Consider the following 128,253-nt stretch of genomic DNA (forward strand, 5'->3'; position numbering starts at 1 on the left):
TCGGCCGCTTAACCAACTGAGCCATCCAGGCGCCCTGCATTACAAGACTTCAGGAGTAAATGGAAGATGAAATACAGACAGCACATTTAGACAATTCTTTTAGGTTTTACAGTGAAAGAAAACAGAGAAATGGACCAGTAGCTGAAAGGAGATGTGAAACCGGAGAAGTTGCTTGTTTCTTTAAATAATACTGGATATGCACCATTTATTGAGGACTTGCAATATTCTAGTCACTGTCCTGAATACTGTATGTGCATTAATTCATTTAAGCTTTACAACGACCTTTTCAGGTAAGCACAATGTTCCCTGTCTTACAGATGAGTCTAAGTACAGAGTTGTTAAGTAACTTGCCCAAGACCACACAGCGAAGGAGCATGGAGCTCCCGCGCAGCCTGAACCATCACACCTTACTGCATCTGGGAGAAACTGGTGACAGAGAGGGTGGTGGGGTAAGATGTCCTCAGCAGAGGTGAAGGGATTTTTCTCTAATGGAACAAAAAGAAAGTCCATTCTCACAGACAGGAAGGAGTGAAGCATGGTAGGTTTGTAGATTTGGTCAAAGCTCTGAGAGTTTTCCAGCTGATGGTTTTTATTTCCTCAAGTGAATTTAAGGGGCCAGGTGTGATCCTGGGCAAGCACATGGCACCCATGCTTCATTTTCTTCATCTACAAAATGGAGATAAGAGCATCTATATCATATGATTCCTGGGGAAATTAAAAATGAAGAGTAACTCAGCCGTTCCACTTCCAAGAATTAAGCAAAAGAAGGAGAAGGAGAAGAATTTACCCTAAAGGAAATAACCAGAGATGTACCACACTCGGTTTCAATCCATTTTTCCGACTTAACAAGCTTGTCTCCAAACCATTAGGATGGACTAAATTTTGCTGCTGTAACAAACTTCAAAATATCAGACTTTAACAAGGTCCATTTCTCGCTCACACAAAGACAGCCAGGGGTACAGGCAAACTTCCAGTGCAACTGCCCCCAGGCTGGCTCAGCACACGTCTCCAGATCAACATGGGCTTCTGCTTCCTGCGGCAGGCGGAGAAGCTCTGCAGAGTCCCATGCTGTCTGGCAAATAATTCTGCACACGTTACTTCTGCTCACATGTCACTGGCCAAAGAAGTCAAATAGCCTCATTGAATTTCAAAAGGCAGCTTAGTGCAATGCCCAAGGGGAGAGGAAGGGCAGAAACATCGAGAGCATCACTCAGTGACCACAGTCCCACTGTGAACAAGCTGGTGACTCTTGTGGCAGACAGACCCTCAGGTGGCCCAGGGTCCCCACTTCCTGGTATTCACACCTTTCTATAATTCCTTCTCCTTGAGTGTAGGTGGGACCTATGACTTGCTTCTAACCAACAGAATATGACAAAGGTGACCTGATGTTGTACCTGATGATGTGGCCATGACTATGTTACATAAGACTAATGCTTCTCTTGGGAGGAGACACTTTCTCTCCTTGGCTTTTAGGAAGCAAGTGGCCATGGTGGGAAAGCCCACATGCAAGGAACTGAGAGTGCCCTCTGGCTGACAACTCAGGCCCTCAGTCCTCCTGCCCAGAAAAAATTAAAAGCTGCCAACAGCCACATGAGTTTGGAGGTGGCTCCTTCTCCAGTTGAGCCTCAGATGAGACCACAGCCCCAGGCAGCACTTCAAACGCAGCTTTGTGAGACTGTGACCAGAGAACCCAGCTAAGCTATGCCCAGGCTCCTGACCTACAGAGATTGAGATAAAACAAGATTTTAAGCCACTACATGTGTGTTAAAATTGTTCTGTGGGGATCAATAACTAACACAACTCTGCCTGAGATCCCATGCTACCCTCACTCCCAGTTGTCCTGGTTATCCTTCAGGTCTTGCTTTCTACTCCCTCAGTTTCAAATCACTTCCCCTGGGAACTCCTCACTGAAACCCCAGGCTTGGTTATTCCCCTTGGACACTCTCCCAGCCTGTCATACTTCTCTTTTGTCACAGTGGTAATTGTTAACTAATTTTTTGAGTGTAATTATTATTAAGTGGCCATCTCTGAAGGAACTGTCTGTCACATTTATTCTTGTGTCCTCATTCCTAAGAGCACCAAAAACCAGTGCCTGATCCATAAGCCACTCAAACGATAAAATACCCAACAGTTAAGGAGTTGGTTAAATAAATTTCAGTCCACTCCTAAGACAGAATACTAGGAAGTCATTAAAAATCATTTGAGGGACGCCTGGGTGGCTCAGTCAGTTAAGCCTCTGCCTTAGGCTCAGATCATGATCCCAGCATCCTGGGATTGAGTCCCTCATCAGGCTCCTTGCTCAGTGGGTAGCCTGCTTCTCCCTCTGCTTGTGCTCTTGTGCTCTCACTGAAATAAATAAATAAAATCTTAAAAAAAATCATTTGAGGAAAATAATAACAGAAAATGTTCTAAATAGTTGCCAAGTTGAAAGTAAAAATAGAATAGGGGGACCTGGCTGGCTTAGCCGGTAGAGCAACTGTTGATCTTAGGGTTCTGAGTTTGAGCCTCATGTTGGGTGTAGAGTTTACTTAATAAATAAATAAATAAATAAGTAAATAAATAAATAAATAAAAATAAATAAATATTTAAAAAAAGTAAAAGTAGAACAAAACAGCATCCAGAGTATGACCCCAGTTTGTTTTCTTAAGAAGTCTTATATATAGGGGTGTCTGGGTGGCTCAGTTGGCTAAGCATCCAACCTGTTTTCGGCTCAGATCATGATCTCAGGGTTGTGAGAGTGAGTCCTGTGACAGGCTCTGCATTGGACATGGAGCCTGCTTAAGATTCTTTCACTCTTGGGGCACCTGGGTGGCTGAGTCGGTTAAGCATCTGCCTTCGGCTCAGATCATGATCCCAGGGTCCTGGGATTGAGCCCCGCATCAGGCTCTCTGCTCAGTAGGGAGCCTGCTTCTCCCTCTCCCCCTGCTTGTGCTCGCTGTCAAATAAATAAAATCTTAAAAAAAAAAGATTCTCTCTCTCTCTCCCTCTGCCCCTCCCCCACCCCTGCTCATGCACACTCTCTAAAAAAGTCTTACATATTTATATATAAACTTATAAGTCTTACATATTTATATACACACACAAAGCAACACTGTAGAAAAGATATACACCAAAATACTGTCAGGAGTCTCATCTGGGTGGTGGAATTACCTGAGGTTTTTAGTTTATTGTTTTTTTTTTTAAGATTTTATTTTTATTTATTTGGCGGAGAGAGAGCGACCACAAGTAGGGGGAGCAGCAGGTAGAGGGAGAGGGAGAATCAGGCCCCCTGCAGGGAGCCCGATGTGGAGCTCAATCCCAGGACCCCGGGATCATGACCTGAGCCAAAGGCAGATGCCTAATGACTGAGCCACCCGGGTGCCCCGAGGTTTTTAGTTCTTGTAGGTGTTTTTCTATACTTTCCAAATCTCAGTGTAAAACAAAGTGCCTAACACTGAACAGACGCTCAGTAAATGTGAATTTTATTTCTACCCCATCTCCTCCTTTCTTTTGGAAGACAGGAATCCTTGATGTTCTGGGTAATGAGGAAAACAAAAGGCCAGGGGCTTCCCAAAGACCGGCCCCAATTTGGGCAGATACCTACTGAAGCTTTGCTTCTTCTGTGGGTCCGCAGCCATGAACTCTGCAATAGTTCACATTCAGCTAACACCTGCTCCGGACAAGGGTCAGCTTAGTAGAGGAGGCAGAAGTAGCCCCTGGGATCTGAGGGGCTCTGTGCGGGAACTCTGCTTGGGGCTGTGACTTAGTCCCACGGCAGTCTGTTTCTGTGGAGGTGATAAGTCCCAGAGAGCTAAGGGAGATTTCTGATGGAGGCACAAACAAGCTCTGCTGCTTCCACACATCTAAGCCGGTGCATCCACGGCCCCCACCTGTCCTCTCACCCCTGGGGAGGAGGACCATACAGGATTCTGAATAAAAACTGGGCAAGACGCTCTGCTTGGCTGAGCAACAGATTACACAGTATGAGAAGCAGAATGAAGACCCCACTTCCTTAGGGCAGCTGCTGTCTGTCCATGTTGGCTACCACTGGCATCGGTCCTTTTCCCCTCGGGTCCAAAGACAGAAGTCAAGGGTGGGTGACAAAAGGATGTTTATTTAAGCTTGATCTCCTGATATGGTCATTAATGTAAAAATATATAATTTAAAGTCAGGGAAATAATAATCAGCTTGGTGTCACCTCCCTTCCACCCTTCTGGTACAGCTTTTCCAACTGGCCTCCATTCCAGCTGCTCCCTTCAAAATCTTGGAGTGTGGGGGACAGGGGTCACTTCTTGGCAGCTTCTGCTTGTGCTTCCAAATCTGCCTCTTTCTGGGCAGCCAGGAATGCGGCTCGCTCCTTCTGGAAAGCTGCCAGCTCTTCTGAGCTGAGGCTGCAGGTGCAGAAGAACAGAGTGAGTGAGTGGCCGGTCACTGCTGGGGAGCTCACAAGGGCCTGCACCACTGTGTCTCAGAGCCCCTCTCTCCCTCCCTGGACTCTGCAGCGTCCATACCTTTGGCACCCCCACCCCCACCTTATATCCCCTTCTTAAAGCCCCACCGGTCCTTTGAGATCTCAGCCATACCCCAGTCCAGATTAATTGCCCCTTTGCCCCTTCCTCTGGCCCCCAAATACTTGGTACAAAGAAGTCATCGGGCTGCGCACCTGTGCCTCCCCCCAAGCAGGGGGTCAGACTGACTCACCTCTGCACTCCTAGTAAAAGTAAAGATTTGCAAAAAGTCAAGTCTATCCCTGTACCGTGCTTAACCCCACTGCTCTTGGGAAGCAACCCCGTTGGCCTCAGCATGGGGTATGACATCAGTAGCAAAAGGCCCATAAAGGGCCAAGTGCTGCCCCTGCTGTTGTCTGAACCAGATGCCCTCCCATCCAACATCGCACTTCAAAGAAATAATTCTTGAGGTCATCTCAAGCTCTAGGAGGGGGTCCCCTGTTGGCCTCGGGATCAGTTCTGAACTTGAGACAGCTGGAAATGGCCTTCGGCCTTCCCAACTGGTCCTTCTGTCTCACCTCTCTTCCTAGTCCCCACTCTGCTTCTAGCACCGTATGCCAGAGCACACTGCACTTCTTTGCTTTACTTTGTCACTTTTTGTCCTTCACAGGGATCCTTCCACTTCTTGGAATGCTTGTCCCAGTCCTTGACCTCCTTTTCCAAGTCTCTGCTTAGATGTCACCTCCTCTATGAAGTCCTCATTGACACACCAGGCCAAATCAGGAGCTCTACTCTCTCTTCTCAAGACACCTTTTGTCAGCAATGACCACCCAGCAGCCTAATGCTCCACTTACACATCTGCCTCCAGCTCTGAACTGTGAGCTCCTCAGGAGTGCGGCCAAGCATGGCTAGCTTGTTCCTAGCTGTCTCCAATGTCCACAATAATGTCTAACACATAACGAGTACTTAATACTCATATTCCAAATGAATGAATGAATAAGGCTCCCCACTCCCAAGAATCTAAGGTCCTTGACTCAGAAGCTGACCCTCCCACTGTAATGGGCCCTCTCAGCTTTGCCCCAGAGTTAAGAACTTTCCAAGCCCTCCCTTCACATTGTACCTTCCCAAGACACTCACTCCTTCACCACACGAATGCCCAGAGAACGGGCAGAGCCAATGATGGAGCGAACCACAGAGGACAGGGGCACATCCTGCAGGGCGAAGGCCTCATCCTGAGCTTTGACTCGGGCGATCTCATACACATGCTTCAAGGTCACCAGGCCTGCCACTTCCTTCCCTGGGAGGAAGAAACAAGTAGACCTTCAGGTGTCCCTGCTTCCTTCCAGAGCCCCCAGATTCCTGGGTGCCCACCCTGACACTTACCTGTCTGCCGGGCCCCCTTCTCAATCCCAGCAGCTGCTTTCAGGAAGTAGGAAACAGTGGGTTGTCCAATTTTGATTTCAAATGTCCTGTCAGGCTTAATAGGAAAGAAAATATATGAGAATATCTCTTGTCTCCCCTAAGCCCTGCTGCCTCAGCCCAGAGAACCTCTAACTTCTGTTCCCCCTTCCCCTGACTCATCTTCCAATGGTGTCCCTCTAACAGACCATGAAACCACAGGGAAAATAAATCTGTAGCTAACAGCTTTGCCACCTCTGTCCAGGCCCAACCCTGCTCTAGAAGCCCCAGCGAAATGGAGAGGCAAAGGGAGGAACTGCAATATGGCAGGTTGAGCTCAGAAAAAGTATGGCCTAGTCTCCACTGTGTAAATGGGGAAAGGGACTCAGTAATAGGAAGATTCTCGCCCAAAGTTTGAAGCAGAGTAGCAACCCCACGTGACCAGTCCCTCAGGAACTAAGAAGAATAAGGGGGAAGAAAAATAAACAGGATCACAAGGTGATGGGGATTAAGGAGTGCATTTGTTGCAATGAGCACTGGGTGACGTATGGAATTACTGAATCACTATATTGTACATCCAAAACTAATATAACGCTGTATACTGACTAACTGGAATTAAAATAAAAACTTAAAACCAAACAGGATCAGAGTCCCGACTGTGCACCTTCACAAAAATCTTGGTGGGCAAAGGAATGCCTTCTTTGATGTCCTTTGTCTTCTCGTTGAACTCCTTGCAGAACTGGTTGATGGAAACACCTCTCTGGATGGGAAGCGCAGGCGTTAGTGTGGGGAGGACGTCCAGGAGATTCTTCTCTCCGTTTCCTCCTTCGTCTTCACTTCCTTACGTTCCCGTCCTCCCCAGATTGCTACCCAGATTCAAGTAACACTTCACGCGCCAGATGATTTGTAAGTATCATCCCTCTATCCTCCCAACAGCCCGTTGAGGAAGGAGCGAGGAAGCCGAGCCTCGAAGAGGCCATGGTACGAAGGCAAAAACAAAAAGCGTGTGGGTAGCAGAGCCGCGCTTTGAACCGAGGCCTCCCTGGCTCCGGAGCCCGCACCCTCCACTCTCGTACTAGCTCCCACCCCACCGCGCCTCCCGCTCCGAGTTTCAGCCACGAGTGCACCTGACCCAGGATGGGACCTAGTGGGGGCCCGGACATGGCCTGGCCTGCCCGCACGATGGTCCGGATTACGCCGCCGGCCTCGGGCTTCCTGAGGGCCCGAGTGGCCCGGTTCAGCTTCGACATGACCGGGGTTCCTGGCCTTTGTTCACCTCAGGGCGACAGCAAAAGCGCCGGCTTCGGGCGCCGCCATCCTGGGTCAGAGGTCAAGGGTCCTCACATTAGGTTTGGGCAGGTGAAGCCAATAAAAAGAAGCGTTGTTTCGGCCCTTCTATCCTCCAACTAGTGAGATAAAGAGAGTAATATGAAGGGAAAAAATCTTTTAACTCGCGATCTGAAGATAGGGGAAGCCTCAATGGTTCAGATACTCACATTCCTCCTGCAAGGCACATAGGCAGTACCTCGGACAGCTAAACTGGTAGGAGGAGGAGGAGGAGGAGAAGGAGGAGGAGGAGGAAGAGGACCTTAATGTTTGCACAGCATTGTGGGCATGGTAGTTTTGACCACTTATACGATTCTGGCACGTTGCTATGCTCTGGGGCGCCATCTGCTGGATATGATTATAATCCTTGGATTTGAAAGGAACATAGAGCTCCTCACACCTGACAATCTCTCTCTCTCTCCTCTCTCTCTCTCTCTCTCTCTCTCTCTCTCTCTCTCTCTCTCTCTCTCTCTCTCTCTCTCTCTCTAATTAACATATAATGTATTATTTGTTTCAGGGGTACAGGTCTGTGATTCATCAGTCTTACACAATTCACAGCGCTCACCGTAGCACATGCTCTCCCCAATGTCCATCACCGAGCCACTCCATCCCTCCCACCCCCCTCCACTCCAGCAACCCTCAGTTTACTGAGATGGAGAATCTCTTATGGTTCGTCTCCCTCTCTGGTTTCGTCTTGTTTCATTTTTTCCCTCTCTTCCCCTAAGATCCAAGCATGAGAATCTTTTTTACTTTCTGAGTCTGTTTCCTCACCTGTTGTTGAAAGGCACTATGGTTAAGAGTACAGACCCGGGAAGCAACTACCCGGTTGCTCCTCTTGCTGGCTGCGAACTTGTTCACGTTACTTATGTTCAGTTTCCTCCCCTTGTACCGTGGGGATTATAATATGCAGACATAGCTCTAGAGATCGTCGTGAGGACTGAGTTAGCAAAGTGTGTTAGAACAATGCCTCTACTTAGTAAGCATGTGCTATTAACTGTACAGTGAGGACAAAACCTTCACAGGGCTGTTACAAGGCTTAACAGGCCCAGAACACGTTTGATACATCATGCCTGATAAAATAAAATAATAAAATAAAAATAAGCCAGCATCTCATTATGTCATTTAATTTTTTTTTTTTTTTTTTGGCACTTGCTACGTTCCAGGCAAGGTGCTGAGCACTTTAAGGGCATCATTATCTCATTTAATCCTCACAATGGCGTGAGGTAAATTCTTTTATTATACCGCTTTTCAAACGAGAATGTTGAGGCACAAAAAGGAGGTCAAAAATACCTACCCTGTGTGTGACAAGGCTGGGAAATAAATATTGGTATTATCCGATTCTAGACCTTGTGCCATATACCATGACTCAATATTGCCTCATCTAGTAAAAGGAGATAATCTGTGTTAACCGTACTGTAAACTGTGAGATTTTTTATTATGAATTTTTTCGACTCCCACTAATTAAATGTGATTTTTCCTGCCTCTGAAGTTTATCAAGTTCTTTATAATGCTCTACCTCATTAGCCTTAGCAAGAGTCTGCAATCAAGCTGGCTCTTTGATTTACTAGTCGTAAAACCTTGGGCAGAATAATTAACTTCCCTGTGCTTTGGTTTACTCACTAGTAACATGAGGCTAATAATAGTAACAACCTCCCAGGAAATTAGTTAATTCAGGTAAAGCACTTAGAAGAGAGCCTGGCCCAGAACAAGCCCCGCTAGGTATAATTTATCTCTGGGTGCCCTACACTGCCCAGCCTTTATTTACAAATTTATTTACAAATAAGACATAAATCCTTCCTAAATGAAGGAATCAGCAAACAGATGCGCATGGCAGGTGCTCAGGGAGCTAAGAATGCTGCCTGGGACAAACTGGGCTCTGTTGCCAATTTCCACTTTCTGTCAATGAAAGAGTAGTTTTGATTATTCCAGCTCTTACAGATTATAAGGAAGCAACTCCCTGGTCTAGCTTTGGAAATGTGTGAGGTCAGACTGTTCAGTGGTGAAAATGCAGTATGACAGGTGAGTGAGGGTCGGATCATGCAAGTCTTGTCAGCCCTGTTAAAGCTATGGCTTGCAGTAGAAGCCATTAAAGAGTGTTAAGTAGTTGCATTTTTTAAAAAAGATTTTATTTATTTATTTATGTAACACAGAGAGAGAGACAGCCAGCGAGAGAGGGAACACAAGCAGGAGGAGTGGGAGAGGAAGAAGCAGGCTCCCAGTGGAGGAGCCCGATGTGGGACTCGATCCCAGAACTCTGGGATCACACCCTGAGCCGAAGGCAGATGCTTAACGACTGAGCCACCCAGGGGCCCCTAGTAGTTGCATTTTGAAAGGTGACCTTGGCTTGGATATGTGGAAGGATTGGGGGAGGGCAAGGATAGTTGCAGGAAGACCCATCAGGACAGGGCAGGAAGACAGTGGAGAGATGTTGGTGGCTTGGGAATCAATTCAGGAGATACTTAGAAGATAGAAATATATTTTAGTCAAGAAATGCTTGTGCAGGGGCGCCTGGGTGGCACAGCGGTTAAGCGTCTGCCTTCAACTCAGGGCGTGATCCCGGCGTTGTGGGATCGAGCCCCACATCAGGCTCCTCCGCTATGAGCCTGCTTCTTCCTCTCCCACTCGCCCTGCGTGTGTTCCCTCTCTCGCTGGCTGTCTCTATCTCTGTCAAATAAATAAATAAAATCTTTAAAAAAAAAGAAATGCTTGTGCAATATGTACTGTGTCCATCTTTATGAATAATATCTCATGGAAACTTCACTATAATCCTATGAAGTATAGGTGCTATTATTATTCCCCACTTTACAGACTAGAAAACTGAAGCCCAGAGAGGTCAAATCACTCGTCCAAACTTATGCTACTAGAAAGTGGCAGAGTCAGAATTTGAACCCAGACCTTTGGCTCTGGTCCACCTACCCACTCCCTAGGCTGCCTTGCCAATCAACAGAACTTAGTGTTTGGTGGGTTAATTTGTCGGACGAGAGGGAGGGGCAACCAGGGTGATGCTCTGGATTCCAGCATGGAGAGTTTCGGCAAATGAATGATAAGGTCTTTCATGTTCAGCGTTGGAACACAGGAGCTGTAGGTGTGGGTGGAAGATTGTGAGCTGTGTTAGGAAGTACAGTGTAAGCCTTGAGAGTTGGTTTCTCTTTTTTTGTAATGTCAGTGCCTGGTTTAAGCTTTTACTGCAGAGGCATCCCCCACTTCAAGGAGGCTATCTGTGCTTCAGAGATGGCTATCTAAACACATTGCCAGCCACAAGTCTAGATATAAAGACTCAGGTCAAGTCCCCCTCTCCCCCTGAGGCTCCTTTGTTTTAGAGGTCTTGGTAATGGAACACTCAAACTGCTTGATTTCACTCTTCATGTGCTTTAAATTGCAGCTCTTCTGTTTTAAATTCACCAACAAATAATGTGCCTGTGAAATTTTAGGCCCCCACGCTGGACCCCAATAAAAGCAGAACCCAAGGCACTGCCCCTTCTGTCTCTCCCTCTGTGAACTGGCCATGTGGCCCAGGTGTGCCATGCAATTTCCAGGACCTGTGAGTAATCTTTTTTCCCCCAATGTTTTTTCCCTGCTGGTTATTGCTGAGGGCATCTTGCATTCATAAATACAAACCACAACGTGAAGGGCACCTGGGTGGCTCAGTCGGTTAAGTGTCCAACTCTTGATTTCAGTTCAGGTCATGATTTCAGCATCTGGAGATCAAGCCCCGATTTGGACTCCACACTGGACGTGGAGCCAGCTTAGGATTCTCTCTCTCTCTCTCTCTCTCTCTCTCTCTCCCTCTGCCTCTCCCCCCCACAAACAACAACAACAAGAAACAAACAAACAAACAAAACCCCACAAGGCCAGTCCAGCCACAACATTGGTTGTCAGCAGCTGAGACCACTACACAACAGAGGTGCCTACAGGATCCAGCCACAGGGCCTGGTCTGGGAGAGAAGCCTGAGCTGCACACAGAAATGCTGGCATCTGTAGCATAGAGACCAAGAGTCCTTGGGGCCAGGGCCAGGAGTGAGATCACCCAAGGAGGAAAGAAGAGAAGTTAGCATTTAAAGAGGGGAAAGAGAAGAGAGAGTGAGCAAAGGACACCAAGAAGGAGCAGCCACAGGGTTAGAAGGCCAGGAGATGAGACATCTGAAGCTGCAAGAGAACAGTTTGAGAAAAAGAAGTGAAGAAGTGGAAGTCAAGATAAAATTGAACAGAAGATGAAGAAGCCTGGACAATACATTATAAGTAGGGGGTTTTATACTGTGATCTCCAATGTACACAGCATAGAAAGATTCACTGGGCTGCAAGGAGGAGGAGCAAAGAGGGATGTGGAGTGACAGGGAGTGAGACTTAGGAGGTCCTAGCTGCAAAGCCTGCAGCCAGCTCTCCAGGTGGGTAGTGGACCCCAGAAAAGCAGTTAAGGCCAGGGGTCAGTGGGTGGCTAATCCCCTTCCCCAAGGAGGCAGCAAGACCTTAGAGAGGGAACAGCTGTGTAGTGACCAAAGCATGCTTGGCAGAAATGCCTATGCCCTTGTGCAGCAGAAAGTCTCCTATGCTTTAAGGTGTAATGGGGAGAGAGCAGAGAAGCCACCAGCTCTGGAGGGAAGGGCTGCCCAGGCAGAGGTCTTCTTAGGGTGGAGGTCCAGTCGGGCCAACTCATCAGGGACCCGTTTGAACAGACAGCATTGGGTGCCAGTTGTGTCCTCTTGGGGTAAGGGGAAGGAACCCCAAATTTCCACCAATGGAAACAGAGATGAAGTTGAGTCAGAGAAAAGTAAAGTTCTATATCTTACATGCAGGAAGTATGAACTATAATATCTGTACCTGTCACAAAAACAATGCTCAGTCCTGTTCCTGGTACCTCAGGAACTCCCCTGGAGCAGCATATTAGGGCAGGCAGAGAAGGGGGAGGCAGATATAGGGGGTTTTGATTGCAGATATAGGGGGTTAGGGACCTAGAACTGCCCACATACAGTTCACCCCTCTCCCTTAGCCCCCATGTTCAATCTGTCTTGAATCCCACCCACTTATGTCGCCACGGCTCCCACCAATTCTGCGATCTCCTCTGTGACTGCCAGAGAGCAGGGCTGACATCCCAAACACACACTTCTTCCTAGCTGTGTGACTTGAGGCAAGTCCCTACAGCTGTCTGGGCCTCAGTTTTCTTTTCTTTTTTTTTTTAAGATTTTATTTATTTATTTGACAGAGACAGCCAGCGAGAGAGGGAACACAAGCAGGAGGAGTGGGAGAGGAAGAAGCAGGCTCCCAGCGGAGGAGCCCGATGTGGGGCTCGATCCCAGATCGCCGGGATCACGCCCTGAGCCGAAGGCAGACGCCCAACGACTGTGCCACCCAGGCGCCCCTGGGCCTCAGTTTTCTTAACTGTGAAATAAGACTTGAAAAGTAGGGGCGCCTGGGTGGCACAGCGGTTAAGCGTCTGCCTTCGGCTCAGGGCGTGGTCCCGGCGTTCTGGGATTGAGCCCCACATCAGGCTCCCCCACTATGAGCCTGCTTCTTCCTCTCCCATTCCCCCTGCTTGTGTTCCCTCTCTCGCTGGCTGTCTCTATCTCTGTCGAATAAATAAATAAAATCTTAAAAAAAAAAAGAATTGAAAAGTACCTACCATACAAGACTGTTGAGATAATTTAACATGATTACATAGGCAGGGTACCTAGCTCAGGCCTGGTTCAAGGCATATAGTAAGCACTCTATGAAAGCTAACGACTAATATTGTCAGTTGGACACTCAGAGCAGCTCCCACTGTGGCCTCTCCGCCTCCATTCTTGCCCCTGCAGTCTATCCTCTCCAACTCAGCCAGTGTCAGGCCCTGTCTAAAGCTTGTCAGTAACACCTCCAGCTTCTTTTCCCAGAGTGTGGGTCTTGGTCCATCTGAAACACTTGTTAAGTTTAGCTTTCTGGGATCTCCCTCCAGTGTCCCAGGGGATCCTGATGGGACTCATCACTCTACAAACTAAAGTCTACACTTCATATGGGATTCAAGGCCATTCAAGCAGCTAGCCCCTGCCACCTTCTCCAACCTCATACTCCCTACCTCACCCTCTGACCAACCAGAGTGTACATTTCCCTGTTGCCCTGAACTCTCCTACACCTCCCCATTTGTACATGTACAGACCCAGACACTTCCTCCCTTTTCCTCCTGGCTCCTTCTGCCGCCCTATCCCTCAGGAGGGTGCTTCTTGTGGGCTAAATTCTCTCCTTTCCAAAGTAAAATCTTGAAGCTCTAACCCCCAGTACTTCAGTATGTGACTGTGTTTGGAGATGGGGTCTTTAAAGAGGTAGGTGAGGGGCACCTGGGTGGCTCAGTCTGTAAGTGTCTGCCTTTGGTTCAGGTCCTGATCCTGGTGTCCTGGAATGGAGCCCCCCCCAAATTGGGCTCCCTGCTCATCAGGGAGTCTGCTTCTCCCACTTCCTCTGCCCTTCCCCAGAGGCTCTCTCTTTTGTGCACTTTCTCTCTCAGATAAATAAATAAAATCTTTAAAATAAAATAAAATAAAACAAAGACGTATGTGCATTAAAATGAGGCGATTAGGTTGGGTCCTAACAATCTGACTGATGTCCTTATAAGAGACGATCAGGACACAGACATGCACAGAGGAAAGACCACGCGAGGACACAGTAAGAAGGTAGCCATCTGTAAGTCAGTAAGAGAAGCCTCAAAAGAAACCAGACCTGCCGACACCTTGATCTCAGATCAGATTTTTTTAAAAACTAGCATTGTGGCCTATCAGTGGGTTATTAAATTGATTTCGTGAGTTCAACTAACATTTTTTAAAAAGATTTTATTTATTTATTTGACAGAGATAGAGACAGCCAGCGAGAGAGGGAACACAAGCAGGGGGAGTGGGAGAGGAAGAAGCAAGCTCCCAGCGGAGGAGCCAGATGTGGGGCTCGATCCCAGAATGCTGGGATCACGCCCTGAGCCGAAGGCAGACGCTTAACGACTGTGCCACCCAGGCGCCCCTCAACTAACATTTTTAACAACATAGAATGGAACAGAAAATAGCCAAGTCCATCCCATAGAGTAAAGGTATGTATTGTCTCATCACACTGGTGTTTCCCTTGAGTGCCTATGTGTGTATTGGACCATAATAAAAATGCCTTTCCTACTAATGCTCATGGGCAAAAAAAAAAAAAAAAAAAAAGAAAGAAAGAAAAGAAAGAAAGAAAGAAAGAAAAAGAAAGCCCCTGTAGTTTCAGCTGCAACAAGTCCCTGCTTGTTCAAATTGCAGAGTGTGAGGGTTTGGTTGAATCAGCTAAACTTATCTTAGACACTTTTATTATAAAATATCATAAACAAACAAATAGCGTATACAACATAAAGGTATAGCTCAACTATTATAAAACAAGTACCCAGGTGAGTACCACTCAGTCAAGAAACTGAACAGCACCATGGACAGCGCCCTGGTGCCGCCCCTCCCTCCCCTTTTTCCCCCCTACATGCTCCTTCCCAATTATGACCACCATCCTGATTTTTTTGCTATTGACTTCCTTGACTTTCTTTATTTCTAACATTGCATTTATCTTGCTATACACCTAGGAGTGGAATTGCTGTCTCATGTGGTAACTCTGTGTTTAACTGCTTGAGGCACTGCTGGACTGTTTTCCTAAGCTGCTGCACCATTTTACATTCCCCTGAGCAGTGTGTGAGGATGCCAAATTCCCAACATCCGGACAATGCCTGTCTGCTTTTGTCCCAGTCTATGGGTCATCCTTTCCTGTTTCTTTGCATGAATTATATTTTTTTTGTTGGAAACTGAAGATTTTAATTAATATATTGTAGCAACTCAGTACTAATCTACCCCCTCTGAGACTTGTTTTTTGTTGTTTGTTTAGTGACTGGCTGGGTTATTTTAGTGAAGTCTATCTCCCCCTCCTCCCCACACTTTCCAGTCTAAATATAAAGCCTCTGTCTTGATCCTCAGGAAGTGCAGCCTTGGGTACGCCCACAGTCACCCTGGGATGACACTGGTCTGGGCAGGGCTCTTCTTGATGGACTCTTTCCCTGGCCACACCCAGCTGTTAAGCTCCATTCAATGCTAGCCAAGTCCTCTATTGTTTTCAACAATGTCCTGGGACATAAATTGCTCCATAAACTGATCCAATAAAATTTGGTCTCTTTAAAGGAATAGGGTTTGGATCCCCGAATCTACCTGAGTGTTCAATCTTTTCCCAGCCCCCATTCCTACTTACAAGGGCCTCAAAGGCAGAGCCCAGCATCTTAGCCCTTCCTTCTTTCCAAATCTCTTAGCCCAGAGAGTTTCTTGTTTTGTTTTTTCTTCAACATCTTTTCTGAAATAGATACACAAATCTTCTTCCAAACTGTTTATGCCAGCCACTTGTCTTCAGACCCTTGAAACCAAGAATTGAAGAAATAGAGGTTGTATCTTGTTCCTTTCTTTGTTGCCTTTTTTTTTTTTCCAAGATCTAGATTGAAGAGAGAGAAGACAGGGGTTGAACAAAGGGATTTCAGAACCATACTGAAAATTTTCATCCCACTATAGGTAGGTACTATTATTATTCCCATTTTATAAGTAAGGAACATGAGGTCCAAAGAGATTGAGAAGCTGGAGTTCCTGAGACAGAGCTGGAAGTCAAGGCTGGAACTTGGGCACTTGTGTCTGTTGGTGGTGTCCCAACTCTCCCTTCCTCTCCCTCACCTGAACAATGCTGGGACCAGGTTCACCCCAGGCTTTGGGGGGCCCCTTGTGGTCTGGCTGTGCTCATCATGCAGCTCTGATCCCAGTGCACTAGACCACAGGAGAAATCTCTGCCTCCTGCAGTACCCTGGAATCTCTCTCAGTCCTTCCTCCCTGCAGTCTGGTGTCAGATGATAGCACTGGGGCTTTGATCAATCCTCAGCTATGTGCTTGCATGGCTGTGTGACCTGGGGCAAGTATCTCTTCCCCCATCCTCCGAGCCTCAGTTTCCTCATCTGTAAACTGGAAATTCTAATAGTTATTGAGCATGTGTTCATTGAGGGCCTGCTCTGGTAGGCAATGTGCTGGAAGCTGGGAATGCAAAGGGGAGGGAGACTGTCCCACTGTCCTCGTGTCCCATGGCTGTGTGTACCTGGCATGGAGGTGGGGAGCAGCAGGCATTCAAGGATGGGAGCTCTCCTGTGGTGCAGGATTTGTATGATCTGCTGCTGACAGCCCAGCAGTCCAGCTCCCTCAGTGGTGGCCTCTCAGGGAGCCTCTCTTTGATTAATGAGTGCTTTTGTCCCTAAAGGATGTGCTGCTAGCTGCCTTCTTGTTTCATCTGGCTGCTGGGGCCCTCAAACAGTTGGCAAAGCAGTTGGTATCATTTACTATTTTTAGGTGGGGGAGTTAGTGGGGTGTGTGGATGTGGTGGGGCCCAGGGGGGGTCCAGGAGACAGGGAGCATCACAAGCAACAAGATGGGGGGGGGAGTGGAGGAAGGATGCTCTCTCTCAGGAATGCATGGACAAACTTTTGCTTCTCCTTCATGACTGTGGCCAAAGGACACCTCTGGACAGCCTTCCTTGATTTCCTCAATAAATACTCCAAAGACTCAGTTTAAGGATCTACCCTCTGGGTTTCCCCCGGTCCTTGGTTATGGTTCCAAATATACTAAGAAATAATGTGCTGTAGGGATCTTATCTGATGCATTTCTGGGTCTCTCCTGCTCTGCATCTCTGAGCCCCATCCTGCCATTCCTCATCGTAACAACAAGGTATAGAAGTTAGGAGTCCAGATTTTGGAGTCACACAGCTGAGATCTACTCTTGGTCCCTTTCTAGCAAGAAAGCCGTGTCCAAGTTAGGTTTGTACAACTCTGTTTTCTCATCTGTAAAATGGGGGATTATCGTGCCTGCCTCCTAGAAATCAAAGGCCTTATTTTGCCCAAACCACAGAGCATGGCACCTGGCATAGACTGATAGATCTCTTGCAAGCCCAGGCCCGGAAGGAGCTGCGGAGCTGCGGGCTCCCAAAGGTCTCCATCTCCCGTTTGTGCTTCTCGGGTAGTGAGTGGGTGCTAGAGGGAATGTGGGAGGTGTTCCCTGACACCCCGGGGCACAGAGCCGGCCAGAGATCACCCAGCGAGAAAGTGGCCGAGCTAGACTGAAGACAGGTCTGCGAGTCCAGTCAATCGCAGCATTTTTCCTCGGCCTCCCTGCTAACGGACACCCCCGTCCTCCGATTCCTCCAGTATTTTCCTTCTGTCCTTCCAGCCCCAGCTTCTCTCCTCTAATTCCGCGGGTTCCCATTTGGGAGGTGGGGTCTCAGACAGGAGGTGAAGAGTCCCCCGGCCAAAGGTGGGGAAAGGGGCCTCCCGCCCAATGCGAAGTCTCCGGCTTGTGGTGGGGGAGGGGGCGCCCGTGTCTCTGGGAGAACCCGGAAGTCCCCAGTAATGAGGGCGGGGTCTGGGGAGCCCGAACCGGTGGATGGGTCTCAAGGATACGGGGGAGTCCCCGAACCAGTGAAGACTGGCTAGGGAGTCCCTGAGACAGTGGTGGGCGGGGCTTCCCAGAGTCTGGGGCGGGGTGAGGGAGGGGCGTGGTTTCCCAAGAGGGCGGAGCTCTCCCGACTAGAGCTAAGCTTCGCCGCAAGGGGCGGAGTCTCGGGTGGGGCGGGGCTCCGGGGGGCGGGCCCCAACGGGGCGGGGCATCGGGACAGGGGGCGGAGTGTGGCTGTTCGCGTTGGCCCCCTCCCCCGGCCCCGGGTGTCCCCGTGACAAGGCAGCGCGGAGCCGCCGCGGGCCGGGCGCATCCCGCCGCAGCGGCCCCGGGGCCGAGCAGGGGCGAGGCGCGAAGGGAGCGGCGCCGAGCGGGGCCGGGAGCGCGGCCAGGTGAGACCGCCGGGGCGGAGGGGGCGGGGGCTGCGCCGGGCGGGCCCCGGCGGGCGCGGGGGGCGTGTTTGCGTGTCTGGGGGTGGCAGGAGGAGTGGGTCCGAGGGCGGGTGCGGGGGGCTGTTTGCGCGCTCTCGGGTCCCGGGTGGGCTTGGCGCCAGTCCGGGCACTGCCCGCGGGGCTCGGGGTGTGCGGGACTGTGTGCGTGCGCGCGCGTGTTTGTGGCGAGGGGCCGCCGGGTGTGTATCTGCGTATGCGCTGGGCCGTCATTGTGCCTGCCCCGGGCGCGGGGCGCGGGCCTGCCCCGGCGCAGTCCCTCCCGCGTGGGGATGTTTTCCAAACAGGCTTCCTGCGGAGACGGGCTCTGCTGCAGCCCCAGCCGGAGTGGGGAGCGCCGCCCCCACAGGCCTCCAGAGACCTGGGCGGCCCTGGGACTGCAGACAGACACCTGAGGGAGGGAGGGGGCGCGCACCCGGGAGGGGTCCAGAGGCCTGTCCGCTGGGTGAGGCCAAGGTGGGGAGACTGAGGCAGATGCATGGGGAGAGGAAAGTGGCCAGACAGACGGAGATGGGGAGGAGGGTGGGAAGAGAGACGGCGAAAAGGACAGCCCAGGAGGACAGAGAGTCATTGAGAAAAAAGACAGACAGACAGAGGCCTAGACCTGCAGAGGGGCTGAATGATTAAGACGGATAGATTCCAAAAACCCGACAGAAGGGTTACTCACAGGCGCCGGGGCCAAGAGCCAAATCCAGAACCTGAGTCTAAGATGAGGAATAAGGGTCCTCTAACTCCTGAGGTGTCCGTCTTCCAAGCAGATCCCAGACTGGTGTCCTGGCCAAAAAGAAGTCTCTGGCCACCCCATGTCGGTCCACCCCACTGGCCCCACCAAGCATCCTGACCCTCTGAACGTGGGGCCCTCTCCTCTTGGTTCCATCCCACCCATTTCCCTTCCCTGGTATCCCAGCAACCCCGGGATAGTTTAAAGGAGGCAGAGGTGGAGCAGTTGCCATAGCAACAGAGGTGGTGAAAGGTCATTCTGGCCTTAGCCTAGGTGGCCCTACAGCAGGCCTGAGCTGGCATTGAGGGGGGTTGGGATGGGAGGTTGCAAAATTCTTTTTCTGCTTCCCCACTCTGCCCAGAATGGTGCTAGAAGGAAACCCTGAAGTGGGGTCTCCCCGAACCTCAGACCTCCGGCATCCAGGGAGCCAGGGCTCTTGTGTCCTCTCTTCTCCTGGTGAAGATGCACAGCCAGGCGAGGAGCCCATCAAGTATGGGGAACTCATCGTCCTGGGGTGAGCGACCCTGGTCCAGGTGGGGCAGGGCACCAGGCACCCCCAGGGCAACCAGACCAAGGGCCCCAGCTCTCCCCATGTATGACCTTATGCTGTTTGTCCCTCCTCACCTTCCCAACTGAGAGACAGAGTTGACCAAATCCACCTCAATTCCTGTTATTTTAGCTTCCCATTTTTTGTAAATTTCCGAGAAAACTAACTGCCCACCTAAGTTACTTTTCAGAAAAAAAGTAGCACCATCCGCCTTTCATAAAGCACCTAGCGTATGTAGTCTGGGGTGAAGAACTCTGGTTCTCCAGCAGAAATGCTTGGTTCAAATCCTGCCTCTCCAAGTTGCTTAACTTCCCTGTGCCTCCATTTTCCCATCTTACAAATAGGAATGATAATAATACCTCAGAGGGTTGTCAGAGGAATGAATGAGGTGATTTCTGTAAAGCACATAGAACAGTGCCTGGCACGTATCAAGTGTTCTGGGAGGCAGGCTTGTGCCAAGCCCTTTCATGGACATTATTTCATTTCAATCTTCACAAAGATGCTGTGAGGAAGGAGGTGAGGAAACCGAGGCTCAGAGAGGGGAAGTGACTGGTCCAAGGGCACACAGCTGGTAAGTGGCAGGGCTGGGATTTGGACCCAGATCTTTCTTACTCTAGGTCTAGTGCACTTTGACTAAGCCACAGCTGACCCTCACGCTACAGATGATAAAACCGAGGCCAGGAGAGGTGAAGGGATGTGAGTTGGCGGCTGGGTAGACCTCATCCCTTCCTGGTCTCCGCCTGATCAGGATTCTTGCACCACCCACTTAGCGCTGCCCCCAGGCGCAGATCCTTCTTCTTCCTCCCCCATCCACACCTCCTTTTGGCCTCTCTCTCTGCCATCTGCCCAGAAGAAGATATTTGATAAGCTATGCTATCATCATGATTATTTAGAAATAATAATGGCTACTGTTTGCTGACATGTACACACCATGTGCTTTTTCCTAATAAGTTAACATTTATCAAGAGCTTGCTATATATATGTTGAACTCTGTGCCAAGCATTTTTAAATGCTTTATCTCATTTAGTTCTCACAACGAACCTGCGAGGTAGGTCCTGATTAATTAGCACCATTTTACAGAGGTCATGTGATAAGTGGAAGAGCCAGGATTTAAGCCAGGCCCATCTGAGCCCCGAGCCTGTGACCGGAACTGCCCCACACCCCAGAAGTGGGAAGAACTTACAAGGGCAAAAGTGATTTTTGCCCCCCTCAGGGCTGCTTGCATGAGAAAAACAGCTGCTTGGTGTCCCAAAGAAAGGGCTGACTTACCAGCTGAGGGCAAGGCCACTGATGGGGGAGAGTGTAGACCTAAGGGTAGAGGCCCTCTTGGCAGCTGTTTATTCCCAGTAGAGCAGTGACACCCCACGCTGGCTACAGAGCCACGTGAAGAGCACATTGAAAAGATGCACTGACAGTCCCGTTCCAAACCTACAGAATCAGAATCTCCATGGGCGGAGCCAGGGAATCTATATTTTAACAAGCTCATGAGAAGACTCTAAGTCAAGTGGTCTTTGTCTGTCTTTGGCAGCTCTTCATCCTGGTACTCCCTGCTCCAAAACCTTCCATGGCTCCCTAGTCTTGCAGAATAAAGTCCAGACTCCTAAGCTTGGTGTTCAGGGCCCTTCCACCAGCTTCATCTGCCTCTACTTCAGCTCACCACCCAAGTCACCAATCCCTGATCTCACCAAACCCTGCCAGCCTCAGGCCCTTCGCTTGGGGCGAGCCTTTCCTCTGGAAGGGCTTCTGCAAGAGAGGCTGGAGTCAGACAGACCCGAGTTCAAATCTCTGACTTTTTCACTTACTAGCCTGGGACCTCAGGCAGGTCATTTTACCTCCCTGAGCCTCAATTTTCCTCATCTGTAAAATGGGAAGGAAGATGCTTGCCTGGCAGGACATTGCACAGATTCCATTAGGTAATTAATAACGTGAAGCACCAGGAACATGGGAGACTCCAGTACATGGCAGTGATCAAGGCTGTGACTCACCCCATCTTTGCCTTCCACAGTCACTCCCTCCGGATAAGAGCTGGAAGGTAGAAATTTGACATGTATGGATATATGGAGGTGGTGGCATTGTGGGTCTGTTTTTTTTCTTCTTTCTGGTTTCTAGTCATTCTTGTGGTGTCGTAAATGACAGTTTGCTGTAAAGGTGAATCCTTTCCAATTCTTCAAGGCCTAGCGAAGGTGTTCCCCCTCTCAGAAACCTGCTCTGAGAATTCCCTTCTCCTGTCTCTGGGCCTGTGGTGCAGCTGGTGCCCAGCTTCCTTGAAAAGCTCAGGACGCCCTTCCCTGCCACTGAGGGGACAGAACTGAGCTGCGGTGTGCCCCCTGTGGCACCGCAGCGCCCAGCAGCTGACCAGTCAGGTGTCCAGGAAACAAAGGATAATTGAATGAAAGGCCTTTTGAAGATATTCTGCCCTCACTCTGCTCCCCCAACACACTGATTTGATAGCGTAGGGTCTCCGAGTTTCAGGCGGTTGCAGGGCTGGCTTATGAAGGTAGCCTCTGCCCAGAAGTCAGCAGTTCCTCCAAATCTCTCAGAGGCTGACTTTCTCTCTCTCTCTCTGTCCCTGCAACCCCTTCTTTTTAACCCACTACATCCACAGCTACAATGGGTGTCTGGCAAGTGGGGACAAGGGCCGCCGGAGAAGCCGCCTGGCGCTGAGCCGCCGGCCCCATGCCAACGGCGTGAAGCCTGACGTCATGCACCACATCTCCACACCGCTCGTATCCAAGGCAAGCAGCTTGTCCCAGCGGACCTGGACAGAGGTCCTGCGCTCCCTGCCCAAGTCCCAGGTCTTCAGCCTTCCGGGTCCTACCCACCCACAATCCCGCCAGAGCAGGGGAGCCCACTGTGTCTTCACTCGCTACCTTGGGCTGCCAGAGAAATGTGCCGAGGGGAGATCCCCCATAGTGAACTATGTGTTACAGTTTGCATAATCTTTCTCTGATGACCAGACCCCAGCCAGTGAGTGGAAATGATCAGCATCATTTCAAGGCAGCCACGGCTCAGAGAAGGAACGTGGTGGTCACACAGCAATGGCAAAGGAAAAGCCTTTGGCTTCAGAGGACTTGGGTTAAGATACAGGCTTTCCTGTCTCCAGCTATGTGACTTTAGGCCCGTTTCTTCTCCTCTCTGAGCTGCGGTTCCCTCCACTGTGAAATGGGAAGGGTAACGATGCCTCCTCCTTGGGGTTGCTGCACAGGTCAAATAAGGTAATCTGCGTATAGTATCAGCCACACAGTGCCTTCTTGGCAAGGGTAGACCTGCCCCTTTGCTGGGATTGGCCAGTGGGCCTTGGGTTCCAGCTTCTGGCTCCGAGGCTCACACTTGTCTTGGCCACATGCCGCGGGAAGTGACTTCTCTTTTCTCCCCCCCTCAGGCACTGAGTAACCGTGGCCAGCACAGCATCTCGTACACGCTGTCCCGGAGCCACTCGGTCATCGTCGAGTACACACATGACAGCGACACTGACATGTTCCAGGTATGCTCAGACCCCTCTGCACGCTTCTTGGCCACTGGGCCACCAAGGCCTCAATGTGCAGCCCTGCAGGCGTTCCAGGGTGAACCTGGAAGGCCATGGTGAAGTTGCTCTGGGGGCACTCAGTGCAATTGACTACACTCCGATTGAAGTGCAGGATGAAGAAGCAGGATGTCCAAGGAGGGCTATTGACTTTCTGGAGTCACACAGCAAATCAGTGGCTACATCAAAATGTAAAACCCAAGACCAGACACCCAGGCCATGGGGCCGTGCAGCTTAGGGGTTTAGAGTGTGGCGTGAGAGTCATACTGCCTGGGACAGATCCCAGCTCTATCACCTACCAGCTGGGTGATTTTGGGCAAGAGTCACTTAACATACTCACTCTGGGCCTCAGTTTCCTCATCTGTACAGTGGGGCCCATAACGTACCCAATCCATGGAATTACCAGGCAGATTAGCTGAGATATTTCACATGAAGCGCTTGGCATGGCATCTAGTACATACAAAAAATTCGCTATTTGCTGCTAACGTTTGGGCACTCCCAGACTGGGTGTCACCTTTTCACTGGTCTATCAAAAAAACCAACTCATTTTTATTGAGTGGGGGAGACAGAGAAGCCCCAGACCCCGGTGCTTGGATTTGGAGAGGCCAGCTGAGAACCCAGAGGGCCTGGGGAGTTGAGATGGTACTGCCCCCTCCTCATTGTTGGGTGACCCTGCATGCAGAGCAGCTGCTGGGAACCCTGGGGAGGGGGGACGCCTGTGGGGTTCACTCGCACACATAGCATCCCTGTGCTTGCCCTTCCCTTCCTCACAGATCGGCCGCTCCACGGAGAACATGATCGACTTTGTGGTAACAGACACATCCCCCGGAGGAGGGGCTGCCGAGGGCCCCTCAGCACAGAGCACCATCTCCCGCTATGCTTGCCGCATCCTCTGTGACCGCCGGCCACCCTATACGGCCCGCATCTATGCCGCGGGCTTCGATGCCTCCAGCAACATCTTCCTTGGAGTGAGTGAGCGCCCCCCCGCCCCAGGCTGGGACTGGCACTTCATCTGAGAGTGAGCAGAGGGGTAGGGTAGGGATGGGCAGCGCCCTGGGGTGATAGACCAGCTGGCAGTCATCCTAACCATGACCTACGCTGGCATTAGTGATGCCACTTAAAAGATGAGCACGGTGAGGCTCCGAGAGTTCAGATGATGCCCACGGCCATGCAGCGTCCATTCCAGTCCTTTCTGAGCCACCTCTGACCGTGAGGGTAGAGGGGCAGCATCCCTGGCTCACAGCCTGCCGGGGGCCACTCAGGGATATGATCTGATCCCACATGTGGTCCCAGGAGCGGGCGGCCAAGTGGAGGACCCCCGACGGCCTGATGGACGGCTTAACCACCAATGGGGTCCTGGTGATGCACCCAGCAGGCGGCTTCTCTGAGGACTCGGCCCCTGGTGTCTGGAGGGAGATATCGGTCTGTGGGAACGTGTACACTTTGAGGGACAGCCGCTCTGCACAGCAGCGAGGGAAGCTGGTAGGTGGCCTGCTCCATGCCCACCCGCACCCCTCATCCTTCCCGGGCCCTTCCCCCTGATCTCCGGCCCTTCCTACACAAGGGAGCCCCAAAAGGCTCCATCTAGGGGCCATGCACCACTTGCCCCACAGAGAGGGCCAGACCATAGCCCCCAAAACGTCGCCCACATACTGCCGGAGGTCCGTGGGGTGGCGTGTGGTAGAGCAGACATAAACACTACAGTACCAAGTGGCTTTAGGGATGCCGGCAGCTGAAAAAAATCACAGCCTCTTACGAGGATGACACTTGGCCCATGTGTGAGCAGTTTATAGCCTAAAGTGTTGGCAGTCTGTAACGTGTCTCTCACGTTCAGACGGATTTAGCTTTATTATCCTCGCCTAGCGGGAAAGGGCCTTTGGAGGAGTTCTGACAGAGGTGACAGTGAAGGCTCCACGTGGCACAGATCGGAGAACCAAGGTTTGGAGCTGGGAGAGAGTCCTACAGAGAGGTGGGGGCCCGCCCAAGCTCATGTGGCCAGGCTCCTCAAATGGGCCACGCAGAGCTCTTCCCGCGTATGAGCACATCGTGCCAGCGGAGGCGAAAGCTCAGGGAAGAGCACAGCTTCTCTTTCCAGGGCATCAGTTCTACCGGGAGATTTGGGGAAACGTTATTTTTAAAAACTATGCGTGTGAATTTCACTGGCATTGTGGAGTACCTACTGTGTTCCGGTTCTGTTCCAAGCGTTTACAATGATTGATTCATGAGAACCGCTGAGATAACGGGGAGTATGGGAAGTAGCACCCATCCTGAGGATAAGGAAATTAAGACACGGAGAGGTTGAGTTACTCGACCAGGGATACAGAGTTAGTAAAGAGTGAAGCCAGAATTCACACCCAGGCAGGCTAGCTCTAGAGTCCTTGCTTTTAACCACAGCCATTAGGACAGCTGCCTTGGGCTGAGTCCCTGTGTTTCAGATAGAAGAGTTTCCCACTGTGCTCTTAAGGGAGAGCCTGGGGAAAACCTCATTTTGGTCCAGATCTCCTGATCTGACAGATGAAGTGACCAAGGCCAACGTCCCACTGTGAGGGACAGTGCATGCCTGGGAGCACTGACTTGCCCTCCCACGTGACTTGTCAGCCCTCCCGGCTCCTCTGCCTCCATCCTCGCCCCTCCTCTGCCCCAGCCCTCCCCCTCTTCTCTGCCCTAGCTGGCCCCACTGGTCCAGGATGTTTTCTCCAGGGAGGTTTGGTGGGATGGACCGGTGTCTTGGCTGGGGTGATGGCTGCTGAGCGGTCAGGGGTTTGGTGCCCTCTTGAGCAGTAAGGCCCTTCTGCTGTCTCTGGCAGGTGGAAAATGAGTCCAATGTGCTGCAGGACGGCTCCCTCATTGACCTGTGTGGGGCCACACTGCTGTGGCGCACGCCGGCGGGGCTGCTGAGGGCACCCACGCTGAAGCAGCTGGAGGCCCAGCGGCAGGAGGCGAACGCGGCACGGCCCCAGTGCCCTGTGGGGCTCAGCACCCTGGCCTTCCCCAGTCCGGCCCGTGGCCGCACAGCACCCGACAAGCAGCAGCCCTGGGTCTACGTCCGGTGTGGCCACGTCCACGGCTACCACGGCTGGGGCTGCAGGAGAGAGCGGGGCCCCCAGGAGCGCGAGTGTCCTCTCTGTCGCCTCGTGGGGCCCTATGTCCCCCTGTGGCTTGGCCAGGAGGCCGGCCTCTGTCTGGACCCTGGGCCACCCAGCCATGCCTTTGCACCCTGTGGCCACGTCTGTTCTGAGAAGACTGCCCGCTACTGGGCCCAGACACCACTGCCCCATGGCACCCACGCTTTCCACGCTGCCTGCCCCTTTTGTGGGGCCTGGCTCACTGGTGAGCATGGCTGTGTCCGCCTCATTTTCCAGGGGCCACTGGACTAGGCTCTCCCAGGCCCCAGCTGCCACGCCCACCTGCCCACCTAGGTCCCCCACCTCCTGCAGCCCAGAGGGAGCTCTGCATGTGGGACTCCACCCGCTGGCACATAGCCACACCAGATGGACGTGTTGGATGGGCTGTGCTCCTCCCCTCTTAACTCTGGTCCCTGAAACCCCTACCCCAGTCAGAATGACGGGGCCCTCAGCACCAGCTCTGTCCTGGGCTGATGGAGGGAAGCCCACCCCTATGCCCTGGCCCTTCCCGGGGTGTCCCACATCATGCCGCCTACACTGTGTCCCTGGGGGAGTGAAGGGGCCGTGGGTCCCTGACCCCCAGCTTAGGCTGGCTGTGCCCTGAGCCTGCCAACCCAGCTCCAGATATCCACCCTGCTGCTGCCCTGGGTTCCTCTATAAACCTTGCTGCTCAGCTGCCCTCACAAATCCCACGTGTCCAGCATGCGTGCAGTGCGGCCAGCCCCTGCATGAGTGACGGGTGGGCAGCAGGCTGGGGCCAGCATCTGCTGATACCCACTATGGGCTGGACTCCTTGCCAAGTGGGCTCTGGGGACACAGAGACGATCAGACTTGGTTCCCTGCCTGGTGGAGTTCACAGTCTAGTGGATGACAGACCAAATTACCGAATGCCAACACAGTTTCCTGCATACAGGATCAGAGACTCGTCAAGGGCTGTGGAGCAGGTCTCCCAAGCAGGCGGGAGAGTGAGAGAGGCTTGAGTGGGACCTCCCCACGGGAAAGGGAGGGCACTCTGGGCAGGGGGGAGGCCGAGCACAGGCTCAGGTATAAGGAAGCAGGGACCTGAATGAGGGATTGAGCGACTGGAGCAGAGGCCGCAGGGGGGCAGAAAGAGGGCTGGAGCAAGGGGTTGGGGCTGCCCTGATGGGGAAGATGCTGGATGGAGGCTTTGGAACCTCATTTATGGACAGTCAGGAGCAGAGGGAGGAGAGGGGACTCGCGGTCCCAGAGTACTGGCTGTGACAGAAGGGCTACTATTACCAAGTGCCCACCATGCCCTGTGCTGTGCTGCTGTTGCTAATAACTATGTTAATGGAGCACTAACCAGGAGGTTTTGCTATTTAATCCTCACAGTAACCGGCAAGGGGGGGGGATTACCATTTCTGTTTACAGGGAGATTAAGGCACATGCGCCAAGTCACACAGCTAGAAAGTGGCCAAGACAGGATTCAAATCCAGAACTGCCTGCCTGGCCTCCTCCATCACACTGTGCTGCTTTCCTTGGTTGGGGGGTCGATGGAGTGGGGAGGGCAGCTCAGGTCACGGGAACAGCATGTGCAAACGTATGGCAGGGAAAATGCTTGACGACCAAGGAGCCAGGTCTGGAGAGGCAGAAAAGAGAAATGAGGGGGGAGGGCATTGGGCTGGGGCCTGGTGGCCCTCAGTTGCCATGGAGACCAAGTCTGAACTGGACACTTACTCATCTTGACTAAGTGGCACCTCTCCCTGACAGCCAAGGCAGGCTCAGTGTGCTGCTGGGGTTGCTTTCAGACCATTCCGGGGGGGAGCAAGCTAGGGAGACCGGTAGATGGAGGTTCTGGAGAGAGAAAAATCTGAAAAAGAGGCTTTAAGCATAGGCCTGACCTGGGCATCAGCCCCAGTTAAAGACAGCCCTCAGAGTCTTAGGGAGTATAGATTCCAAGGGGAGTGCTGCTGCAGGTCACACAGCTGGTGGGGACCACAGAGACTAGACCCAAGTCTCTCAAGAGGACAGAGGGTTCCTGCAGGTGGTGAAAAGGGGATGTGATGAGATTCTTCCTCCCAGAGCATCACATGGCACAGTGGGGGAGCCCAGATGGGGATGCTCGGGCAGATGTGGGAATACTGCAACCCCTACGCACATACACACATACCACTGGGAATCCAGTTCTCTCTTCTGACCCTGTTGGGAACCAGGCAGGGGATGTTCCGATCCTGTTTCCAGCAAGGAAAGGAGGGAGGAGAGACAAGCTAAGAGCATGGTCCCAACCCAGTGAGAACTTGGAAGTAGTGGTGGAGGATAAGACAGCCCTGGTCTTGGCCCACTCTGCCCCTTTCCAGCTCTTGGAGCCTCAGTCTCCTCACCTGTTTAATGGAATAGCAATTCCTATATCACCAGATGGCTGTGAATGTATGGACAGCACCTATAATACAGGAGGTATTTAATGTTACTTCCTCACCTACCCTTCCTGCATTTCCATGGTGAAGAACCAAGGCTAGGGATGGTCATGACCCCAGTGAGTGGACTTCTCCATATGATCATGTGCGTGTGTACGCTGGGGCAAGTGGAGGGGACAGTGTGGTGGAAGGTCTCAGGAAGGCTAGACCTCAGTTCAGGGACACTTGCGGATAGCCTGGGTGGCCTTAGGGAAGTCAATGCACCTATTAGCCTCAGTTTCCCCATTTCCTACAATGGGTAAAATGATGATATCCTGTCAGGGTTTTTGCGAGATGAAATATCCTCCATGTCAAGCTGCTAGCACAAGACCTCATGTATTAACAACGTAAAACTGCAGCTTGGTTGAGGGTCCCAGGAGTACTGGGATCTTTTGCTAGCCTGCGCTGCCCACTGATGGCTAGAGAGTGCTACCTCCTTTACTGGTGCCCATCTCAAATTCACCCAAGTCAGCAGAGTATACCCACTTTAAAGACAATAAACACTGAGGCACGGGGAAGAAGAGGGGTGAATTTCCTAGGGCCATAGACAATTAATTGAGCTCGCTGTGATGATAATCATCATTGGAGCCAAGAGTAGCCCTGTTGCGTCAGGCAGGGCTGTGGGCACTTTCACAAATGAGAAACTGGCACCAATGGTGGGCAGATGCTGCTGTGAGCCCAGACACAGGTGTGGCAAAAGTAGGGCAAAGACAGTGTGTGGATTTCAGGTATTCCCTTTCTCCAGCCCCTCTGGGCACAACGCTAGGGAACAGACTGCCCAGTCATCACTTCACTCAGGACTACAGCGTCCTTCGGAGTGGAGATGATTGTTAGCCCCGGTTTTCTGGCTGAGGAGGCCAAGACAGAGAGGTAAAGTGTCCCACCCAAGGCCAAACAGCCGGTAGACAGGGGGGCCTGATTCAACCTTAGATGTCTGGCTCCTCCCCTCACAATGCTCCCCACTGAGCCCACATCCAGCGCCAGCACTTGGACATGCCATGCCCGACCCAGGTCGTCCTCTTGTGAGTCCAACCAGATGTGCAAAGGTGGACCTCAGGCCCAGCTCTGTCCTGGGCAGCCTTTTGGGGTCACAAGCAGCTCTCCTTTTTATCAGGCATCGGGCAAGCACCAACAAACTGCCAGGCCCCTCATCCCTTTGTGCTGAGGAAACTGAGGCTCAGATGTTTAGCGGCTGCCTTGCAGGCCCTGGCGAATCGGTGGCGGTGCAGTGCAGTACTTGTCCCCACACGGGTGTGATCGCCCCAGCTCAGGCCGGGCAGCTGACCTTGTAGGCTGGCAGTCTCCTAAGAGTCTCCACCCCCTGACCCTGGAATCCAGTGAGGGAGAGGGAGTCACATTACTTCCAAAAGGCAGGTTCCCACCTGCAAAACTGAAGTCCGGGGACCCAAAGGAGAGCAGCGTTGGGGCTCTGTGGGAAGTCCCTGCTGCTCCGTACATGACACCCATGCCGCCCCGCCCGGACTCGCAGGGACCTTGTCAGCCCGGTCTGCCGGGACTAGGCCGCGGCCAGGCCTGCCACTCAGGTTCCCGGCCGCCGCGCCAGCACCCTCGCGGACAAAGGCCAAGGCCGCAGGACCATCCCGCGCGCGACCCAGTAGGGCCCAGCAGCCGGGAGCGGAGGGCCGGTGGAGCGCGCCGGCGTGCGCCTATTGGCTGGAGCCGACGCCCATCCGGGCCCCGAAGCCCGACAATTGGCGGCGGGGGGCGGAGTTCGCGGAGCCCCAATGAATGGGGGAGCCGGAAGCAGGAAGTGAGTTTGCGATGAGAGCGGCTGCAGCAGGTGAGGACCGGCGCCCGGGTTTCGGGGTCACAATGCGTCATCCTCGGGGGACAGGGCGAGTCTGGACCGAACGCAAGATTATTCTCTTTCTGTCTTCCATCCAGTACCCCTTCCACATTCATCGCGACCCCGAGGCCAAGGAACCCTCCGGGCAGCAAAGAGTTAACCCCGAGGGTTGTGGTGTTGGGGCGGAGCATCCGGAGTGGTGGGGGAGGCTGGACACTCATTCCCTTTTAGGGAGGGCGGTGTGGAGAATGCCCTGGGTTGGGAGATCCCGGGTCCCAGCGGGACTGTGAGACTTCGGTAGGTTGCGTGGCCTCTTTAAGCCTCAGTCTCTGTCTGGAAAATGAGTTTTCTTCCAGCTCCGAACTAATGTGGCTCTGTGGCTCCCCTGGCCAAGCACAGGGAGAGGGTAGGAGGATGGAGGGCCAAAGAAAAGGCATTTAGCAGGATGAGAGCGAGACAGATTGCACACCCTCCTGATGAGGTTTTCCTTATTCTCACCCCCATTAAACAGAGGTGGAAACTGAGGCACAGAAAAGTGAAGCAACTGACTTGGTTTTAGGAGCCTAGGGCTGAACCAGGTTTGGAACCTGGGTCTTCCAGCTGGTAGCCCGGAACTCTGTCCTTGTGAACACAGTAGTGGGTGGAATTGAAAAATTTACAGGAGAATTCTGAAGAGGAGGCTAGGAAGTCAGAGAAGGAGGAGGGGGGAGCCTGAGGGGCCTGGGCTGGGAGTCTAGAGATGCAGGTCTCTGCTTCTGACTTCTCCCTTGTGTTAGTAGGCAAATCTCCTAGCCTCTCTGGGCCTCAGTTTTCCCATCTGTAATACTAGGTGGTTGAATTCAGCCTTTGAGGTTGAGGGGCCCCAGGCCAAATATGACCCACCATATATTTTGTAATATCTTCGCATGAGTCACCTAACCCCTGAGCCTCAGTTAGCCTATCCGTGAATGGGTTTGGGGGAGGATTAAATGAGAGTGCTTAGCTAGGTGTGTAGTTGGTGTGTGGTAAATGATGGCTGTGATGATGGTGATGGTTCTCAGCAGGGCCCATGGCGGACGCCCAGTACATCCTGCCCAATGACATCGGTGTGTTTAGCCTGGACTGCCGCGAGGCCTTCCGCCTGCTGTCGCCCACAGAGCGTCTCTATGCCCACCATCTGTCACGAGCCGCCTGGTACGGAGGCCTGGCTGTGCTGTTGCAGACCTCCCCTGAGGCCCCCTACATCTATGCCCTGCTCAGCCGCCTCTTCCGTGCCCAGGACCCCGACGAGCTGCGCCAGCATGCCCTGGCTGAGGGCCTTACCGAGGAGGAGTATCAGGTCAGTTCTTTTAGGCCATCTGGCATTTCCTGAGTGGCTTCTGGGTATGAGGGACCACAAGCAGGGGTACAAAGGTCTTTCTCTGTGGATTAGACCATGGGCTACAAATACAGGAACCTCTCCTGGAGCCTCAGTCTTCTCATCTATAAAATGTGCATGAGGGTAGTCTGTACCTCCTAGGGTTGCAATGACCTGACTCTAAGATAAATAGGGGCCACTATTTATCAGAGTAAAGAAAACAGCTGTGGACACTCAGAGATGGTAGAGGAGTGAGTCCAGGGTAGGAATCAGGAGGTCTGAGTTCTGGACCAGATCTTCCTTTGCCATGTTTTTGTGTCCCTGCCTGTCTGTTTGTGGGTCTGTCGGCCAGGTAATACTTAAATGCATTCGTAATGCATTGTTGCAATGCAGAAAGACACAAAACAAAACACGGTGATCACCGATTGGATGATGGGGTGTACAGCCTTTTAATTCCTCTGTCTGTGTATTGCATTCCTACACGTGTACGTGGACACATGCACCAGTTCCTCATTTTGTCTTTTACATAAATGAGATCATGCTCTCCATGTTCTTAGGAGTCTGGGCTTTTTTTTTTTTTTTTTTTTTAGTTGAACGCTATGTCTTGGGGAACTTCCATGGGGTACATATAAATCCACCTCATCCTTTTTGTTGACTGTGAAGCACCCCACTGCAGTGTACAGCTTAATCAATTTAATCTTTTCCTTATTGTTGGACATTTGGATTATTCCTGATTCTTCTTAGAAATAGTGCCACAATGGGCATACTTGTACACCCGTGTGAGTAGGATCTATTTCTAGAAGTAGCATTGCTGGGTCAAAGGCTCTGTACGTTTACAAGTGATTGATGTTGTTAAATCATCTTTTGCAAAAGTTTCACCGAGACTGTATGAGAAAATGGCCTGTGTTTCTACATGTAAAATAAAAGGATTGGATTGCTTAATCTCTGAGCTGAGGCCCAGGCTGTTTCTTCTACCTTTCTTTAAATTTTAGTAATCATATCCCTCTCTAGACCTTGACTTACTCATTAAAAGAGTTAATGGCTGGGAAAGTGCAACCTAAGTGTTACTGTTCTCTGTGGGATACTTTTGCTTGCAAATAGCAGAAACCCACCTCAAACTGGCTTGAGTGAAAATGAAAGTCATGACTTCCAGTTTCTGGTCCAGGATGTCAGGAGCTTATAACTCACCAGTCTATCCTAGCAAGTAAAAGGGGGAACAGACTGGAAAAATCAATAACTTTTCTTATGTCCTTAAGAGAAGTGAGGGGACAGGGCTAACTGCTGCCCCAAATTGGAGAGACAGACAGGTGGGATCACAGAGGATCCAGCTCACCAGCGCGAGAATTCATGAGCAGAAGCCTTCGCCAAAACCAGTGCTGGATGGGAAAACCTGAACTGTGATAGACAAATCACTGGAGGTTCAGTGTGGACGGCCCCGAGAGTTAAAAACTCCGGGAGGACCCAGTCAGAGGAAGGGCCTCCACACTTTTGGAATTTGGGGAATTTTACCTCCAGGATCTTGGACCTCACAATGAATTTCAGAGAAAAAGCCCCTTGTGCTTCTGGCAGGGGTAGGGGAAAAGGAACCATTTTTCAAAAATGCCAGAACATTCTGTTCTTCACGGTTTGCTCTCAGGAGAAACTGTATCACCAGAACCTAGCCTGCCAGGGTTTGTAAGAGCCTAACTTACCTGCGTGGAGGAAAATATCCTATTCAAGACAGTTCTCGTCATCCTGTCCCACCTAAGGGGGGGTGGGCAGGGACATGGGACTGAGAAGCACATGTGAGGTTCACAGTCCAGAGGTAAAGGCTCACTGAAAGACTGCTGAGACCTAATCACAGGACTGGAGAATGCTTCTGCTCCTACAACTTACATCACATTACTAAAGGCCTATTTACAGCAGTTCCTTTTATCCTGTTCATCATGTCTGGCTATCAAGAAAGAATGACAAAACATACTAAATGCAAAACAAAACAAAACAAAACAACAACAACAAAACCCACAGTTTGAAGAGACAGACAAAGCATCAGAAGCAGATTCAGATATGGCGGGGATGTTGGACTTATCAGACCAGGAGTTAAAACAACTATGGCTAATATGCTAAGGGTTCTAATGGGTAAAGCAGACAACATGCAAGAAGAGATGGGCAGAGAGATGGAGATTCTAAGAAAGAACCAAAACTGCTAGAAGTCAAAAAACACAGAAATGAAGAATGCCTATGCTGGGCGTATGAGTAGAGTTGATGCAGCTGAGGAACGACTCACTGAGCTTGAGGATATCTCAATAGAAAGCTTCAAAACTGAGAAGCAAAGAGGGAAAAGACTGAACAGTACAGGACAGAGTATGTAAGAACTGTAGGGCAGCTACAGGAGGTATAAGGGGTATGTAATGGGAATACCAGAAGAGGAAGAAAGAGAAAACGAAGAAATATCCGAAATAATAATGACCGAGAATTTCCCCAAATTAATGTCAGATACTAAACCACAGATCCATGAAGCTTGGACAACACTACATGGAATATTAAATGCCAAGAAAACTACACTTCGGCATATTTCAAACTACAGAACATCAAAGAAAAAGTCCTAGAAGAAGCTGGAAGAAAAATGAATCTTACCTTTAGAGGAGCAAAGATTCGAATTGCGTCCAACTCCTGGAAACCACACGAGGAAGAAGAGAGTGGATTGAAGTATTCGAAGTGTTGATTGAAAAAGCCAGCAGCCTAGGGTTCTGTACCTTGTGAAATTATCCTACAAAAGTAAAGGAAAAACAGACTTTGTCAGACAAACGAAAATTGAGGTCATGTATTGCCAGTATTTCTTTGCAAGAAATGTTAGAAGTTTTTCAGGTGGAAGAAAAATGATATAGGTCTGAAACTCAAAAATCTACATAAGAAAGGGAGGGCATTGGAGAAGGAATGAGTGAAGGTAAAATAAAACTTTGCATTTAAAAAAATTTTTAATCCGAGAGATAGCCATTTGTTCAAAATAATAGCAACAATGTATTCGATTATACATGCTTACGTTTCCATTATATATAATTTACGTATATATATATATAAACCTTATGTGTGCTTATATACAGGTGAAATAAATGACAGCAATGATGCAAGGGAGAGGAGATAAGAATTAGAATTACTTTGTTATTATAAGGTACTTTGTTATTATAAGGTATCACTATCCATGAGGTGGTATAGTGTTATATGAAAGTGGCCTTGGGGGACGCCTGGGTGGCTCAGTTGGTTAAACGTGTGCCTTTGGCTCAGGTCATGATTCCAGGGTCCTGGTATCGAGCCCCACAAGCAGGGAGCTCGCTTCTCCCTCTCCCTCTCCCCCTGCTTGTGCTCTCTCTCTCTTTCTAAAGAAAGAAAGAAAGAAAGAAAGAAAGAAAGAAAGAAAGAGAAAAAGAACGAACGAATGAATTTGGATTAGTTATAAAGGAATATTGCAAAATCTAGAGCAACCACTAAAAAGTAAAAAATTATAACTGATAAAGTAAGAAAGGAGAGGAAATGGACTCATGTAAAAGGCTCAGTTAAAACTACAAAACACAGAAAAAGAATGGAAGACAAAAATAGGAACAAAGAACAAGGACAACAAATATGGTTGTCCATATCCAACCATCTAGTGTCCATATCCAACCATCTAGTGTCCATTACTAATCCAACCGTATCAGTAATTACTGTGACTGTCAGTGGTCTAAATGTACCAGTTAAAAGACAGAGGTTGTCAGAATGGATCAAAAAACAAGACTGAAATATATGTTGTCTACAAGAAGCCCCTTAAATATAAAGATACATATAAATTAAGCATAAATAGAGAAAGGTATACCATACCAACACTAATAAAAAAAAATGGGAGTAGCTATATTAATTTTGCAAACTTCAGAGCCTGAAGAGTTATCAGGGATAAAGAGAGCATTACATAGTAATAAAAGGGTCAGTTCTCCAAGAAGACACCAGTCTTTAATGTGTATGTGTCTAACAGAGAATCAAGGTATTCAGGACAAAAACTGGTAACAACCACAAGGAGAAACATGTGAATCCACTACTATAGTTGGAGACTTTAACATGCTTCTAGCAGACAGGTCTAGCAGATCTGGCGGAAAATCAGTAAGGACGTAGTTGAACTCAACAACACCATCAGTCAGCTGGATATCTAGACATCTGTAGTCTGCTTCATCCAACAACAGCAGAATATGTGTTCTCGAGTTGATGTGGCTGATCCCCTAAGACAGACCACATTCGGGTCTATGAAACACATTTTAACAAATTTAAAAGAATGGAAGTACTACAATGTTGCTCTCAGATAAAAATGAAATTAAATTAGATATCAACAACAGAAAGATAGCTGGAAAATCCCCAAATATTTGGAGATTAAACAACACATTTCTTTTCTTTCTTTTTTTTTTTTTTTTAAAGATTTTACTTATTTATTTGACAGAGATAGAGACAGCCAGTGAGAGAGGAAACACAGCAGGGGGAGTGGGAGAGGAAGAAGCAGGCTCATAGAGGAGGAGCCTGATGTGGGGCTTGATCCCATAACGCCGGGATCACGCCCTGAGCCGAAGGCAGACGCTTAACCGCTGTGCCACCCAGGCGCCCCTAAACAACACATTTCTAAATAACACACGGGTCAAAGAAGAAATCTCAAGAGAAATTTAAAAAATATTTTTAACTAAGGGGTGCCTGGGTGGCTCAATCAGTTAAGCAGCCAACTCTTTTGTTTTGTTTTGTTTTGTTTTGTTAAGATTTTATTTATTTATTTATTTATTTATTTATTTATTTATTTATTTATTTGACAGAGAGAGAGAGAGAGTGAGCACAAGCAGGGGGAGCGGCAGAGGGAGAGGGAGAAGGAGGCTCCCTGTTAAGCAGGGAGCCTGATGCAGGGCTTGATCCCAGGACCCTGGGATCATGACCCGAGCTGAAGGCAGACGCTTCACCAACTGAGCCACCCAGGCACCCCCAAGCAGCTGACTCTTGATCTCAACTCAGGTCTTGATTTTAGGGTTATGAGTTCAAGACCTGCCTTGGGCTCCACACTGGGCATGGAGCCTACTTAAAAAAATTTTGTTTCGGGGGGAGCACATGGGTGGCACAGTCAGTTAAGCATCCAACTCTTGGTTTTGGCTTACGTTGTGATCTCAGGGTTGTAAGATTGAGCCCCATGTCGGGCTCTGGGCTCAGCACAGAATCTACTTAAGACTCTCTTTCCCTCTCACTCTGCCTACCCCCCACCATGCACGCGCGATCTCTCTCAAATAAATCTTTAAGATATATATATATAGAGAGAGAGAGAGAACTAAAATGAAAACAACTTATCAAAATTTGGGGGATGTAGCAAAAGCAGTGCTTAGAAGAAAATTTATAGCATTGAAGCATATATTAGAAAGGAAGAAAGATCTATTTCCACCTTAGGAAAAAAAAAAGAGGAGCAAATTAAATCCAAAGTAAGCAGGAGAAAAGAAATAAAAAGAATTAGAGCAGAAATCAATAAAATTGAAAACAGGAAGTCAGTGGGGAAAATTAATGAAACCAAAAGCTGGTTCTTTGAAAAGATCAGCAAAACAGATATCTTAGTCTGTTTAGGCCGCCGTAACAAAATACCACTGAGTAGCTTATAAACAGAAGTTTATTTTTCATAGTCCAGAGGCTGAAAGTCCAAGTTCAGGATGCCAGCACGGTCAAGTTCTGGTGAAAGCCCTCTTTCAGTTTGCACACTGCTGACTTCTCACTGTGTCCTGTCATAGTGAAATGAATGAACTAGCTCTCTGGTGTCTCCTATAAGGCACTAATCCCAATGATGAGGGTTCTTGCCCTCCCGACCTAACCACCTCCCAAGGGCCCCACCTTCTAATACCATCACTTTGGGAGTTAGAGTTTAATGTATGAATTAGGATGGGGGACACAAACATTCAGACTACAATGATTAATATGCCTTTGACCAGTCTAAGGGAATAAGAGAGAAGTCATAAAATATTAATATCAGAAATGAAAGATGAGACATCACTATAAATCCCATGGGCATTAAAGAAATTGAAACAGTAATTAATAATCTTCCCAAAGAGAAAACACCAGGCTCACATGGGTTCACTGGTGAATTATACCAAACATTTAAGGACATTATACCAGTCCTCTATAATCTCTTTCAAAAGAGAGAAACAGAGGGCATCCTTCCTAATTAATTCTATGAGGCCAACATTATCCTAATACCAAAATCAGACAAAGGCATTACAAGAAAAGAAAACTACAGACCATTATCTCTCATTTACATAGATGCAAAAATCCTCAACAAAATATTAGCAAATCAAATCCAACAATGTGTAGAAAACTATACACCATGACCGAGTAGGATTTATCCTGGGTGTGCAAATCTGGTTCAACAGTTGAAAATAAATAATTCATCACTTCAACAAGCTAAAGAAGAAAACCACATGATCAAATCCATAGGTGCAGAAAAAGCATTTGACAAAATCCAGCACCCATTCATGATAAAACTAAGGAAATTAGGAATAGAGGGGAGTTTCCCCTCTACAACAGCCCTACAGCTAACATCATATTAATGGTGAAAAACTCAAATTTTCCCACTAAGTTCAGGAACAAGGCATGGAAGTCTCCTCACCGCTGTTTTCAGTGTTGTACCAGAAGTGTTAGCTAATGCAATAATGTAAGAACAGGAAATAAAACGAATGCAGATTAAGAAGGAAGACACAAAACCGTCTTGGTTCGCAGAAAACATGAGTGCCCATCTATGTGCAAAATCCAAAAGAATTGACCAAAAAACTCCTGGAACTCATAAGCGATTATAGCAAAGTTACAGGGTACAAAGTTAATACACAAAAGTCAGGGGATGCCTGGGTGGCTCATCCAGTTAAGTGTCTGCCTTCAGCTCAGGTCATGATCCCAGCGTCCAGGGATCGAGTCCTGCATCGGGCTCCTTGCTCAGTGGGGAGCCTGCTTCTCCCTCTGCCTGCCTCTTTCCCTGCTTCTGCTCTCCCCCCACTCTCTGACAAATAAATAAAGAAAATCTTAAAAAAAAAAAAAAAATATATATATATATATATATGTATGCTGAAGTCAGTTGCTTTTAATATACCAGAAAGGAACAATAAGAATTTGAAATTAAAACCATAATACCATTTCTAAATAGCACACAAGAAAGTGAAATATGTAGTTTAAAAATACAAGAAAACATGTACAAAACTTATATGAGGAAAACTGCAAACCTGATAAAAGACATCAAAGAACTAAATAAATGGGGAGATAGTCCATGTTCATGAATAGGAAGATTCAGTATTGTCAGGAGGTCAGGTCTTGGGGCGCCTGCGTGGCTCAGTCAGTGAAGCATCTGCCTTCGGCTCAGGTCATGATCCCGGGGTCCTGGGATTGAACCCCACTTGTGCTCTCACTCTCTCAAATAACTAACTAAATAAATAAATCTTTAAAAAAAAAAAGATGTCAGTTCTTCTCAACTTTATCTATAGAGTCAATGCAATGTGATTAAAAATCCCAGCAAATTATTTTTTTTTCAACACAATATTGGGGAAAGAGTGAAGAAGAAGAACAAAGTTGGAGGCTCAGCACCACTCAACTTCAAGACTTACTCTGAAGCTACAGTAATCAAGACTGGTGTTGGCAAAAGGGCAGACAAATAGATCAATGCAATAGAATAAAGAGCCCAGGAATGGACCCCCATTACTGTGGTCAACTGATCTTTGACAAAGCAGCAAAACAACACAATGGAGTAGAAACAGTCTTTTCGGCAAATGGTTCTGTTACAACCAGACATCCACAAGCAGAAAGAAAGAAAGGAAAGGAAAGGAAAGAAAAGAAGAAAGAAAATCTAGACCAGACGTGACGTGGACCTTACATCTTTCACAAAAGTTAATTCAAAATGGATCACAGATTTAAATGTTAAATACAAAACTGTAAAACTCCCAGAAGATAGCATAGAAAATCTACATGACCTTGGATATGGAGATGCCTTTTTCGGTACAACCCCAAGTATGATCTGTAAAGAAATAGTTGATAAGCGGGGCTTCAATATAATTAAAAAGTTCTGCTTTGTGAAAGACATTGTCAAGAGAATGAAAAATCAAGCCACAGACTGGGAAAAAATATTTGCAAAAGATAGTATTTGATAAAGGACTGTTAGCCAGAATATATAAAGAACTCTTAAAACTCAACAATAAGAAAACAAGCTATCCAATTAGATGGGCCAAAGACTGTAACAGATACTTTACCAAAGAAGATATGCAGATGGCAAGCAAGCATGTGAAGAGATGTTCCACATCCTATGTCATTAGGGAATTGCAAATAAGTAGGATAATGACAGCAGGTACACGGGAAATCTGTATGCTTTCTGCCCAGTTTTGCTGTGGATCTAAAATACTCTAAAAAATAAAGTCCATTTTGAAAAAGAGAGAGTTATTGGCTCACATAATTGCAAAGTCCAGGGCTAGGGCAGGCTTTGGTCATGGCTGGATTCAGGGGCTCAGTGATACCATTTTGACGCAGTCTTCATCTCTCTGCTTTGCTTTCTTCACTCCAACAGGGGAGCTCCAGGGGCTCCAGGCTCGGTGATCCCTAGTATAAAAACAGAGGTTCTTTGCCACTAGGAAATTGCCTAGGTAGGGCTCTTACTGTCTAGCTTGAGCCTGGGCCTTACCCCCGGAGTCAGGGAAGGGAGAGCCCCCCCTTCCCAAGAGGAAGATTGAGGTCTTGTTGCCAGAGGAAGGGAGACCAAGTTTTGGGCCTGGAAAGCTATAAAGCAGATGATCGAGGCCCCTCCAGCTCTAACATTTGATGCTTCCAGTGCCAGCTGCCTGGCTGGTTGGGGGCACGATAGGCTTTCTGTAGAAGGAGGCAGAGGTGGTGTTTCAGCTCGGCTTCAGAGGTCGTGTGGCATGGCCGCGGGTGGCTGAGAGGGTGCTGGGCGTAGTGGGAACCAAGGGGTGGGTGTGTTTGGGGGCTGCTGAGAAGATCAGTTTGGCTGGACAATGGGTGTGGGAAGATTGGTCTGTGAAAGTATGTTGGGGCCAGATGGGGGCCTCCCGGGATCTGGGTCCTGCCCCCAGATTTCCCAGCCTCGCCTATACTGGTTCCTCTGGGTGTTAACATCTCAGGAAGGAACCTCCCTGGGGTGGGGTTGGGGTGGGGGACTGGGCTGCCAGGTCTCTGATGCCCACCTCCCCCCCAGGCGTTCCTGGTCTATGCTGCGGGTGTCTACTCCAACATGGGCAACTACAAGTCCTTTGGTGACACCAAGTTTGTTCCCAACCTGCCCAAGGTGAGTTGAGGGAGGGCTGAGGAAGGTGAGGAATTTGGGGCTGGCGGGCAGGTAGTGGGGGCCTAAGCGGAGCCTTGACCCCGTCGCTGCCACGCTCCTCACATATAAAGGGAAAGCAATGTTTCTTCCTGATGGTGCTGACCTGAGGGCACACAAGAGAAGGTTGTGTGAACTTAAGTACTTGCAACAATGGAGCCTGGTCATGTCTTCACTGGGGATGGTAGAGCGGCCCGGGCACGGTGGGTCCCTCACTGGGACTGTGGAGGTCGGGCCCCTTGGGGGCAGAGGCAGTTCCTGCCCCCAGGCTCTCAGCACTCACCGTACACACGTTACCTGGACGTCTTGTTGAAATGCAGCTTCGGACTGAACGGGTCCACAGGGGGTCTGAGGTTCAGCATTTCTCAAGCAACAGCCGATGCTGCTTGTCCATCGGCCGCACTTTGAGCCAGGTCTTCGACTGCGGGAGAAGAGCTGGGGGGTGGGCGTGGAGGGTCCAGAAGACAGGCTTGCGCCGTGTGGCCGAGCCCATGGCCTCTTCCCCTGCAGGAGAAGCTGGAACGTGTGATCCTGGGGAGTAAGGCGGCTCAGCAGCACCCGGAAGAAGTCAGGAGCCTCTGGCAGACCTGCGGGGAGCTCATGTTCTCTCTGGAGCCGAGGCTTCGACACCTTGGGCTGGGGAAGGAGGTGAGGCCCCCCAACCATACAGGGGAGTAGAGGGCATCCTTCGGAGTCACCTGGCATGGAGGGAAGGGTACCGGATAAGGAGGCAGTGGGCTTCAGTGTCGTCATTTGTAAACTAGGAAGCAAGTTGGGTGGAATGCTTTCTGAATGCCCTTCTGATTCTGACATCCTGGGGTGGTGTGTGCGGGAGGGGAGAAGAGAAGAGCTGAGAGCTAGAGGGAGCTGAGGAGAGGAAGATGGGAAAGGAGGGAGCCCGGGCTTCCGGCCTCTGGAGGCCACTTGGCAGCCGCCCGGTGTGAGGGACATGGCAAGCCTCAGGGTCTGCCAGCCGCGAAAGGCTGGAGCAGAGCTGCGGGAAGGCTGGAGATGGGCCTCTGTGTGTGATTTGTGTTACTGTTTTCTCCCCTGGAAAGATATGGAGAGGGCAGGGTAGAGGCTGCTGGGAGGAGGTGCAGGAAGCCGGGGGCTGGGGGAATGTGTCCTGCCCTTGGCCGTTCCCCCTTCCCATCTGTCCCTTTCTCCTACAGGGAATCACCACCTACTTCTCTGGGGATTGTACCATGGAAGATGCCAAACTGGCCCAAGACTTTCTGGACTCACAGGTTTGAGGGTTGGGGGACTTGGGACAGTGGTTTGACGGGGCCTCCTCACCACTGGCGCCTGCTCCCGGGTCTCAGCTTGGGTCCAGAGGCACAGCATCTTGGGTGTTTGAAGTAGAAAAGACTTGGGAATCCTTGTCTAAGAGTTGGCCTGACTCCAGCGAGGAAGAGGGTCCCACATGTGCCAGTGATGAAGCCGCCCCTGCCCGCCCCAGGCTGAAGGCCTTCGTGACAGCCTCAGGGCAGGACAGTCCGGAACATCAGAGCCGCTTCTGATTGGGGCCTGGGGTCCACTTGTGGGGTGTACCTCCCAGCAGCTGTGTAAGCAGTTTCCACACTTGCTGCCTCCTGTGGCCCCGGGTCAGCTGGCACAGTGGAGTCGGTGCTTCGTAAACGTTAGTGCTCAGCGTATCAAGCAGAGCGGGAGAGCCTGGCCGTGGCCGGCCCACCTGCTCTCTCCCCATCGCAGCGGACTCAGGCAGGATCCCCTGGAGGACCCTGCCTGCTTCCCTCTGTACCTTGTCTCCCGAGTGTGAACCCCTTTCTCTCCTCCCACCTTGCAGCCCCCTCTGGCCTTACTCTTCTTCCCCAAACCCTGCCCTGGTCTTTTCCAGAACCTCAGTGCCTACAACACGCGACTCTTCAAGGGTGTCAGCCAGGATGGGAGGGCCTGCTACGAGGTGCGGCTGGCTTCTGTGCTCAGCACGGGTGAGCTGCTTCACACACCCCTTCTACTTCCTCCTCAGCACTCCCGGCTTGGGGGTGGGCTGGGAGGTGGCGGACTGGGGACAGGGTTAGTGGGTCCTGCAGGAAGTAACAGTCGTGATAGTTATGGCACATGTTGACTGCAGACCTGGGCGCCGTGCTCCCTGCTGTGCTCTGCGTCCGGTGGTACCTGTGAGGGGACCCTAGCCCCGGTGCTGGGTGCAACAGTAAAGATTTGGGGGGAAACATGAGGACAGGGAGAGGGGCTCCATGCCACTTGGTGGATGTTACTGCCGCAAGCCTCTGACAGTCCCCATCCTTCAGGCAGTGGCACAAAAGATAACAATCTGCGTGAACAATGGGAACAGAGGCTGGGCCACCTGCCCCATGACAGACTAGAAGAGAAATCCAAACCGCACATCAGCGAAGGCTTAGTGGAAGAGGTGGCCTTATGGGTCTTGGAGGTTCGGGAGAGCACAGAAAGGGGGAGATGGCGAACATACTAGAGTCGGCTTCCTCAGTATCTCTCAGGGTTCCCTCAGGCAAAGCCCAAATCCACCTCCGAGGGCTCTACCATTCTGAACTCTTGGCAAGTGAAGAATCTATGGCACGTTTGCCCAAACCAGAAGGGGACTTAGCAGGCTTGGGTAATTAAGAAGCCTGGAGAGGGATGGCTTCAAGCACAGCTGGACCCAGCTGCTTGGACCGTATTCCGAGAGATTTCTCTCTCTGTCTCGGGGCTCCACTCTCTCACTTCATCCATGGCGTGTTCCTCCCACACAGGGCCTGATAGTCACCAGCCTGGCCACTCCAGCAGAAAGAGGGCCCTTTGCTCCCAGAAGTTTCTTCAATAAGGTCTGGGAGTGGCTCTAGTTTCTCTGTTTTGGGTCCCGTATTTATCTGCGAACCGATGCCTGTGGTCAGGAGACAGATAGATCTCTGATTGTCTGAACCCTGATCCCAAATTTACCTTAGAGCCGGGTGATGAGGTCAGCCCCTCCCACGCACCTGAATTGGAGGTGGGGAGAGGGGGTTTCTCGGAGGAAAATTGGGGTCTGTTACCAGGTGAGAGGGAAATGCATGCAGTGTGGACTGAAATATCCAGGCCCCTATGAGGACCTTTGCAACCTGGCCCTCCCTTTTCCACTTCCCAGCCCCCAGCCTCATAACCCCCACTGGCCTCCCACTTAGACTCTGTGCCCCAGCCGTGCTCAGCAGTTTACAGTCCCCTGAAAGCCCCATGTTGTTACATACGCTGTCCAGAACTTTGCACGGTCTGTCCCCTTTCCCACCTCCACGTCCTCCCTCCCATTCACGTGATGAACACCTGCTCATCGTCTAGGCCGTGCCTGGACATCACCTTCTTCAGGACCCCTGCCCGTCTTTCCGTGACTGTCATTCTCTTTTCCCATCAGCACACCCTCTAATTTCCCAGGCTTTTTTGTTGTTATTGACTATGGGCTCCTCCGGAGGAGGAAGAATTGTGTGTTTCACTGACCGCTGTCTCCCCCATGGCTCGCACTTGGTAGACACTCAGATCTGTGGTGTGGGGCTAGATGAAGACGGCACTGGAACCCTGCTGGAGGGAACGGTGTGAGCCGCAGAGCGTGGTGGAGGGAAAGTGTAGTGACTGGCGTGTTGTTGGGTTTGACTAAGGAAAAGGATACTGGGCTCCTGGGAACAGGAGCAGATCACACTGGAATATAAGGCGAGCCCGTACTTCCGTATCGTCTACTGTGTATACGACGGTGCTTGACGGTGTGGCGGGAGCCAGGCTGCCTGAGTGCACCTGTTGTGTTATCTCTCGCTGTGCACAGATGCCCCCCAAATTCAGTGAAATACACCCACCTCTTCAGGCTCACAGACTCTGTGGGTCCGGAGTTGGGATGGGGCACGATAGGAACAGCTTTTGCTTGGTGACAACATCCGAGACCTCAGCCGGGGGGCCTCGGGGCCTGGGGTGCCATCAGCAGCCAGGGGCTCACTCACTCCCACGCCTGGGGGAAGATATTAGCTGTCAGCTAGCTGTCAGCTGTCAGCAGGGGCTCTGGGCCATAGCGCCCCACGTGGCTTCTTCACGTGGCTCATGTTGGCGGGCCTCCACGAGGGAGCGCTCCAAGAGAGCCAGGCAGAAGCTGTGGCACCTTGTGTGACCTGGCCTCGGCAGCCCCATGGCGTCACTTCTCCTGGAGTCACAAGCCTGCCCCGTGTCAGGAGGAGGGCAGAGAGGCCCCGCATCCTGACGCGGGATGTCACGTTGGGGGGTGGGAGATACCGTGGTTATCTTTTTTCTTTTACGACATAACCTAGAAGTCGATCCTACTGCTAAGCGACAACAAGCAAAACACGACAAATCACCGCAAATGTGCTGGCATAAAACAACACAAATGTATTGTTACTGTTCTGAGGGTCCGAAGTCTGAAACAAGACTCCAGTTCGTTCTGGAGCCTCCAGGGGGCAATCTGTGTCCTCGCCTCTCAGCTCAGCTTCTAGAGGTGGCTTGCTTTCCTTGGCTCACGTCCCCCTCCTCACCTCTCCAGCATCTTCTCTCATTGTGTCTCCTATTTCCTGTTCACCCTCTCGGCTCCTTATAAGGCTCCTTACATTTCAGGGATGACTGTCTTTCTAAATACAGTTTGCCACCCTAAGTTTGAATCCTGTTCTGCCCCTTGCTGCCCATGTGACCTTTGGAAACTTACTTTAACTCTCCGTGCCTTAGTTTCCCCATCTGTACAATGCAGATAACTCCCCCCCAGAGTTGATGTGAGGCTTAAATGAGTTAACATGTGTAAAGCACTTAGAACATTTCCTATTATGTAATCTATATATTTTTCGAAAGTGAAAGTTTATACTAATTTCTGTAGGCAGCGGGGAGTCATTGAAGATCTTAGAGTAAGGGTGTCACGGTGAGAAGCTTGCTGGGGTGTCTTACACTAGCCTTTTCCCTGAGCGATCCTTCTCCCCTCAGAGCCTGCTCTGCATTCTGAAATGACTTCCAAGTTGAAGAGCTACGAATTCCGGGGGAGCCATTTCCAGGTGACTCGGGGAGACTATGCACCTATCCTCCAAAAAGTGGTGGAGCATCTGGAGAAGTCCAAGGTAAGGCTGGCTGGGGGCTGAGCTGTGCAAGCTCCCTCTGGGCAGCAAAGACAGGCGTCGGGGTGGGTAGGTGGCCAGAGGCTGACCGACCCCTGCTCACCCCCAGGCGTATGCAGCCAACAGTCGGCAGGAACAGATGCTGGCTCATTACATAGAAAGTTTCACCCAGGGCTCCATCGAGGCCCACAAGAGGGGCTCCCGCTTCTGGATACAGGACAAAGGCCCCATCGTGGAGAGGTGAGGCACCAGCCTTCACCCCGGCTGCCCCCCCCTGCCTGCCCCTCTTCCATCTCTGCCCTTTACTCCCCCAGTTACATCGGGTTCATCGAGAGCTACCGAGACCCTTTTGGTTCCCGTGGAGAGTTTGAAGGTAACTTCTGGGAGGAGGGGGGGTCAGCTTGCAAATGCTTATCCCCACGTTCCCTGAGGGTTTTCCCCTCCCCACTTGGCAATAATAATACAAATAACCAGAACCAGTGTTGATGACTTACCAGGCACTGGGCACTTAGGTATAGGAGCTCGTTTGGACACTGTCCTCCCATGACAATTGGTATCCTCACTTTACAGAAGTGGTTACCGAGGCATAGTTGTTGAGTGGCCCAGACCGGCACCTTGGCTCTGAGCCACTTCGCTGTGCTCCCTCTGCTGTCTGATCCGGGCACAGGCCTCAGCCATTCCAAGCCCAGCTTTGCCACTCACCGGCTGTGTGACTGCCCAGCTGGGTAAACCCCATATCTGAGCATCGGTCACTCCCTCTGGGTGTGATGGGAAGTGAGGTATCATATGCAGGCTGCTCAGCACAATGCCAGGCACATAAAAGGTCCTGGGTGTATGGAAGCGTAATCGACATCGTGATTGTGAACTTGGCTGGGCTGCTGTCATCCCAGGGCAGGTGGGAGGCCGCCTTGGCCCCCCATGCCTATATCCATACCCCCGCCGGACCCCCCTGTGCGAGGCAGGGCATCCACGTGAGGATTTAGACTTCTGTGCCCAGCCTTACCCTCCCCAGCCCTGGGGACAGAATCTGGAGCATCCAACTGCTGGAAGCCAGAGAGATTAGCCTGGGAGGAGAGAGGACCGCCCCAGCAGCCCAGATCTGAGCCCAAAGATCAGCTTAGATCTGAGCCCAAAGATGCAGGCCCAGGGCACAGGTGGTGCAGGGGCCAGAGGGGAGGACGGTGTGCACACCTGCAGCTTCCCTGCCTGGGTCCTGATTCTCCAGGCCTCTCTGAAGGCCAAGACCCCAGAACCTCCTAAGCAGCCTTGATCTCAGAGCCTCTTTACCTAAATCATTGTAGTTATTAGAAAAGTAGTCCAGGGGCGCCTGGCTGGCTCAGTAGAGTGTGCGACTCTTGATCTCGGGGTTGTGAGTTTGAGCCCCACACTGGGTGTAGAGATTACTTAAAAATAAAATCTTAAAAAAAAAAAAAAAGGAAAAGTAGTCCCTGTTCACGGTCACAAATTTTGAAAATACATTAAAAAAAATCATCCGCAATTGCTCCCACCTCAAGGTTAAAATTGGGAGTGTACCTTGTTGGGCTTTTTGCGTGTGTTTTTATCTATTTATTTATTTTAAGATTTATCTATTTATTTATTTTCGAGGTAGAGTGCAAGCCGGTGGGGGGGTGGGAGCAGAGGGAGAGAGAGAATCCCCAAGCAGACTCCCTGGCTGAGCACGGAGCCCGACTTCGGGCCTGATCCCAGGACCCCGAGATCATGACCTGAGCTGAAACCAAGAGTCGGCCGCTCAACCAACTGAGCCACCCAGGCGCCCCTGCTTTTTGTTTTTATATAGAGCTATAAACGCTTAAAAATGTGTGTGTGTGTGTGTGATTTAAAAATCCATGTTTGTTCTAAGTAATTGGAACAAGACAGAAGTATGTAGGATAAAATGTGAACTCGGTCCCTGTGACACTCCCCTCCAGGGGTCACCACGGTTCACACGGTTGAGGACAGATCTTTCCCCAGCTTCATTTAAGCACACACACGAAACTTTTAACTTGTCCAGGTAGATGAGATTGTTCTATGGATTGTTCTGCCACTTGCTTTTTTCACTGAATATTTTAGATATATTTTCGTATCAGTACGTATAGACTTATCACATTCTTTTTATTTTGACTTATTTGTTTATTTCTTTAAGTAGGCTCCACGCCTGATGTGGAGCTTGAACTCATGACCCTGAGATCAAAGGTCAGACGCTCTCCCGACTGAACCAGCCAGACTCCCCTCCTGTTCTTTTTCTTTTTTCTTTTTCTTTTTTAAGGATTTTATTTATTTGCTTGAGAGAGAGCGAGAGAGCACAGAGGGAGAGGGAGAGGCAGACTCCCCGCGGAGCAGGGAGCCCAATGCGGGGCTCGATCCCAGGACCCTGAGAGCGTGACCTGAGCCGAAGGCAGATGTTTAACTGACTGAGCCACCCAGGCGCGCCCCCCCCCATGTTCTTTTTAATAGCTGCGTAATGTTATAAATTCCCATGACATGTGCTGTTGTACTGCGTGTCTAACAGTTGCATGGTGTGCCGTCACATCTGCCCCCTAATTTATTTCCCCAGTCCCGGAGGTTGCTTTTTCTTCTTTGCTGTTTTACTCATCCTGTCTTCCTGACCTGCTATATCCGTCCCACCTGACACAGTGGCTCCAGACCGGGAGACTTTGCCAAGTCCAACCACGTCTGACCCTTGGCCAAGTTAATCCATTCTTTGCAGGAGCCTGACCACGCAGTAGTCTAGGCCAGGCCTTTCCAAGGTGTAGTTCATGGAGGAATTACACCAAGAAGGGTTCAGTGCCAAGCAGCAAGGGGTCTTGCCTGCAGGACTCCTCAGTGCCTCTACTATGCAAATGTACGTTAGGAATCTCTAAGAAATTAGAGATAGAGCATATAGTATTATCCAAACTTTTTTGACCAGGAAGCCCTTTCTTTATGAAGGCTCTCATAGCAACTGCATCTTATGGAGTGCAACTTTGGAAACGGAAACGGAAGTTAGGTCTCCGACTACATTAAACCTAAAAGGATCAGTCCCAGGCCTCCTGCGTAGCAGCCTCAGTCACCACCTCGCAAGCCGGGTGCTCTAGCCATGCAGGACAGTTCAGTCGCCTCCAAAAGAAGAACGTGTTTTTTGCTCATGCAGTCCCTTCCACTGGGGATCTGACCTTCACCCACCACCATCTGTGTGCTCCCCGCCATCTCCTTTAAGATCCATCTCAGATGTTACCCAGTGAAGTCTTCTGTACATCCCACCCGCCCCAGTGACCTCCACGAAGGCGGGGCCAGGCCTGGGTCCCTGTTCTCCCCACTGGCCCACAAAGCGTATTGCACACAGCAGACATGAGTACCTGCGTGATGGCTGGAGGGGTCGTGGAGTTGAGTGGGGTACGGGACCCCTCCCGAGCCCTGCCAGCCCACAGCCCACCTCTGTCCCTACAGGCTTTGTGGCCATGGTGAATAAGGCCATGAGCGCCAAGTTTGAGTGCCTGGTGGCAAGTGCAGAACAGCTGCTGAAGGAGCTGCCCTGGCCCCCGGCCTTCGAGAAGGACAAGTTCCTCACCCCCGACTTCACCTCCCTGGACGTTCTCACCTTCTCTGGCTCTGGCATCCCTGCTGGCATCAACATCCCCAACTGTGAGCTTCCTCAAGCCGCAGCAGTGGCCCCTACGAGTCGCCCCTCCCTCTGCACACCGTTGCCCTGGCCACGTGCCCCGCTCAGTTCTCCAGCCCAGCCCCATCCTCTTGTCTAGACTCCTTATCCATGGCCCTTGATTTTTGTGTCTTTTCCCTGGTTCTCTCCCCACCTTCTCCAGATGACGACCTGCGGCAGACAGATGGCTTCAAGAATGTGTCGCTGGGGAACGTGCTGGCTGTGGCCTATGCCACGCAGCGGGAGAAGCTGACCTTCCTGGAGGAGGAGGACAAGGTGGGCACCGGCAGCCCAAGGTTGCGGACGGGCCTGGCCTGCCGGCGAACACACGAAGATGGGGAGCCCAGTGCATGGAGAGGGAAGAGCACGGCTGCCATCCTGGCTCTGCCGCTTCCTGGCCTGGTGGCCCTGACACTTGGCCTGTTGGCTCACCTGTCAGACCATGGAGGCAGTCCCTTCCTCCGGGTGGTTGCAAGGATGAGATGGGCCGAGCGGGGGCCCCATGGATCCTGGCAGGAAGGAGGCCACAGACCCTCAGTTTGGCAGCGGCGGCATCAGCAGGCTGTGTGGCTGTGGTGGGCCGGATAGCATGGCCTCTGCTTGTCTTGGCAGGACCTGTACATCCGCTGGAAGGGGCCCTCCTTTGATGTGCAGGTGGGACTGCATGAGCTGCTGGGCCACGGCAGCGGCAAGCTCTTCGTGCAGGTGAGACCTGGCAGCTCCCCTCCCCCATGATCCACCTGCCCAGGGTGAAGCTCTTTGTCTTTGCCCTCAGGGGCTTTGGATTAGGTGGGGAAAATGGCCCCTGAAGGAGGGAAGTTCCTATCTCACCCTCTCCCGAGATGCCCCGGGAGCCCCAAGGGTGCAGTGCCCGCAGGACAGTCCAGCTGAGGTCACCTGCACTGGAGGAATGGCTTGGCTCAGGCCAAGGAAGCCTGCCCTGGAGGTGTGACTCAGCCAGCCCCAGGGACAGCGAGGCTGTGAGGGGCAGTCTCTGCAGGCTCCCAGTCCTGAGGCTGCGGCATGGTCTGTCTTTGGACTACTATTCCCTGGAAAACCTGTACCTTTCCAGGTATTAATAAGGAGTGAGTCGCTTCTCGCGAGAGCAGCCCCTTCCTGCCAGCCAGAGTGGCTGGAGCCCCTGTGACACCCACTCAGGGAATATAAAGAAGACAGACAGCCTTTCTACCAGGCTGAGGAGAGCCCATTAAGGACCCCTAGCACGGAGCTGCACAGACGAGATGACCAGAGGCGGGCAGGGCCAGGACATCAGAGAGAGCGGGGTTCTGGTTTGGGTCTCCTCCCTGCGAGGTGCGGCACATCCCTGAGTCAGGAGGGGCTGGAGGTCAGGACAATTCAGAGAGCAGCGAATGGGGCAGTAGCCTGGCCCTAGCCTTTTCCTAGTTTTGAAGTCAAGGGACGTGGGAACAAATGTGGCTACTCCGTGTCCTTGCACAAGTCAGTTCTCCTTCCTGAGCCTCAGTTGGCCCCTCTGTAAAGCAGGGACCCTGACTGCTACCATACGGGCCACCATGAGGAATAAAAGCAAATCCCTAGGGCTTGCCTGATACAGTAGGCCCTCTGGAAATGGGTTTACTGTCAAGAGATAGTGTGCGTGGAGGTTATGTGCTCTGATTCCACTTTGGGGCTCACAGTCTCTGGGCCTCATTTTCTTCCTTTGTGAAGTGGGGTAATAGAACCTTCCGGGGGGGGGTGGTTGTGAGGAATAAATGGATGGTGCATAAAAGACACTTGGCACACGGAGTGGATCACGAGGCTGATGCTTATCGGAGGTAGAGAATCCCAGGCTGTGGTCTCTGCCAGCGTGGGGAGAGGGGCTGGGAAGCACGTAGGGGAGCAGCAGCCAAGCTTTCTAGCCCATCCTCTGGAACATGTCTGGGGTCCGGAGATCCCAGGGCTGGGTTTTCACGTGGCTGGGGGCTCTGAGAGGGCAGCCAGGGTCACAGGACTCCGGTTCGGAGGCAGCAGCACACGGATGGCACTCAAATCCCCGGGCTGAAGTACTGGGCTGGGATAGAGGCACCTTTCCCTCACTTGCCCCATGTCCTGACTCTTCTGCAGGACGAGAAAGGAGCATTTAACTTTGACCAGGAGGCAGTGATCAACCCAGAGACGGGGGAGCAGGTGAGGGCGGCCTCGGCGGAGCCCCCCGGGACTGGGAGGCTGGGCCTGGCTGGGGTGACAGCTGCCCCTGAGCCTACTTCCTGGGCCTCCCCTCCCAGATTCAGAGCTGGTACCGGAGCGGGGAGACCTGGGACAGCAAGTTCAGCACCATCGCCTCTAGCTATGAAGAATGCCGCGCTGAAAGTGTGGGCCTCTACCTCTGCCTCAACCCCCAAGTGCTGGAGTACGGGCAGCAGGCATGGGGGGTGGGCCTCCCTTGTGGACAGAGGGCGCACTGGCGGGGGTCAGGACCCAGGCAGCCTCTGACTGCCCCTGCCACCTCCCTGTCCCTCCCCCAGGATCTTTGGCTTCGAGGGGGCTGATGCAGAAGATGTGATCTATGTGAACTGGCTCAACATGGTTCGGGCTGGGCTGCTCGCTCTGGAGTTCTACACCCCTGAGGCCTCCAGCTGGAGACAGGTGGGAGCCGGCAGGGGGAGGCCTGCCGCGGGGGCCAAGGTCAGGATTCTAGGTGTAGGGATGGGACAACTGTATCACCCTAAGAGGCGCATGAACTGGGTTTAATCCAGACTCCACTGCTTATGGGGTAAGTCACACTGTTGTGAGCCTCAGTGTCCCTGTCTGTGCAATGGGAGTGATAATCTCCCGGCCCGCCTCTCAGGGCAAATCAAATTAGGTGATTTTACTACGACTGGTAATAGCTGACTTGTGTCAGATTTAACTCTGCCACACACGGTTCTAAGCACTTTACCTGAATTAACTCTTTGTTCCCCGTGTCAACCCCAGGAGGTAGGTGCTATTATTACTCTCATTTTAGAGATGAGGAAATTGAGGCACAAAGAGATTAAGTAACTTGCTGGTAAGTAGCAGAGCCAGGATTCAAATCCAAGCAGTCTGCCTCCAGAGCTGTTAGGCTAGGCTGCTCGGTTATGACATGTACTTTGGAAATCAGGTGAACAATAGGAATGTTCTTAAAAGTCATACAAGTATGTTTGGAGGAGGCAATCTTATGTCATCAGAACAACACACGTTTTAGAGTCAGGAAACTTAGGTTGGAGTCCTTGATCTCCCTTAACAGCGGTGTGACCCTGTGTGACACTTCACCTCTCTGGGGCTCTGTTTTGTCATCTGTAAACTGGGGTTCATGATGCCCACTTGGTCCCACTGTTGAATGCAAACAAGATTGTAGAAGAGAACGTGCTTGGTGACCTGGATTGTATCTGCTGTCATCAGAGTGGGCTCTGGAGCAGCGAAGGGCATGGTGGTTGGTAAGGGAAGCACAGGGCTCTGGGATCTGCTTGGAAATGGCCTTCCTGTTTCCCAGGGCAGCCTGCCTTCTCCTGTGAGCGGAGAGGGGTGGAAGCATTTAAGGGGAGAGGAATAGGCAGAAAAGACCCACAGAGTGAGGAAAGTGGTAAGAATAATCGACAATTAATGAGCACGTACTATATATCAGGCTTTGAACCAAGCTTCTGAAATGTCTTATCTCAGGGATATAAACGATTCCTTTCTTCTTGGCTCCGGCAGGCTCACATGCAGGCCCGGTTTGTGATCCTGAGGGTCTTGCTGGAGGCTGGCGAGGGACTCGTTACTGTCACTCCCACCACAGGCGCTGATGGGCGCCCAGATGCCCGGGTCCGCCTTGACCGCAACAAGATCCGGCCTGTGGGCAAGCCCGCCCTGGAGCGGTTCCTGAGGAAACTTCAGGTAAGTGGAGCCCTCTTGCCCGCCAGCCTCACCCTGTCTCCCCACCCTCGAGCACTGCCTCGTAGCCTTCTGATCATCCATTCGATTGTTCATTCATTGATTCATTCATTCATCAGACAAGTGTGTGTACTAAGTGTTACCATATGCCAGGCACTGAGCATAAGTTGTAAGCAGTTTCTTATGTTGTAGTGAATGTGTAAACAATAGTGAATGAGATGATTTCAAATCATGACAAGAGCTGGAAAGACAATAAAACTTGGTGATACGATAGCAAATGAGATTAGAGGGGAAAGGAATGCAGAGCCTCCTTAGCCTGGGTGGTCAGGGAAGGCTTCTTGGAGGAGATGGCGTTTAAGCTTCAATTTGAGTGCCAGGCAGGAACCAGCTATGAGAAGGTCTAAGAGCAGAAGAAACAGAAAGCACAAAGTCTGGTTTGGAGACTGGAATGAGCTTTGTGGGTTGAGGGACAGAAGGAGGCCTGGAGCTTAGTGGGTGAAGGACAGTGGTCAGCATGGCCCTGGCTTCCCTCCTACGTAGGAATGCTTAGAGTCGGGACCTTTTGGGGTTCTGATGTCAGTATTAACCAGCCATGTAATTGGGGCAAACAAACTCTGCTTTGCTGGGCCCCACTTTTCTCATCTGTTAAATGAGATACATCCCCTGCCTCACCGGGCAGGAAGCAAATGACACAACATACTGAGCAAATAGTATGTTGCGAATCCAAGCCAGTGTGACATTAGGTGTGGCCCATGGACTGGCAGCATCAGCATCACCCAGAAGCAGCCAACAAATGCAGATTCCTGGGCACCACCCCAGACCCATTCAGAAATTGTGAGAGCAGGGCCCAGGAATCTGCATGTTCACCTGCCTGCCAGGTGAGTCTGACGTTCAGCAAAGTTTGAGAACCACTCAAGGCCCGCTCTTCACTGTGCAGTACCTTCCGTTGGAACTGGGTCCTGCTTTTTCAACCGATAGAAGGCCCAGCCTTCAGTTCAGCAAATATCTCCATGATGATACTCCCAGCTGTTTTCAGAAAGGATTTAACACATTATTTATTTATTTTTTTTATTTTTTATTTTATTTTTTATTTTTTAAAGATTTTATTTATTTATTTGACAGAGAGAGAGACAGCCAGCGAGAGAGGGAACACAAGCAGGGGGAGTGGGAGAGGAAGAAGCAGGCTCCCAGCAGAGGAGCCCGATGTGGGACTCGATCCCGGAATGCCGGGATCACGCCCTGAGCTGAAGGCAGACGCTTTAACAACTGCGCTACCCAGGCGCCCCTTAACACATTTTTTAATAAAAGTTATGTGTTTGGCCATTAAGGAAAATAAAATTAGAAATTAAAAATCAGGTGACTCAGTAGCTTGAGCATCTGTCTTCTGCTCAGGGCATGATCCCAGGATCCTGGGATCGAGCCCTTCATCAGGCTCCCTGCTCAGTGGGGAGCCTGCTTCTCCCTCTCCCACTCCCCCCACTCATGTGCTCTCTCGCTCTGCTCTCTCTCAGATAAATAAAACTTAAAAAAAAAAAAAATCGGTAGAAGCAGGGGCTCCTGGGTGGCTCAGTAGGTTGTGTCCGACTCTTGATTTCGGCTCAGGTCATGATCTCAGGGTCCCAGGATTGAGCCCCGCATCAGGCTCTGCACTCAGCATGGAGTCTGCTGGAGATTCTCTCCCTCTCCCTTTCCCTCTGCTCCTCCCCCTGCTCTCTCTCTCTCAAATGAATAAAATCTTAAAAAAAAAATCAGTAGATGCAAAATGCAGTATGGGTCTTGGATCTGGAATAGAAAAAGGTCATTAATGGGACAACTAGTGAAATTTAAAAAAGCCTAGAGTTTAGCTGATAGTAATGCACCAGTTTTATACAGTGTTAACAACAGGAGAAACGGGGCAAGGGGCATATGCAAACTCTCTGTTCTATCTTTGCAACTTTTCTCTCTATCTTGAATTATTCTGAAGTAGTCCGTTAATAATAATAAGTCCTACTGGATGAAAGAATCAAATCTGCCAAGTCCTAGTCCAATGATGAACTGGGACCGAGTATCGAACAAGCACAGAGTGTCCCATTCGAGGGACTGAGCCAGTTGGGTCTCTGTGTAAGAGGAATCGTTCAGCAGGACAGACAGTCTCCTCAGCAATAGCTTTACAGGACGTACGGAATATGGAAGCATCGTTGGTGTGGCTCTTTGTCTTATCAGCCCCCTAGCAAAAGCCAAGAGCACAGCAAGGAGATAGCAGGTAGGGAGGATGAAGACATTTCCACAAGGAGAGGCTTCAGCCAGGGTCACAAACGCTGTCCTTTTTGGCTCACCTCGTGTTGTGTATAAATCTGTATTTCTGGCTTCTCGGGAGGACTGGCAACGTAGGCTCAAGTCCCATGTAAACAACGGGCAGAAACAGCAGCAGCCCCCACATCCGGGCATTTGGACGTGGCATGACTCTCCGCTTCGCCAGGCCTCCTCCCTGTTACCTGTCTCGCCTCCCACTGGCATCCATGTTACCGGCTTTCCGGTTTAAGCTGCTGGGGTCTGACATGTCGGCTCGGCGAATGTGTGTCTGCTACTTTCTGGGTGCTCCGTACTACTGGGAAGAGAGAAAGATGAGATGTTCTCTTTAACTGTCCCTCCGGAGGTCCCCCCCGCCCCCCGGAGAATCCTTGTAACCCTGGGTCTGAGGGGTAGAGGCTTACTTGGAGGGAGCCCTAGGAGGAGTCCTACTTTGCCACCTGCAAACTGGCCGAAGTAAGGATCAGACCCACAAAATGTCAGATATTTGGAAAAGAACCAAATGGAACTCCCAGAAATAAACCGTATCACCACTGAAACTAAAAATAGGCGGGTTAAACAGGTTTGAGGTCCAGCTAAAGATAAAAGAAAGCGTAGAGCGTGTGGCACAGAGACCAAGATAGAAAATTTAAGAGAGGTGAAGAGTCATGGGGGACAGTGCAGAAAGGTCTAAGGTGTGTAAACTGAAGCTCCAAGAGGAAAGGAGAGCAAGAAGGTGGGAGAAGGCATTAAATAAATAAAAATTAAAAATTAAATGAAATGAATAAATCTTTAAAAAAATAAAGATGGGGGAGGGGCAGCAAAAGGGGGTAAAGGAGAGAAGCGGAATCCTTGCTGAGTGCGGAGCCTCAGGTCTCAATTCCACGACCCCAAGATCATGGCCTAAGTGAAAACCAAGAATCGGAGGCTCAACTGACTGAGCCTCCCAGGCGCCCCAAAAAGAATTTTCTTAACTGATAAAGAATGTCTCAGAAAATGAAAATACAGTCACTATCATCTGTTCAAACACTAAAACGGCCCCTTAAAAATCAGAAAAAAAAAAGACAAAAATGCTCCCTATTTCCACGTCTGATCAACAGTTTGCTGAAGGGCTTAGCTTTTGGAAGGAAACAAGATAAAAAATGTAAAGTTTAGGCATTAAAAAGGAAGAAATAAAACTCTTCGTGTTGCAGATTATATGCCTAGGCAAGTCCAAAGAATCTACAAACAAACTGATGAAATCAATAAAAGTTTCATAAGGTTGAATAAAGTCCCAAGGGGAGGAACGCCTGGTTGGCTCAGTCGGTTAAGCATCTGCCTTTGACTTAGGTCATGATCCCAGGATCCTGGGATCCAGCCGCCTGACCAGCAGAGAGCCTGCTTCTCCCTCTCCCTCTGCCCCTACCCTCCCCCCACCCCCCACCCCTGGCTCGTGTGCTCTCTCTTGCTCACTCTGCTCTCTCTCTCAAATAAATAAAGTCTTAAGAGAAAAAAGTCCTAAGAGGGTTTTTCATGGAACTTGACAAGCTGATTGCAAAATTTATTATTTATTTATTATATTTTAAGAGTGTGCGGGGGGGGAGGTGCAGAGGGAGAGAGAGAATCCCAAGCAGACTCCCCACTGTGTGCAGAGCCCCATGCAGGGCTCGAGCTCACAACCCTGAGATTATGACCTGAGCCGAAGTCGAGAGTTGGACGCTCAACTGACTGAGCCACCCAGGCGCCCTGATTGTGAAATTTAGACGGAAGCATAAAGGATCACCAATAAGGAGCCAAGACACTCCTGAAGCAAAACAGGTTGGGGGACTCGCCCCAGATACCAAAATTCATTCTAAGATAATTAAGTTCGGTGTGGCCCTGGGGCAGGAATAGACAAATTGACCAGTGGAACAGAACCAAGAACCAGTCTTTGACTCTGGTGTGTGACAGAAGGGACATTGCACACCATGAGAGAAGGGAGGGACCATTTAACAAGTCATGCTGACAACAGGTTATCCTCATGCAGAGACGAACTGGATTTCCGCTTTCCTCCATACGCAAAGTCAGTCCCAGGGTTTATGGCTTACGTAGAAAAGGCAAAATTTTTAACAGAGAAGAATATCTTCATGACCTCAGAGTGAAGGAGAATTTCCCTAAGCACAAGAAGCACTAGCCATCAAGGATAAGATCAGTCCCTTTAACTACATCAAAGATAGCTTTTTGGGGGGTACCTGGCTGGCTCAGTCGGTGGGGCATGTGGCTCTTGATCTCAGGGTTGTAAGTTAGAGCCCCACGTTGGGTGTAGAGATTACTTTAAGTCTTTTAAAAATAAATAAATACGTAAATAAAATTAAAAATACAAATAAGAGTAGCTTTTATTCATCAAAAGTTACCATAAAGAATAGGAGAAGACAAGTCTTAAACTAGGATAGGGTCTTTACCACTTAAGTGTGAACAAAAGGTTAGTATTTAAATATATAAAGAACTTAAAAAACAAAACAAAAAAAACAGCGAGGAAGAATAGACAACCCTGCAGAAAAATAAGCAAAACTCATGAACCGAAGTAACACATCAGCTTATGGGAAGATGTTTAACCTCTTGAGCAATCGGGAAAGCACGGCTTAAACCACATGAGCTCTATACCCACCAGCTTGGAAAGATGAAGAACTGCCGGCAGCGGCCTGGCACGCAGAGCGGGCAGGGCTGCCAGCCGCCGCCTCCGGGAGCATCAGCTGCTGCAGCGGCTTCGGAGAGCAGCGTGGGCTCGTTGACCTCCAGAGCACCGATTCTCCCGGGGAAACCTGCGTCCGTTCATTCTGTTCAGCAGGAGGCGCCCGGGTGTGCACGGCGGTGCTGAATAGCAGACAGCCCCGCTGCCCCCATCACCGGAAGAGATGCACCTGCGGGTGTTTGTACGGGGAACCGTGGACAGCAGTGAGGAGGGTGAACTCAGGCTGCGTGCCCGAACACAGACGAACCTCACACGGAGCTCGAGCAGAAAAAGCAAATCACAGGACATAAGCAAAAGTTAAAATAACATGGTCCAGAGCAGAATTCAGGGAACATAAAGGAATGATAAGCACAGAATCGAGGATTATTTCCTCAGACAGGAAGCCCCGGGATGCAGTCAAGGGAAGAGCTAATTTGGGGCCCCTGGCTGGCTTAGTAAGTAGAGCATGCGACTCTTTTTTTTTTTTTTTTTACGATTTTATTTATTTTGGGGGGTGGTGAGGGACAGAGGGAGAAGCAGACTCCCTGCTGAGCAGGGGGCCCGACGCAGGGCTCAGTCTTGGAACGCCGGGATCATGACCCTAGCCAAAGGCAGGGACTCAACCCAGTGAGCCACCCAGGTGCCCCAAGCATGAGACTCTTGATGTCAGGGTTGTGAGTTCAAGCCCCATATTGGGCATGGAACCTACTTAATTAAAAAAATAAAAATTAGGGGCGCCTGGGTGGCACAGTTGTTAAGCGTCTGCCTTTGGCTCAGGGCGTGATCCCAGCATTCTGGGATCAAGCCCCACATCAGGCTCCTCTGCTAGGAGCCTGCTTCTTCCTCTCCCACTCCCCCTGCTTGTGTTCCCTCTCTCACTGCTGTCTCTGTCAAATAAATAAATAAAATCTTCAAAAAAACCAAACTACTTTCTAAAAAAAATAAAAATAAAAAAGTTTTTTTAATTAAAAAAAAAAGGAGAGAACTAACTCTTAAGGTGGGTGCTGGTTGTATGGGTGTCTTATTATATTTTATCACCTATGTATTATATTCTTTGTAACCTATATATTAAAGCCTAATATATATACTATGTATTTTATGGGTGTGAAAAAAAGTTTTTTTAAAGAGGATGATGGTAATGCTTTCTCTGTCTACAGCTCAAATGAGAAACATTAGCTTCACTTTACTAGGCACTTACTATGAGCTAAGCCCTTGATCTACATTTCTCCCGTATTCAGCACAGTAATACGGTGAGAGAGCAGATACCGTCCAGGCTGGGCACAACCGGCTGGGGCCCCTGGCAAAGCCCCATGGGGGCACCGGGGGTGCCCGTCATAAGCAGTAATCCCTTCTGCCTTCCCACAGGTGTTGAAGTCCACAGGAGATGTGGCCGGAGGCAGGGCCCTGTATGAGGGGTACGCGGCGGTCACTGATGCGCCCCCTGAGTGCTTCCTCACCCTCAGGGACACAGTGCTGCTCCGCAAGGAATCTCGGAAGCTCATCGTTCAGCCCAACACTCGCCTTGAAGGTAATGGACTCCCCAGCCCCCTCTGATGGACAAAGGAGGCCTGGAACCCATCCCTGGGCTCAGGAAAGTCTCCCTAGGGTGACTCCTGCCTCTCTCCCTCCCTGCCCCAGGCCTCCCCATGCCAAATCCTAGGCCCCAAACCTTGGCATCTGTCACCACCACCCCACACACGCAGGGCTGTGCTGCTTATAACACAGCAACCGGAGGTTTGTGGAAGACCCACAGAGCAGGGGCTAGTGGAACAGACAGACCCCGGGCTTATGGGGAGGCCAGGCATGGTCCTGGGGAATCAGGCCTGTCGATGCCTGGGGATGAGGTGAGGGGGAGGCATGAGCTGGAACCCAGCAGGCTGGTGGAACCCAAAGGACAGTGTGACTCTGCAGAGCCCAGGAGAGAGATCACAGCCCCCTGAGCCCTCTCCCTTCTCAGGTGATGACTCTGTTTCCAGAAGCCCTGAGCCTGTCTCCACTGCACCTGTACCTGTTGTATTAGAGGCCCTTGCTGCATTCACTTTTCTCTCACGTCCTGACCTGTCTTTCCTGATGCTGGTCACGTGGGGCACCTAAGCAGGGGTGGTCCCACGCAGTGTCAGAGCTTCCGAGCTGCTCTGTGACCTTGTCTTCATCCATAGAGCAGTGTTGATTGTGTGCTGACCCTGCAGCAAACCTGAATTAGGGACTTCTTCCAGCTCTTACTGCTTTCCGTGGCTTCGCTCTTTTAAATCCTCACCACATTGGGGCGCCTGGGTGGCTCAGCGGGTTAAGTGTCTGCCTTTGGCTCAGGTCATGATCCCAGGGTCCTGGGATGGAGTCCCACATGGGAAGGGGGGGCTCTTTGCTCAGCGGGGAGCCTGCATCTCCCTCTGCCTGCTGCTCCCCCTGCTTGTGCTCTCTCTCTGACAAATAACATCTTCAATCAATCAATCAATCAATCAGTCAATCCTCACCAGAGGGGCACCCGGCTGGCTCAGTCAGTACACCATGCGACTCTTGATCTTGAGGTCGTGAGTTCAAGCCCCACATTGGGCATAGAGCTCACTTACAAAAATGAAATAAATCCTCACCATAACCCAATGAGGTAGTTACGGTTTACATTTTACAGTTAAGAAAACTGAGGCACAGAGACAAAATCGCTTGAGGCTTGCAGCTCTTTACTGGAGGAGCCTAGAGTCAGATTAAGGGTGCTCCTCACTCCCACAGTCACGGGCAGTTGTGAAGGGTTAATGAAACAATGACCTTCTACTGGCGAGGAAAACATTTGAGAGGCCTATTTCCAACTCTTTGTGCTGCCCTCCAGAGGCCCCGGGGGATTTGGCCCTGACCCCTGGCAGGCCTCAGGGACCCCTCCTGGCTCACTGGCCTCCAGGCTCATGGCCTTTCCATTTCTCCAACCCCCTGAGCTCTCCCCACTCCCATAGGCTTGGCACTCACAGTTTCCTCTGCTGGGCACAGTCCTCCCCCAATCTTTGGTTGGTCCTTCCTGTCATTTTGGTCTGTGTTAAATGACACCTCCCGGGAGAGGCTGTCCCTGACCCCTCAACCTAAAGCAATCCCTTCATGCTCCATCCGTCGGCTATTTCCCCATCTTCCTTGCTTCCACGTTAGCAGGAACGGCCCATCCCCAGCAGGCAGCTAGCATAGGGCCTGGCACACAGGAGCTGCTCGATGCATGTCAAGTGAGTAAATGGACAAATCATGCTGGACACATAGTAAGTGCTCGTTACAATATCATCTCTTTGATTGTCCAGCCCTGTGTGGGCCCGTGGGGATGGAGAGGTGAATCAGACCCAGGCCCTTGCCTCAAGTAGCTCACAGTCCATCAGGAAGAAGACCTAGAGAAAAATGATCACACCCAGGGAACGTTAATAAGCATCCAAGAGGCCCAAATGGTGGTCTGAACACTTAGAGAAGGGAAGATCACATTCACCTTTGAGGGAATCAGGGAAGGTTCTGGGGAGGAAGTGGTTAAACTAAGCCTGAAGAGCAGGTGGGGTTTTCAAAGGTATGGTGGCAGTGGCGGTGGTGGTGGTGACGGCGATGATGGTGACGATGGTGAAGATGACGAGGAACTTGTGAGGACGTCTGTGTGCCAGTCACTGGGTAGAACTTCGCATGGATTAACTCCCAACAACCCCAGGAGGAAGTTATTGCCCCCTTTTTCAGGTAGAAACTGAGACACCGAGGGGCCATGTATTTGCCTGAGGTGAACAATTAGTGGGTGGCAGAACCAGGATTCGAACGTGTGCTGTCTGAACCCAGAGCCCGTGCTCTTAGCTACACCCCCGCCCCCACAGTGCCACAGAGCGCAGCAAGGCTCTCTGAGTGGGTAGAGCAGTGGAAGTAGGTTGGAGGGAAAGGCTTCCGGTGGGTGTTCAGGGGACCCTTGGAGCAGCCCATGAGTTAAATGGGTGCCCTTTTGGCTCTGCTGGGTGCTCGAGATAACGATGCTGGTGACTGCTGGCACTTGGTGAGCATTCACTCAGTGCGCTATTGCATCTAATCACTGCAGCTTCTTGAGAGAAGAGGTGCTGTGCTCACTCGCACTTTATAGCTGAGGAAAATGAGGCTTAGTGAGGTTGTGAAACTTGCCCAAGGTCCCACAGTAGACAGAGATGACGCAAGTGTTGGACCATAAGCTCCTGGACGCCAAAGACTGTTTAACCTAACATGGCACCAGAGTATACGCTTACTAAGTGAATGAATGATGAATGCAACAATTCACTGAATACTCCCCGTTTAATGCTTCCTTCTTCATAGGGTTATTCTAAGGATTGAATGAGATGATAAAACCCTGAGCGCAATATTTGGCACACAGTTGAAGAGCTCAGGAAGAGCTACCTGCTCCTATGATTATGATTGTGGTTATCTGCTTCCTATTAAGACCTTTTCCTGCTGCTTTTTCTCCTTCTCCCCAGGCTCAGAAGTGCAGCTTCTTGAGTATGAGGCCTCGGCTGCTGGCCTCATCCGATCCTTCTCCGAGCGCTTCCCAGAGGATGGGCCCGAGTTGGAGGAGGTCCTCACCCAGCTGGCGACAGCTGATGCCCGGTTCTGGAAGTCCCCCAGTGAGGCCCCGTCTGGCCAGGCTTGAGACAGATTTATGCAGCTCCTCCCCCAACTCCATCAAACCAGGGCTGCAAGTGGCCCCCTTCCCTGAGTGTGCTAGGGGAGGAGCGGGAGCTCGGACCTTGGTGCTACCTCAGCCGTGGGTGGTGACACTAACCCCTTCCATTTGTCGGCACTTCCCAGTTTACCGAGTGCTTCTCCGGTGTTCTCTCATTTGATCTGCACTGCCCTTGGTAGAGTGGGCAGGGCCCGGCTCCTTATCCTGCTTCCCAGATGAGGGCATGGAGTTCTGAGAAGTGACCTGTCTAGATGCTCCAGGACTCAGAACCTCTCCCAAGCCAGTGCTCTTCATGTATTACTTTTATAACCAGAAAATAAACATAAGAAACCACCACCATCTTTGCGATGTGTGCGAATCCTTGCCTTTGCCTCGCTTCTCATTTGCGCCCAGCAGGGTAATGGGGTCAAGGCCTGCGGAAGGGAAGGAAGGTCAGTTTTAGGTTCCCCTCTACAACAGCGTTTTGTCACCTCTACACGATGAGACACAGCCACAAGGAGGAACGTTGTACGATTTTTACAGTCCTCCTTTTCGGCATTTCCTGTATTTTAAAATACTCCAGGAACCTAAAAGCTGGAAACCCTCGATTTCAGTCAATCCTAGGATTTAATCTCTTAACCAACTGTGCTTTGTTTCTCTGAGCCCAGGCCTCTAGAATAAGATGGGAAGAAAGGACATAAACCCCTTTTCAGCCGAGTTAACCATGAAGAGGAAGAGGGTGTGGAATTCGTTTCACTGCTCAGAAACACTAGAGAGGCTGCTCTCCAGGCCAGAGGGTCCCACCAATAATACAGAGATTGCAGGGCCCAGAGGTTCCAGCTGGGAAGGAGCAAAGATAAATCCTACGAGCCGGGGTGAGGGATTGCGCCTCAGCAGGCAGAAACCCAACTAACAGGCCAGCATATTCTGCCTGCATGGTGGCCGCTTGGCCCGGGGCCGGAAAGCCGAGCGCCCGGAACCTTTCTACGCGCTCTTCCCAGCGCGCTTCCCAGAGCCCGGGCGCTTTTGGGCGTTGCGCGGCGGCCGGCGGGAGCCGGTTGCTAAGGCGACGCCTGCAAAGATGGCTGCTGCGTCTTCGTCCGATTCCGACAGCGGCAGAGCTGAGAGGTGAAGGCCGGGTCCTCGAGGCCTCTTTTCCTACAAATGTAAAGAGGGGGGCTGGGGCCCGGGATCTGGGCTCCTGCGCTTCTCAGAAAGCGCTGGCAGTCCTTGAAGGGATCTGAGGGTTCAAATAGGGAAACTGAGGCCCAAGGAGTGAATGAATGTGCGTGTGTGTGACTCGAGGTCACTCTGTGAGCCTCTGGTGGAGCCTGGACTTGGCCCCAGACGTCTGTACCCCCATTTCAGAACCCCCTACACACCTCACTCTCAGAGACTGGCTCCCGCAGTTTTCTTCCCCTCCCCTGGGACTCAGCCGCCTACTCTTCCCCTTCTCTCCCAGCAGTGAGGCCAGTTCGAAATGGCTGGACGCACACTACGACCCCATGGCCAACATCCACACCTTTTCCGCCTGCCTGGGTGAGTCTCTGGGAGCAGGAGATGGAGTCAAATAACGGTTCTGTAGCGAAGTCTCAAGGATTGGGAAACCCTGGCTTATGGCCCTTTTGTGTTTTCCAGCGCTGGCAGATTTGCACGGGGATGGGGAGTACAAGGTAAGCGTATCCCCCGGGGAGAAGGAGAACTGGGGCATGGGGGAGCATCAGAAGTGAAATGTCCTGATAGCTCCAAAGGAGTTCAGCATAATCTGGAACTCAGGTGTACCCTGAAAAAAGTACATTTCGTGTCAAATTTTATTTTTATATGGATGGTGAAGAGAACCTGTTGATTTCGTAAAACAGGTTGCAGGAAGGAAAGCAGAAGGAATGCTGCTGGCGATTCTACTAAGACAAAGCCTCTTAATTTTGTTAACTTGTAATTCTTTGCTGGAAGGACACGTCTCTTGGTTGGGGGTGGGGCATTGGAATCTGGAGAGAAAGTAGAAGGGAGGGAAGGGAGAGTTTTATGTTTATTCAAAGGGCATAGATTTTAAGATTAGCCACGAGCTGATAATTTTTGAAGCTGGATGCTGGGTATTGGGAGGTTCATTATATGAATCTCTCTGCTTTTGTATATGACTGAAACCTACCGTAGTAAAAAGGTTGAGTTTTAAGTTTAATTTAAAACACAAAGATAAATAAAATGTAAATAAATTAATTAATTCAAAAATTGGCAATTTGGAAAGCGACCAGCCTGCTGTGTGTCAGGCATTGTACAGGCACTAAGCTAAGAAATGAGTCAGCACACGGTTGGGAGGAGATGCAGACAATGGCCTTAGTTTATCCATGATATCGACTGACTACCTAGTGTGTGCTTGGCACTGGGTTTATAGCAGTGAAAGGTAGAGAAATCACAGCCTCAATAACATGAAGTATGAGATGCTTTTGTATAATAACTTTTTAAATAGCTAGTTTGTTGATTCCCAGCACCTAGCCGAGTACCGGGCACAAATTAGGGACTCAGTAAATACTTGCGGAGTAAACGTGTGGATACTAAAATCGAATATATGGAAAGTATGTGAGCAGCAAGGAGAGGATGATGAGATCTATCTGGAGGTACCAGGAGGCAGTAATATGTGAACTGGGTATTGAAGGATGAATGAAATGTATCAAGATGGTATGGAGGAGAGAAGGGGGAAGGCATCCCAGTCAGAGGGAACAGTACAAGTGGAGGCACAGAGGCTTAGAAGTTTGTAGCATATTTGGAAAGAGTAAATTTGGATTAGAAAGTGAAAACCATGGGGCGCCTGGGTGGCACAGCGGTTAAGCGTCTGCCTTCGGCTCAGGGCGTGATCCCGGTGTTATGGGATCGAGCCCCACATCAGGCTCCTCCGCTATGAGCCTGCTTCTTCCTCTCCCACTCCCCCTGCTTGTGTTCCTCCTCTCGCTGGCTGTCTCTATCTCTGTCAGATAAATAAATAAAATCTTAAAAAAAAAAAAAAAGAAAGTGAAAACCAATATAAAATAGTAGTTAAGACCACTGGCTTAGATTCAGACAAACCTAGATTCCAGCCCCAGCTCTACCACCTACTTGAGTGACTTTTACCTAACATCTCTGAGCCACAGCTTCCCCGTCTGTGAAATGGAGCTAATAATAGTACCTGTCTCATAAATTGTTGAAAGGATTAAATGAAAGGATGCATGTAGTTTCTGGTGTGGCTCCTGGCACACTGTGCGTTCTCAGAAGCCAGACATTCTTGGCAGCCCCCATTCTGGCTGGAGCATAGCATGGATGGGAAGGTGGTGGAAAACAAGCTGGAAACTAGATCAGAGAGGCCTTGGAAACCTTGCTTGAGAGAATGGGCTTGCATGGCAGCCGCAGTGGCTTGGAGGATGGATTAGAGGGTGGAAAAGAGGGACCGAGGAGCTTGATTCTCCTCTCTGTCCAGATACATCCTGCTCTGCATTTATGCTTGTGCTTCTTTGGCTCTGTTCCCAGTTGGAAGCCAGGCCTCAGAGGCCCAGAGAGGGGTTTCCAGCACCCCCACTGACCTCAGCCACTCTCCACTGTCCAGAATAGTGCCTGGCATGGAGCGGACTCTGAAAAGATGTTTACCGAATGAATAATGAAAACATCATCTGCCACCTAACTCCTCACTAGCACTCACCAGGTTCCGTAATTCATTACCTCATTGGATTTTCACTGCAAGGGTCATGAGTTAGATATTCCCGTTTTGTGGGTGGGAAGACTGAGGCTTAGCAAGTTTCATCAACTTTCCCAAGGTCACGCATCTTGCAAGCCTTATTGCAAAGTCTCCTTGCCCCCCACTTAGTGCACCAGTGTGGGAGTGAATGAGTGTGCACTAGTGAAAAGGCTAAGCCCAAGAAGGGAGTCAGTGGAGGGGTCTTTAGACCTTGAGCCTGGAGTAAGCCAGCCTCTTTCTACAGCTGGTGGTGGGGGACCTTGGCCCCGGTGGGCAGCATCCCCGCCTGAAGGTACTCAAAGGACCCACAGTGCTGACCGAAACTCCCTTACCTGCGCTGCCAGCTGCGGCTGCCACCTTCCTCATGGAGCAGCACGAGCCGCGGACGCCGGCTCTAGCACTCGCCTCAGGCCCTTGTGTGTATGTGTATAAGAATCTTCGGCCCTACTTCAAGTTCAGCCTGCCCCAGTTGCCTCCAAACCCCCTGGAACTAGATCTTTGGAACCAGGCCAAGGAGGTAAGTGATGTCGCGTATGGGAATAAGGCAAAAATGGCGGCCACTGAGTCATCCTCATTCCCTGCCTGACTCTGGAGCTCACAGGCTTACCTTTCTTCCTTGCTGTCATAGGACCGGATTGACCCCTTGACCCTGAAGGAGATGCTGGAAGGCATCCGGTGAGAGCCCACTTATCCCTTCATATGCCTCCCACCCGTCCCTCAATCCCCCAGCCCCTCCCCTTCATCCCAGTGCTCTCCGTCTGACGCCCAGGGTCCTGTTCCTCAACTAAATCTGCCATGATTGCCCCTCTCCTTTCAGGGAGAAGGCAGAGGTGCCTTTGTCTGTACAGTCACTCAGGTAAGGGCCCTGTGGAGGGCCAGGGCTCCCGAAGCTCCGGGGGGGGGGGGGAGGGGAGTGGCTAAGGAGTGGCCTGTGGGGGGAGGTAGCTCAGGCCTTGGAGGTGCCAGTTCTCTTGCGTGCAGGTTCTTACAGCTGGAGCTGAGTGAAATGGAGGCATTCGTGAGCCAGCACAAGTCCAAGTCCATCAAGCGGCAGGTAACGTCCCTTGTCTCTTTATCTCCCTGTAAAAAATACGGACAATTTTTTAAGAAGACAGTGTGACATCAGTGGTAGATTCTACAGCCAAACGTGACTAGTTTCACTTTGCAGTTTCTTTTCCAGCCCTGGCCACACATATACGGTCGCAAAGCTGCAGAGTTTTCTCTGTTTTCAGTTAGCAGCGGCAGCTTTGAATTGATATAGAGTTATATAACTTGACATGACTTTTATTGTCGTAAGAGTAAAGGTAACATATTTTCTCTTCATAAATATGCTTTATAATTTGCTTCCTTTGAATACACAACATTATATCTTGAGCATTTAAATAGTCTTTAAGAACTCCATTCTTAATGGCCCCTTAATTATTTCATTATTAGTTATTTCATTCATAGTTTATGTAACTGTTCACGTACATTGAATAAGAAATGTATCCCTTTTTATTCACTTCATATTTTTCTTAGCTATAATTTTAATGGTTTTACTGATGAACCTATTCATTAAACTCTGGTGGTTACTGACCTAGGGGCTGGTCCTCAGTCCAGTCCCAGGGCTGCTGGCTGCGTTTTAGAAAGCTTCATGGAAACCCTCCACTTCCTGTAGAAGCCACTTGAGCCAAAGGCACGGAACAACCAACGCATGCCCTGCTTTTTGGCTAGCCTTAGACCAATGCTGTTCTCTCCTGCTGATCAGCAGCTCACATCCAGAGTTACCAATATCTTCGAGTACTTACAAAATCATGAAGTGAATTCACTATTGCTTAAAAGAGGCGGTTTGGGGGAGGGAGGAAATCTTTCCAAGATATATATGTCATCATTATATAATTGGGAGCCATTACTATCCACGTTTCTGTAACCTTTCTCTTTCCACTAGGTATCGAGAATGATTCCTCTTTTTTAATCTTAAAGATAATCGCACAGTGAGCAGTTTTATCCAAAGAAATATTTTGGTCCTGCTAAATTATTTTCATAGGAGAAATTCCTAAAAAAGGGAACATCCTCTTCTCTTTTGTTTTTTCTCCAATCACAATCACAAAAGGAACATGTGCCCACTGTAGAAATTCTAGAAAAGCACAATGAAGAAGTTAAACATCCTCTGTGGTTTCATTGTCCAGAGATAACCAGTTTTTGTATTTATGAGTTTAGCCTTCCAACATGTTTTTTTATCCAGATTTTTTTTACACTCGGATTATACTAACATTTTACCTGTTTTTTTTCTCTTAATACATTAGAATTATTCTGCTTGTCATTGAATCTTTTAAAATGTGATTTTTCAAATGACTGCATGGTTTTTGATCAAATGGAAATTTGTAATTGACTTAAGCCTCTTTTTTAGAAAGTTAGGTTTGTGGCAATAAACACTTTTGTACATAAAACGTCTGTCACATCTCTGATACTCTTCCACCTCCTTTGCCCTCTTTCTTCCCTCCTTTGGTGTCCTGGGGGTGTCTGTGGGGATGGTGTGTGGGCACGCCCTTAGTGACTCCTGAAGTCCTTCTTCAGACAGTCATCACCACCATGACCACCTTAAAGAAGAACCTGGCTGACGAGGATGCCGTGTCCTGCCTGGTGCTGGGCACTGAGAACAAGGAGCTCCTGGTGCTGGACCCGGAGGCCTTCACCATTTTGGCCAAGGTCCGTGTGGGGCCTGGCCCTGGGCACAGCTAGGGCCCCGGCTGCATTCCCTCCCTCTATTCCCCCACATCTCCTGCCCGTAGTTCTTGGTAGTACATGTTGTAGAAAACTTATAAGTTATGTAGATAAGCGTAAAGAAAAAAGTATATATCCAAGAAAATACCACCACCCATAATATCTACCATTAAAGTTTTGGTGTGTCTTTCCAGAATTTTCATATTGAGACACAGATATATAACTTATAAATATATTTTTTTACAAAAATGACTTAGCGGTAGAGGATCACGTAACCTGTTCTTTTTCACATAATAGTAGCCCATCAATGTCTGTCTATATCTATACAGAAAACCACATCAGCCTTTTTTTTCCTTTGTGAGAGAGCATGAGCAGGGGAGGGGCAGAGGGAGAGGGAGAGAGAGAATCTTAAGTAGGCCCCATGCTCAGCACAGAGCCTGACCCAGGTCTCAGTCTCACCACCCTGAGATCCTGACCTGAGCCCAAATCAAGAGTTGGACACTGAACCGACTGAGCCAGCCAGGCGCCCCCACATCAGCCTTTTTAAAGGCCACATGATATCCATTATATAAATATATTATGATTTATTTACCTTATCACTTATTGCATGTTTAAGTTGTTTTCGGTTTTCACGATTATTAACACCCCTGCAGTAAACTTCCTTGCCCAAACATCTGTCCATCCTCAGCTAAATACTTCTTCAGGATGCATTCCTAGAGGTGGCATAGTTTAGTGGAAGGGGATAGACTTAAAGGCTTTTGCTACATGTTGCTGAGTTTCCCTCCAGAAAAAATTGAACACGTTCAAACTATGACCCACAGTGAGTGAGGAGATTGGGAATTCAGACAAGGAACGAACTCAGAGGAGTTACTTCAAGGTAAGGAAGGACCGGGGCACCAGAAAAATTGAGATGTTTGAACCTCTCCTTTGCAGATGAGCTTACCCAGCGTCCCTGTCTTCCTGGAGGTTTCCGGCCAGTTCGACGTAGAGTTCCGGCTTGCCGCTGCCTGCCGCAATGGGAACATCTATATCCTGAGACGGTAGCCGCATCGTGGTCTCGGGGCCAGCAAGAACATCTCAGAACCCGGGTGGTTTTAGTAGGGGCTTTGGAGCTGGTATTCAGGCATGGGAAGAGCTGGGAACTTCATAGAGAAGGCTGAGCTCGTGTGCGTAGGGGGCCATCTGGAGGCTTGTGTGACGGGGACTGGCAAAGTGAGAGACTGGGCGGGGTGGCTGTAACACGTGAGCAGTGCAGTCAGATGGGAAGAAGTAAAAATAGCCTCCCGTTTGCTGCATGGCTTTATGGGTGTGTAACACTTCTTGACGCATTAGGGTTGATACTCTTTACAACATTCATCTTCTAATTCACGAAATATCTTCGAGCACCCGCTATGTATTAAGCATTATATAAGGTATCGGGCATGTGCTGATGTATTGTTAAATGGTATAAACATTGTCCCTGCATGCTTTGGAGGAAAAATACCAGCTCAATGGGAAAAAATAACAGGGCCAGGGTGATCAGTGAACACCTGTCTGTGGAGATAATGTGGAAGGTTAAGGAGCCAGTTGTTCTAAAAGTGGGGAAGAAGTGTTGCAGGCAGAGAAAACTTGAGCAAATTCAAGATGGGAAGGACACTGGCGTGTGCTCCTCAAGCTTGATGGGCAAGGAGGAGGGCGGAAGGAGGTGTGTGGGGACCAGGTCTGGCTCAGGCATGGCCTGTTAGGACACGGTAAGGATTTAGAATTTGAAAACAATTTGGGGGTTTTAATCAGAAGAATGATGTGAGCCATTTATATTTTTAAGAGATTGCTCTGCTGGGTGGAGAGTAGATTGGAAGGAGGCCCAGAGACCAGAGGGAGGCTCTCAGATGGGATATAATCATCAGACGTGGAAAGGAAGAAAGCGGAGCCATAGCTTGTGATTTGTAGACAAGGATTACCCCTTCTTTCTAGATAAGAGAAACTGAGATTTAGAAGCCAGGAAACTGAAAACAGTGCATTTCCAGAGCAGACTTCTCATGCATTTCTGATGAGTTGCTAAACTGCCTAAGTCTGCTAGCGCCTCGTCTAGCCTACGGTATACTCACTGTCAACCATTCAATGCCAGGTTCTCACACAAGTCACTGCAGTAAAGGCAGCAGGGAGACCGGGAAAGAAAACACACTTCGTGTTATCCAAGGTCACACAGGGGCTAAGTGGTAACGGTGAAAATAGTACTATGGCCATCTGCTTTTGGGCCAGGATTCCTTCTGGGATAGTTTGTGGGGCTTAGAAAGAGGAGGGTCAGCCAGGGAAGGAGAGAAGGTTTCTCTGGGGCTTGGAGAGTATGTCTTTATTCCACAGAGACTCTAGGCGCCCCAAGTACTGCATCGAGCTGAGCGCCCAGCCTGTGGGGCTTGTCCGGGTACACAAGGTCCTGGTGGTGGGCAGCACCCAAGAGAGCCTGCATGGCTTCACCCACAAGGTATGGCTCCCGGACAAGCATCATCCCTCACCCCGTCCACATATGTCTCCCTGGTTCCCCTTTAGCAAGGGATTCCTTCTGGCGTCCCTTTCCCTGCAACTCTAGCCACCCCTTCTTTCCATGCCGTGCCCTGAACCCTCCCAGGGTAAGAAGCTGTGGACGGTGCAGATGCCAGCAGCCATCCTGACCATGAACCTCCTGGAGCAGCGCTCGCGGGGCCTGCAGGCCGTCATGGCTGGGCTGGCCAATGGAGAAGTCCGCATTTACCATGATAAGGCCCTGCTCAATGTCATCCGCACCCCGGTGAGCTGCTCGCTTTTCTTTGCCCCCCATTCCCACCTCTGGGGCTTCTTAGCTGCCTCTCCTGATCCCACTCCACCTGATAACCTTGACTTTTGATATATATATTTTTAAGATTTTATTTATTTATTTGAGAGAGAAAGCACAAGCATGAGCAGAGGCGGGGGGGCAGAGCAGGGGAGAGGAGGAGGGAGAAGCAGACTCCCCGATGAGCAGGGAGCCCGGTGCAGGGCTTGATCCCAGGACCTCGAGATCATGACCTGAGCTGAAGGCAGATGCTTAACGACTGAGTTAGCCGGGTGTCCCTTGATGTATTTCAGAAACATTTGTTGAGCACCTCATAAGCACAACTCACTGTATTGTGGGGGATAAAACGATGTCTAAATCCTGCCTTCAGGGAATTTATAATCTAAGGTGACAGCCAACCAGAGACACAACTAATTGAAATACAAGCGAGACTAGAGCAGAGCAGAGTACTGACAAAGCCCAGAGGGCGCCTGGTGACTGGGGGTGGTGGTGGTGGATAGATGGGGGTGGAACTCACAAGTCATTTCTCAGAGCAAGTGACAATTCTACTGGGCCTCGAAACAGTTTGCCAAGTGAATACATAGAGGAAGAACATTCCAGACTGGAAACAGCATGAGCAAAGGCTGAGAGGCAGGAGTATTCTTGATTAAGGAATCCAGGTGGCTTGATGAGTTTGGACCAGTTTTTCAAACACTAAGTTGTGAGTCATTAAATTAATTTCATCAGTCACAACCAGCAACAGAAGAAAGAAAGCTCAGAGTATATCACATGTGAAACTTGGTGTATGTATGTATAAAGTGTCCTATGTCACAGTATCAAGTTTGAAAGCAGCTGGTTTGGCCCGCAGGCTGTTGGGGGACAGGTGAGGTGGGGTTTGGGGGATCGGTAGAGGAGAACAGAAAAGGCGGGTTGGAGTCAGATATGGAAGGCCTTAAATTGTTCTAACAAGGAGGACAAAAGCCACTGGAAGTTTTTTGGCAGAAAACAGACATGATCATGTTTGTATTTTGAAAAGCAGCAATGTGAAGGACGGACGGGGGAGAAACACTAGGCTGGGGGCCTCTTAGAAAGCTGAGCCCAGGGGCGCCTGGGTGGCTCAGTCGTTAAGCATCTGCCTTCGGCTCAGGGCGTGATCCCAGGACCCTGGGATCGAGCCCGGCATCGGGCTCCCTGCTCCGCTGGGAGCCTGCTTGTTCCTCTCCCACTCCCCCTGCTTGTGTTCCCTCTCTCGCTGGCTGTCTCTCTCTCTGTCAAATAAATAAATAAAATCTTTAAAAAAAAAAAACAAAAAACGAAAGCTGACCCCAGAAGCCCGGTGGCATTCATTCTGGAGCTGTGGCCGTGGCAGGTTGGAAGGCAGATGAGAAATACAGGGAATATTTAAGAGGCAGCATTGCCCCAGGCCTTCCCTCACATCTCTTTATTATATCATATCCGGGGTCTCCCAACCTTATCACCCCATCCCAGACTTGCTCTCCTTTCCAAGATATTTTCCCCCCTAAACTCTGGTGTCTCCATCCTAGGATGCAGTGACCAGCCTTTGCTTTGGCCGCTATGGGCGGGAAGATAACACCCTCATCATGACTACGCGGGGTGAGCGGACTCAGACCTGGCAGGGGTTTTAGAGTTAGGCGCCAAGGTGACAGGCCAGATCCTGGGAAGGAGGGGGTGGATGTGAAGCACAGGCAGGCCTGGCTTTGGAAAGCAAGGCCTGCGGACACATGTCCTGTCTGGGGCTGGCTCGTCAGCACTGTGATTGTGCTGCTGACGGGCCAGTGTCTCCAGGTCCCCCGAGTCTCCTCAGAGCCTGCCACGATGCCAGGAACATCACAGTCGATAAGTGACTGCTGAGTGAATGAATGAATGAATGAATGGTAGGACATTGTTAAGACACACTTTATTCTTTCTAGAAGCCCAGAATCTCAGCGAGAAGACAGACGTGGACAGAAATGGCTCTATCTGAGGCAGATTGTTTGGGGAGGACAGACGGGAATGTTGGGTAGAAATGGGAAGGACAAATCCGTTTCTGTCTGTCCGCTCCCCCAGGCGCTGGCCTGATCATCAAGATCCTGAAGCGTACAGCAGTGTTTGTGGAAGCGGGAGGTGAGGCGGGCCCCCCACCAGCCCAGGCGATGAAACTCAGTGTGCCCCGAAAGACCCGGCTTTATGTGGATCAGACGCTGCGAGAGCGGGAGGCTGGCACCGGTGAGACTCAGACCAGGTCCTTCCTCTTCCTTCTCCGTGGTTCTGAAGCAGCGAGAACCGGGTGAACCCGCTTAGGTGCCCTAAGCACTGGGAGACCTGGGCAGCCAGGCAGGTCTCCTGCCTCTGGAAGTCCAGAGACAGCCCAGGAGGTACACTCTGCCTACAACACCTGCCTCAGGGCGGAAGATGCTGTGGGTGAGGTCCCTGTAAACGCAGAGGAGAGAACAGTTGCTTCTAGATGAGGAATTCTTATGAGAGAAATAGAATTGGACCAGGGTTCTTCCTTTTCCTACTTGTTTTTTCCTGCTCTTGCGCTCACTCTTCCATTTATTCACTACCTGTGATTATGCCACGCCTTCTGCCAGGTGCGTTGAAATAGGCTGTGCCCACCGGAGGAGCTCAGTCTCCCGTGCTAACTTCATGTTGCATGACAGGTGTAGAAGAGTCTCTGCAAAGAGGTCTCTGGTGAGGCTCACAGACGATTTCGCAGTGAGGAAGTTGGCCCGGGAGCCTGGGAGAGGCTTCAGAGAGAGGTGACATTGGACTTTGCCCTGAAATGATTACAAGTCCACCAGCCAAAAAGGGGTGGGGAGGGGAGATTCAGGCCGAGGTGTGAGTAGAGAGGCACAGGACCCTACCTGGATCCTAGCAACAGCTGCCATGTAGTCACAGGCGCCGTGCGGGAAGGCCGGGTGGCCAGAGCAGAAGCTGGCAAGGCAGGTCACAGCTGGCTCCAGAGGGGCCTGGAATGCAAAGCTGAGACATTTGGTTGATTCTAGGTGGTGGGGGCTGGGAAAGATGTCAAACAGAAAAATACAGTAACTCAGCCAGCTCTGTTTCATAAAGGGACCTTGCTTGTACTTTTAAGGGATAAATTAGAGGATAAAAGAGCTAGCCGGCTATTGTAGCCTAGAGAATCCAAGAGAAGCAATTGAAACATTTGAGAAATAATTAGGAAGTTCCCTACGGTGACCAAATGTAAAATATACCAAAAAATCAATAACTTGGTATATACTGCTGGTAACCAGTCAGAAAATATAATGCAAAATTTCCATTCACAATAGCAACAAAATCCATAGAAGTAAATTTAACAAGAAAAATGGCAGTCTAAGAAAGAAAGTTACAAAACTCTCCAGGACATAAAAGACCACCCGAATATTTCAATGATGAGACTTCCCAAGTCTCAGGTAGCAAGATCTAATGCGTTAAAGCTGTTGATTAATTAATTAACAGCTTCTAAAATTAACGTAGGAACATAGCAGTGTTACAGGGAAAATCCCAATAGGGTTTACTTTGAGGACTTGACCAGTTGATTCTAAGAGTAAATCTAAGAAATTGGGGGTGGAGGGTTTAAGAACGAGGGGACCTGGCCGGTCAGCAGAATGATCTATGAAGCTGTAGGGATTGGCAGCTGTGGTAGGACTACAGAAACCGCCACCGACCCGGGCACATCTAGAAAGTTTCAAAACAGACCTCCTCCATGTGGAAGGTCCGTGTGTTAAAGGTGTCACTTTAGATTAGTGGGGAGAGGAGAGACTGTCCAAAAAGCATCATTAGGACAACTTGCTTCTTGAAAAACAAAACAGAACTCTACTTCAAACCAAACACAAATGTTCATTCTGAATAAATTAAAAATGTAAAAGTACCAGAGGAAAAAAGAAAGATTAATGGATGGGGTACCATAAAGACGTAAAACTCCTGAGTGGCAGAAGCCACTTACACAAGGAAGGGAGCAAGAACGGCCTGGGAAACCAGCGTGCGAAGTCTGGAAGAGTCCCAGAGGGAACGGAGGGGGCGTGGGCTCTGGAGACAGCCTTGAGGAAGAGGCCTCAGGCCTTGGCATTGACTAGCCGTGAGGGCAGAACCAGGGTAACTCGGTGGATGGGGATGTGGTGACGGAGGTAAGGAGATGAGTGGGTCTCTGCAGTGCTGAGTGTGAGGTGTTGGTGGGACGTCCGGGTGGAGGTGACGATCACGCAGTTAGAAGCAGGAGGCGGGCCCAGGCATGAGTTGCCGGAGTCACAGCACGCAGTGTTGCGAGTGGATGCGGGCCGGGCCTGAGCGGGACACTGCAGACTCGGTAGAGACGAGTCCCCATGCTCAGGAGCCCGAGGTGGTTCCTCACTGGGGCGCTCACGCTGGGGCAGGGCATCAACTGTCCAGAGGAGGAGGATGGAGGACAAGACTCAAGGGAATACCGGCCCTGAAGGCAGAATCGCAGGAGCCGCCCAGGAGACTGGGACTGTGCGTGCAGGCAGCGCGGTGGTAGGAAATCAGGAAGGAGGGGGCAGCGTGTGGCCCACAGCGTCCTGTGTCACTGGAAGCCAGGCTGTTGTACCTCCCTCCTCCCTTTCCCCATGTTCCCCGCCCCCGCCGACCCGGCCTTCCTCTTGCGTGTCTGAGCAGCTGCCCACGCAGGACACCCCTCTCCCCCGCCTCTGCCCCCTCCTGCCCTCCTGCCCTCCAGCACCAGCCCTTTGTGCCCCTCTCCTCAGCCATGCACCGGACCTTCCAGACTGACCTCTACCTCCTGCGCCTGCGGGCCGCCCGTGCCTATGTGCAGGCCCTCGAGTCCAGCCTGAACCCTGTGTCTGTGACGGCCCGGGAGCCCCTCAAGCTGCACGCTGTGGTGAGTGAACACCCGTGTGGGGGGAGTCAGGCCACCTCAGGGCCAGAGGGCCAGAGGTCAAGGGTGAGTAGGAACCCCTCAGCCCCAGAGCTAATTCTGTGCCCACTAGGCCTTGTGCCTGCTTCTCACCTCCGTAGGCCCAGAGACCAAGTCTCTGTCTTCCTGCAAGAGGGTGCCCTGTCTCCTCCTCTCTGCTGCGCTGCCTCTTCCCCTCAGCCGGCCGCAGAGTGGGCCATACTCCCCGGCTCCCTTGGCCTCAGACAAGCCCCCAGATTCGGGGCAGGGCATGCAAGTAGTCACCTTGGGACGTTTCTTCCCAGGACCGGAGGGGCTCTGACAGCTATGGTACGAGGAAGAAAGCTGTTCATTTCAGTAACCACAGGCAGCCTGAGGTGTTAGGACAGCCTGGTACAGGGAAGGGAAGTCCTGAGACTTGCCCGCACATGGGAGGAGGAGCCCCTGCATTCAGACACACGTGACCGCAAGGTCGTCTGGCCTCTGGCCCGTGCTAAATGGGTCCCGGAGGTGCGCTGTCTGACCCAACTGGGTTTCCGATTTCTCTTTCCCTAAAGGAAGTGCATAGATAGAGGAAGAGGCTGCAGAGCAACTGAGGCTAAGAGGGAGGAAAATGGAGTCATTGTGGCCACCACAGGACGAGAGTGGCTGTGGGGAGAGCCTGGGAAGACAGGGGCAGGGACAGTGGTGAGGCCACAGGTGAGGCCACAGCTTGCGTCCTCAGGCCAGCTCTGCCTCTGACCAGCTTGCTGAGTGGCCTGCATCAAGCCGCTTCCCCTCTCTGGGCCTCTGCGGATCTCCATGCAAACAGGAGCCGGCCTTCTGGGCTTCCGAGGGGCCTCTTGATGGGGGGCAGGACTGTGCGTTAGAGCAGTTGGAAGAAGGTGATGCGAGGACATTGATGAGAAAGCCAGAGGGCAGGGCCAGGGCATATCGGATTCAGTGCCCGGGGCTACTGGTCCTAAGGGCTTTCTCCACCTGCCCCACTGTCTCCACAGGTTCAGGGCCTGGGCCCCACCTTTAAGCTCACACTTCACCTGCAGAACACCTCAGCAGCCCGACCCATCCTGGGGCTGCTGGTCTGCTTCCTGTACAACGAGGTGCTCTATGCCCTGCCCCGGGCCTTCTTCAAGGTACTGGGCCCGCCTCACGCCTCACTGAGACATGGCGTGAGAAAGACCAGCCGGGACCTGAGGAGGTGCCCGCAGAGCCTGAGCAGATCGGTGGTGAGGGAGCTGGCAGGTGGCTGCAGCCACAGACCAGGCTAGGGCATGGCAGCGACCTCTGGGGAGAATGCCCAAGACCTGCCTTGCTGCTTTTCTCCCAGCCTGAGAGAGGTCTCGGGGAGCCACACAGAAGGTTCTGGGAGAGCAGCTACAGTCGGGCTCCCACCTGTGCCTCTCTCAGAAGCCTGTTGGTGCTGGGATCCCAGAGCCCATCCTGCCTCACAGCCATGCCTGCGGTGGGAATGGGAGCTGCTCTCTGCCCCAAGGAGAATTTTCCACAGTGAAGGGCCTGCTTTCCCGCCAGGTCCAGACTGAGCCTAAGTTGGGAGGACCAGAAACTGAGAAAGACTCTGGCACTTGGTTGGGAGTCAAGAGGTCTGGGTTTAATCCTGGGCACACATGTGGTCCTGGAGCGTCCGCTCCCCTCACTGAACACGCATGCCCCGTGATTGGGCCTGTCAGCCCTGCCCGCCCTGCCAGGGTACACCGAATTCAGCTTCTGTAGCAGGCGGGAGAGTGCCCTGGAATCTGCCGAACACTGTCCAGGCATGAGGGCTGATTTCCTTACCGCTTTGTGCCCGAACTCAGGTCCCCTTGCTGGTGCCAGGACTCAGCTACCCCCTGGAGACCTTTGTGGAGAGTCTCAATGACAAGGGCATCTCAGACATTATCAAGGTAGGTGGCCCATTGGTAGTCCATGGGGAGGACAGTGAGAGTGAGGGGGACAAGGCTCAGATACGAGGTATCTGCAGCCTCCCCAGCCCCTCTGACAGAGCCCTGGTGACTGGAGCCAGCGTGACCAGGCCAGGCTTGTGTTTGCAGGGAGCAGGGAGGAAAAGGGACCTGCCCCCACTGCCATGGGCACTTCCTCTGTAGGTGCTGGTGCTTCGTGAAGGCCAGAGCGCACCCCTGCTGAGTGCCCATATCAACATGCCTGTGAGCGAGGGCCTGGCAGCCACCTGACCCCTGGACTGGTGTCGAAGCCCCTGCAGAATCAGGACCAGGAAGATCCAGCCCCTTGCACTGAGCTGGGCAGAGTCAGTGGCCCCAGGCCCGTTCCCCAAGCTGCAGTGTGTTGAGGCCACAGTTTCCTTCTCCTCTCCTAAGTGTCTCCTTTCTCACCACCCTGACTGCTGGGTGACCTATAGAAGCAGGTCAGTGAATACCCAGGAGGCTCAGCTCCTTCCCCCTCAGGAAATCCCAGGCATTTGCCCACTGGACTTCTCTGCTCCTCTATGCTCCCCACTTCCCTCCAGAAAACACACCCAGGTCTGAAGGAAGATCTTTGAAGTGGTTAAGGTGAGATGAGGGGCATCGGCCCAGCCTTCTCCTTTGCTGCTTTCTGTAGGCACATTACTTGTGTTGCTACAGGCCCAGGCCAGAACTGGCTACGGCCTGACCTGGGAGCCTCAGAGGCTTTTCTTGGGTAAGACTGAGCCCCCTGTTGCTGCCTGGGGTTCCAGAGGCTTGGCTGATGCTTGCTCAGCTTACATGCAAAACTCATGCTCTGATCGCTCCTTGTGAGCTAAACAGGGGCCCCCCTCTTTCTATTCAGGGGGCCCAAGGAGTAGCTGCCTCCCCACAGGCGGCTTTCCTGAAATTTGGGCTCAACCGAGGTCTCAGGCCTGTGATGCTCCATGAAGATAGCAAAGGGAGGAACCAGTGCCAGGAAGGCAGAGTGCCCGTGCAGGGAGCTGGTGACCTGAGCCCCCGGCAGGCTTCTGAAGACCACACAGCTGCTGCCCCAGACATGGATGGTCATGTCCATCCAGAAAGGGTGCCCGGGAGAGGAAGGCTCAGAGCAGAGGTGGGGCTGGGTGCACAGGAGAAGTGTTTCTGGAATCCCGGGAAGGTGGCACGGGAGGCGGAAGCCCAGAATGGCTCCTCTATGCCCTGGAGCGCAGATCAGTCACATAGTGGGAAGTTCACTGGGCAGTGGCCATAGTGTGAGAGAATGAGCTGGAAAGGCGTGGACCGGAGGCGTTGAGTGAGGCTTAACTCCGAGGGAAGGCACATGTTTAGACCACAAGGACCAGAGACCCACAGTCCTGGCCCTCAGTGCCTCCTGGAGCCCTGGCCAGTCTGCCTGGCCCACCTCTCAGCCCTCTGTTAGGCTGGTGCTACCAGGGCCACCCTGAGCCACTTGTGAGCCAGGAAGCCTGCTCCTTGAGGACCTGTGTCTTCCTCTGTCTGACCAGGTGCAGCCTAGCGTGCGGTAGGAATCTCAGGCTTGTAGGAAGTAACCAAATCCTTCTGGGCCAGTTTCTCCACATGTAAAATGAGGGAGTTTGACTAGATTCAGCTCTAGCATCCTGTGAGCTTGGCAGCCCCTCTAGAGGAAATGAGGAGTCAACTCCAGAAAGCAGATACTTGATAGGAGTAACTGCAGAGCTTTGGGCTTGATACCAAGGGCCCCCACCTAACTGCCGTGGCCAGGCAATAGCCTCTGTGTCCAGGACACCAGTGAGGGATTGAGGTGACACAGCTCACAGCCCGCCCCCTAACCCTTCCAAGGCATGCATTCTGGGGCCAGGTTAAGAGAAGCATGGGGTGGGGTACGTGGGTGGCTCAGTTGGTTGAGCGTCTTACTCTTGATCTCAGCTCAGGTCTTGATCTTGGGGTGGTGAGTTCACGCCCCGCGCTGGGCTCCACGCTGGGTGTGGAACCTACTTAAAAAAAGAGAGCGTGGGGTCTGGACCAAAGAAAGAGCCCATCCCGCTCCTCTGTGCACAGTCTGGCCACTCGCAGACGTAGCTCAGTTGGATCAGAACGGGGAAGGGTCTAGATCAGGCCAAGTGAGGCACAGTTGGGACAAGCAGGAGGTTTAACCCGGAAATGGAAAGATAAGTACAGGCAGGGTCACCGTCAGTCGGAGAGATTTCAACTTAACCCGGAGAACTTCCTGAGAGAGCTTATCAGAGATGGAAAGGCCTCCCCCAGAAGGTCTTAGCCCTTCGTCACTGGGCCTGGGCTCTCTCCTCACACGGTTGCGTGCTGGGCCACGTGACCAAAGACTCTCTTCTACCCCAATCAAGTGATGACTGTGTGAGCTTGGAACAAAAAGTCTGACCTGGATTCTGTTCGTAGCTATTCATGATGATGGAAGTGGAGAAACTTCCAGTGCCCAGCGCCTAATGGGAGTTTGTATGATGTGATAGGACATCCCTCCGTGAACTGTGTCGATGTGGACCCGTGTTCGTAGAGCAGCATGAAAGCAGAGACAGCGCCTGGTGCCCAGTGCCCTCGCTACGTAGAGCTTCAGGAGATTGTGGACATTAGGGATGAGGGGAGTTGGTATCTTTAAAAAGTATTTTTCTAAAAACATGGACCTACTTAGTACTATGGAGTTAGTTTATAACAAGAAAATAGCCTCTCCCCGTTCCCCGCTACGGCTCCCTTGCTAGAATCATTTTCAGTTCTCTTAGCTATTATTATTATTATTATTATTATTATTATTATTTCTTTTTTAGTAATTTCTGAGTCCATTGTGGGGCTTGAATTCACAACCCAAGATCGAGAGTCACATGCTGCACTGACTGAGCCAGCCAGGTTCCCCATTAGCTATTTATTTTAAAAATACGCTTCAGGACACGTGGGTGGTACAGCTGGTTAAGCATTCAGCTCTTGATTTTGGCTCAGGCCGTGATCTCAGGGTCAGGAGATTGAGCCCTGTGTCACGCTGAGTGAGGAGTCTGCTTTGGATTCTCTCCCGGGTGCCTGGGTGGCTCAGTTGGTTAAGCGTCTGCCTTCAGCTCGGGTCATGATTCTTGGGATTGAGCCCCACATCGGGCTCCCTGCTCGGGGGGGGGGGGGAGTCTGCTTCTCCCTCTGCTCCTCCCCCCACTTGTGCTCTCTTTCGCTCGCTCACTCTCAAATAAATAAAATCTTCAAAAAAAAGATTCTCTTCTCTCCCTCTACTCCTACTCTGCCCCCTGCTCATGCTGTAAGAAAAAATATGTATTTGCTTATACTACTCTTGCTTGATTTCTTGTTCTAGACACTATCTGTTGGCTCCCTGTTGTAACAGATGAGGCTTTAGCCCTCTTGTGACAGTACCTCGCTCCCTTCTTTCCCCAGTTTTTAGGTAAATCAATATTCACTGTTTAAATTGCTACTTATATTACTATGGGAAAGTCACTCACTGCAGAGTCAAAAATTGGGATATAATTAAATTACTTTTGAATTTTTCGTGGAGTTAAAAATTGCCTTTTTTTTTTCATTTGCTTAGTTTTCTGTATATACCAATTGTTAATTCTTCCCCTACCCAGTCTGACAGTTCCTCTTTTTTTTCTGGACAGTCTCCTTCTTCCCCTGCCTCAGTGAAGACTGTTTGCTCGCTAGAACTGCTTCAGAGCATTTCTCCTGACTAGGTCCTCTGATTCCTGGGCCCCACATTACCTTTCATAGTTCTTTTACTCCTCATCTGGTGAAGCGTATCCACAAGTACCTTCTCTAAAAAGTCAGTAGAGTTAAAATTTTTAAGACATGGTCTAAAAAAATCTTTATTACATTCATACATGTGTGATAGCAGGTCATAAAATTTGAAGTTGAAAATAATTTTCATGCAAGAAAAATCATTTTTAGGGCAGTATTCCCTTGTGTTCAAACTTTTGGTAATGCTGTTGAGAAGCTCCATGCCGTTTTTGCTCCTGACCTTCTCTTTCTCCGAGGTTCTGGAATGGCAGGACGTGTCTGTGTGTCATTATTTGTTGTGCTGTGGGGTGGAGATGTATATCCTTCACTTCCACAAAAATTTTGTTTTCTTGAGTGATTTCTTCCCATTTTCTCTGTTCTCTCTGGAAGTCTCATTAAACCCAGCACCTGATAAATGGTTAATTCCGGAAAGAACAGGATTGATCATATGTTTTTCTTCTCTCTTCTCTCATATTTTCTTTCTGTCCTATTTTCTGAGGGATTTTTATCTTTCAGCTCTTCTCTGGAACTGTTCTTAAAATTCCCTTATTTTAGGGGCACCTGGGTGGCGCAGTCGTTAAGCGTCTGTCTTCGGCTCAGGGCGTGATCCCGGCGTTCTGGGATCGAGCCCCACATCAGGCTCCTCCACTGGGAGCCTGCTTCTTCCTCTCCCACTCCCCCTGCTTGTGTTCCCTCTCTCTCGCTGGCTGTCTCTATCTCTGTCTAATAAATAAATAAATAAATAAATAAATATTTTTTAAAAATTTCCCTTATTTTAATTCTCAACTCTTTCTGTTCTCTGTTCAATCTTTAACGATAGTATCTTTTCAAAGACATGGTTGAGCCCAGCAAACCATCAGTCAACAACTGACCTCTATAGACTTACTTCAACAACAACAGAATATACATTTTTCTCAAGCTCACATGGAATAGTCACCAAAATAGACCACATTCTAGTCCATAAAATATGCCTTAACCAATTGAAAATAATTGAAATAATACATTGCTCTCAGGTCAAAATGGAATTAAACTAGAAGTCACTAACAGAAGGCTAGCTGGAGAACCCCCAAATACTTGGAAATGAAAGAACACACTTCTAAATAACACGAGTCAAAGAAGAAATCTCAAGAAAAATTTAAAAATCTTTTGAACTGAAAGAAAATGAAAACACAACTTACCAAATTTATGGGACACAGCAAAAGCAGTGCTTAAAGGGAAATGTATAGCATTGACTGCATGTTTTAGAAAAGAAGAAAGATCTAACAGCAATAATTTAAGTTTCCACCTTGGGAAATAAGAGCAAATTAAGTCCAAAGTAAGCAGGAAAAAAAAAAGAAAAGAAAAAAAAAGAATTAGAGCAGAAATCAATAAAATTGAAAACAGGAAATTAGTAGAGAAAATCAACAAAACCAAAAGCTGGTTCGTGGAAATCTCATCAAACCCAGCAGGGCAAATGCTTATCTCCAAGCCTAGTGTGAGGTAGAAGCAGGAGAAAAACGTCTTCTGAGAATTTTCACCCATAAGCCAGCCTTGAATAGGTTTACAACCTAAGCTGACAATACCTGGGGGTCCGAAAGACCCGGAGCTGAAAATTTAGCCTAAAGTGGTGTAGGATTCGTTTGTCACCAGGTGACTGAGAAACACATTTCCTCTCCGGAGGAATTTACTGTTGACCCGGTCTCAAAAACAATTCCCCTTGATAAAATGCCAAGAAATAGGAACTCACAGTCAAAACCTCCAAATTGCAAGAAATAAGACATTGTGAAGAGCAGGCTCCGTAAACAAGAGCCCACGTACTCAGGCCTCAAAGACTTAAAATATTGAAATTACCAAACAATGTAAGATGTGTCTTCAATATATTTAAAGAAAAAAACCTAAAATACAAGTAGAGAGCAAGAGAGGATATAAAATGACCAAGCAAATCTGAAAAAGAACCAAACAACTAGAAATGAGAATAAAATATTTGACGTGTAAAACTCATGGATGAATGGGCACAACCACTTAGAAAAGAAGAAAAAAAACCCAAACACCTCAATAGATTAGTTACAGCTGAAGAAAGACCTAACTGGAAGGCAGATCTGTAGAAATTAATCAGAATGCCAGAAACGGAGATAGAAATATGAGGATGAAGCAGGAAGGTCTCATCAGAGCTCCAGTAGGGACAGAGAAAATATGTGACGGTGCAACTAAGAATCTTCTAGAACTGATGAAAGACATCTACTCATAGAATCAGGAAACCCAAGGAATATCATGAGGGTAAATATAAAGAAAACCACACTTGTGCACATCACAGTAAACTACAGAATACCGAAGACAAAATTCCTAAAAGCACTGGAGACAAAAGTATCTTCAAAGCAAAAACAACAGATGACAGTTGACTAAACAGCAACAACGGAGACCAAAAGACAGAATGATATTCTTAACATACTGAGAGAAAATAACTGTTAACCTAGAATTTGTACCTAGCAAAAAGTGACTTTAAATATAAAGGGTAAAAAACTAAAAACTACAAAAGGTGAGACAAATGGAACACACAACATAAAGCGGGAGAAATATGCCCGAGAACGTTAGTCGCAATAAATATAAATGACCAGATGTTTTAACTGGAAGACAGTCTTGTCTAGATTTTAAAAAATCCCATCTATGGGGCGCCTGGTTGGCTCAGTCAGTTAAGCGTCTGCCTTTGGCTCAGGTCATGATCTCAGGGTCCTGGGATTGAGCCCCAAGTCAGGCTCCCTGCTCATCGGGGAGTCTGTTGCTCCCTCTCCCTCTGCCACTCCCTCCCCACAGTCATTCGCTCTCTCTCTAAAAATAAAATCTAACCAAAAAAGGCATGATCTTTTTGAGAAAAAGTATATAACTTTATTGAAAACATTTAACGGACACACCATGTTCATGAACTGAAAGATGCAATTTCAATTTCATATGGATGTTGATTTTTCCCAAACTGATCTATAGATTCAATTGGGTTTCATTCAAAATCTCAAAGGGATTTTTTTTTATTGGTGGAACTCGACAAGTGGATTCTAACATTCATATGGAAGAGCAAGGACCAAGAATAGATCTTCGTGAGTCATACAATAGGGGTGGGCAAGGTGGAAAAATTCACTGTGGTATAGTCCATGGCTCACTATCCAGCAAGGAGAAAGAATGCCCTACAGCTCTCCATGTTCTTCTGGATAAATCTCAGGAACATGATATTGAGTGAAAAGACAAGTCACAGAAGAATAAGCATGGTATGATTCCATTTATATAAAATTCAAAAGCACGCAAAACCAGTACAAACTTAGGTAACAGAATGACAAGGCAAAGCAAGGGAATGATTCAGACGCACATTGTTCTCCACCGGGGAGGGGCGCAGCTCGGGCTTCCAAGGAAGTGGTATCCACTTCTTAAATGGGGGGAGAGAGGGAGTTTATTTTATAAAGTTTCGTGCATCTCCTTACTATTTAATAAAAACGACAGAGAGCAGAGGAGGAAACAAGTCTACCAATGCTTGCATACAGCACACAGTGCCAGGCACACCACATTCCTAACCGTTAAGAACTAGCAACTGAACACACCTTTTGGGAAAACAAAGAAGTCCTAGCAGCCCAAAGCTTTGTGGGTACGGGCAGGGCCTGTCAGGATGGGCTTCTCTGAGGGTTCCTGGGTGACAAGCCTGCCATGTCACTGCATGACATCCCCTGACCCCCCCCCCCACCCCCAGCAGCATCTGTAGACTTTTTCACCCCATTTTTGGTCCAGCCCCTCACCCCCCACCCTCCCCTGAGACCCAAAGCTGCTTCGAATAGCCCCCACCTGTACCTCAGAGGGGTAGCTGCTTGGCTGCAAGGGGGCCTTGGGGGGAGGGGGAACCTAGCCGCTCCTCATACAGACTTCCGGTCCCTACTGTCAGTCCCAAGCCCTGCCTTCCATGGTGCCAGGAGAGTTCCAGAGCCTCTCCAGGGCTCTGTGGGGCAGGTTGGCTGCCTCTTGGCCCTCCCTCTAGGAATTAACTTCTAGTCTCTGCTAAGAAGAGGAAATGAGCCTCCATCCACTTCCCATCTTTCAGAACGTCATCAGGCTCTTCGGTCTACTCCTCTCTCCCTTCTATTTTCTTTATCCTTGTAAATTTATATCTGTTTTATGTCTTATCATTTTAGATTTTAAAAGGAAACAGAGGTAAACCTGCCACATTTGACTGAAAGTCTATTTACTATATTTAAATAACAACATATGACAGGTAGCTCCGGAAGAGTCCAGGGAGGAAGAGCTTAGCCTTCTGAGCACCTCCTGCAGGCCTCGAACGTCCCACCTGATTTCTCTGCCTCGACTCTGCTACTCACTTTCCTCAGTTGTGCAAGGGTGAAGAGAAAGCACAGAGATCTGGGTTCAAATCCTGACTCCTCCACTCACTGCTGCCATGATCTTACCATATCAACTCTCGTAATCGTTGCCCCGGTACCAGGTTAGCCAGACAGGCACAGTGAGTGCTTTGGAGACACTTCTAACTATAAAGCACTGAACCTGGGAAAGACTGTTGGGGATTCTCCTTCCCAGGATCACCACATACCGCCTTGGTCTGCTGGTGCCCCAGCCCCACCACACCAAAGCCACAGGAGGCAGAGCCCTGGCCCCTCAGCCCTCAGGCATTCTGTGGTTCCCATGCGTGACAATCAGAGGAAACCAGAAACAGCAGCCCGGGGGGCAACCATGAGGGACCAGGAACCCAGAAAGATGGAGGGAGGCTAAGAACCAAGTGGGTGCTTTATTAACCCGGCAAAGGGGTGACTAGGCTGGCCAAGCAGCCCCTTAGCAAACCGTCCACTCTACTCGGGGTCCAATAGAGGCAGAGTTGCAGGACCCAAGCCCTGGACACCGGAGTCCAAGCTGGGCAGAGGCAAGGCCAAGGATGGGACTGGAGTTGCCGAAAGGTATTAAGTACCAACCCACCTCCCCTCCTGAGGCCAGGGGTGGGCCCGAAAGGAGTTAGGAGCCCCCTCTCCTGCTACCCTCTCTCTGAACAGCTCCGGCTCTTCCTAGAATCAGGAAGCCACGAGGCCCACATCAGCTGCGGTCTGGAAGGTGATCCCATCCCCAGGCAACGGGGAGGCCAGGAAGGGCCAGAGCCAGACGAGGACCCAGCGGGGCCCCAGGGCCGCCTGCAAGTTGTGGCAAGGGCCCAGGTCATAAGAGTGCTGGCCCCGAGCCCACTCCCACGTGGTCTGGCCCCGCAGCAGCAGCATCCCGTGGAAGAGCAGCCCAGCCCCGCACAACAGTGCACCTGCCACACACGTGTCGGTCACAAAGGCCAGGGCAAACTGTGCCAGAGACACTCTGCCTGCAAGGAGAAAGCAAGAGGGTCAGGGGGCAGCCGTGGGCCCGGCCCTCCCAAAGCCCAGCTCCTGCCCCTCTCCCACTCCCTACCCTCCACCACGAAGCAGGGCTCGCTCCTCTGCTCAGCAAATGCTGAGCAGCTACTCCCGGGCGAGCCCAGGCCGGTGACCTGGGCAGACACAGCCCCCTGCCCCACATCCAACTTGCATTCATCACAAACTTGAGAGCACCTCCCACGTGCTAGACGCGGTGGCAGGCACAGGATGAACGTTGGATACCAGCTCTGACCTCAGGAGCTCACAGACAGTTAAGAGACCACTTCTCATGGGACGCCTGGGTGGCTCAGTCGGTTAAGTGTCTGCCTTTGGTTCAGGGCATGATCCTGGGGTCCTGGGATCGAGTCCCACATCAGGCTCCCTGCTCAGTTGGGAGCCTGCCACTCTCTCTGCCTGCCACTCTCCCGGCTTGTGCATTCTCTCTCTCTGACAAATACATACATAAAATATTAAAAAAGAGAGAAAGAGAGAGAGACCACTTCTCAGTTACTTTTACAGATGTGACGTGTGTTACAACGGGAAAGTGCAGCACCTTCTGGCCCACAGTAGGGGCCGTATCTGCTGAAAAAGGAACTACAGGCTGCCATGAAACATTCTGCTCAGTGAAAGAAGCCAGACACAAAGGTCACATATATGACGCCATTTACGTGAAATGTCCCAAACGCAAATCCATAGAGACAGACAGTAGATGAGTGGTTTCCAGGGGCTGGGGCTCAGGGAGGAATGGGGAGTGACTGCTCGATGGGTATAATGGGGTTTCTTTTTGGGGTGATGAAAATGTTCTGGAATTAGACAGGGGTGATGGTTGCACCACATTGTGAATGTACTAAATGCCACTGAACGAGAATACTAGGAAGTGGTTAAAATGATGAATTTCATGTTCTATGAATTCTACTTCATTAAAAAAGAGAAGCTATGTGGGGAAATGCCAAGCGGACTTGTTAGGAGGCTAAAGGAAGTGGATTTCATCTGTTTTAATTAAGTGACATCTCGGGTGGTATCTGAAGGAGGTATCTGGTAGGTGAAGAGGGGAGAAGACAGTCTGTTTGAAGGTCCTGAGGCAGGATGGAGAGGTGCCTGTGAGACGAGTATGTGGATGGTTCTGGAAGCTCAGGAGAGAAGCCCAGGCTGGACATGCAGATCTGCAGGTGGTTGGTGCACAGGCGGTTCCAAGACCCGCCAGAGTGTCGAGCGGGATGGGAGCAGCACCGTGACCTGAGCATCAGACCGGGTCCTTTGGGACTCGAACAAGAAAAGAGAGGGAAACCAAAAATTTAGGAGGAAACCCTGCAGTACGAGCTGCTGGAGACGCCCAGGGTACCGCCTTTCCAGGAGGTTGGAGGCCAGCAGTTTTATGAGGCAGAAAGGTCTCATGAAGCAAAGAGAACACAAAAGGGTCTTCTGGGCTTTGTGGGGACCAAGGCATTCTCCGGAGGAGGAGGGGGGCAGAAGCCAGTTTGAAGCACGTACAGGAGTGAGTGGGAGGTGAGGAAAAGCAGCCTATGACTCTGGGTAAATCCTTCAGGAGGCTTGGCTGGTAACAGAAGAGCCAGGAGGCAAGAGCTAGGGAAGAGGAGGATGTGGGGTGAAGAGAGGGTTTGTACAGGTGGGAAAACCTGAAGAAAGCCAGTGGAGGGACTGGCAGGAGGAGACGCAGGCCACGGTGAGGCTTCCAAGCAGGGAGGAAGGTCCAGACACCAGGAGAAGCTGGGGACAGTCAGCCTGGCTTCCGGATAGGAGGACGGAACATTCTGGATGTACTAACCATCTCATTTTCTCTGTGACAGATTTCAAGAGAGGTAGGGGCTTGGAGAACAGGAGAGTGGGAAGTTTGGAGCCGCAGTCATTAGGGGGAGCAAGCTTATGAGAAACCAGGATGGCCAGGCACGACTGAGGGCCTGTTGGGGTCAGCACCCATGAACATGGCATGGGACCAACTGCCACAGAGTACCAGCTCTCAGCAGCCAGCGGCAGACAGAGAGGACAGGAAGGCACCGTGGAAGGAAGACAGAGCCAAGAGGGTTGAGATGTTGGCAGGAGAACGGTAGAAATGAGGATTCTAAGCTGGATATCGGGCAGTGAAGAGTGAAGGTACTGACGGACAGAAAGGTGAGGGCCAGGAGCTCGCGGCGCAGGCGTCGGGGAGTGTAAGAGTGAGAGCTGGCTAGAAGGACAGGGGTGACTGGCTCATGGCGTGATTTAAGAAATGACACACTTTGGCTTCTGACAAGGTGTAGGGTGGATGTGGGAGTAGGTGAAGGAAGTCAAAGGGAGAGAAGGCCAAGAAGCCGAGCAACTGGGGCACTGAGTGGACGCCCGTGATTTCAACAGGCCCCGGGGCTTGAGAAGGCACTGGCCGCACAGGGGTGGGGTGCAGGGAGGTGCAGCTGGAGGGCTTGAATCTCAGTGGAAGCAGGGGGTCATCAAGCAGGCAGAGGAGGGCTGCTCAGGGAGCCAGTGTGGTCAGAGCAAGACATTGACAACCCACTGGGCCCCCCATGGCCTTCCCCCCACCCCTCGGGGCTGCAGGGAGGGGACCCTGGGACAGAGCTGGGCTTGGATAGCATTAGGAGACCCAGCAACCATTCAGAGTGGTCAGGGAGTTTAGTAACTGCAGGACAAGGTTACGGAGGGACTGTGGAGGGGTCAGGAGGAAGGAGTCAGGGCAGAGAAAGCATTTCGGCGGGGGGGGGGGGACAACAAAGAATATAAAAAATCAGTGGGGCTTTTATCTCGGGGAGGGGAGGGTGTCAGAAGGGGAATAAATGTGTCATCCAGAACATGGCCTCTCAGTCAGCCTCCTGATCCATCTTTTCACCTCCCAACTTCCAAAGACTGGAGTTTCCCTCTGCCTGTAACTTTCACTGGCTCCGTACCCTCCAGTCAAGTCAGGGCTCTCTCTGCATACCAGCATTCAGGGAGGGTCTCCACCATCCAGTCTGAACCTACTCCCTGCCCAACCTCCACGCCTGTGTTCAGGCTGCTCCCCTCACTTAGACTGCACCCCCACTTAGAATGCTCCCTCCCCATCCCAACCCCCCCCCAACTCCCACTAGTCCTTCCTTCTCTGCCAACACCTAGAATCTCTGCCTGATTCTCCTACAGCCAGAGCTCTGTACCTGTGTCAAGGCCCCATATTTACTGTACTGCACACCCAGTTGAATCCCAGGCTGCCCTCACCCCCCCATAAATGACACTGGAACTGGGTCTCCAGGACATTACCAGGCGAGCCAGCCAGAAATCCCATCCCCCACCAGAATGGCCCACTTTGCAAGGGCCTCGGCCTCTGCAGACGCCCCCTGAGCTCCCCACCTGTGAGCAGCATGAGCCAGGGCAGCAGGAGGAGGGCGGCGGTATGGAGGGGCGCGTGGGCTCGCAGGAGGGCTGACAGGGCAGGGCCCAGCAGCACGGAGACGTGGAGTAGGACGCCCGCAGCATGAAGCAAGAGGCAGAGGAAGGGCCGGTAGTTGCGGAATCCCACGCAGCGGCCCAGCAGGCGGCAGTGGTGATCCCGGCGAAGAATGCAGACGCGGCAGGCGGAGCAATGCCCACTGCGCGGCGGCACCTGGCTTTGGCACTGGTAGCAGTAACTGCAGGGAAGGAACCACAGCGTCAGTTCCGCCGGCAGCTCTGAGTGCCTCCTATCATGCCCGGTCGGCCTCTGAGCCCATCCTGGGGAAGCGGACACAGCCACTGCCCTCAATAAGCCTCAACTACATCATACATCCACGCAGGCCGAGCACCATTCCCTGGGCCCTTCCAGTTCCAGCCCTGCAGGTCCGACGGCTCTTGCCACTCAGATGTCCCAGTCCTCAGGCCTTTCTCTGGCCTCTAACATCGAGGAACAAACTTCTCACTTCCTCCGTGGCCACGACATTGGTCCAAATCACCATGAACTCTCTCCTGGATTACTGCATCGGACTCCTAACTCCTCTCCCCGATTGGTTCCAGCTTTGTTCCTCCTGGTATAGTCTCACCCCAGCAGCCAGTCTAATCCTTAAAAATCTAAGTCGTGCCCTCCTCCTCTACTCAAAACCCTACAATGGCTGTCCACCTCACTGCCAGTAAAAAGCAAAGCCTTCAATGTCCTCCAAGGTCTTTCTATCTCTCCCCTCTCTCTTCTCCCTCTCTCACTCCACACCAGCCACACCGGCCTTCTTGCTGTTCCGGGAACATGCAAGGCACATAACTGCCTCAGTCTTTGCACTGTCTGTTCCTTCTACCTGGAACACTCTCCCCCAGATTCCCACATGGCTAACTCCCCCACCTCCTTAAAGTCTTTGCTCAAATGCCTACCTTGACCACACTATTCAAAACCGCAACTTGAACACCCTTTACCCTGCTGTACTTCTTGTTTCCATACCACCACCATCTTCTAATATTCTACATAATTTCCTTATTTATTATACCTATAGCTTATCATCTGCCCCCTCCCCCACTGAAATCAGCTCCAGGAGGTCAGGAATCTATTTTATTGTATCTCCAGTGGCCGGAACAGTACCTTGCACACAGTAGGTGCTCATTAAATAATAAGCGAATGAATGGTATTTCTTCCGGATCTACCACCCCACGCTGTAAAAAAGTGTTCTGGCTCTAACAAGCGGATCCTATCGTAATCTGGTTCTAACATCTTCTGGTCCTAGAGCACCTCCCCCTGTCCAAGGCTCCTGCTCCCCCTCCCCCCGCCAAACCCCCAGATCCCGCGCCCCACTCACGCCCAGCCCTGGCCCAGACCGCGGCCGGCCAGCATCACGCCCCGGATGCTGGGGTCCGAGCGCAGGAAGAGCCCCACGTTGCCCAGCAGGTTGAGCAGCTGGAAGGCCGCCAGCACAAGCTGCAAGGCCCGAGCCAGGGGTCCCAGCGGGGGCGGCCCGGGACCCAGAACCAGCACGTAGGCCAACTCCAGGCCCACAGCCGCGGCCCACAGCGCGGTGAGCACGAGAGGCAGCCGCGCGGGCGCCCCCTCCGCGCTCCCCACCGCCCAGGGCTGCCCCATGGCCCGGACCCACCGGCTGCTGGATCCCGAGTACCCCGCCGCTTCCGTATTGGGGCGGGGATAGTGGCAGACGGACGTCTGCTAAGACCAATAGAAGCTCCGAAGGGAGTTTGGAGTCACAGGGAGCCGCCAATAGATGCAGACATGTGATTGGAAAGCCGCGTGAGCCACGGAGAAGCTTGGAATCCAGTTGGCGCTAGAGCTGGGTAGGGCAGCACGTTATAGCCACGCCCACCCGCGGAGCCCCCGCCCCTCCCGCGGAAGCCCCGCCCTCCGGTCTAGCTGTCTGGTTTGGAGGATTGAGTTGCAGTCTCGGTGGCGTCGGGGTTTCCCGGCTCAGCACATTTCCCCTCAGCCCCCAGCCGCCCCGATATTTATAGCCCTGGATCGGCTCATCCAGCTGGCCTGGAACCCCTCCCCATGCTCGAATGTCTCCATCACCCCAGAAAACATTCAAACAGGTCGGCGCCTCGGTGTTTCTGACTGTGAAATGGGGATAGGGCTCTGTTTCCCACCTGTGCGGCGCAGGGAGAGGGTCAGGAGGAGGCCTAAGGGGCAGCTTCTAGACCGGTCTACAGTGACTACTATTATCGTTATCTCCGTTGTACAGGTGAGAAGACAAGAGAGGGCCGTGGCTTTCCCACTGTCACACAGCGCCCAAGAGGCGGAGCCGGAACAGGGACCCCGAATCTCCGCCGTGGGATCCACTCCAGCCCCCCCAAATCCTGCAGTCCCCTGGTCCCAGGGCAACCTCTTGCCTGGTGCCGACCCGAGCGCCTTCGCCCCCATCCGGCCCCACCCTCCTCCCCCATATTTAGCGCGAATCCGATCCGGGGCTGGGCCGGGCGCTACTTAACGCGGCTCCGGTGTTCTGGAGAGCGCCGAGCGGAGCGGAGCCAGGAGCCCGAGCAAGATGATGATGGTTATGCAGCCCGAGGGTCTGCGGGTCGGGGAGGGGCCCTTCGTAGGCGGCAGAGGAGGCGGCGAGTACATGGAACAGGAGGAGGACTGGGACCGCGACCTACTGCTCGACCCCGCCTGGGAGAAGCAGCAGCGGAAAGTGAGTGCTCACCCATTTCCAGAGGGCAAAACTGAGGCCTGAGAAGCCGGGCAGTTTGTCCTTGGCAACTCAGCAAGTCGGGGGCAGAGCCCGTCTAGATCCAGAGCGCCACTCCCTAGCCCGGGCTCTGCCCATCTGTCCTCCGCTGTCTCCCAGAGCTGGTAGAGAGGGCTGGGAGCCCTCATGAGGGGTTTAGGATAACAAGGAGAGTTTCTGGGGTCCCCACCCCCCAGGGGTTCATTACCCTGGGCCCACTGTCCCACTTCTGCTGGTGAAAAGGGGTTGGGTGAAGCCCAGGAGATCCAAGTTTGGGGAGTGTGGAGAAAATAATCTTTCTCCCCAGACCCCCCCCCCACTCTCTAGTTACATATCTTAGACCCCACACTGAGGACTTGCAGCTGGCAATTAGTGGACTTGGGAGTGTGGGGGAGGAAAGAACCATCCCAGGCCCCTCCCCACTCTCTCCTCTCTATTCTCTCCACTCTGGGGTTCATTGCCACTCCATCCCAATTGTCAAATGAGGAAACTGAGGCCCCGAAAGGGGCAGAGGTAGGACCCAAATCATATACTGTCAGAAAACAGGACACCCCCAACCTGAGGGTCTTTGCTCCTTGCTTGCCCCACCCCCACTCCTTCCCAAGATACCCCTCCCCACCCTAGGGGCCCTAAGTCTACTGAAAAGGCCACAAGGTCAAGGAGGAGGGAAGCCTGGGTCCCCTTACACAGTAACCTGATTCCCCGGCCAGATGGACACTTTGTGCTGAGGCAGCGGCTTGGTGGAGCTGGAGTGGGGCACATGGGCAGCTGCGGCCCAGGCCCAGCCTTGTAGGGCACTCAGGCCCCCTCCCTGATCTATTTTCACTCCCAGACTTTCCCAAGTGGAGGGGGCAGGACACCTGGGTTCCCAAAAGAGAAAATGATCCGGGCTGGAGTGAGAGACTTTGGGGAGTGGCAGCCCAGGGGGAGGGAGGACTCAGTGAAGTCACTGGACCCCACTGAGCATTTGCCAACAGTGTGTGACTCCAGGAGAGGGCAGGGAACAGGAGTGCTCAGTGGAATTTGCAGGATCTGAGAATCCTAGGATTTAGAATCAGAGCACTTCTCCTGGGTTAGATGACAGGAGATGACCCCAGAGTCCAGGAGGCTCAGCTGACTAGGCTGGGGTGCCCCTGGTGACACGCTTCCCTTCTGGCTCCTCCTGCACCTGTCTCCAAGCAGGGCTGTGGTCCTTGGGTCTGGCAATCTCCCGGTGATGTCATCCCTGCCCATGGCTCCAGCTGCCATCTGCTCTGCGACAACTCCTACCCCCACCCCACCCACCAGGTTTCCCTCAGATCCAGGTCCACGTGCCCTTCATAAGACACATGCTAGTCTGTAACTTGCCTGCATCATTTAACAAAATATCAGGAATACCCTTCCAACCCAACCTACAGCCACCCACTTCATTTATTCATTCAACGGCTGCAAAGCGTAGATGCTCTCTGTAAATTAATCAGCATCCCTGGAAGTTGGCCATTCCGGAGTTTCTTTCTCCTCCAGCCTGAACGTCTCCGTGAACGTCTCCGTCTCGTCTCCTACTCGGCTTAGCCCCACCCTACCCCTGCCCTTCCCCTAAGTCTTGGAGCACTCCCTCCTGCTCCTGCCTGATGTCTGAGTCCTCTTCATTCAATCTCATTCAAAAGCATTCATTCAGTATTTCTTAGGGAGGTCCTCCTCTGGGCCAGGCGGCAGGACTTCAGCAGCAAACAAAATAAAGCCTCTGCCTCCAGAAGCTTATACTTCAGCAAGGAAGACTGTTTCTATCCCATCCCTCCGACCTGCCCCATTCCCCTCCCTGACACCCTTCCTCCCGGCCTCTCCCCCGCCCCCCACCCCATTCCAGTTGCCACCTTCCCACTTCTCCCTTCTGCTCTGCCAAGCTATATGCCTCCACTCTGCCACCAGAAGGAGCTTTCTAAAACACAGTTCTGCCCACCTCCCTCTGCCCAAAAGCTTCCCTGATTCCCTGTTGCCCTCAGGATCAAGTTGAAACTCCCTGGCTTAACACCCAAGATCATGCATGACCTGGCCCCTGCAGCCCCTCCGGCCTGCCTCCCACCACTTATACCCCAACACCCCCAGCTTCATTCCAGTGGCACCCAGATAGCTGTAACCCCACAAACGTAGCAACTGTTTCTCACTGCTGAGCACTTGCCCGTGTGGCTGCCCCTGCCTGAAATGCCCTTGCCTGCCCTTCTCTGTCCGAATAATCCCTGCTCCTCCATTGCAGCTCAGATCAAATATTAGCCTTCCCCAAGAGGTCCCCCGCCCCATCTGAAGAACTCCTTCCCTCTTCTCCCTGACGCTAGTCTCTCCCAGCACTTCTCAGATCAACATGACTCTTTGATCGACTGTGAGCTTCCTTAGGGCAGGGGCCCCATCTCATTAATTCATGTTTGTCAAATGGAAGCCCCACATAGTCCCGCCTTTCCCCCTGCATTATCTAGACCCAGAGCATCTCCGACTCCCCACAGAGAATCCAACTGCCTTCTCCTGTGCTTGGGACCCCATCAAGTAGTGCTCGGCACTCACTTATACACCTCCAGCGACAGGAAGCTCACTCCCTTTCCTGGGCAATGACAGTCCCTCATGTATTTAAAGCATCATCTCTCATGCCCAGCTCCGCGGGCAGCTGAAACGCTGGTCTGAGGAAGGGAAGCTGGCTGAGGGAAATAATTCCAATGACTTCCAGGGCCATCTGCCAGGATTAATTGCTTTGTGGTTGGGGAATGCTCTGAATTCTAGAATCCTGCCAGATTGGAGGAAAACCTTGGGACATCATGAAGTCTGGCCAGTTAATTGTACAAATGGGGAGACTGAGTCCAAGAAAGGGCAAAGGGTATACTCCAGGTCATAGTGAGTGAGCATCTCCGCTGGGCTTGGAGCCCAAGTATAGACTCTACCCAGGACCCTACGGCTGATGGCACAGTGCCGGCTTGAGGGCTTGGTAGGTTGGTGGAACTTGTGTTCCAGGCTGCAGGGCACCCCCATCCCCGATATATGCAGAGCTGCATAGCAGCCCTCCCGTCCCACATGGAGGCTGAGGCTGAGGCTAGGGAGAGGGGAAAGGCAGTCACCTCCAGGAACTGGGTCAAGCTGGTCCTCGTGCCCAGCTAGCTGGTCCTCCACAACTTGTAAAGCTTGTACCCTCATGTTCCAGTTGGAGGCCAATTCACCAAAGCCCAGGGAGGTCAGTGGGGCTGAGAGGACAGTAATGGAGGTGCACAGGCGCTCAGGCAAAGCCCTCAGGGCTGGGTAAGCTTCAGTCTAGAACTTTGCAGGGGTGAGAAGGGCAGTATCACCCTTGGCCCTTGTATGTCAGATGGTCCCACACTTCGGAGCATATGCTTTACAATTTTCTAAAACCCCCTCCGGTGCTTGAGACTGGCCAGAGCTGGCCTGCCCCAAGTCCAAACTGGGACCTGTGCGGGCCCTAGAGCCCATTTCTCCTTTTCCAGGAGAACGAAAGCTCAGAGAGAAAAGGGCATTGGGCCTGGATGCACAGCCAGTCAGTGCTGAGCCGGGACTTGACTCTGGAGCCGGGGCTCTGGGATCTACCCCGATGTCCCCCAGGCCCAGGGCTGGGTCTGAACGCTGTCCTCTGCCCCCAGACCTTCACTGCCTGGTGCAACTCACACCTGCGCAAGGCTGGCACCCAGATTGAGAACATCGAGGACGATTTCCGCAATGGCCTCAAACTCATGCTGCTCTTGGAGGTCATTTCAGGTGAGGAGTGCAAACCAAGGCACAGAGACCCCAGGACCTAGGGGAATCCACGGAGCTGGGGGAACACGACAGCCGGCTGCCACCAGAGGGGACGTGGAGGGGGAGGGGACGTTTGAGGACAGTGTCTTCAGATTCTTCTTGTGACTTTTGACCCCTGACCTCTCCTCTTACACCCAGGAGAGAGGCTGCCCAGGCCAGACAAAGGCAAGATGCGCTTCCACAAGATCGCCAATGTCAACAAGGCCCTGGACTTCATCGCCAGCAAGGGGGTTAAACTGGTGTCCATCGGTGCCGAAGGTGAGGAGTGGGCAGGAGGAGGCCCGGGAGGGGCGTGGAGGGCCATCCTGACATCAGCAAGTCACTGCTGGGAGCCTGTCTTCTCAGCTGTGGGGTTCACCATCCGTGCCTCATAGGAGGGACTGTTAAGGGACAAATGTGCCCTCAGTGCTGGCACAGGACCCGGGACTAGCAAGTGTTCCGTGACTGAGCCCTGACTAGGTACCAGCTCCAGCCTGGGGGCCAAGGGCCAAGCAGCGGAGCAGGGAGGGAGGCAGCGGAGGCAGTACGGGACTTGAACGCCACATGGAACCTGTCCCCATTCCCCACCCTGCAGAGATTGTTGACGGGAACCTGAAGATGACCCTGGGCATGATCTGGACCATCATCCTTCGCTTCGCCATCCAGGACATCTCTGTGGAGGGTAAGTGGCGGGAGGCCGGTAGGGTGAGAGGGCTGGCCCAGACCCCTCCCCAGCCGACACCTCTCCCCACCCCCGCCCAGAAACTTCCGCCAAGGAAGGCCTGCTCCTGTGGTGCCAGAGGAAGACGGCGCCGTACCGCAACGTCAACGTGCAGAACTTCCACACCAGGTGTGTCACGTGCACGGCCTCCGCTGGGCTCTCCCTGCCGCGCCCCTGACCCGGAGTCTGAGAGTAGGAGGCTTCAGTCGGTGGTGAATTGAATCCAGGAGGGTGAGGGAGGATCCCTGAGGGAGAGCGCATTGGAGACATCCCTGGAAGGGTGTTCCAGCCAGAGGGAACCTTGCGAGCAAAATCCCAGAGGCCAAAAACATCCAGATATTGGCGTGGCCCAAGCACAGGGTATGGGAAGGAATCGTGATGAGCTGGGAGGAGATGGTCCAAATCTGGTGATGAAGGGCCTCCAATGCCAAGCCAAGGAGTTCAGACTACTCCATCTTACTGATGAGGCTGTCCTGATGGAGATGCTCTTGGAGTGAGGGTAGGACAGAGCCTCAGCTCGAATCCAGGCCTGACTCCCCTTCTCCCTGTCCAGCTGGAAGGATGGCCTGGCCCTCTGTGCTCTCATCCACCGACACCGCCCCGACCTCATCGACTATGCCAAACTGCGCAAGGTAGGCCTCTGCCGCCCCCTGCCCCAACGCCCCAATCTCTGCCCTTGGCTGATACCTCACCTTTCCCTGCTCCCACCCACCTAGGATGACCCCGTTGGCAACCTAAACACTGCCTTCGAGGTGGCAGAGAAATACCTGGACATCCCCAGGATGTTGGATGCAGAAGGTGAGAGGAAGCCCCAGGCCAGGATTCGGCTCACTGAGCAGAGGCGTGGTCCAACCTTCACCCCTTTGCCCCTGCTCTTCGCCTCCTCTTGGAATGGTCTCCCCCTCAGCCTACCCTGTAATAAAAACCCTTCCTGTCCCAGGTGCCCGCCCCCAGGAGCCCTCTACCCTGACCCCCCCCCCCGCCCCTCTCCAGCCAGCGGAAGCAGCCTCTCCTGCCTCTTCCCTTACAGTGCCACCTTCTGCCTCATGTCTCAGTTACGTGGGTCACCTGGGAGCATGGGGGCTCCTTAGGGGCAGTGCCTCTTTTCCCTCCGCCCAAGCAACGCTTTAGTCAACTGAGGCAGCAAACATTTTCTGAACAACTATTGTGTCTGGTGCCCTGGATGTGTGGGCACCAATGGATGAGAACTTGGGGAAAAGACAGACAGATGGACCCATGCAGTGATGGGATGGGTAGAGACACCAGCCAGTGTGGGCTGCAGCGTCTGCTCACTCACCCACTCCCTCGTGCTTTTCTCACCCCATAGAGGATATATTCCTGGGCCTTGGGGTAATCAGAGAGGGCTTCAGGGAAGAGGCAGATGCTGGGTTTGGGGTAGCTGGCAGCTGGTGGCTGTGACTAGATGTCTCCACCCCTCCTGTCTCGAGGGAGATCTCGAGCCCATTCCCCAAGCCTGGCTTTGGCCAATAAATACTGGCTGCTGTCCCCTAGACATCGTGAACACCCCAAAGCCCGATGAGAAAGCCATCATGACCTACGTTTCCTGCTTCTACCATGCCTTCGCCGGGGCTGAGCAGGTAAGGGGGCCCCCGCTGCTGCTGCCTGGGCTGTGCTTGTGGACCAAGGGGTCCAACCCTGGCAGCATCCCAACATTCGGATGTGCTGGATCCCACATGGGTGGGAGTGCCACTGTCCCATCCGCCTACACTCAGTCTCTGGGGAACTCAGGAGCAGAGGCATCTGGCCTGGAAGCTCCCTCCTCATCCGAAAAGACGTGCTGCCCTAATCTCATGGACCCAGGTTTTAAGGGCTTTACAGAGGAAGGCTGGCTTGGGGTGTCTGCATTAGTTCGTTCTAGTGCCCACCTTTTCCAACTCCCATGACAGGCAGAGACGGCCGCCAATAGGATCTGCAAGGTGCTGGCCGTGAACCAGGAGAATGAGAAGCTGATGGAGGAGTACGAGAAGCTTGCCAGTGAGGTGAGACTGAGGCCAGAGAAGGCCCTTCCCCTTCCTATACCTGTGCTCGGCTAACCCTGGCTAGCCCAGGCCTGAGCCTGTGAAGCCTCCCTCCCCTCAGAGAGGCCTTGGCCTCCTGCCTCCTCCTGCCATCTTCACCCCTCTCCTGCCCTTTCTGCCTGTCCAAGCTCCTGGTCATTCGCAGATTCACTCATCATTCGTTCACTCATTCCTTTATCCGTTCGCGCACATTTAGGCAATCTCATGGCTCTTTGCTCTGTGCCAGCCTGTATTGGTCCCTGGACTCAGACATTGCCCATCCGACTCCTTCCCTGACTGGTGGGGACTCCCATTCTGCTTGAGGCCTGGCCTTCTGGCCACAGCCGGGGTGTGGGTGGCGAGGGGCGGGCGGGGTGCGCAGGCCAGCTCCGAACTGCCCGTGCTGCACCCGCCTGGCCTTGGCAGCTGCTGGAATGGATCCGCCGCACCATACCATGGCTGGAGAGCCGCGTGGGCGAGCCCAGCATGAGTGCCATGCAGCGCAAGCTGGAGGACTTCCGGGACTACCGGCGCCTGCACAAGCCGCCCCGAGTGCAGGAGAAGTGCCAACTGGAGATCAACTTCAACACGCTGCAGACCAAGCTGCGGCTGAGCCACCGGCCCGCCTTCATGCCCTCCGAGGGCAAGCTGGTCTCGGTGAGCCAGGCCAGCGAGGGGTGACCCCGCGCTCTGCCCACATCCTCTGGGTGACTTGGGGCTCTGTGTCCCCATCTGTACAATGGGCAAACCATGATGGAAGGCGCCTCTGCCTGCCCCACAGGACATCGCCAACGCATGGCGTGGGCTGGAGCAAGTGGAGAAGGGCTATGAGGACTGGCTGCTCTCGGAGATCCGGCGCCTGCAGCGGCTCCAGCACCTGGCGGAGAAATTCCAGCAGAAGGCCTCCTTGCACGAAGCCTGGACCCGGGGTAGGTACACCTCAGTGTACCAGGGCTTGAGGCTGTCCTGGGTGGAGACTGATATGGTGGTGGGAGGGAAGGGCAGGGGGGAGGGAGTCCTGGCAAAATGCACAGGTCAGGAGTAGGTGTTCTGCCATGAAGGTGGGGACCTGTTTTCTAGACCCACCCTGACTTGCTGTGCAGCCAAGTCACTGCTCCTCTTTGGACCCCAGTTTCTTCATCTGTACACTTGGGCCCCTGTCTCCTGGCTCTGGCCTTCCGTAGGTCTGCTTTGATTAACTGGTCATTTAGCATTTTATTTGTACCTGTGGCAGGTGAGGCTCCAACCCGAACAAGCACTTATGTCGGACTCAGAGCGTATCAGTGGCAGAATACTGCATGAGTCAAATATATCACTCTGTATGAAGACAGTCATTCTGTATTCTATCAGGGATTTTAATCCTACAAATAAATGAGCCCTGCCTACAAATAATGAACAAACGTTAATAATGGATTATGGGCATGAAGAATAACAGTGGTTTGATATAACAGGAATTCCTTAAATATAAAACTATTTATGGGATTCTGTGGAGGTTTCTGAATCTTTAAACCAAAATTCAGAGGCATTCAATAAGTAGTAGGGGTTGTGATTATTATTATTATTATGGTTTTATTTGTGTAATAATGGTAATTCATTCTCAAAGCACTTTTACATTCATCATTCATTCATGCGACAAATATTCCATAGCCTGGCACTGTGGAAACTGGTGAGCAAAGGAAACCAGGTCAGGGGCTCACTGGGCTGAGTCGTTGGGAGGTAGTTCGCGATCCAGTAAGACCCTAACTGTACTAAGGGCCACTCTGAGACGTGTAGGATCTGGGACGCTGACGTCATTCACGGGCCATGCCCAGGAACAGCAGCTTCACTTAACTTTATCACACTGGCCTCGCAGAAAAGACCCCGAGGATAGGCTGGGCAGGTGTAATCACTTGCATTTCACAAATGAGAACGCTCCAAGGTCACCCAGCCCGGCTCCGCTCGCACCCCCGGCGGCGGCTCCGCTGGGTGACCCGAGCCTGGCTTCTCTCCGAGTAGGGAAGGAGGATATGCTGAGCCAGCGCGACTACGAGTCGGCCTCTCTGCAGGAGGTGCGGGCGTTGCTGCGCCGCCACGAGGCCTTTGAGAGCGACCTGGCGGCGCACCAGGACCGCGTGGAGCACATCGCCGCGCTGGCCCAGGAGCTCAAGTAGGCGTGGCCTGCTGCTGGGCCCGCCCCCCAGTAGCCCCCCACCTCCCTGCCCCCCAGCCCCCGACAACTTCCCTACCTGGCCTGGCCCCTCGCCCGCCCAGCTCCCCACTACCCTCCGCAAGACTTTGTTCTCCCCAGTTCAGGAACCCCGCCTGGTGCCCACGTCTTTTCCCATCACCACTTGCTCAGCTCCTCCTCCCGTAACCCTGTCCCCATCGCGGGGCCCACACTCTTCCCTACCTGTGTTCAGCCGGCCCCTCCCCCGTGACCTACCCCTAATTTGGGGGCCTCCTTCAGCTCTGGCCCTGGCCTGCTAGCTCAAAATCTCCCCATCAGCCTCGGTTTCCCCACCTCCCCTGTAAACCCCGCCCCTTCTCGCACAGTCCCACCCCCCCAATCAAAGCTCCCCAGGGGACTGGATCTGAGGAACCGGGGGTGCCCCCTACCCAAGGAATGCACTGGAACCCCCACCTCCACCCCCCAGGAATGCCTTGCTTCACCCACACCTGCCCTGGCTCCCTTGGGCCTTCACCATCTGGGGCAGTTTCCAGGCCCAGGAGGGCAGGCAGGAGGAAATCTAGGCTGTTGTCTGACCCCCTCGTCATCCCCTTTCTTGCCCCCAGTGAGCTGGACTACCACGAGGCGGCCTCAGTGAATAGCCGCTGCCAGGCCATCTGCGACCAGTGGGACAGCCTGGGCACGCTGACCCAGAAGCGGAGGGACGCGCTGGAAGTGGGTTTGGGGGCTAGGGAGCTGGGAGCTGGGGGCTGGAGACCGGAGGCTGGTGAGGGGCCTGATGGGCAGGCTGCTGACTCGCCATCCCCGTGGCCCCCAGCGGATGGAGAAGCTCCTGGAGACCATCGACCAGCTGCAGCTGGAGTTTGCCCGGCGGGCAGCGCCCTTCAACAACTGGCTGGATGGGGCCGTGGAGGACCTGCAGGACGTGTGGCTCGTGCACTCGGTGGAGGAGACGCAGGTGGATGCGGGGGTCCCAGGTGTGGGGGATTGGATGGGGTGACAGGGAAGCGAGCCTAGGATCCTGGGTTTCTAGGGTTTCTTTCTTTGGATTCCTGGGGATCCCAAATGCTAGGCTGGGAGACAGGAGGCCTGCTGTGGACCCACTGGGTGGCCTGCAGCACGCTGCGGCCTTTTCATTGCCTGTGGGAAGTGGAGGCTGCGGGCTCATGCTTCCTGCCTGTCGCTCCCAGAGCTTGCTGACTGCACATGAGCAATTCAAGGCTACGTTGCCGGAGGCTGACCGAGAGCGAGGAGCCATCCTGGGTATCCAGGGTGAGATCCAGAAGATCTGCCAAACGTACGGACTACGGCCCAGCTCCACCAACCCCTACATCAACCTCACACCACAGGACATCAACAGCAAGTGGGACATGGTCAGTGCTGCCTGTGACCTCTCCCTGCCTCCCACCCACTCCTGTGCTTTCTCACCACCCCGAGACCTCGGGTGTCCCAAGCTGTGGAGACTCAAGTCCACCTTCGGATCTGAGATCTGTCACAGCCATCGTGTGGCATTGGATAAGTCACCCTGCCTGTCATGGCCTCATCTGCAGAATGGCCATAACAGCAGCATTTTCCTCTCGGGCCTGATGTGAAGTAGAATTAAGCCTGGGGTGTGGACATCTTTATAAAACTACAGTTATTGTTGTATCATCAGCCCCATTTTACCGATGAGAAAAACAAACCTAGAGAGGTCATGTGACCTGCTGAAGAGCTTGTCCATGTAAGCCCAGACATCTTGCTCGAGTAGCAGGGGCTCTTTTAGGGCTTGGACCCCATCTCCCCTCACAGCCATCTTCTCGCTCCCAGAGCTGCCCCAGGCACAAGCCCCCTTCTTCCTAGGTCCGAAAGCTGGTGCCCAGCCGTGACCAGACGCTGCAGGAAGAGCTCTCCAGGCAGCAGCTGAACGAGAGGCTCCGGCGACAGTTCGCAGCTCAAGCCAATGCCGTTGGGCCCTGGATCCAGGGCAAGGTGGAGGTAAGGCTTGGATGGTGGGGCCCATCTGGGGGAGTGAGGCCAGGGCCGGGGCCACGGGGGGCTGGGAGCTCTCATCCTGCCTGGGTCCCCCTACAGGAGGTGGGGCGCCTAGCCACAGGGATGGCTGGCTCTCTGGAGGAACAGATGGCTGGGCTGCGACAACAGGAGCAGAACATCATCAACTACAAGAGCAACATTGACCGGCTGGAGGGCGACCACCAGCTGCTGCAGGAGAGCCTGGTGTTCGACAACAAGCACACGGTTTACAGCATGGAGGTGAGAGGCACCTGCTTAGAAGGGTGGGGAGGCGGCCCTGGCTGGGGAAGCCCGGGGCGGCGATGGCTGGACATGGCACGTCTGCCCCAGGAGGGGCCCCGGTTCAGCTTGGCCAGGTCCCTCCATGCGCCCACAGGGATACTGAGATCTAGTGAGGGAAAGTGACCCGTCCAGAGTCACACAGCTGTCTGAAGCCAGACCAGGATTGGCCATGACTGGGTGATCAACACTTAGTACATAAGTCATCAAACTTCAAGGAGGGACGGGCTTCTGGCGGTCGCTCAGTGGAACCTCCAGAGAGGGACAAAGGCCCACTAGGGTGGAAGAGTTGCCCAGGGTCACACAGCAGATTGGGAGTGAAGGTAGAATTAGTGGCTAGGCACCAGCCGCCTACTAACTTGTCGCCTGTTCCCCAGCACATCCGTGTGGGCTGGGAGCAGCTGCTCACGTCCATCGCCCGCACTATCAATGAGGTGGAGAACCAGGTACTGACTCGAGATGCCAAGGGCCTGAGCCAGGAGCAGCTCAACGAATTCCGGGCATCCTTCAACCACTTTGACCGGGTCAGCAGGGGCCCTGCTCTGTGGGTTGGTGGACTTGAGGGCTGGTGGGGCTGGAGGACCAAGTCTGATATCCACTCATGTGCGACAGAAGCGGAACGGGATGATGGAGCCTGATGACTTCCGGGCTTGCCTCATCTCCATGGGCTATGACCTGGTGAGTGCTCCCAGCCTGCGTCGCAGGAGTCCCATCAGTGCCTCTCTCCTACACCGTGATCACCTACCGCATCCCTTCCACCTTCCCATGCGTTTCATTTCCCCATCACGCCCACTGGGGCTGGGCAGGATGACCCCCTTTCACACAGGGACGATCAAAGGTTCAGTGAGGTCGACTGACCTGCCCAAGGACGCAGCTAGGATTAGGACTCGGTTGTATGTCACTTGAAAGCCTGAGCTTGCAACATTTTTACCCAGAGAAACAGCACTACAGAAAGTTCCAGAGAAAAGATGAGGACCAAAGGGCAATAGGCGGCATTGCCAGGGGCAGGAGGCAGATTTCAGCTGAGGAGAAAGGACTCCCCGTAAAACCAGGGACAAGGCTGTGGCACAGTCTATGGAGGGAAGAGAGCACTTTGTAACCGGGGCTGTCAAGCCAAAGCTAGACAGTCCCCAGGAGGGGACATGAGAGCCTTGTGGTTTTAGTACCCATGGGCATCATCCCTGCAGGGAGAGGTGGAGTTTGCTCGCATTATGACCATGGTGGACCCCAACGCAGCCGGCGTCGTGACCTTCCAGGCCTTCATCGACTTCATGACCCGAGAGACAGCTGAGACCGACACAGCTGAGCAAGTTGTGGCCTCCTTCAAGATCCTGGCAGGAGATAAGGTGAGTCCCAGGTGGTGGAGGGGGCTGGTGGGCTGGGACAGGGAACAGGATCTGTGGGTCCTCAACCACCTTTTCTCCCCCAGAACTATATCACTCCCGAAGAGCTGCGGCGGGAGCTCCCCGCTGAGCAGGCCGAGTACTGCATTCGTCGTATGGCACCCTACAAGGGCTCTGGGGCTCCGGTTGGAGCCCTGGACTACGTGGCCTTCTCCAGTGCCCTCTATGGGGAGAGTGACCTCTGACCTCAACCCCGAAGGTTCTCTACACGAGTCGGGGGGGGGGCTCCCTCTGGCTGATCCCATCCATCTCTCGGAGCAAGGGCCCCAGCCACGTACGTCTGAATAAAGACCCATCCGTGAGCCTCTCTCCATCTCCTCTCAGTTCCTGGAGCAGAAGCTGGGCCCTCAGGCTCCTGGACAGGACCAGCTGCCCAACCTCGACCCTCCAGGAGTCCCTACCACCCCTCTTTGCCCTTAGGTACTGAGCACTCACACCACACTGGGGCCTAGGACACCTCTTTATTGCTGTTAGAAAAAGGCGGTTACAATAGTTTCTCTAGATGTGGAAGGAAGTACTGTCCCCAAATCCAGGGGGAGCCAGAAAATTTATAGCATCAGACAGAGGAAAGGCAGGGCAGGAAGCCAGAGCCTGCTGAGGACAAAGCTGGGTTTAAGGCCAGGATATCTTCTTCCCACCTGCTCCTTACCCAAGCCCAAGATTCCTGCCACAGCTTCAGCCGCCAGGACATCATCCTTCATCCCAAGAGCCTCCTGGCTACCCCAAGTCAACAAAGGTGCCGTCGGGGAACTTCAGGGTAGGGGTGGGGTAGAGAGGAGTCGGGGCGTTGCCCTAGCCCAGTGCCTTCTGCTCACCCTGAGGTACCCGGTGCCTGTCCCTCAGCCAGCTGTGCCTCCTGGGAAGGGGCCTGGACATGCAGGCCAGGCTGAGGAAGGGGCTGCTCTGGTCGGCACCAGGTCCCGCGCTGGTGCTCCTCAGTCCACCACTGCCGAGCTGGCCATGGTGTTCACACCACAGGCCCCGGACCCACGGTGCAAGTAGTAGTAACCCTGGCGGAAAGGCAGCGGGCCGGTGAGGGCGCTAGGGCAGGACAGGGGCGGGAGGGCTGGGGCCACGGAGACAAGACTCACCTCCTCGCCCCAGTCAGTGCCCCAGCTGTTCTTGATGGCCCAGAAGGGAATGCCAGAGCCTGGGGAGCAGTGCGGAGTGCAAGGGGTCAGGGGCCCCCAATTCTCCAGTCAGGGCCCCCAGCACTTTGCACTCTCCCAGCATCTGCTGTGGCCTATGGCGACAGGTACTAGGAGAAGAGGAGAAAGCCAGACAGGCCCACCTACCACCCTCCTGGAGACCTGGTGTGGCTCTGAGGCGGGGGGGAGGGCACCCAGCCACCCACATCTAGCAGGTTATCTGTAACAGTTCAACCTTCCACTGCCTCAGCGTTCCCATCCAGAGAGGGGACGGATGACTCCTGCCTGGCCTATGGCCTGCAGCAAGGGTAAGGACAGGGTTCCCAGGCAGTCCCTCAATTTCCCCCTCTAGAGGTCCGGAGAGGCTGTGGTCCGATCTCTGCCCGTGATCTGAGGTGGACGGACAGAGAGGGGGTCAGTGGAACTCACGGTTGCCGTAGCCCACAAGCAGCACAGCATGGTCGATGAGCCAAGGGCTGCAAAGGGGCCGTAGTGGGTGGGAGATCCCACGGCGGTAGAACTGGTGGTGGGGAGAATAAAGAGTAGGAGGCCACCTCCAAGAAGAAGTGGGAAGGGAGCTGGCAAGGGACAGGCAGGGGCGGCAGAGCTGGGGCCTTACCTGCATGCCAAAGGCATTGATGGCAACGGAGATGGGGCCCTTCTGGGCCAGCCAGGCCACCAGCTCTGAGACAGGCAAGGGACAGCGTCAGAGACAGCCTGGCCCCAGCCCTACCTGGCTTGTCCCCACCCTCACCCTGGCCCTTACTCACTCTGCTCATTCTGGCTCAGCTCCACAGAGTCATTGATATAGACCCTGGCCTTCTTTGCGGAGAAACTGCAGGTCTGCACGTGGCCGCGGTAGCTGTAGTCGTCCTCTGTCTCCAGCCCTCCTGGGGAATGGTGGGGGTGGGATGGGGTGGGGAGAGAAAATATGGACCCCCGTGTACCACACACTCGTCTTCTCCTGGCCAGGGGCTACACCCAAGCCCCTTCTGTGAGGTCTCAAGGTTCTCATCCACCCCAGACCAAGGCCGTGCCGTCAGAACAGCAGCCTCCCTCTAGAGATGACAAAACAGAGACTAAGGGAGGGAGGAACCAGGGAGAAATGGGGCTGAGACGGGACTCGATGCCCATCTTCTGATCCTAACTCATCCCAGCACTCCCGGGACTCTTCACCTTGGCTTGCTTGTCCTGCTCAGTCTGCTCCCAGTGTGACCCAGACCCTGCACGGCTCCTGGTCTCTGGACGGCCACCCCAGTCCCTCAGCCCTTCATCCCTGGGCCGCTAAAGCCCACCACTGAACCGAATTACCAGCTTAAGTCAACACCTCCTCTCAAGGACAAGGTGTGTTGCTACCTGGCTTAGTGGTATTACAGAAATATGGACCTCCAAGCAGCAAAAACACCAAGACCCCTGCTATGCACCAAGGACTTTACGTATTATCTCCTCACTTGATACTCAGAGCAGTTCTGTGAAGTGGGCAAGATGAGCCCCTTTTCACAGATGAAATCAAAGAGCTGACTTGCTCAAGGTCATTAAGGGTCAGCATTAAGACCTGAATCCAGTTAGCACTGACTCCCACTGCCCCTCCCGATCCCATGAACGCATACCCAGAGTCTTTATGGCTGAGTAGGCGTTGGAGGGCAAGCCACCCAGGCAGGCCTTGTCCACTTTGTCACAGTCCAAGAGCTCTAGGAGACAGAAGGCTGGTCCTGAGGAGCCCTCTGGAGGGGCTGGGCTGGGGGCAGGGGCGTCAAGTGGGATGCTCACCCTGCTCAGAGAGGGAGAGCAGGGACCCCCGTTTTAGGAACCACTGGCCCTCCACATTGCCGGTGACTGAGAAAGCCCAGCAGGAGCCACACATGCCCTGCAAGAAAGGGGCAGAGTCAGGGCTGGGCTCCCTCCCAACCCCCGTGTAGTCCTCATGTCCCACCATTGCCTCTTAGGGGTCCAACCTGGTCCTTGACTTGGGTGACAGCCCCCTTATTCCTCCAGTCCCACTCGGGTGGGGCAGAGTCGCCAATGGACTTGGCTAAGCGCATCTTCTTGCCACGGTTCTCTCTTAGGAGAGGATTCAGGTAGATGGTACGGAACTCCTCCTCTGTGGGCAAAGGTGGGCAGGGGATGGGGGGGGGGACAGTATAAGGCAGCCCCGATCAGGGGCCTTGGGAGCAGACCCTGACTCTTTCAGGCTCCATGAGGGCTCTGGCCACCACTTCTACCTGTAAGGTCACTGAACTTGGTGATCCCATACTGAGCCGTGCCACGGTCCAGTGCCTGGATCTTCTGCGCTCTCATCATGTTGTTGGAAAAGACAGACATGCGCCACTCAGCTTCTGAGAACCAAGGAGCAGGAGAGGAAAGGCTTGGACCCCAGGCAGATCACAGAAGGGACTAGCAAGCACAGGCTTCCCTGGGGAGTAGGTGGGCTCTGGATCGGGCTTGCAGCTCTTTTCAAGGACAGAACTCTGGGGAGGGCTGGAGGTGGGGGGAGGACCAGACCTGCAAGTGATGAGTGGGAGGTGGGAACAACTTTTGGCGCCACACTGAATTGATGGTATCCCAGGAGTGAAGGCAGAACCAAAATGGACTCCAGAGGGCATCCTCAGACAGGGTTATGGGAAAAGACTACCATGCTAGGGAGGTGGAGGCACCAGCAGAGAAAATCTGGCCTTTGCCCCATCCCATTCTATCCAGAATGATGAAGACCCATGCTCTCTGACCAAGAAAATCAGATGAGAGAAGAGGCCTTCCCCTCTCCAACACCAAGGTACCAAGTGGGGGGGAAGGTCCTGATCTGATTGGGACAGATACAGCCAAGTCTGGGTCCTCACCCTCCTTCGACTCATATGTCCGATTATAGGTGGTAACGAACTCCTTGAAGATTGAAGCCATTCTCACAGAAAAATCCTGGAAAGGGCACAGGGGTCTTTACAAGGAATCCTTCTCGGATTCACCAGGGAGCCCACACCAGGGGTGGGAAAGAGAAGAGGAAATAAAGCAGCAGCCAGTTGCCAGATGGAGATGGGCTCCTCACCTGGGGCAGGGGTTCCTTGTTCAACAGTGGAAGGACTGAACTCAAAGTCTCATTTTTGTCATCTGAATAGGGTTGGAACAGAGAAGAAATCAAGGCTGAACCCTGAGTGAAGTCTGGTCTGAACTATGCCAGCATCCTTGGGCTATCCCAGCACCTGTAACCTTGGTATCCACTGGGCCACAGTCCCGTCTCAGCAGCATGTGTTTTCCTAGCTCATCCAGGACTTCGAAGCTGCAGAGCTGAAGGGAGAGGAGGAAGCCAGTCTGGGGGCTGGGATGGGAGCAAGGCCTTGGCAAGATGGAGCTGGAAGGGCCTCATGTGAAGACCACCTCCAAGGCAATCACCCCCACGGTGCAGAGTGAGGCGAAGTCAGCACCCTGTCATGCCCCCTTAGAGCATTTTAGTCTCTGGCCCTTAGAGCCTGGAAAGTGACTCCGGCCGGGGTAGTTGCTGCCTCCTCATCACTTGACCCAAACTCATCATGGGGGCGGGGGAATCACAGGAGCCCTATCACTCACCAGGGTCTTCTTGGACACAGGGAGCTGGCACACCGTGGGGTCGTTGCAGGGAGGCTCCTCGAGGGTCGCCTTCAGGGAGTACAGCGACCCCTGGCCCGCCTGGATGGAGGGGCGGGTGAGGCAGGCACATCCACTCCCTCCTCAGCCCCTCCTTCCCACAGCCCCGCCCTACCCCCTTCCCTTTCCCTACCACCAGAAGTTCGTCTCTCCGAGCACCCCCACCCCGGGTCCAGGCCAAAGTTCCCAACCCTCCGACCAGGGCCCCCGCGCACCCGCACCGGGAAGCCCCCACCCCCGGCGCGTCCTCACCCGGCGGACGCGACCGCGCACGGCCCCCAGCGTCGCCCACGTCCCGGCTGCCCGGCCGCGGTTGTACATCTCCAAGGCGAACCGGGCGGGCCCCAGCAGCTCCGGGTACGCCGCCTCCCGGGCCTGAGCGTCGGCTGCCTGGCGGGGCGGGGCGGGATCGGCGCCCAGGAGCAGCCCCAGCAGCGACAGCAGCGGCAGCCAGGGTGCCATGGCGAGGGCGAAGCCGGAGGCCCGGACGCACCGACCGACAGACGCGCGGACCAACTGACGGGGCGCAGCTGCCCGCGGACAGAGGGGCAGGCGTCCCTCCCCCTGCTCCCGGGGTGGCGGGGCGGCGGCCAATGGACGCGGGCCCGGTGCGCGTGCGCACTCTCTTATTTACGCGAGGCACGTGGGCCGAGCCGGCTGAGCAGGTGAGTCTTCGCCAAAGCTGGAGGGGGAGGGGAGGTGGGAGGGGGGAAGAGGGGTCGGCTGGGTACTTTGCAGCCTCGGAGCAATTCGGTCGGTCTGTGGACACGCGGGTGGAGAGGCAGTCTTGGAATAATCCTCTTAGGTCTTGGGGATGTTTAGGGAGGGGAAAGGATGCTGGCCTGGGAATGACAATAGTTAACAGTTGGTTTTAGAGCCTGAGTTCACAGCTCAGTTGCCTCTTTGAGGCTCCTCCGCTCATCAGCCAAATGGAAGGTAATATCCTCTGGACTGGCACTGCCGTCCCTGTTGTGGGGATCTAACACAAACACGCAAGCATTCGGTAACCACGAAAGCAAGGTGCGGGGTGTAGAGCTGTTCTTTGGTTCCTTCAAGCTTTCACAGCAGTGTTCCAGGGCCCAGCGAGAAGATGCATGAATAGATGCATTAGGCATAGTGCTGCCTGCTTGGAGCTCGCACTCTAGTGGAAAGACAGATGAGAAAGAGACGTTGTCCTGCAAGGTGTTCCCAGCTGGGGAGAGAAGTAGGGAAGAGAGAGTTTAAGGGAATTGAGGAAATCCCAGAAGGGAATGGAGAGTTAGTTTGGGCTTAGAGAGTGTGGAGAATTAATATTAAATGTCACCCGGTCCTGGGGAGCCTGGGTGGCTCAATCAGTTAAGTGTCTGCCTTCAGCTCAGGTCATGATCCCAGAGTCCTGGGATCAAGCCCCACATCAGGCTCACTGCTCAGCGGGAAGCCTGCTTCTCCCTCTCCCTCTGCCTGCCACCCCCCCTGCTTATGCTCTCTCTCTGTCAAAAAATAAATAAAATCTTTAAAATAAATATATAAATATAAATATACATATATATATACATACATATATATATATATATTACCTGGTCCAAGCCTGACTTGTTACAGCAGCAAAGGTCTAAAAAGGTGAAAATGACTTTCCAGCTACTCAGAAGTAAGTGCTGGAGCCAGGCCAGAGCTGGCTTTGAGCTCCATCCTGGCTGAGGTCTGAGAGGGGATGGCCTGAAGGATTCCAGCAGGTGCTTATCTCTCCCTGCTATGCAGTTTAAGCCCTTTGGGGCACCCTCTGTGTCTCTTACAGGAGACAATCCCAGGTCCTTAATCGGGCTTCTAAAGCCCTTCTAGTGCCGTCCAGTGGGTCCTCACCCTGTGCTGTGTGCTTGAAACGTCAGCCTCCTCCTATTTGCCTCTCCCCAGAAGTTCAAGCTCTTGCGCACCTCAGAAACTTCACACTGCTCTTCCCTCTGCCCAGTACCCAGACACCCTTCATTTCGCAGTGTAGAGGACACTTCCCCAGGAAGCCATCCCTGACCCACCCCCACTGCCCCTGGCTGTGCTCCTAGATGCCTAGTCCCTGAACTTCCTCTCACACTGGGCTGCAATTTCCTTTTCACTTGTGGCTGTCCTCTGGTAGGCCAGCCAGGAGCTGGCCAGGGCAGGGACCTTGTTGTCCTGCTCACAGCCGCTTCCTCGGCACCCAGCACGGTGCCCAACACACTGAACACCTGCTTAATAGATGTTTGTTGAATGAATGAATGAATGAATGATTCCTTCAGCATGCCCTGGAGTGGGCGTGATGTCACCCAACTGTTATTTAACACATAGCTTCATTTTCTAGAGGGATAAATGGTGTGAAGCATCTCAGAAATGCCTGCTGTCATTAACCCAGGCACCCTACCTGCGTCTACGGCAGGGCACAAGCGGTTACAAACCCACGCTCACACGCACTTCATCTCCCGAACGGTCTGAAGCTGAATGAATTAAAAATAGGGATTGCTAAGTCCCCAGCAGAGGCAGTGGACTTTTCTTAGATCCAGGTTTTTGGAGATCCACATTGGCCTTTGTGGAAAACAGTCATGTTTCTCAGTTTGTTCCCCGAAAGCTGGAACCACCCGAAAAGTGTCTGGGGAAGAGGGTGGCTCGTTTTCTCACCAGAATGAGGTAAGAGAGCAAAACGATAATTAATGGAGTGGTGGGGGGGGGAGGAATATTTTTTTAAGGCGCATATATGTTACCGTGGGCAATTCTCACAACAACCTGGAAGTGAAATGTTCCAAGTGAGGAAACTGAAACCCAGACAGGGAAACCGAGGGGACCCCATGATAGAAAAAGCTGGGGGTTTTTTCTTTGCTCCTTTTCGTGCATCCCTGCCTTATACATGCCTTAATGCATGTCCTCTGGGTGAAGGTCAAGGAGTCAATAATTTCATTTTTTTTTAAGATTTTATTTATTTAAAAAAAAGATCTTATTTATTTTTGCAAGAGTGAGAGAGCGCACGAGTTGTGGGGAGGAAGGGGCAGAGGGAGAAGCAGACTCCCCGCTGATCAGGGAGCATGATGCAGGACTTGATCCCAGGACCCTGGGATCATGACCGGAGCCAAAGGCAGACACTTAACCAACAGAGCCACCCAGGTGCCCAAGGAGTCAATGATTTCTTTGGAGTTTTCCAGCACAATAGATAACATCAAAGAGGTGACTGGGTGGGGTCGTAAACTTCTCCAGGATCCCTGACTCCAAACACCTTGACGCCAAGACCCCTGGCTCCAGGGTGTAAGTGACTTAGGGAGGACACCTGAGCACTCATCCTCGTTCCACCAGCTCCTGGATGCCTGAGAGGACATGCACACAAGATCGCCATCCTCAATAAAATCTCCAGACTCCCAAAGACTCATGCTTCTTTCCTTCCCGAGGCTCCCGGACACTCCACCTGTATCTGCTCTCTCTGTATCTTCAGTGAACTCTGCCTTTACCTCCAACTGGCTTTGCATTTGATTTCCATCCTGTGTGAAGCCAAGGACCCTCTTGGCTGGTCCTTGAGAACCCCTCTGGGTCCTTGGACCTGACCGGTCTGCACCCAAAGCAGGGGCATGCCAACATTCAGAAGCTGAGTAGGAAAGAGGGAGGTAACGGAGGAGACTGGAAAGAAGTGGACAATGAGTGGGGAGGAAGACTGAGAAGGTCATGTGGGAGAGGGTGTATTTCAAGGAAGAGGAAGTGGCTGGCTGTGTCAAATGCCCCAGAGAAGGCGAGTAAGATGAGAGAGACATGACCTTTGGATTGGGTGTCATGTAGGTCACTGGAGACCTCACTAAGAGTGGTGGGTTCAGGGGAGGATTTGCGAAATTGTCCAATGGCTGGAGACAAGGATCTGAAGAAGTTTTGCCATGGAGGAGAGTAGGAAATGAGTGATAACTAGCCAAGTAAGAGGCATTGGATGAGTATTTTTTAAGATGGCAGACTCTATGGTTACACATCTGCCTTCAGCTCAGGTCATGATCTCAGGGTCCTGGGATCGAGTCCCACATTGGGCTCCCCGCTCAGCAGGGAGCCTGCTTCTCCCTCTGCCTGCCAATCGCCCTGCTGTGCTGTCTCTCTCTGACAAATAAATAAAATCTTAAAAAAAAAAAAAAGATGGCAGACTCTAGAGCAAGCTTATGGGTTGGTGCGAGTGACCAAATGGAAAGGGAGATACTGATGATTCAGGAGCAAGGGGAGAGAATTGCAGGAGCAAAGGGATTGGAAAGTGAGGGGTGGTGTGTTTATTATCTGTTACTGTGTGAAACATCACAAAATGCATCACACGGCTGCAGTGGCCTGGGAGACGGGCCTGGGGAAGTATCTGCTTGGGAGCTCAGTGGTTACTGGCAGCACTCAGTTCCTTGAAGGCCGCCAGACCGAGGCCTCAGTTGTTTGCTGTCTGATTGGCAATCAGTTGCCCTCTGTTTTTTTGCCACGTGGGCCTTCTCAACATGGACTTGCTTCCTCAAAGCTGATGCAGTTTCAGAATATAGGTGAGGTTTGGTGGGGCGAGGTCCGGAGCCGACGACCAAGAAAGAATTATTGAGACATGTTGGGTGCAAATGGTGGTTTATTAAGGTACGGGGACACGACCTATGGGCAGAAAGAGTGACTGCACCGGGGGCTTGAGGAGTGGTGATGATATACTCGGGAGTTGGGGACCCAAGGAAAAGGGAGTTTTCAAAAGAACTGTCGTATGCTAAAGAGGACCAACCTACAAGATACTAGGGATCTTGCCATTGTCAAGGTTATCCCTCCCCCCACCCCCAGCAAAGCATTAACATTTAGGTGGGAGATCCCTGGAAGAAATCACACATGTCCCACCCACGAGTGGGATGGGGGGAGGTTGCAGGGTGTCAGCCTGTGCTTTTTTTTTCTTTTTAAGATTTTATTTATTTCTTTGTGGGAGAGACAGAGGGCACAAGCAGGGAAGAGAGGCAGAGGGAGAAACAGACTCCCTGCTGAGCAAGGAGCCCACCACCAATCCCAAGATCACCTGGGGGCAAGGGGTGGGGGGAGAGGGGGAGGAGCTGACAATGCAAGGTCGCAGGTTTGGCTTCAGGAGGCCTAGGTAAGGAATGTGGAATATGTGGTGAATCTTAGGAGAACTTGGAAAAAGTACGCCTGCCCGCATCACTTTCCACACGGGGCTGAAGGTCATTTTATTTATTTTTTTTTCATTTTATTTTTATTTATTTACTTTTAAGATTTTATTTATTTATTTATTTGAGAGAGAGACAGAAAGAGAGAGCACAGGCAGGGGAGAGAGGCAGAGGGAGAGGGAGAAGCAGGCTCCCCGCTGAGCAGGACCCTGGGATCATGACCTGAGCCGAAAGCAGATGCTTTACTGACCGAGCCACCCAGGCAACCCTTTTTTTTTTTTTTAATTTTAAAATTTATGTTCTATTAGGGCATGCCCCCAAAATATTTGAGATGGTGTGTAAAATTTGCAGCACATCTTTTAAGACCTGAGTTTTCAATGAAATGGCAGCTGCTTGCTGCTCATTCCTAAGTCCCAGACTGAGGGGTTTAGTTTATGTTCTTCGGCCCCTAGGGTCTGAGAAGGTCTGCACCATTTACTCTGAGGCACATGCTGCCCAGAAATGAAAATATCTAGGAGACAGAGCAATACCCAGGTCATGGCCAGATGGACATGGCCTAGAAAGGACAGGGGAGCAAACCACGGGGTTTCCTTCTGCAAATGCTAACCTGATTTATGAGAATGACGTTTAACAACTGCACGGTCTGGGCACATACCAGACCCCTCTGAGCCTTGGTTCCCCACAATGACAGAAATCTTCTGGGACTGGGAAATGGAAGACAGTGACGAGGAATTAGAAAAGATGGCAAAATCCCAGGCTTTAGAGGCAGATGGACGGACCTGGGTTCTAATTCTGCTTCTGCCACTTCAGATTGGCTCCGTGACTATGAGGAAGTTACTTCACCCCTCTGACTCTTTTTTGTAGAAATGGGAAGATAGAAATGTACCTCATTTACGATGAGGAAGCAGAAGGCAAGCTGAGGGCAAAGCACAAGCTGACACCCTGAATCAGGTGGGATATGTGTGACGTTCCTCAGGCACTCCTGGCTGCCCTAAAACTAAGGGAAGGAAAAACAAATGGTTAACTAATGAGATCACAGTCCTGCAAGATCTGTTATCTCCCTCAGTTTACAAATGTCTTAGTGATTTACAAGAAAAAAGCGTTCTTATCAATAACCTAATTTCCAGAAGGAAACTCCCAACTGTCTTTAATGTTAATGCTTTGCTAGAGGGAACAACAACCTTAACTTGACCATGGCGGGGCCTCCAGTATCTTGCAGGTCCTCTGTAGCGTACAAAAATTCTTTTGAAAACCTCCCTTTTTCCTTACCCCCAACTCCCACCTATATAATCAGACTACCCATCACGACCCTGGTGCAGCAGCTCTTTCTCCGCACGGGTCCTGTCCCCGTGCTTTAATGAAACCACCATTTTGCACTGAAGACATCTCAAGAATTCTTTCTTGGTCGTCGGCTCCGGACCTCACCCCACCAAAACTCACCTGTGTTCCAAAACTATATCATTTATCACATCAGTTCTAACCTTCTAGCAAAAACAAAACAAAAAAGAAAAACAAAACCAAAAACCACTTGCAGAGAGAATCCTAAAGGGAGGGAGGAGAAGTAAGAGTGTGGAAGCCCAGGTCTTTGCGAGGGCCCCTGAAAGAGGAAAAGATCACCAGAGCAAAGCGTAGACATTTGGGCTTTTAACATACTGGAAGTCTCAAAGGGAGATCTGCTGTCCCTGGAAATTTGGAATTGGAAATTGGCAGGGGTGCTTTTGGTTAGCACGTTGATGGGGTTCTTCTGGTCCTTAGCAGACAGTGACCAGAGATTCCTAACGTCCTTCAATGATTGGGATGGATCCACATTACTGAGAATTGTTCCATGTCCTACACAACTTCCTAATGTCCCACCAGTCATCTAAGCAAGTGGAAAAAACCTGTTTATAATCATCTACACCGAGTACCTTAATGCTGTTGTATGTGTAAACACATAATGTTATGTGCACAGTTTAGTATACACTGAATTATTCAAGAATGCTACTGAAGGGTAAATCAAGAGAATTTTCCTCGTATGAGTCCAGATCTTTACTAAGGGCATTCAGCATTTCAGGGGACTGTGTCTCTGTAGGCAACATGCCTGGATCAGCCTGTTTGGAGCTACTCAGTTCTCAACGATCGCTTCAGTTATATCTTCTCATGTGATCCTGACTGGGCGTGTACATGTGGAAATGCAGATTTCTATAGGACAGATTACTTTCATTTTATTTTCCCTTGACTTTTAAAATTATGTGGGTAGGTAGGATATGATCTATAAATTTCATTTCGTTCATTTAACAAACACAGGCCAAGTGCCTGTTACGCACGAGGCACTCTCTAGATGCTGGGGGTGCAGGGCATTGCAAAACATTTGTTGTTAAATGGCCTGTTGGATCTGACACAGTTGAGATCCACTGGTAGGCTAAGCTGACTACTACGTGACTTGAGACACATCTTTTCACCTCTCTGGGCCTCAGCGTCCTTGTAGACTGAATGAGATCACAGGCCTCTCTCATACGTGCTCCTTGAATGGTAGCTGTCAAATACATTTACTCTATAAATCCATTTCTGTATGGCACGGGTACACTAAAACCCTTGTATCTTTCTTAATTCCTCAGACGCCATTGCCTAGCTATGTCTGTATTTTGAGGCCCCTCCTCTCCCTCCCAGCTCTAAGTTGTCCAGAATCCTCACTGATTTACTCAGTCCGAAATAGCCAGTGGTGGGACCTGGTGTGTGAGGCCCTGGCCGTGGGCGGACCTCTCGCCGCCCCACCCAGGGGTCTGGAGTCTCGGACTGCCGCTGTGACTCATCACCACCACACGGTGGCGCTGTTGAGGTTCGGTCCTGGACATTCCGAGTGCCGAGATCTTTGCAAGAAGTTAAGGACGCTGTCCCTGTGCCCGCTCACCTCCTACGCAGCCGCTGTCTTTCAAAGCACAATCCCTGAGCCAGGGAAGCAGGGCCAGAGGAGTCTGGCATCCCTGGATGAAAATTAGTCCGAATTCACGTCCCTTACACGCATCTAAAAACTAAAGCAGTGTACTGGCTACCTTCTTGACGTCAACTCTCGGATCTCAAACTTGGCCAAAACTGCGTATGGTTTTAATCCCCAGCACACTTCCGGAATCCTCCATCTTAGCATAGGGCGTCACTGTTCCCGCAGTGGGTCGGTCCACAGATGGGAAGTGTCCTTGATTCTTCCCTTTCCATCATGTCCCACATCGAACCCATTTTCAAGTGCTCTGGATTCACCTCCCAATATCTCCCAGTTCATCCACTTATCTCCATTCCCATGGCGGCCGCTCATGACCCAGCCACCATCATCGCTTGCCTGACTGGATCCACTCCTGCCCGCAGTAATTTCCTCTCCATGAAGCAGCCAGAGGGACCTCCTTAAACATAAATGGGACCAAGTGTGTGCTGTGATGTGCAGACCAGAGCCCCCTTTGTGAATGGACTTGGTGTCGTGTCCAGCTACTGGGAGTGCTGCCCTCGCCTGTCAGCTCCTCGGGGATTGTCATGCTTCCCTCCCCCAAGCAGCTGCCACCTAATGAGAAATCTGAACGGCACCCAACTTCAGAACCCCCTGCAGGGTCAGGAACAGTATCCAGTAAGACTGCATAAGCAGCTCGACCTCTCTCTCTGCCCAGTCTTGTCTCTTTTCCCTCTCTTTCCTTGGCTTTGATCCTGAGAGCACCCCTAACAGACCTCCTGCCTGCCAATATCCATCTCAGAATCTGCTTCCCAGGAACACCAGCCTAAGTGACATCCTGCACTTAGAATGAAATCCAAGCTCCATCCCATGACCTGTTAGGCTGGGCATGTCCTGGTCCCTCCTTCCTGTCTGAACTCATCTCATGCCTCTCTCGCCACCCCTCACTATGCCCCTGCCACAGTCACCCCTTCCCTATCCACAGGCTAAGTACTTCCCTGTTTCAGGGCCTTTGTTTCTTCTGCCTGGAGAGAATTCTGTTCTGCAGACGTCACATTACTTCCCATTATCCAGTCTCCACCTAAATGCTATTTCTTCAGAGTAGGACCACCACGTCTAAAGGAGCCCCCCTCCCTCTAACTCAGAACGTTTTACACCTTTCAGCACTTGTCATAACATGTCCTTATTTGCTTATTCCCACTGGACTGTAAACAGAGAGCAGGGACCTTGACTGCCCCCTTCCCCTCTGTTTTTATCCCCGAGATGCCTGACCCTCAGGGCCATTTTTCCCATCGGACACCATAGACTTCTGAACTGTCCAGGGCCTGTGAAAATGTAAGAGTCTGGAAAAAATTTTTTACTGAATCCAAAGTTTTATTTATTTATTTATTTATTTATTTATTTATTTATTTATTTGACAGAGAGAGAGACAGCCAGCAAGAGAGGGAACACAAGCAGGGGGAGTGGGAGAGGAAGAAGCAGGCTCCCAGTGGGCAAGGAGCCCGATGCGGGGCTCGATCCCGGGACTCTGGGATCACACCCTAAGCCGAAGGCAGATGCTTAACGACTGAGCCACCCAGGTGCCCCTAAATCCAAAGTTTTTTAAAAAGTAAAAATTGCTTTCTATTTAACTAAATGCCTGTAGAATAAAGTCATTTCATGAACTTTATTGCTGAACTTGATATTCATAAATATTTTGGTATAAGTGAGAAGGATTTTTGAGTTATAATTTCTCAACACAAGACCATCTGGAGTATACAGGATGACTGCTTAAAAACGTCACAGCAGGGGCGCCTGGGTGGTGCAGTCGTTAAGCGTCTGCCTTCAGCTCAGGGCGTGATTCTGGCGTCGGGGATCGAGCCCCACATCAGGCCTCTCCACTGGGAGCCTGCTTCTTCCTCTCCCACTCCCCCGCTTGTGTTCCCTCTCTCGCTGGCTCTCTCTCTCTCTCTCAAATGAATAAATAAAATCTTAAAAAAAAAAAAGTCACAGCAAATCATAATTTAAACAAGTTACATGAAGTCAGATAATTTCAAAGGCAAAACTATAACATTCCTTTTAAAAATTTTTGCGGCAGAATATTATTTAATATGGGACATGGGTGCATTTGATCAGATGTTACAACATAGGTGAGGAACTAAGACCAACAAGGGTCAGAAAATGGTGCTGCCTTGGGGCGCCTGGGTGGCACAGCGGTTAAGCATCTGCCTTCGGCTCAGGGCGTGATCCTGGCGTTATGGGATCGAGCCCCACATCAGGCTCTTCCGCTATGAGCCTGCTTCTTCCTCTCCCACTCCCCCTGCTTGTGTTCCCTCTCTCGCTGGCTGTCTCTATCTCTGTTGAATAAATAAATAAAATCTTTAAAAAAAAAAAAAAAGAAAATGGTGCTGCCTTGACCCTTAGTGAGTTTGCTCTAGTATTTGTTGAATGACCAGATGATTGGCTGGCTGACTGGCTGGCTGGCTGGCTGGCTGGCTGGCTGGGTAGAGATTCTGGACCCTAGGTCTTGAGCCCCAACTCTTTTCCTGGAGGTGAATTTATCTTGGGGGCCATGTCTCAGCCTTGAGTGAAGAGCTATGGTCCACTTCCAGGTCTCCCTGGCTGAATCATCAGGCTAAGGGTTAAGGTACTGACCTTCCATTCCTGCACCCCCAAGTGCCCCAAATCTTCGTGCATAAATTGATTCATATCTTCCCTGCTTTGTGGCCAAAACCTCAGGCTACAGCAGCTTTGGAGAGCCTCAAAAGATTCCTGTTAGACCCTAATCCAAGAATGAATTTAACTCACTGTTGCATAACTAAGAAGAGTCACCCAATCACAGCGATAATAATAATGCATAGCTAGTGCTTCCTTGGCGCGTGGGCTACACCCGTCACGGGAATTATCTTTTAATGTAAAAAGGTCATCTCCAGGTGATCTGAGGCCTTCAGGCCTAGAAGAGGTTGACATCTTAAGAACTTCTCAACGGACACCCCTTCAATCTCTGCTTTACTTAGCCAACAAGTTGTTATTTGGAGGATTTGGTCAAATGAACTACAGCAGCTTAAAATCTGAAACTAGGGCACCCGGGTGGCTCAGTCGGTTCAGCATCTGCCTTCAGCTCAGGTCGTGATCCCCAGGGTCCTGGGATTCAGTCCTGCATGGGTGTCCTTGCTCGGTGGGGAGCCTGCTTCTCCCTCTCCCTCTGCCCCTCCCCCTGCTTGTGCTCTCTCTCTGTGTCAAATAAATAAATAAAATCTTTTTAAAAAAATAAAAATTAGGTTGTCTTTTTATTTTTGAGTTGTGAGAGTTTGGGTTTTTTTTTTTTTTTAATATATTCTAGATACAATTCCCTTAGCAGGTATGTAATTTGCAAATATTTCCTCCTATTTCGTGAGTTGTCTTTCACTCATCACCCCATCTAACCCTAATTACCCCCCACAGGCCCCACCTCCAAATACCAGCAGATTGGGGGTTAGAGCTTCAACATATGAGTTTGTGGGGGACACAAACATTTAGTCCATAGCAATGCCTACCTCGATGTTGTTAGGTATTAGGTGGACTTCATATTTAGTAATTAATAGCTTTTTTAAAAAGTGTAGCCTTGGTACAATTTTAAACCAATCATTTCTACATATATTTTAGGTCCCAGACTGATACTTTCACTCTAAAAATAGCCTAGAAAATTACAGATTTGAGAAATGAGAGGAGCTACACAAGACATGTGGATAAGCACGCTGTTCTAGAGGAGTCCTATCTTTAGCAGAGTTTCTGTCAGAGTCTAGGAAGAAACATGAGCCTCTGGATCTCTGCTTGGATGCCCTGCAGGCACCTCAAACTTAACCTTTTGAGGGCTGACCTCATCATCTTCTTTTACCCCTGTCCCACCCCACTCCCACCGAACCCTCCATCTCCCCATCTCAAAAGGGCTCCACCAGAGGCCCAAGCCAGACACACCCAGGAGTCCTTGACTCCCTGCCCTCGCCCCCCACCCAGGCAGCACCAGATGCCGCCAGATTTGCTTCTGAAACACTCCACTCCCACTCGTCATCCTAATGCCGTGGCTCTGCTCCCTGGTCTGCTTACCTCCAGCCTGGCAGTCTGCTCACCATCACCCACGGCGCAGCCAAATATCACCTCTCTGAATAAAGCCTGTTAAAACCCCATTCTTTCTCCGACCTAATTCCCAAGCATTCTCCACCTGGTTTACGCCATTCTGGCAACACCAGCCTCCTTAGACCCACCAGGCACACACATACCTCAAGGCTTTTGCCCTTATACGAGTGCCCGCCTAGAATGTTCTTTCCCCAGATATCACACGGCTCCTTCTGCTCCTTCCAGTCTCTGCTCAAATACTCCCTCCTCTGATCCCGTATTTTAAATTGCTACTCTCTGAACTTTCTATTGCCCTTTTTGCTTGTTTTCCCTCATAACGCTTGTCATCATCTCACGTACGATTTGTTTTCCCTGCACAACAGTTTGTGTCTCGCTCACCAGAACGCGGGGGATCCCTGTCTGTATTTTTTTAAGATTTCATTTATTTATTCATTTATTTGAGAAAGAGTGAGCAGGGGCAGGGGTGGGGAGAGAGAGAGAGAGAGAGAGAGAGAGAGAGAGAGAATCCGAAGCAGACTCCACATTGAGTATGGAGCCCGACTCGGGGCTCAATCTCAGGACCCTGAGTTCATGACCTGAGCCAAAACCAAGAGTTGGATGCTCAACCGACTGAGCCACCCAGGTGCCCCTAACCCTGTCCGTGTTTTTTTCAAAGATTTTATTGGGGTGCCCGGGTGGCTCAGTCAGTTGAGCATCTGCCTTCGGCTCAGGTCATGATCCCAGGGTCCTGGGGTCGAGCCCTGCATTGGGCTTCCTGCTCAGTGGGGAACCTGCTATACTTTCTCCCTCTGCCATTCCCCTCTCTTTTGTGCTCTCTGGCTCTTTCTATCTCTCTGTCAAATAAATAAGCAAAATCTTTAAAAACTTATTTATTTGAGAGAGAGAGAGAAAGCGCACAAGTGGGGGGTAGGGGGAGAGATAGAAGCCAACTCCTCGCTGGGCAGGGAGCCCCATGCAGGGCTTGATCCCAGGACCCCGAGATCATGACCTGAACCAAAGGCAGACGCTTAACAGATGAGCCACCCAGGTGCCCCCCACCCCATCTGTATTGTTTTTGTGGTATCATGGAGCAGGTGGTCAGTAGGCATTTGCTGAGGAACACATGGCTTCCCACCACCTACACAGCAAAGCCCAAATTCTAGCTGGCCCTGCCTTCCCCTACAGCCCCCTCCCCTCCAGGAATTTTAGAGGCTGTTAATGCCAGTGTTCTTGTACTTCTTCCACATACACCATACTCATGGTCCATTCTTTTGCTCATTCTGGACACAGAAAGGTCTCCTCTCCTCTGCCACCATGTGCCTGATAACTCCTGCTCAACTTTCTAGAAACTAGATCCTGCATGGGTGTAGCCTCCCCTGGGAGTCTCTCCCTCACCACTGTTCCTCCACCCCCAGCTCTGCTGAGTGCCCGTTTTGGGGGTACCACTGGGCCCTTTACTTGCTACATTATTGAAATTATCTTCCCTACTAAACTTTAAATTCCTCAGCCAACAGGGACTAGGTCTCTCTGGTTTCCTCCAGTTTCCCTCCTCCCTCCCCCAGGCAGAGCGTCTGGCCCTTGCGAGAGGCTCAGGCAAAGGGTTCTAGACCTGAAAGAATCCTGCTGAGGGCCTCAGAGTCATTTCCGAGAATCCCGTCGGCTGAGAGCCTGATTTCCTCAGGGTACAGGCAATAATGAGTCAGGTATTTGATCGTATACAGAATCATCCTATGGGCTTTCAACTGGGCAGACTTGTTTTCTAGATTTTATGGTAAGAAACAGTATAGTGGTTAAGGGAGTGTATTTGGGAGTCAGACCCCTGGGTCTGAATTCAGACTGCAGTGTTCCTAGTTTTGTGACCTTGGACAAGTCATATAACCACTCTGTGCCTCAGTTTCCCCATCTGGACCTTGAAATAATAGTAGTACCTACCTCATTGCATTGCAATGAGGACTAAATGAATTACTGTGTGTAAAATGTTTAGAACCAAGTCTGGCGCTTAATAATCACTATCAGGTATTAGCTAATATGATTTAAATTGCCTTTTCCCCCCTTTTTTTTTAAAGATTTATTTATCCATTTTGGAGAGAGAGAGAGTGAGAGACAGTACAGCAGGGGGGAGGGTCAGAGGGAGAGAGGAGAATCCCAAGCAGACTCCCCGCTGAGCTCGGAGCCCGACGCAGGACTTGATTCCACGACCCTGAAACCGTGACTCGAGCTGAAATCAGGAGTTGGACACTTAACCCACTGAGCCACCCAGGCACCCCTCTTTTTTTTTTTTTTTTTAAAGTAGGATCCACGCTGTGCATGGAGCCCATTAAAGTGCCTTCTAAAATAAGCTTAAAAAGTGAGTCAACGTGAAGAAAAGTGTTTGGTCAATGATAAGACAAGGAAAAGGTGGACCAAACGCAGAAACGTCAAGAGGGGTGGGGCTGTGGGCTTAGTGGAGTTAGAAACACCTGGGCTCAGATCTGGCTCCCCACCCACCCCCTCACCCAGTCCCTGTGTGTCTCAGCACTTGGTTTCAGCTCTCAGCTTCTCAGCTTCCCAGAGTGGCCAGACCACCCAAAAGCCAATCTGCTTGTTCAGCAGACAGATGATGAAATTTTTCCTTTTTTCTTTCTTCCCTTTCTTTCTTCCTCTTTCTTTCTTTCTTTCTTTCTTTCTTTCTTTCTTTCTTTCTTTCTTTCTTTCTTTCTTTCTTTCAAGATTTTATTTATTTATTTGACACACAGAGAGAGAAAGAGAGAGCACAAACACAGGGAGCGGCAGGCGGAGACAGAGGGAGAAGCAGGTTCCCCGCTGAGCAAGAAGCCTGATTCCGGACTCGATTCCAGGACCCTGGGATCATGACCTGAACTGAAGGCAGACGCTTAACCGACTGAGCCACCCAGGCGTCCCTCTGATTTTTTTTCTTTTAAGTTGTAGTTTTATCTCTGGCCTTGCCCTTGACATTTTATAAACAAACAGACATTCCTGGTCAATCGACCCTTCCCCCACGTCTACTGCCCTTGCCCCAGCAACTGGCCAGTCCCCCGATCCAAAATGCCCCACTGCTCCTACTACCACCCTCACCCTGCCTTTGTCCCCATGTCTGCCCCTTCTTCTACTTAAACAAAAAATACAAACAGGGGCCCCAGACCCTTTCTGGGGTTTCATGGTGTCTAAACTATTTTCATAATATTGCTTAGACATTATTTGCCTTTTCTACCCTCACTCTCTCCTAAGTAGTTTTCCAGAGGCTACGTGACCTCTGGATATTGCAACAGATGTATGCAGAAACAGATAAGGAATCCAGCTATCTTCCATTAAGCCAGACATTAAAAAGATTTGCAAAAGAGTAAAACTGCTTCACTATGTTTTTTGTTTGGGAAAAGTTATATTTTATAAAAATATGTTATTTCTGTTAATATCTAATGAGATTCATGTTAATTTAGATAACTAATAAGTACATATTTAAATATGCGAATGAACTAGCCATCCTTTTAATGTAACAAATAGAGAAGATACTGGACTCTTATGGGCTTGGTCCCTGCCCCTGCCTGGGCAGCAAAAGTGTTGCGGCAAATCATCCTAGTTGGATTGTTGGCCTCTGGCACAAAACTAAAATGTCTACAGAAATTCTCAGGAATTTAGAGAATTGATTTTCATCCAGTTATCCTAGAGTCCTGTTTCCCTAGAGGGAGGTAATAATGGCTTCTCTTGCTTTGCAAGATTGTTGTGAGGATTAAATGAAATAATAACCTGGGGCGACTGGGTGGCTCAGTTGCTTAAGCGTCCGACTCTTGATTTGGGCTCAGGTCATGATCTCGGGGTCCTGGGATTGAGCCCCATGTCGGGCTCTGCTCTGAGTGTGGAGTCTGGCTGAGATTCTCTCTGCCTCCAGTCGTGCTCTCTCTCTCTCTCTCTCAAAATAATAAAATCTTTTTGAAAAATGAAATAATATCCTTAGAGCACCTGAGCGTGACACCTGGCAAACAGCTGCGTTCGCTGGGATGGGGTCGGGGCCTCTGGCTGCAGGCGGCTTGGCAAGGCGCAAGGATCCCCACGGCAGCCAGACAGCCGGGGCCAAGGATCTGAGGTTCCCAGACCTGGGTTGACGCTGAGACTCCGCCACTTCAGGAGCAAGTCGTATTCAACTGCTTCTCACCTGAATGAACGTGAAAAGCACTTTATAAACCACAAATAGGATCAGCAGTGGGGGATCACACAGCCATGGGTTTAGGTCCGGAACTTCGGGAGAGGAGGTCCTAGGTCTCTGTATTTCCATATCCGAACACCTGCTAGAAGGGCAGAATCTACTGACGGAGTGTTTTCAAGCAGTCCTAAGAGTCTCCATCTCCTTTGGCTTCTCATCTCAATCCTGTCTTGGGTTTTAAGATCCCTTTTATGCCACTTGAGATCCAGAGATCTCAACTGGGCCTGTGTGCTTAGGAATGTACCCTCCCTGTCCTATCTCTGGGCACTAACCCTATCTAGAACTGTCAGTGAGAATTCCAAAGGACTAATTCACAGTGAGATACTGTTACCCAAAACTTATTTCCCAGTAATCTTAATGGCTATCAAGGGATAAAAGGGTTCTTTGGTCAAAGTTTAACAGCTGTATTTTTTGCAAGACCTAACAGAGCTTTCAATATGCTAATATGTATTGTCAGTCTCTGAGGGAATGCAGAAATGCAAATACATACGCAGAAATGCATATGCAAATGCATATGATTATTTGTCCACGGAACCCTCATGCAAGGACTATCACCCAGAATTCATTTACTATGCAACACACTTTGGGAAATGGCTGCACTAAGCTTCCTATCTCGCTGCTCCTGACTGTCTTTGCTTTTTACAGGGGCTGATGCGCTGGTATTTGGTTAGCAAACTACAGTATGAGGGCCAAATCTGGCCCTGTTTTTGCAAATACAATTTTATTGGAACACAGCCTTGCCCCATTTACTTAACCTATTGTCTATAATTACTTTCA

At 51.5% G+C, this 128,253-nt stretch overlaps 7 protein-coding genes across 15 annotated transcripts; 4 read left to right on the forward strand and 3 right to left on the reverse strand.

Moving 5' to 3' along the window:
* Window positions 1-4,073: 4,073 nt before the first annotated feature.
* MRPL11 (mitochondrial ribosomal protein L11) lies at window positions 4,074-7,176 on the reverse strand. 2 transcript variants are annotated; one of them, XM_026483137.4, is made up of 5 exons: window positions 6,953-7,175; window positions 6,490-6,585; window positions 5,811-5,904; window positions 5,565-5,724; window positions 4,074-4,370 (listed from the first exon to the last, which is right to left on the reverse strand). In XM_026483137.4, exons 1-5 carry the CDS (start codon window positions 7,073-7,075, stop codon window positions 4,265-4,267), a joined length of 579 nt encoding a protein of 192 aa, XP_026338922.1. In that variant the 5' UTR covers window positions 7,076-7,175; the 3' UTR covers window positions 4,074-4,264. The 2 variants fall into 2 exon arrangements, with proteins under 2 accessions (XP_026338922.1, XP_026338923.1); XM_026483138.4 differs by having other exon boundaries at window positions 4,264-4,370; window positions 5,548-5,724; window positions 6,953-7,176.
* A 10,692-nt stretch (window positions 7,177-17,868) lies between these two features.
* PELI3 (pellino E3 ubiquitin protein ligase family member 3) lies at window positions 17,869-26,633 on the forward strand. 2 transcript variants are annotated; one of them, XM_026483135.4, is made up of 8 exons: window positions 17,869-17,973; window positions 19,113-19,265; window positions 19,798-19,869; window positions 21,904-22,033; window positions 22,681-22,782; window positions 23,595-23,789; window positions 24,115-24,303; window positions 25,629-26,633. In XM_026483135.4, the coding sequence occupies exons 2-8, from the start codon at window positions 19,114-19,116 to the stop codon at window positions 26,196-26,198; spliced, it is 1,410 nt and encodes a 469-aa protein (XP_026338920.1). In that variant the 5' UTR covers window positions 17,869-17,973; window position 19,113; the 3' UTR covers window positions 26,199-26,633. The 2 variants fall into 2 exon arrangements, with proteins under 2 accessions (XP_026338920.1, XP_026338921.1); XM_026483136.4 differs by lacking the exon at window positions 19,798-19,869.
* A 1,761-nt stretch (window positions 26,634-28,394) lies between these two features.
* DPP3 (dipeptidyl peptidase 3) lies at window positions 28,395-63,303 on the forward strand. 4 transcript variants are annotated; one of them, XM_026483129.4, is made up of 18 exons: window positions 28,395-30,161; window positions 31,208-31,485; window positions 40,703-40,792; window positions 41,339-41,476; window positions 42,001-42,075; window positions 42,687-42,780; window positions 45,746-45,876; window positions 45,983-46,113; window positions 46,188-46,246; window positions 49,300-49,494; window positions 49,674-49,786; window positions 50,123-50,215; window positions 51,593-51,655; window positions 51,754-51,878; window positions 51,994-52,114; window positions 53,183-53,362; window positions 59,682-59,844; window positions 62,759-63,303. In XM_026483129.4, the coding sequence occupies exons 1-18, from the start codon at window positions 30,110-30,112 to the stop codon at window positions 62,929-62,931; spliced, it is 2,274 nt and encodes a 757-aa protein (XP_026338914.2). In that variant the 5' UTR covers window positions 28,395-30,109; the 3' UTR covers window positions 62,932-63,303. The 4 variants fall into 4 exon arrangements, with proteins under 4 accessions (XP_026338914.2, XP_026338915.2, XP_057173299.1 ...); XM_026483130.4 differs by having other exon boundaries at window positions 30,075-30,161; window positions 31,211-31,485; XM_057317316.1 differs by lacking the exon at window positions 28,395-30,161 and adding an exon at window positions 30,208-30,464 and having other exon boundaries at window positions 31,211-31,485.
* A 675-nt stretch (window positions 63,304-63,978) lies between these two features.
* Window positions 63,979-83,376, forward strand: BBS1 (Bardet-Biedl syndrome 1). Of its 3 annotated transcripts, XM_026483128.4 has the most exons (17): window positions 63,979-64,071; window positions 64,406-64,482; window positions 64,582-64,616; window positions 66,888-67,160; window positions 67,272-67,318; window positions 67,461-67,499; window positions 67,625-67,697; window positions 69,200-69,331; window positions 70,280-70,386; window positions 71,690-71,810; window positions 71,955-72,113; window positions 73,661-73,730; window positions 74,184-74,342; window positions 76,838-76,971; window positions 77,985-78,119; window positions 78,801-78,887; window positions 79,089-83,376. In XM_026483128.4, exons 1-17 carry the CDS (start codon window positions 64,025-64,027, stop codon window positions 79,173-79,175), a joined length of 1,782 nt encoding a protein of 593 aa, XP_026338913.1. In that variant the 5' UTR covers window positions 63,979-64,024; the 3' UTR covers window positions 79,176-83,376. The 3 variants fall into 3 exon arrangements, with proteins under 3 accessions (XP_026338913.1, XP_044234358.1, XP_048070867.1); XM_044378423.3 differs by lacking the exon at window positions 63,979-64,071 and having other exon boundaries at window positions 64,415-64,482; window positions 64,582-66,610; XM_048214910.2 differs by lacking the exon at window positions 63,979-64,071 and having other exon boundaries at window positions 64,436-64,482; window positions 66,515-67,160.
* Window positions 83,377-85,464: 2,088 nt separating this feature from the next.
* On the reverse strand, window positions 85,465-93,027 carry ZDHHC24 (zinc finger DHHC-type containing 24). Its single transcript, XM_026483123.4, has 3 exons — window positions 92,716-93,027; window positions 91,313-91,590; window positions 85,465-87,948 (listed from the first exon to the last, which is right to left on the reverse strand). The coding sequence occupies exons 1-3, from the start codon at window positions 92,994-92,996 to the stop codon at window positions 87,653-87,655; spliced, it is 855 nt and encodes a 284-aa protein (XP_026338908.1). The 5' UTR covers window positions 92,997-93,027; the 3' UTR covers window positions 85,465-87,652.
* A 289-nt stretch (window positions 93,028-93,316) lies between these two features.
* Window positions 93,317-106,744, forward strand: ACTN3 (actinin alpha 3). The gene is made up of 22 exons (XM_026482874.4): window positions 93,317-93,457; window positions 93,607-94,056; window positions 97,707-97,821; window positions 97,999-98,118; window positions 98,435-98,521; window positions 98,602-98,689; window positions 99,114-99,192; window positions 99,277-99,358; window positions 100,073-100,158; window positions 100,468-100,560; window positions 101,005-101,235; window positions 101,360-101,507; window positions 102,574-102,724; window positions 103,351-103,459; window positions 103,563-103,703; window positions 103,936-104,118; window positions 104,585-104,719; window positions 104,816-104,995; window positions 105,412-105,558; window positions 105,647-105,712; window positions 106,222-106,380; window positions 106,464-106,744. The coding sequence occupies exons 2-22, from the start codon at window positions 93,910-93,912 to the stop codon at window positions 106,620-106,622; spliced, it is 2,706 nt and encodes a 901-aa protein (XP_026338659.1). The 5' UTR covers window positions 93,317-93,457; window positions 93,607-93,909; the 3' UTR covers window positions 106,623-106,744.
* A 140-nt stretch (window positions 106,745-106,884) lies between these two features.
* Window positions 106,885-111,769, reverse strand: CTSF (cathepsin F). Of its 2 annotated transcripts, XM_026483120.4 has the most exons (14): window positions 111,450-111,768; window positions 111,141-111,239; window positions 110,777-110,861; window positions 110,623-110,684; window positions 110,420-110,495; window positions 109,808-109,921; window positions 109,541-109,686; window positions 109,356-109,452; window positions 109,196-109,276; window positions 108,356-108,475; window positions 108,205-108,269; window positions 108,015-108,105; window positions 107,529-107,587; window positions 106,885-107,447 (listed from the first exon to the last, which is right to left on the reverse strand). In XM_026483120.4, the coding sequence occupies exons 1-14, from the start codon at window positions 111,657-111,659 to the stop codon at window positions 107,373-107,375; spliced, it is 1,380 nt and encodes a 459-aa protein (XP_026338905.1). In that variant the 5' UTR covers window positions 111,660-111,768; the 3' UTR covers window positions 106,885-107,372. The 2 variants fall into 2 exon arrangements, with proteins under 2 accessions (XP_026338905.1, XP_057173322.1); XM_057317339.1 differs by having other exon boundaries at window positions 106,885-107,587; window positions 111,450-111,769.
* Between the last annotated feature and the right edge of the window lie 16,484 nt (window positions 111,770-128,253).

This window comes from Ursus arctos, unplaced genomic scaffold (assembly GCF_023065955.2).
Source record: "Ursus arctos isolate Adak ecotype North America unplaced genomic scaffold, UrsArc2.0 scaffold_23, whole genome shotgun sequence".
NCBI lineage: Eukaryota > Metazoa > Chordata > Mammalia > Carnivora > Ursidae > Ursus > Ursus arctos.

Coding starts and splice junctions, on each gene's coding strand:
- DPP3 (XM_026483129.4), top strand. CDS start 30,110: ATGGGGGAGCCGGAAGCAGGAAGTGAGTTTGCGATGAGAGCGGCTGCA. Junction 46,114..46,187: donor AAAGGCCCCATCGTGGAGAG/GTGAGGCACCAG, acceptor TTACTCCCCCAG/TTACATCGGGTTCATCGAGA. Junction 53,363..59,681: donor GGTTCCTGAGGAAACTTCAG/GTAAGTGGAGCC, acceptor GCCTTCCCACAG/GTGTTGAAGTCCACAGGAGA.
- ACTN3 (XM_026482874.4), top strand. CDS start 93,910: ATGATGATGGTTATGCAGCCCGAGGGTCTGCGGGTCGGGGAGGGGCCC. Junction 98,522..98,601: donor CCAGGACATCTCTGTGGAGG/GTAAGTGGCGGG, acceptor ACCCCCGCCCAG/AAACTTCCGCCAAGGAAGGC. Junction 103,704..103,935: donor ACTCGGTGGAGGAGACGCAG/GTGGATGCGGGG, acceptor TGTCGCTCCCAG/AGCTTGCTGACTGCACATGA.
- MRPL11 (XM_026483137.4), bottom strand. CDS start 7,075: ATGTCGAAGCTGAACCGGGCCACTCGGGCCCTCAGGAAGCCCGAGGCC. Junction 6,586..6,952: donor TAGGTCCCATCCTGGGTCAG/GTGCACTCGTGG, acceptor CTTCCCATCCAG/AGAGGTGTTTCCATCAACCA. Junction 4,371..5,564: donor GGCATTCGTGTGGTGAAGGA/GTGAGTGTCTTG, acceptor CTGCACCTGCAG/CCTCAGCTCAGAAGAGCTGG.
- PELI3 (XM_026483135.4), top strand. CDS start 19,114: ATGGTGCTAGAAGGAAACCCTGAAGTGGGGTCTCCCCGAACCTCAGAC. Junction 19,266..19,797: donor GGGGAACTCATCGTCCTGGG/GTGAGCGACCCT, acceptor ATCTTCACAAAG/ATGCTGTGAGGAAGGAGGTG. Junction 24,304..25,628: donor CACAGCAGCGAGGGAAGCTG/GTAGGTGGCCTG, acceptor TGTCTCTGGCAG/GTGGAAAATGAGTCCAATGT.
- CTSF (XM_057317339.1), bottom strand. CDS start 111,659: ATGGCACCCTGGCTGCCGCTGCTGTCGCTGCTGGGGCTGCTCCTGGGC. Junction 108,106..108,204: donor TCAATGCCTTTGGCATGCAG/GTAAGGCCCCAG, acceptor CCCCACCACCAG/TTCTACCGCCGTGGGATCTC. Junction 107,588..108,014: donor GCTTGTGGGCTACGGCAACC/GTGAGTTCCACT, acceptor ACTGCTCCCCAG/GCTCTGGCATTCCCTTCTGG.
- ZDHHC24 (XM_026483123.4), bottom strand. CDS start 92,996: ATGGGGCAGCCCTGGGCGGTGGGGAGCGCGGAGGGGGCGCCCGCGCGG. Junction 91,591..92,715: donor GGTCTGGGCCAGGGCTGGGC/GTGAGTGGGGCG, acceptor CCTTCCCTGCAG/TTACTGCTACCAGTGCCAAA. Junction 87,949..91,312: donor CTGGCTCATGCTGCTCACAG/GTGGGGAGCTCA, acceptor TTCTCCTTGCAG/GCAGAGTGTCTCTGGCACAG.
- BBS1 (XM_026483128.4), top strand. CDS start 64,025: ATGGCTGCTGCGTCTTCGTCCGATTCCGACAGCGGCAGAGCTGAGAG. Junction 67,500..67,624: donor TTGTCTGTACAGTCACTCAG/GTAAGGGCCCTG, acceptor TCTTGCGTGCAG/GTTCTTACAGCTGGAGCTGA. Junction 76,972..77,984: donor CCCTCAAGCTGCACGCTGTG/GTGAGTGAACAC, acceptor CTGTCTCCACAG/GTTCAGGGCCTGGGCCCCAC.